General features: G+C 47.3%; 2 protein-coding genes and 1 long non-coding RNA gene across 5 annotated transcripts in view; 2 read left to right on the forward strand and 1 right to left on the reverse strand.

Moving 5' to 3' along the window:
* The window catches only part of LOC135916508 (ATP-binding cassette sub-family G member 5), a 77,674-nt gene extending 63,926 nt beyond the window's left edge, over positions 1-13,748 (forward strand). For all 3 annotated transcript variants that reach the window (XM_065449897.2, XM_065449899.2, XM_065449898.2), the window contains exons 8-11: positions 718-929; positions 9,004-9,142; positions 10,092-10,332; positions 12,058-13,748. In XM_065449897.2, coding sequence (XP_065305969.1) covers positions 718-929; positions 9,004-9,142; positions 10,092-10,332; positions 12,058-12,360 — 895 coding nt within the window. In that variant the 3' untranslated portion in view covers positions 12,361-13,748. The remainder of the gene's footprint in view (positions 1-717; positions 930-9,003; positions 9,143-10,091; positions 10,333-12,057) is intronic.
* Positions 13,749-45,766: 32,018 nt separating this feature from the next.
* On the forward strand, positions 45,767-48,856 carry LOC135916516 (ubiquitin-conjugating enzyme E2 C-like). The gene is made up of 2 exons (XM_065449914.2): positions 45,767-46,188; positions 46,859-48,856. The coding sequence occupies exons 1-2, from the start codon at positions 45,862-45,864 to the stop codon at positions 47,084-47,086; spliced, it is 555 nt and encodes a 184-aa protein (XP_065305986.1). The 5' UTR covers positions 45,767-45,861; the 3' UTR covers positions 47,087-48,856.
* A 3,747-nt stretch (positions 48,857-52,603) lies between these two features.
* LOC135916517 (uncharacterized) lies at positions 52,604-98,157 on the reverse strand. Its single transcript, XR_011508454.1, has 3 exons — positions 98,032-98,157; positions 64,718-64,824; positions 52,604-53,066 (listed from the first exon to the last, which is right to left on the reverse strand). It is a non-coding gene; the product is annotated as an uncharacterized lncRNA (long non-coding RNA).
* Between the last annotated feature and the right edge of the window lie 32,985 nt (positions 98,158-131,142).

Raw genomic sequence — 131,142 nt, forward strand, 5'->3', positions numbered from 1 at the left:
GGAAGCTTCACGGAATTGCTGCGTGCCCCGCCTATATAGCTCGTACGGCGCATCGCATAAGCTGTTAAGCACCATACTTGGTAAACACAGGAGCGTCAAGACCATCCCAGCCGACTGGCAGCAAGATAGACAGCTCAAACTTTAGGAACCTGCCGGTGCATGTTGCAACCTGCATGATGGAATCTTGATGGGACCTTGTTGTGGGGTTTGTTGGCTGGCGCAGACAGTCGTACCAACAAACCGTACAACCGATTTACGACCACCCGATTCTGTCGGGCGACGCACCCGAAAAAGATGGCTACTTAGGCTGTTGGAACTTCTCGAAACCCTTTCCAAAATTTGTTGGTTGTGACTGTTGGCACAACTTGCTTTACGCACCTCTTTCGCGCACATCCGCGCGACGCGGTCGTATACGAAAATAAACGGCACGTGCCGCGTCTCGAAAGACATGGCTGCTTTGGCGGTTAGAATTCATTGGAATACTTCATCGAACGTCTCACGGAACCTGTCGGAAAGTTGTTGGACGAGCCTGGTGATATGACAAATCGTGCATTGGATCAGACGCCAAATCGTACCGCATGTTTCGCGCTTTAGCTTGTTTGTTTGTTTGTTTGCTTGCTTGCTTGCTGGCTTGTTGTGTGCCGTTCGTGCGACGCGCCACGTTATATTGTCACGTACTGATGCGAGCACGCGCGTCTCGTGTCATCACGATCGCAGGCGGCTGTGGGCCTCGACGTTCAACTGCAACGGGCGCGCGTTCGGCCAGCTGGCGCTGCGGCTCGCCCTGATGCCGGTGCTGTTCGCCGTGCTGCTGCTGTTCTACTTCCCGCTGTCCGGCTACCAGCAGAGCTTCCTCACCCGCAACGGGCTGTTCCTCTCCTGCTTCGTGGCGGCCACGTTCGGATCGGCCGCCATCACGGCCCTCACCTGTGAGTGCGGTCTTGCGGATTTGCGCGTATTAACGCGACAGCGTTAAAGAGCTTGTGTCGCAGAAAAGCCGGTGTCGTCGGCGTTGGTGTCGGCGTCAGCGGCGTTGGCCGTGAGCGATAAATCCCAGAAGGCACTTCATGAATAAAAAACAACTTGCAAGATGGGCTGGGTGGAAATCGAACCAGGGTCTCCGGAGTGTGAGACGGAGACGCTACCACTCAGCCATGAGTTCGATGCTTCAAAGCGGTACAAAAGCGCCTCTAGTGAATGCGGTGTTGCCTTAGAAACGAGCTGTTTCTAAGGCTCAGGCGTGCGTCGCTTGCTCATGCGCACATTTCGTTGCCGCGCCGAATGCGGCGTTGCTCGACGCTCTACGCGTCCGATGCGGGGCGCGTAGTCGCTGCGCCGAAGCCCATTGTCTTACAGCCCTTGGCGGGTCGGCGGGAACGCTGTCGCGTTCCACTCTTCAAGGCGAAGCTTAAGCGTCCTCCAATTTTTTTGTTCATTAATTGCTCGATCACCGTTTATGTGAATCAATGAATACTCTTTATTTGCGAAGAAAAAGAGGAACGCTGCGAAGAGAGCCACGGAAAATGTGCTATACGTGGCAATCCTTGCTCCGTCGCGTACAACGCACGGAGGAAAACCGCAGTGACCGGGGTACAACAGACGCAGTTATGCATATTTAAATAGAACGAAACATTGAAATGTACAGAAAGCTATCAAAAACCGCAGCGGCGGCTTACTGGCGGCTGCGCTGTGCTGCTAAACTCCAGAATGCGGGTTCAATACAGGCCGCGGTGGTCGAGCTATTGATGGAGGCGAAACGCAAGATTGCTGATGTTAATTTGATAATGATAATAATTGATGATAATTTTGGCGCACGCGTAAAGAACCCCGGCTGATCAAAATTATTCACTAGTCTCCCACTACGACGTGTCTCATAGTTAGATCGTTGTTTTGACGAGTAAAACCCAATAATTTAATTAATTTCGTTGCCGAAACTCGAAGATGTAGCACCGGGTAGTAGCGCTTGGCTTGTTAATGCTACATCCTGCAATTTCGTGTCATCTTGCGGAAATCTAAACGCACTTCATTGGTACTTCGTGACGACAGAACGGTCTACAGACCATCACAGCGTCACTTTTCACAAAGCTGAAGGCAAGATAACGATTAAACCGCTTCCATACGTTTCGGCAAGAGCCCCAACTTCACGTTTGGGATGTATCTTTGTGTAATTGGCTTGCGAGCCAATTTTAGAAGAAGTATTGGAGACAATGTGAATTATTAGGTGCAGCTCTGCGCGGAGATAACACCCTCACGGGCACATCGATCGACCGACAGGCCGGTCGGCACCAATTCGAGGTGCGCAGTTGTGAAAGTAGCGACAGCACGCGCATGCGCACAGAGCATACTCTTGTCCGAGTCTCGTGTATTACATCATCATCATCATCATCATCATCATCATCATCATCATCATCCTGGTTACGCCCACTGCAGGGCAAAGGCCTCTCGTGTATTACGCTGTCCCGTTAATCTCCACATATCAGCTGCTTCTTAGTGAACGCGAATAAAAATGTGCACACGTGCTAATGTGCGCACGATGGCTACAAAAAGCGGGTGCAAATGGTAGCTGTCCCATAAATGTTATAACGTCAATGGTACTTAAAGGTACATCGAACAGCTGGCGGTCTCTGGAAGAGTAGCGTAATGGGATATATACAGGGTGTCCCAGTTAACTTGAACCAAGATTTTTAAGAAAGCCAATGGCTCTAGAGAAATCGCACCGACTGCATAGTAACGGCAGTCGTATGTACTTACAGCCGGATATTTTTCATCACGAAGCATTAATTAGTTAATTGTTTTTAATTAGTGAACATTTTAATTATTGCTTGAATCGCAAACGTATTAAATACAATGTTATATGGCACCTTAAATACCCTCCGAACCAAGCATTTATTTCGTGCTTAAGTGGTCCTGGTTGTTCGTTTCCAAGAAAAAACAAAAGCCCGCGAAAGACGCGATATAGGAAATATATGCGCACCCGCACGCCGCTACTCAAGCGCCTACAAGCAACCGTTGAAAGATATGCGGCTGCATTCTCTTGTCGCCGCATCGTCCAAGGCTCCGCTACGCTTGTGAATGCGTCAGCATCGTGTTCTCTTGATGCCGCGACCATCACATAGCGTGAATCCCTGTATCGAGCTGCCGCCGCTAGTAAAGCCATGTTACAGTGTACACTGTAGCCGTGTGTCCGTGGCTATTAGCTTGGGAGCGCTTTAGTAGCGGCGCGCGAGCGCGTACAGTTGCGATCAATTTGAAGGTGATCGCTCGAGCGACGACCAAAACTAGGAGCAGCGCCACGTTACGTCATCACCGTCGGTCGAGAGGGAAACATCAGATAGCTCCCCTCTGTTTCTTTTGGGGTTACCTGAAAAGCTGTCACTCCCGTCACCATTCACGGCATAACCTGCGAATTTATTTCGATTGCGTTATGGGCTTTTGCGCAGAAGCGTCATTGTTAGCCAAGATATGCATTAGGAAGCGACGCACACAGATCATTGCCATGAATGGAAAACAAACACAAAAATGTGGCGAGCTGATCTTGGGGGTGATGGTTGCCGCCTGGAAGAGCATAATAGGGGAAGAAGGCAGCGCAATTTTTATCTTCGCAGTTCTGAAATCGGCCGCTATGTTGCTTGGAAGGCCCGCCGGTTGATGCTCGCGCGATCACCTTCAAATTGATCGCGACTGTACCTATTTCGTATTTTGGATGTTTCGCGCACTTTTGTTTCTTCTCGGAAAAGCCAACGAGGCAAAGCTGAGCAGTGAAGAAATGCTTGATTCGGAGGTTATCTGATGTGCTCTACAACTTCAAGCAATATTCAAGCAATAATTCAGAAGTTCACTAATTAAAGTAATTAATTAAGTAATGCTTCGTGATGAAAAGAAAATACTGGCCGTAAGTACATACGACTACGGCTACTATGCTGTCGGTACGATTTCTCGAGAGCTCTTGGGTATCTTTAAGATCTTTGGTCCAAGTTAACTGGGAAACCCTGTATATATACACAAACACCATGGCCAGAAAGCGGGCGATGGTATTTGCAGTTTAGACACTTTAGAAAGACGAAGCCTTGCTTCGGCCTGAACCATTGTTTTTCTAACTCAAATTCTCAATAATTCAATCAAACTCGATTTCTCGATTTTGACCCAATCTCGGAATTCTCTTACCGAACAGCCTTAGGCTATTTTTTCACTGCTTAAATTTGCCATATACTCGAGTTCCGTGCAAATCGACGCGAACTAAAGGAAGAAGCCAGCGGGATATCATGCTACGCAAGAACTCGCGCTTTTCTTTCTTTCTTCGTTTTTCTCTGAGCAGTCAAAATTTCAATCATGCGCGCTTTCAAGAACAGTCGGCGCTTAGACGATCAACGTCTGTCGACATGAAGGCTTACAACGCCGCGTAAGCCTCTGTATGACGGAGAGACAGAGAGCAAATATGGCCGACAAGGGCGCAAAAAAATAAAGACAGTACTCGCCCAGATTTAAAAAAAAGAAAAAGAAAACACAAGTGAGGCTGTGCAAGCAATCAGTTCATAGAGCTTTAAGGTAGAATCGATTTCCGTTGGCACAACGTTGTATCGACAGCAGTCGGCGGCCCACTTTCGAAAGCCGACGGGGCTACAGAGAAATCAATCTCGGGCGGCGGTGACTTCAGAGACTGCTGAGGATTGTCGGTCGAAGAGATTTTAGAGTGAGGATAACTGAAAAGAAAAGACATGCTTATAAGGTATGCAGGCAATCTTCTCGAAATAAACCCTAACTGGAAACTTATGGGAAAAACGGCGATCGGCAGCTGGGAAGCCAGTCCACTGCAGATAAACGTATAAGACCTATACTTAAGAGGAACATACGGATATGATATTTATATATTTTCGTTTTCTTTATCTTTTCTTCCGTTCAACGAAAGCCCTAGACCCCCGAAAACCTTCGGAAAGATACCAGCAGGCCTGGGAGTGCTCTTCACATTTTCCATTATTGCTTTTCGACGAACCAGTGTGTATAATTTCTCGGAAGGTGGACACGTCATGACGTCACGACTCAGAAAGTAGTCACGTGGAAGCAGTGTACCGCTCTGTGACTGGCTCCAGCTAGCTTAAAATTAAATTAAATTATGGGGTTTAACGTGCCAAAACCACTTTCTGATTATGAGGCACGCCGTAGTGGGGGACTCCGGAAATTTTGACCACCGGGGGTTCTTTAACGTGCACCTAAATTTAAGTACACGGGTGTTCTCGCATTTCGCCTCCATCGAAATGCGGCCGCCGTGGCCGGGATTCGATCCCGCGACCTCGTGCTCAGCAGCCCAACACCATAGCCACTGAGCAACCACGGCGGGTCTCCAGCTCGCTTGATCACCTATTATGCTACTACATCGGGGTGGCGCAACAAGCGATTGCATGTACCGTAACTAATATGCAATTACTTAAGTTTGGGGTAACACGTGCCAAAAACAACCATACAATTACCAGTGCCGTCGTAAGTTGGGAACTCCTGATTAATTCTGACCACCCGTGGGGTTTGTTAGCGCGAAGTTATAGTACAGGAGTGTTTTTTTTTTCTTTTTTGCATCTCGCTCTGTTGAAATGCAGCAGCCGCTACCTGAATCGAACCAGGGACCCCTAGCTCAGCAGCGCAACTCCCTCTCTGCCTTTTTCTTCTATCACGCTAAACGTTACACAAGTTTATGCATAAGTTATAGAACACAAACAGTTGTAGTTTGACCGCAAACATATCTTATTGCCGTTTGCACCCGCTGAGGTTGCTTAGTGGCTATATATGGTGTTGGGCTGCTAAGCAAGAGGTCGCGGGATCGAATCCCGGCCACGGCGGCCGCATTTTGATAGGGGCGAAATGCGAAAACAGTCGTGGTACTCACATTTAGGTGCACGGGAAAAAACCCCAGGTGGTGAAAATTTCCAGAGTTTCCCACTACGGCGTGTCTCATAATCAGATCGTGGTTTTGGCACGTAAGAGCCCCATAATGTAATTCAATTTTAAATCTTACCGTTTGCGATTTATGTGGTTGCAGTAGAGGTGTGCGGCAGAAAAAAGCGCTGCTAATGATATTTTGTGACGTTTCCTCTAACCACAATTTCTTTCGTCTCACGCGAGTGTTCTTGTCGAAAAACATACATGTAGAAGTGCAACGTGTTCACGATTACGCCATTGCCGAACCTTTACGCTAGCAGCGACGCAGAATGCAATTGTTTACTGCAATATAAAAATTCTGCGTCTGTCTGGTAGAGTTCTGCACCACGAGGTGGTGCCACCAACCCTGCCTCTCACGCTTACGTGTCCGGTGACCCTGTTTTCGAAAGTTTCCATACAAGCTAAAACTATATGTTGTAGATGTTTAAAAAATTTTGCGCAGGCTTCCATCATACCCCACATGCAAAACTGCATTGAAGAACTGACTTTTCAGTCAGGAATTGTGCCCGAAGATTTCAGGCTGGTTCGTCCCTTCCTTGTTGAAATTGCATTTTCCCCGTCATTACAATGTTTGTCGTGCGAGAACTATTTCTTCCCGTTTTTGCCACTCGAAACAGTCGAACAGCATAGTGCGGCTGGGAAAGCGATAAAAAGGCGTCTGAGGCCAAAACAAGTGCGTCTGCGCCCATGACAAATTCGAATTTATTTTATACAAGCGTCCGGCTGGAGAAGCCAGCACACTAAGGAATATCATGTGGCTAGTGCAGGAGCATGTACGGTATAATTTGAGAATAAATAGCCAGCTGGAATTGCTTTATCGTTAATAGCTTAACCTCAACCAATGACACCTTTACCCAAAGCCTGTATAGGGCCTTCTGCCGGCGTGCATCTTTGTGCCACCCCTTAGCTAGCGATGCACGTGTGATGCGCTAAAAAGCTGCAAGTTTTGACAGTCAGATATAGCCGGTATAAGGATGAACAGTTGGGCAAGTTGGTACGCTGACATATTCTTACCTAGTCTGCGTCTGCGTCCCTTCGCACTATAAACCGTGAATATGATATAGCTGGATTCAGACGTATAAGCACGGTATGGAATAATTCAGCATGCCTTATAAACGCTACCAAACAAGCAATGAGGACTGAATACGGCGTGTCTGATTCAGTCGTGGTTGTCACAAAGGCTAAACATAATAATAAATACATAAATAAAAATAAAACAGGCAACAGAATGACATCCGTCGGCGACGCTTTTTCCAACGCCATTTCAAGCGTATTCTAAGTAGGTCACGCAATGCGTTTAGCGAAATGAAACCAGATGGAAAACCACGCGTTTGCATTCATCACTGATTCTCAAGCCGGTCATGTTTTTTTTCTTATCTTTTTTCTTGAACGCCTGAAATGCGTAACGTGGAAGTTAAATAGATGATTTTGTACAGCGAGAAATGGATTTAAATGTTTGATGTATCTCGACCAAGTGACACGCTTCTTCTTGCTACTTCTGCCTGTCACACTATACGTTTGAACAAGTCGTTCTCATTAGGACAAACGAAAAATGGCAAATAGCAGCAGACGAATCAGTCCAAGGAAATAGGCGGCAAGATAGAAAAGAATGATTATACTATAGGGACGTGCTTAAATAAACGAAGAAAGTTCTGGTCGCGTGGGTTTTTAAACAAGAACCAGATAACAAACCCTCATCTCTCAAACTTCCCCACAATGTCGGTCATGGAAAAACTGGGACACGTGTTTTCACGCGAATAAGAAAGGGGGCCGCCATTTTTTTTTATTTGTGCCAGGGTTAAGCGCAGTGCAGCACGCGCGTGTGGGATCATTCGTGTCCAAAGCAGAAGTTCGCTTTTGTGCTTTATTCGTCTGCTCCGCCCTTTCGTTCGCCGAGCAGACGGCATCCGGTAACGGACGCAGGCGACGTTTCCGTATGGCAATACAGCCCCCCCCCCCCTTTTTTTTTTCTGGAGTAAAACGGCTCGTTTCCATCACACACGCGACGCACACATAAATGCGGAGGCACGACTCCAACACGGGTCTTTAGCCACTGTCGTTCTTGCGCGGAAGAGGCCTATACAAACAGGGCGTTTGTTTGGACAGCGAATAATCACTTAAAAGAAGCCGAACGATAGGGACGACTTCTGTTTCTCTCGTTCGCTAGCAGACGACGTGTGTTCACGAGTTTCGTCCGCGCTATACGCAAGTAGAGGGCGTTGTTTTGAAGTTCCCGACGCCGCCGCTTTGCTGCTGCTACCGGCATCGCAGGGGTTGTGTTACGGTTCCATGCGCGGTCATTTTGCACAGAGTATACTGCTATAAGCTAGGCGACAACGCCTGAAAGACAAGCGCTACTGCGCCGTCGGCGGCAGCAAGAAAGGGAGACAAGCCGCGCTTCTTGTGCTTTCCGCCGAAGATTGAGGACGGCAACAAGCTAAGGAAAACCGCTTTCTCGCCCTCCTCCTAGACCGTACAACGCGCGCGCGAGCGTGCGCTCTCTCCGCACTTAGCGCCACGGTCACGGGTAATTTCGCACCACCACTGGCTCACGTGTCCCTGCACTTACCCCTCCTCCCTTCAACGGTGGTACAGCGGTTCGGGCCAGGAAGCCACGCCGCACCTTCTTTCGGTTGTTTTAATTGCATGTCCCCCTCTGTATGACCTGTCGGAAGTGGTCCGACAACCCCTTTCTGCCTTTTACACCACTGTTTAATATTTCTTATTCACTCCGAGACGGCGTGTGGCTGACCTTTCATTCTTTTGTGTGCTAAAGCCAATAGAAGTATGCTTTATTCTCATCTTTCAATATATATCAGGCCAGAGTTACGGTCCTAAAGATATGCGGATATAAAATCATTGTCATGCTCCTGATGCACGTTTGAGATTTTGTAAAAAACACACAAACGTCACCATCCAGTTGTAAATGTCGCTTAACTATTTCCTTACGTTCTAGTCTCATAATCAAGTATTTTTAAGTATAGTTAGAACATTTTTCTTACGGGGAGAATGCTAAAATAATTAGCACTAACGGCAGTCATGTATGCTGACACATATCCACACGCCCTGTTTCAGACGCCCCGCATCGGACACGGTACTACCAGGAGAGCAGGGAAGGCAAATACCGAGGCCCGTTGTTCGTCTTCACCCACACGCTGTTCAGTATCCCGCTCAGCCTGATCAGCGTCTTCGCCGGCGCCACCATCATCTACGCGTGAGTGCAGAAATGAGCTGTCGCTGAAGTATCGCTATTCCATTCGAAATATTGCCCGTTGGTCGTGCCTGGCTTTTGCTCAACAGGAAAAAAAAAAGAAGAGCAGGTACTGATTGTAGTGTTTTATAAGTAGAAGCGTTAGGTGTACATGAGCCTTCCAAGTAAATTGTTTTCTGATTTCTGCTCAAAAGTTGCGAAAAGGCAGGGTTTTGCAGTGGGTGCTGTTTTAAAATGAGCCGCTCGGGTAAATTGTGTTTTGTCCACAGTGAACCAGAAGAGCACGTAGTTCTCGGGGACGCCGCTCAAGAGAGTATGCGTCTTACGGCGCAACAAAGCCTAGCCTGTATCTGTCGCCGCTAGGTTAAATGCGCGTTCCACCGTAAACGGCGACAGATGGCGCCACCGTTGCGTTGCAGCAAAATCAACATTTCTTGAGTACCGAGACGACGCTCACTCCGTTTTTATTCCGAATAACGTAGGCAAGTAATACTCACAACGTGGCACAAAATCTAAAGTGTTGCAAAATGCAACCTAAATACTTGCGAAATCGGAGCAGAAACCAGGCAGATGTTTAGGTATCGGGTCCGCTGCATCGCATTAATGCAACAGTCAGCATAACCGTTACTATTCGACCTTGTCGGCGCCATCTTTTTTTCCTTGACGTTTTATACTTCAATCCTGGTTTACATATAGGATGATTCTCGTTCTGACGAACCTTCGTATAATGATTTTCGTAACTCTGTGACTGTCAGTTGTACGGTTGCTTTGATCAACTTGCTTCTGATTACGATTTGTTACGCTTTCTTGCTCCGTGATGTTGTGGAGGTCACGTCTAAGGAGGTCGACAGTTGCTCGAGGCATTCATTGCGGCTTTTTTTTTTTTGTTTTCAACAGCCTCCGTTTGTTCGCGTAAATTGTGAAAGCACATGAGGCTTGACTGCAATTGCAGCGGCACCGGTCTGCGCGCCGACTGGCAGCGCTGGGCCACCTTCTGCGGCGTGATGTGGTGCCTGTACGCGCTCGCCGAGCAGCAGACCGTCGCCCTGATGATGGTGGTGCGCAGCTCGTTCGCCTCGTTCCGCTGGTCCGCCTGCGTGCTGTCGCTGTGCGCGGTGCTGGCCTCCGGCACGGTGCGGAGCCTGGTCGTGCTGCCCGACTGGACGTACTACCTCACCTACGCCACGTTGCAGGTGAGCTCGAGAACCGCCGTACGTTCGCTCTGGACCGGTATTTTGTAGCGATGGCTTTTCCGATTCTATGCTTTTTCGGGCTTTTCGCGCTTGGCCACTGGTCAGAGCGACGGTCTGCCCACATTATCAACGCGATCAGGCGGCCGTGTGTGGTGGATGATAAGAATAGCATAGAATAAGGCATGAGGCATCGCTACAAAATAGCGGCCCTGTTCGAACGCGTATACCGTGAAGCGAGGACGTGCTTATCGTTTAGCGAACGATGAAACCGCGTACTTTATGAGGACGGTGTTGACATATCTCTTTATTTATGTTGCCCTCAAGGCACTGAAGGCACTTTTGTGCTTTCTCAGAACGTCTGGTTTGCGAGAGCGGCTTTAACTCAAGTACTGTCCGTACACGTATCTACACCTTCTCTCTCCCTTCTCTCTCTTACCCTTCCCCCAGCGTAGGGTAGCCAACCAGACCCTTGACTGGTTAACATCCCTGCCTTTCTATAAAAAAAAAGGTCCAAGGGTATTGCACGGGGCAGTCGTCAAACGAGAAGCGGAGCAAATAATTAAGACATATAAATAAACAATATACTACATTAACATTTCCTAATTATGCAATGTTAGCTGATACTTTCCGGATTAGTTTGCAAATCCGAGAAATCAAGTGAACAATACACCACGTTAATAATTCCTAATTATAAAACGTTAGATGATGCCTTGCGGAAGATGTTACCAACAATGTCAATGTGGTTCCATTACTAATGTCAATGACTCAATGGTGTCAAGGCGGTTTCATTGCTGTGATGAGTTCAAAAAAAAAAAAAGGAAACTAACCTTTTGCTCAATGGCTCACATGCTCTGGCGATGTCCCGCGTTGCCTAACAACTTCATCTCCAGCGAAGCCGAATGGGAGGAGTCCATCAGAAGCACGGTACTCCGAAAGCAAGCCCAGGCTATCCAGAGGGCCCAGGAAAGAGCGGAGCGTCACGGCGTTCTGTCCTTTACGTGGGCGCGGCCAGCGGCTGCAATGGCCTCCCGTTAGGAGGTCCTGACAGTAGCTCCTCAGGATTACATAAAGTTCGTTGTCTGTCTGTCTGTCTGACTGAAAGCCTTAGTGTGGCTGTTGGAATTCGAACTTCGCGGCGATGATCGATGTGGTGCGACAACACGTAATTGGAAAAGGAAGTCACTGTGAAGGAAATAACGGTGACAAATTTGTGAAACGGCGTTTTCTAGTTGGTTTTCGGTCCCTTATGTGAACACGTACATCGAAGAGCGGAAATGACCTCTTTAGGCGAACGATGAAAACATACTTCTACAGGAGGGCACTGACAGGCTTCTTGGTTTAGCACGATCATGGTGACGTAACTCAACCTATTTGCTGTAGTCAATCACTACAATTTAGGTTCTTTTAAATTTAACGATTTCTTTAAAGGTTTGTTCTTTAATCCGCTAACAAAACATTTGAGGGTTTCACGTACGTGCCTCCTTCTAAAAACGTGGCCCTGGAGCTAGAGTCCCCTTTCAAGACTAAAACGAAAATCTTGGCCTAGTTGTTCAGGCATAAGTGCAGGTGAATAACAGCGCACTGCGGATAAGGGACGACCGCAGAAACGGGACACCCATGACACCGTTAAAGATTGAGCTAAGCTCTCAGCACGTTGTTATAGAGACGAACTTATCTAAAAGAACGCAGGCCTGCACATAAAACGAATTCTTCTTTCCGTCGCAGCGGTACGCCGCAGCGTTCGTGCAGCAGAACGAGTTTGAGATGCATCCGGGCCTGGAGAACCTGCCGTCGCTCAACGGCAGCGCCTGCGGTCCCAACGTGGACAGTGGCCGCTGCTTCTTCGTCAACGGCTCGCACTACCTGGGCCACAAGTACCGCATGGGCCGCGGCCAAGCCGAAGTGGACGTCCAGTACTGGCTCAACTTTGGGCTCTGCTTCGCCTTCGTGGGCTCCTTCTGCCTCGTCAACGTCATATCGCACATCATCCCGCTGCCGGCGTCCATCAAGTCCAAGTTCAGGGATTGACGTAGCCCTCGTCCCATCAAGATCGATCATTGATCGTTTTTTTTTGTGTGTGTCACTGATTGCCAGGAAGGCACAGAAACAAAATAATATCCGTGAGGATATGAACGACGCAGGAGTTGCTCGAGCTCCGGTCAGTGCCACGGTTTCAACCAGTAAGGGTTGTCCACACTCTTGTTGGTGCTAAGGTTTTTGATTAACGAAGGCGGAACGGACTCGTGTTCGTGCTATAGTTTCGACAGGTAAGACCTGTCTGTGCCAAGGTTTCCCAGAAGTGCACTCCGCGGCCATTCGTCATACGGCAGACCGACACTTTGTCATTGGCCTGTTGCAGTCCTTACGGGCAATCAATATGCCGAATGGCGATAAATGTAAGAAGACTTGAAAGAACCAATCACCCTCACCGTGTCCGCTGCTTCAGCGACCTTGTGTAGAAGAACTTAGCAGGTCGGTTGCTGCGGAGATATATATGCGCCTGTGCATGCTAACAAGACTCATCTGGGATAGAAAGAAATTATGGCTGTTTCACATCCGAATCATTTATCCGGTCCAGATGAAGGCCTTGATTCACTACCAGCGTTATTTCACGAGCATTTTATATTTTGCCGACATCTAGGGGCCATTTTGTCGGTAGCGTGACTTCTTCAGGGACGGAGAGTGGTCGGTAACGCCAGTGGATAATTGCACTTACTACGTGTACTTCAGTGACGCTCGTAATTTTTTCACCGAAACAGTGAAAAAGCAAGAATCATAATGACCGGGACCAACACTCGATAACCAACCTTGAGATTCAGTTCAAGTAGCTCTCGCTAAGCCGCGCTGCACCTGCAGCCAGTGACCTCACGACGCCGATATTGAAGTAAGGTCGCGTCCGCCATGACGTCACCTAATGACTGAATTTTATTGGCTAGTGCCTCTATGCGAATTTTCCTTGTGATAGACATCACTGTGTTTTCCATCGCATGGCTATAGGTTGCCGCCCTGGCAACATAGCGGAAATACCGGTGATTTCCAATCTGAGTCAAGGGCTCCACGTCCGTATTTTTGGGGTTCTGTGCAAAGGAAGAGAAAGTGCGTCGTGCCTGAGATAGCCGAACAAACCAACCATACAGAGAGGTTCGATGAAACGCGCAACCGTAGAAAACGTATTCACCTGACATTGCAATACTGCGAGGGTGGATGGACATTGGAATGATGAATCGATGCTGCGAGTTAAACTTGACAGGACTCTACGCTCTAGCCATTCGCTGGCCGCTATCCCGGTGGTTTGAATCTCGGTGGCATATTTCGCTTCGCTGTCAATCGCGTCGAGCAATGCCGACAAACAATAAAACGACCCCGAATCTGGCGTCCAGTCAAAGTAACAACTTAACACAACACCGACATAACAATAATAATAAAAATCGTCCTGACGATGTTTGCAAGTGTGTGTTATTCGGTTCCTCAGTGCATCGCAGTTCACCGAAAATACAGGAGAAGTGGTAAGCACTTTTCACTAATTTCCGTTGAAAGGGAATAGAATACAAAGCCCAGTTGTACCAAAGTGCCGTATAGAGTCGTGTAAGGTACGCACTTCTTTCACAATTTTGACGAGGTACGGCTCTTTGACGAGGTGCGGTCTCGTGTAAGGTGTCCTTACACGGGACGGAACATTTTGGTCAAAATGGAGCCGGCGCAGCCTCCACTTCTGCAATCCCCGGATCCCTGGATGCATCATTGTATCAGAGGTCGACGCTCAACTCTGGCCGTTTAGTCAACCAGACGAGCGTACAGTTTGCTACCCTACACTGGTGGGTAAGCGAAACGCGGAACAGAAAAGACGAAAAAAAAAAGGGAGAAAATGAACACTGTTTGTAGACGCTGCAATGTGTGCACCGAAGCGCCGTGACAACCAACTCCAAGCGGCTGCTAATAATGTCGTGCACCACACGAACGTTGGGCTGCCGTCACTTAAGCAGCACAAATCATGGTTCAGCCGTTGCAGTATATGCAGCCTGGGACAAGGAGCACGACGCAACAGAACGACGACACGCGGCTGCCATTCTCTCCCGTGCAGTTCGTCTATAGCACAGTCGGCCACAGAAGCTTACGGGACACGGGTTCCACGACATCTCTGCGTTTGTTAATTCGCACGGCGCTCGTTTTTCTTGTATCGGATTAATGTGTGGATTAATGTGTGGATTAATGTGAAAAAGTTGCAGCGGTGGCGTAGAGGTAGAACACCTGCCTCGCGTGCAAGAGGTCCGTGGTTCGAATCCCGGTGCCTGCAATTTTCCACCGGATTAAAAAAAAAAATCCGCGTGTTGATAAAATTGCACAAACAGGCCTGGAGTGTGGCCTGATCCCGGTGACCAGAACCGGTAACGCACTCCCTCACCAGAGCAGGATTGGCCACCCTGGTGCAGTACTTGGCCACAACCTCCTATATGAACAACACAATCAAACCCCGGCCCTCAGTCCCCAGCAGCTGCGAAGCAACTGACCACGGCGGCGGTCAGACCTGCGACGCTGCAGAGGGTGCTAAGAATCACTGGCTCCGGACAGGCCGCCAATGGAATATGAACCCGGCAACGTTTAACGCTAGAACGTTATCTAGTGAGGTGAGTCTAGCAGTGCTATTGGAGGAATTAGAGGGCACTAAATGGGATATAATAGGGCTCAGTGAAGTTAGGAGGCCAAAAGAAGCATATACAGTGCTAAAAAGCGGGCACGTCCTGTGCTACAGGGGCTTAGCGGAGAGAAGAGAACTAGGAGTCGGATTCCTGATTAATAAGAATATAGCTGGTAACATACAGGAATTCTATAGCATTAACGAGAGGGTGGCAAGTCTTGTTGTGAAACTTAATAAGAGGTACAACATGAAGATTGTACAAGTCTACGCCCCTACATCCAGTCATGATGACCAGGAAGTCGAAAGCTTCCATGAAGACGTGGAATCGGCGTTGGGTAGAGTGAAAACTAAATACACTATACTAATGGGCGACTTTAATGCCAAGGTAGGCAAGAAGCAGGCTGAAGACAAGGCAGTGGGGGATTATGGAATAGGCGCTAGGAATAGCAGGGGAGAGTTATTAGTAGAGTTTGCGGAACAGAATAATATGAGGATAATGAATACCTTCTTCCGCAAGCGGGATAGCCGAAAGTGGACGTGGAGAAGCCCGAACGGTGAGACTAGAAATGAAATAGACTTCATACTCTGCGGTAACCCTGGCATCATACAAGATGTGGACGTGCTCGGCAAAGTGCGCTGCAGTGACCACAGGATGGTAAGAACTCGAATTAGCCTAGACCTTAGGAGGGAACGGAAGAAACTAGTACATAAGAAGCCGATTAATGAGTTGGCGGTAAGAGGGAAAATAGAAGAATTCCAGATCAAGCTACAGAACAGGTATTCAGCTTTAACTCAGGAAGAGGACCTTAGTGTTGAAACAACGAACGACAATCTTGTGGGCATCATTAAGGAGTGTGCAATAGAAGTCGGTGGTAACTCCATTAGGCAGGGTACCAGCAAACTATCGCAGGAGACGAAAGATCTGATCAAGAAACGCCAATGTATGAAAGCCTCTAACACCACAGCTAGAATAGAACTGGCAGAACTTTCGAAGTTAATCAGCAAGCGTAAGACAGCTGACATAAGGAAGTATAATATGGATAGAATTGAACATGCTCTCAGGAACGGAGGAAGCCTAAAAACAGTGAAGAAGAAACTAGGAATCGGCAAGAATCAGATGTATGCGTTAAGAGACAAAGCTGGCAATATCATTACTAATATGGATGAGATAATTCAAGTGGCTGAGAAGTTCTATAGAGATTTATACAGTACCAGTGGCACCCACGACGATAATGGAAGGGAAAATAGTATAGAGGAATTCGAAGTCCCAAAGGTAACGCCGGAAGAAGTAAAGAAAGCCTTGGGAGATATGCAAAGGGGGAAGGCAGCTGGGGAGGATCAGGTAACAGCAGATTTGTTGAAGGATGGTGGACAGATTGTTCTAGAGAAACTGGCCACCCTGTATACACAATGCCTCATGACCTCGAGCGTAGCGGAATCTTGGAAAAACGCTAACATAATCCTAATTCATAAGAAAGGAGACGCCAAAGACTTGAAAAATTATAGACCGATCAGCTTACTGTCCGTTGCCTACAAACTATTTACTAAGGTAATCGCAAATAGAATCAGGAACACCTTAGACTTCTGTCAAGCAAAGGACCAGGCAGGATTCCGTAAACGCTACTCAACAATAGATCATATTCACATTATCAATCAGGTAATAGAGAAATGTGCGGAATATAACCAACCCTTATATATAGCTTTCATTGATTACGAGAAAGCGTTTGATTCTGTCGAAACCTCAGCAGTCATGGAGGCATTACGGAATCAGGGTGTAGACGAGCCGTATGTAAAAATACTGAAAGATATCTATAGCGGCTCCACAGCCACCATAGTCCTCCATAAAGCAAGCAACAAAATCCCAATAAAGAAAGGCGTCAGGCAGGGAGATACGATCTCTCCAATGCTATTCACAGCATGTTTACAAGAGGTATTCAGAGACCTGGATTGGGAAGAATTGGGGATAAAAGTTAATGGAGAGTACCTTAGTAACTTGCGATTCGCTGATGATATTGCCTTGCTTAGAAACTCAGGGGACCAATTGCAATGCATGCTCACTGACCTGGAGAGGCGAAGCAGAAGAGTGGGTCTAAAAATTAATCTGCAGAAAACTAAAGTAATGTTTAACAGTCTCGGAAGACAACAGCAATTTACAATAGGCAGCGAGGCACTGGAAGTCGTAAGGGAATACACCTACTTGGGGCAGGTAGTGACGGCGGATCCGGATCATGAGACGGAAATAATTAGGAGAATAAGAATGGGCTGGGGTGCGTTTGGCAGGCATTCCCAGATCATGAACAGCAGGTTGCCATTATCCCTTAAGATAAAAGTATATAACAGCTGTGTCTTACCAGTACTCACCTACGGGGCAGAAACCTGGAGGCTTACGAAAAGAGTTCTACTCAAATTGAGGACGACGCAACGAGCTATGGAAAGAAGAATGATAGGTGTAACGTTAAGGGATAAGAAAAGAGCAGATTGGGTCAGGGAACAAACGCGAGTTAATGACATCTTAGTTGAAGTCAAGAAAAAGAAATGGGCATGGGCAGGACATGTAATGAGGAGGGAAGATAGCCGATGGTCATTAAGGGTTACGGAATGGATTCCAAGGGAAGGGAAGCGTAGCAGGGGGCGGCAGAAAGTTAGGTGGGCGGATGAGATTAAGAAGTTTGCAGGGACGGCGTGGCCACAATTAGTACATGACCGGGGTTGTTGGAGAAATATGGGAGAGGCCTTTGCCCTGCAGTGGGCGTAACCAGGCTGATGATGATGATGATGATGATGATGTGTGGGTCGCGAAACCTACTAGGGACTGAAACTTTAAATTTGAAGCTATGCGCCCAGGCATCGTGGCAATTCAGATTCTTCGGAAATACTGTGTCTCGCCAACTTATGTTGCCGACTGTACGCGGTGTCGCGTCTTTTGTTCAGAGCTGTACGCTGTGACATGACCGCCAGTTATAGTAATCACAGGAAAGGTCGTTTTTATACACAAAAGGACGACAGGAGGGACAATGAGGGCATGACGGCGACGATAGCGGCGACGTTAAAGACTACGGAATGACGACGGTGACCGCCGGCGGTGGCACGACGGCCCGTACGACGCGTTCATGGAGCCGAGGCAATGCAACGACCTTGTTCGATGTCCTTCCATAATCTCACGCAGGTACGCTTTGTCACGCAGGCGGGCCTTCGTCAGTGCTGAATACAGGACACTTAACAGAGCACGTAATAACGGTCCACCCGCGACATCCACGTGACACTCGGAATCGTTGCAAAGGACGGTGTGAAGAATTGATTTTCGATTGATTTTTTTTCTTTGTGCACATCAACAGATGTACATTGAGAACAATGGCCATTCCTGACTCAAACATGGAGACACTGAACATTCCCAACCGAAGTGAGTTCCAAAAACTAAGCATTTGAAATATGCCACAGCATGAAATTTTGGATGTTCTGCGTTCAGGCACTTCTGGATGAGTTGCATACTTCGGAAACGTTGCGTAACAGGATCATGCATGCTGTTCATCCTTGTCTAGCGGGTTGGCTTATAAGACATTGATATCGAGAGCAATGACTTCAACACCGTGGCCGGTAGCTGACAAAGGGTAGCTGCAGTTATTTTCCCAATCGTAACGCAGGTACGTCGCGCACGTAAAAAACGGAAGGGCTGATCAGCAGCAGCGTACTGAAGTATACAACGCACTATGAAAGCCTGTCCCAACGATGTCCCTCGCGTAACGAAAGGTAGTCGACATGAACGTGCAACTGCACCGAGCCGACCACTGTTCCCAAGACGCACTTTTCTTTTCAGCAATTATCGAAAAATTGCTGCCTTTCTCGTAACTCTACGGTCACACCGACATTAACAGCCACCTATGGTTCAGTATAGACGACTCTAAAGAGAGAAGTTCGGCCTTTTTAAAATTCCTGGCGTGGTCGTGTATGAGAAGCGCAAGCATTTTCAAGTATGGCCTGCCGATGCAAATCTTCAGAGAAAACCGGCAGCGAAGCATATATATTTTGTTCCTGTCGAAGGCAGATGAGTTATGCTGCATGTTCCGTCATTGTTCTTCTGAACATATGGCATCCATCCGCTTTACGACATTCTCCTCGCCCACTACTTCTGCCACACACAAACACAAAAGAAAAATGCTAGTGGTCTGGTGCGTTACACACACACACACACACACACACACACACACACGCACACACACACACACACACACACACACACACACACACACACACACACACACACGCTCACAAGAAAAATGCTAGCGGTCTGGTGCATTATACACACACACGGACACACACACACGTACGCATGGACACACGCACCCACACACGCACACACACGCTCACGCAAACACACCTCTTTTCGCACTGTTTCCTTTTCCAAGGAACAGCAGACATTGCTTTCGTACTTCATTTTCTATTCAGCAGACGACGTTGTTTTACGAATCCCTCCTCAAGTACAAGTTCGGCAATGTACGTCAAACATACGCGCCAAGACACGAAGCGCAGGTCGTTTTAGCCCCTGCCGACAAGAAGGCGGACATTCGCCTAAACAAACACCGCGCTTGTTTGGCGGCGAGTACGGTGTGAGGGACGATGCCGTAGGAAAGAGGCGAAAGCATTTGTGTGTCGCGCGTGGGGGATTCGTGCATTCACAGCGCGGGTAGAAAAAGGACGAGCGTCTTTTGTAGAACGCGCGTCGTCGCCATACGGTTTCGCCACTATGCATGCCGCTGCCAAAGTCGCGTAACGGCAATGTTTGTCTGCGTCGTTATGCACACACACCGCTCTCACTTGAGACGGCAGAGGCAGCGCTGAGAAAACGGCGCTTCTGTCTCGATGGCACCCTGCGTTTGGCGGCGACACCGCGGCATGTGCGGCTGCAAAAGAGGACAAGCGAGGTCGTTCGTGAATGTGTGCGCGCGTACGTGTGTGGTGTGTGTGCGCGTGTGTGCATGGTGAGAGCACGCGTGTGTGTTTGTGTGTGAAAGCACGCACGCACGCACACACGCGAACATGTTCATCCCTTTGGTAACTTGGATGCCTTGAAGAACACTAAACGGCGTTCAGCAGCTACCCGCGACATGTTTCGTATAACGTCGATTCCCACGATGTGTGAAATCTGCATATTTTACACTCTAAATGTCTCCACCATAGAGAGGGAGAACCTCCTCTATGGACTGTGCCACGGGAGTAGAAAGCCCCAGCCCAGAGAGCATCATGGTGAGGGCGTTCTCGTTGAAAGGTCTATAAAAGCCTCAATCCTGTAGATGTCACCCCAATTGCAGTAAACCGACAATGTTGGTAGCTACAAAGGTGGCTTCAAAAGAACTTCGTCCTATTTTAGACTTTTTCGATTCCACCATATCGTCAAACTACGCTATCTTTCACGTTTTGAGCCAAGCAGAGAAGGCATATAGCTACCGTCTGAGGCAATCAGAGTTGACAATATGACGGAATCCAAGAGCATTCGGGATAGCACGCCTTAATCAGAACCCAATGCCCTGGTGATGAATACGATAACCAGTGGTGCAATGTTGGAGTATCCGCCGATGCCGTTAAAATAATTTGATTACATATCGGCTATAACTTCGCCGACTGCCCTCGTGCATGTTTCGCGGGACTTGGGACAGCCGCTGCTGTGGCTGACTTGGTACAGCACCCACACGTCAGGCAGTGGTTGGAGTTCAGTTCTCCCCGGCGTCAATATATATATATATATATATATATATATATATATATATATATATATATATATATATATATATATATATATATATATATATATATATATATATATATATATATATATATATATATATATATTTGCTGACTTCCCATATTTTGTTATCGGGAGATTTAGGTTCTGCGAGCTCAAAATAGCTTCAGGTATCTCGCCCAGCAAATCATTCTGATTCGAAATAAAGTTTTCTCACTCACTCGCCCAGCAAACCACCCTTCTTAAGTTAAGGGACGCAAACCACAGGGCTAACAAAAGAACTCAAAAGGAATAGAAAAGAACGTTCGGAGGACGTGGGGTTTTGGGCACGGAAGGACGCTTGGGTGCACAATTCCTAAAACTTTCGATTTTATTTATACACATGCGTAAATAACACACTTCATTTCCCCCTCCCTCCTTTTCCCTTGGCTTCATTGTTTACAGGATTCACGTGGTTGTTACAAGATATCGAGTCCCATAGGTTTTCTTTATTTCTCTTGCCCGTAGTATTTAATCCAACTAAGACAGAGGTCTAAAGGAAGATGAAGGCTTGAAATAAGAAAAAAATGGCTGTGGCTTAGCTACGGTTAAGCCCAGGATGCGAAGCATACTAGCCTTTATTTTAGTTGTTGAACCACTGTTTAGCCTGGTGAACTGCTGTTGCATGGCTATATTTGGTTCGGCTAGACGAAGAAACAACTCATGCGTTACTCTGCTTCGCCTTCAAGAGTGGAACGCGACAGCGTTCCCGTCGACCCGCCAAGGGGTGTAAGACAATGGGCTACGGCGCAGCGACTACGCGCCCCGCATTGGACGCGGTGAGCGTCGAGCAACGCAGCGTTCGGCGCGGCAACGAAATGTGCGCCTGAGAAATGTGCACCGCATTCACTAGAGGCGCTTTTGTACCGCTTTGAAGCGTTGTACTCGTGGCTCAGTGGTAGCGTCTCCGTCTCGCACTCCGGAGACCCTGGTTCGATTCCCACCCAGCCCATCTTGCAAGAGTTGAGCCAAAGCCACCTAGAAACAAGCGCAGCTGCTTATATACCGCCGCGACGCCGCGAGTGACGGCGCGAGTTGGAGCCCCGTTTCTCCTCTGTCGTGACGTCACGGTATCACGTGGTATGGCATGGGGTCAAAGGTCATTGAAGGCGACACCGCCGCGCCTGAGGAGCTGGGTTGAGCTCTCGTAATATGCTTCGCATAAAAGCGGCCAGACATGTCCCTGAAGCCAACCTTCCGACAAGGGAATTTGTCTTCATATAATACAACCCCCCTTTGTCCTAAAAGAAAAATACAACTTGACGGCGGTGGGGGCAAGACCGAAAACAAGTCCTTTTGTTGGAATGTTGGCTGCAAAGACATCCTATGTTCGATCCTTGTTGATCATACTGCACCATGGAATTACTGTAGCCATGCGATCGGTCACTACTGAGGCGTCGTGGTAACGCCCGTCGAGATGCAAGCTTCTCTCTATTTATTTCTCTCTCTCCCTTATACGCATATTCTTACTCCGGCTGCGTAGTAAAAAAGCATGCCTTCCGTTTCCATTGCCTCCATGGGATAAGTCAGCTCTTCTCTACATTTTTGACATATTGACCTTGCAGGCAACCTCCATCCGCCAGCTTCCATTCCATCGTAGACGGCCCGCCCCCAGGATAAAAGTTGGTGTTCCGGTACGATGAAACGTACCTCTCTTCACGCACTATTTCCTTTTTCCAGAAATACACGACATTCTAGGACGACACTGCCGCCGAACAGAGGTTCTTCTGTACGCCCGAAACAAACACCCATGGAAGCACAAGTATCCTATAACGCAGTCTTCTTGGCCACTTCTAGGAACGACCCAAATATTCACTCGGAACAACTGAACAAACAAAGGCGTTTCTTTATAGCAGATAGCATGACGTAAAGGAAGCCGGGCGAGAGTCTGACCTTCACACACATGCGAGTTCCGCGCGTTCACACAAGCAAGCGGGAGGCGAGCGTCTCTTGAAAGTCGCGCCGCCGCCAGAGGGCGCGCATACCGTCGCTTGGACACGCAACGATCATTCTGCGTACCGTTACGTACATACATAGCGGCGTTCATACTCGGCGGAGAGAACAACTCTGAGAAAACAACGCTACTGTTCCGTCGGCACCCTCAGCTAGAAGACGACACCGGGGAAGCCGTTTGTGCTTCCGCCGCTAGAGGGAGAGCGCCCGGCGAATGGAGAGCACACGTGGCTCCCCCTATGTGCGACCGCCCGAGTAATCGTCGGGACGCACGCGCGCTTCCCGCTTCACGCCCTCGGTCACGGGCAATTTCACGACACTCGACGCCGCCTTCTCCGCGCCTCCCTAGCGCCTCCCCCCCCTATCTTCCCCCACTCTCCTTTCGCCTTCTCATCCGTGAACGTCTTACTTGTACAGTAGTAGGTTTGGCACCTTGGTACTGCGCTCTTCGCTATCTGGCATTCGATAAGTGTTTTCGTTCAGTGTTTCGCCCTCTGCGTGATGCATCCTCCTAGTCGACGCGTTCACTTCCCCGTTAGGCGTACTCATTCTTTAACGGTGAACTTTTCTCCATGAGTCAAATGAACTAATCCATATCAGTGTTAAAGTATGTCTTTCTTTCTTTAACCAATTTAATTGATCCGCTTATTAACTTCTATCTTTTATCTTTCTTCCTCAGGTATCACCCGACATTGTTCTTCGTTTCTTTTACATTCTGTTTCGTCTTTTCTTCGTAATTGATTTATCCCTTGCTTCCTTCCCTACGCTTTGTTTTTCTCTGCCTTTTCTTTATTTCTTGCTCGCTTTCTTCCTTGTTTTATTCCTTGCTTAGACATCTCAGCGACATATATTATGTCACAGGAGAAGATATGCGTGGGCGCATACCCACATATCGAAACTGTTTTGCGTGGTTGCGCCGCGAAAAAATAAAAAGTGAACAGCCTATTACACAAAGTTAAGGTATTACGCTGCTTCAATTCTGCGCCGAAGAACGCGGTACCGACGGCGTCCCGTCGCGAACTTCGCCGTAACTTCGTGCATTCAGATCCCTCTCACCCTTCTCTTTCTCTCTCCTTTCTTCTGTGCAATGCAACCGTGCGATATTCCGCTTAATACTGCTCACTTTCAACTTAAATTTCACACACACACACACACACACACACACACACACACACACACACACACACACACACACACACACACACACACACACACACACACACACACATTATATATATATATATATATATATATATATATATATATATATATATATATATATATATATTCATTGTGAAGCAACCACATGTGCTCCATTTCATACATCGCAGGCAACGCAACAGAAGCTACAGAAACCTCCTCTCACTCCTCTTCAATACATATATTTACTGGCGGGTCGGTCTCAAGAACCACTTCAATCACGGCTTTCGTAATACCGAATATGAAGGTCAGAAAGCGCTTGCATCTCGACCACCAAACTACCTCAACGGCCGCAGAGATTGTTGCCATTCGGGAGGCAATTCGTTATATATCGATGGAGCCACATCAGACTTGGACTATATTTTGCGATTCCAAGCCGGCACTTCAGGTTATCGATTCTGCCCTTAGACGAGGACCTTACTATGTCCTTGCTCAAGAGGTGATCGAATCCCACGATGTCGCCCTAAGAGCTGGCCATTGCATAAGGTTTCAGCGGATTTCGGGACACTGTGGCTTACATGGAAATGAGCTCGCCGACGCGGAGGCAAAGATGGCCCACATTAATGCCACGCGGGTCCATCTCATTTTCGCGACCAGACACTAATGCCCTGGCGTACAGACTTCTGCGCGATAATACTGCAGTATATTGGGCTTTGCCAGGTTATCGTCATCACCGCCTGCACAAACTTGACCCAGAGATGAAAATACGGATACCACCGAACATGAAAAGGTGTGATGCAATATCGCTGCACAGATTACGACTAGGTGTGGCCTTCACCCGGCGCTACCTTCATCTCATCGGCCGGGCGGACATACGTTAAAGTGGGGCAAAAATAAAAGAAATGTAGAAAAATAAGATAAATTTAAAAAATGAAAAGATAAATGAATAGTAAAAAAGAAAGTCCCTCCCGCGCCACTGAGTATAACGGGATAGTAAGCAAAAAAGGTAAGAATGAAAGAAAAGAAGAGAAAGAAGGAAGAAAAGAGAGAGATGTGAAGGGGGCAGAGCTAATATCCCGCTGGCCACGACCAAGGGAACGGACAAGGAATTCAGGGGCATTTATTTGAATATTCTCTGATTGTTGTTTTGCTTGTATATTGTTCCTGGATTCTTTATTGTCTTGTCTTCTGGCTTCGTGCTTCTTTCTTGTCATGTTAGGGCTTTATTCTTCATTAGAGAGCGGGCGGACAGTCCGAATTGTGAGGAATATGCGGGATTCCTGAGACGACAGAATACCTCTTGTCCATCTTACCGCGATTTGATCTACAGAGAAAATCACTGACATACATCTTGTCAAAATGTGTCGTTGGACCATTAACTGAAAGAGATTCTATGGGGACTTCCGCCTGATCCTCGTCATCAGCATGATAGCCTGAAGGCTCTCAACAATTTTTTCATGAGAGCAAACTGGACAACAGGCTTTGAAGAGCCTTGGAGCGTGCAAGATTTTCACCACCATCTTCATCCTCATAATCATCGTCTTCTCTATTCTTTCTGTCTACACCCGTTCCCCTTCCCCCAGCGCCGAGCAGCAAGTCAGAACATTGATTCAGGCCAACCTCTCAGCTTTTCTATCATAATAAATACCCCCCCCCCCTCTCTCTCTCTCTCTCCTCGCATTCGCGGCCAAAAGATAGTGAGCCAAATGCCACGGAAAAATCTAGGTATGCGTCATGCAATCCAATCAAGCGTTAAGACCCAAACTGTTATGGCGCAAACTGTCGCGTGATAACTGCGTGGAAGGCGTCGCAGATCATTTGAACCAGTTTAGCACTGAGTGAGCGCAATGGTACACAGTAGCCTCTGCGCACCACCTGCGTTCGCGACCAAAACATAGAACCGCCCACTGGGAGCACCATCATCATCAGCCTATCTTTATGTCCACTGGGGGGCAGGACGAAGTCCTCTTTTTGCTATCTCTAATTACCGCTGCCTTGCACTCGCTAGCTGATTGGAACTTGCGCCAGAAAATTTACTAATTTCATCATGCCACCTAGTGTTCTGTCGTCCTCGACTGCGTTTCGCGTCCCTTGGAACCCATTCTGTAAATGTAATGGTCCAGCAGTTATCTACCCTACGTATTACACGACCTGCCCAGCTCTATTTACTTCTCTTATTGTCGACTAGAACACCGGTTATCCTCATTTGCTCTCTGATTAACACTGCTTACTTCCTGTCTCTTGATGCTATGACTTGCACATTTTTCCTTCCGTCGATCTTCGCGCGGTCCTTCTTTGCATTATGGTAGCCCCGGTAGAACGCGATGATTGTACTCTCTTCTTTTCAATGACATTGGTAAGCTCCCAGTCAGGATGTGGCAATGCCTGCCGTATGCACACCAACTCATTTGTATTCTTCTGTCAATTTTCTTCTCATGATGAGGGTCCCCTGTGGATAATTTGCCTAGATGAACGTACTCCTGTACATGATCTAGCGGCTGACTGACGATCCTAAATTCCTGTTAGCTTGCCCCCCACTGTTTTCAACACCACTGTTACACTTCCTTAGTAAAGGTCGTCAATCACATGTTGCGATTCATCCCCAGGGTTGCTGAACAAGACTATGTCATCTGCTAACCGAAGGTTGCCGAGATATTCGCCGTTAATCGTCACTTTTAGGCCTTCCCCCAGTTTAATAGCTTGAATACTTCTTTTAAGCATGTCGTGAATATATAATTGTAGATATTACGTCTCCTAGCCTGACCCCTTTCTTGATAGGTAACCATGTACTTTTCTTGTGAAGAACCAAAGTAGCTGTGGAGCCTTTGTAGATATTTTCCAAGACATTTACATATGCCTCCTGTATTACTCGATTACGCAATGCCTATATGACTGCTGCTATCTCTACTGAATCAAATACCGTTTCATATTCTATGAAAGACATATAGAGAGGTTGATAGTACTGCTCACATATCTCGATTACTTGATTGATCACATGGACGTGATCCATTGTGGAATATACCTTCCTTGCTATGTTGGGAACATAAAGGTGCCCAAAGAATGTGGTACTCCACGTAACCACGAGTTGCCGTTGTAATACATGAAGCAGGTATTCCCTATTAGACGTCGCAAACGAAAACACAACTGCACTGCGAAACGCGCGGAGTGATACTTCTGTGACCGCACTACTTGCGATGCTTCCACAGCGCTGCCTGCCATACGTGTAAAACGGAGTGCAGTTAAGGTCATACGGTGCCGGAATATATGACGTCACAGGGAATTCGCGCTGCAACTCGAAGGTGGCGCCGCCGCTAATCTTTCACATTCATTTGGCTTCTCGGCCATACTGAGCCTGCTCTCTGCGTCACAGTCTCCACAATTTGTTATTGTGGAACCGTGACTAATTTAATTTCGTTAACAGTGTCCTCCAGTGTAACTTTTAGTCCCCCCCCCCCTCGCCGATATGTGGCCTTTCACCATGCACGGCCTCCCGCGCTGAACAAACTAGATTGACCTAGTTAACTCTTTGGCCTTTCCGATGCGATCGAGAAGGCAAGAATAAAGATCTAGGGCGCGGAGCTCTGCCAAGCACCGCTCAGAGTCGCCGTTCAACTCCGGTCTGTTAACCCCGTTATCGTGAAAGCACCGGTGCCAAAGAATGTCCTAGCCAAACCTGTCTCGCTCGCATACAGTTGTTAGTTAACCGTAGATCTTACGTTGCCTAACTTTTAGTATCCCCTGCCGTTTAGGTCTGGTACCACGTCAATGTCTAAGCCGCAAGTCAAATGCAATGTATTAACGTTCTCCAGAGGACAACGTGACGCTAAAAGAAGTTGACCAGTTCCACACTTGCGAAGTGCCCTCGTCGCGGACCGTTGAAAAAGACAAACCTTTACGTTATTCCATTATACATTGGCACTACGAACTTCTCAAAAGTGTCTCGATAACCATTTCCATTTTGGAATGTTGCTGTACTGTTTTATCGGCATCATTCTTCTTGCGCGATCTGACAGTGTCGTTTCACATGGTGTCAGTGTTTTTGTTCACACTTACGGCTTGAGCGTCGACTGTGATGTCATAGTGTGTGCATCAAATGCAACAAACTACTCAACTTACTGCGAAATCTATGCGTATAAGTCTATAGCAATGTACATACGTACGGGTGTATACACTAGCTTATGACGAGACAAGCAGTAAAATTATCCGCATTAGCACAATCTTCTACTTATGAAGCCAAAAGAACATAGAATACTCCCCACTCCTTCCTCTTCCTCAATGTGAACATACTGCTACCTAATTCACAAGGTCTTTTTTTGCTGCAGCCGACACAGTGCCCCCACATTTATTCTAGAATACTTCGGAATGCGTCATGCACTAAGACGCAGCAATCGACCAAGCTTTACTAATCAGCTGCCCTCATGTGAGCATCATTTAGCACCAAGCAAAGAAACAAAAGAAAAAACGAAATCCCGCTCGCAAAGAGCTATCAGGTCGGCTCGCTTCTAAAGCGCCGACCCGGAGCTGAAACGATGATGAGGGCTCCTCCGGTGGCTTTGAACCCAGCGCTTTTAAAAGCCGGTAACGCAAGAACGCCCCATTGTTATACTCCCCTCGGAAAACAATGGGGAGCTCTTGTAAAAGGATCGTGCCGAGGAACGAATCCTTTAGAGAAAACGAACATCTGTCGTCGGCGGCTGTCCTCGAAGCACGGTCTCGTCCTATGAGACTAAGACGACGACAACATTCCCCGCATTTACGGCACCACGCATAGCTTCAGCGTGCACCGCACGGGTCACTAATGACACGCTCGAAATAAAACCGACAATGCGGGTTTAAAAATTTGAGAAAAAAAAAGAGGGAAAATCCAAAACAGAAAGTGGGGGTGGAGAGAAGTTTTCGTCACCCGTCCCAAGCCGCCGGATAAGTGGAAGGGAATGCAAGCAGAACGATGGGGACACTGCCCATTACAAGGAGATCCGGCCATAGACAAACACAATGGGGTTTTGATTGAGGCTGCGTCGCAAAGGGCGGCAAGTCAAGTTGAGTAAAGCTCATTGTGTCGTATGCGCTCCGCGAATGAATGGCGCGTTCGGAGGCGGGGGGCAAAAGAGAAGTGGTGGTCGGGGCAAAAGACTATAAAGACTAATGGTTCGCTGTGTTTGCTAAGCGATGACCAAGATGGGATGATTCAAAGAGCGGATAATTAGACTGGTAGATGGGGAAGAAAGGGATCCTTTGTTGATATGGCATTGCCTTATTACTGCAGCTTTGGTACGTTTTTCTTTTGTTTTTGTTTTTCATTTGGGTTAACAAACAGAAAGAAAGAGCTCACACGAACAGATACAAAGGACATGACTCGGGGCATTGACTCCGTAGTGTCTTTCTTTATTTGAAATTGTTACTTAGAAGCGCGAACTTTTGGACGTTCAAAAGGTATCGGGCGCAAAGCACGTAGACGAGGCAAAGAACGAACGTCTTCTGCGGCTCACACAGATTCTTAGCTCCCTCTTTTTTTTATTCTTTTCTTAAGTGTTTGCTCAACAATACCTTAATCATGAAATTTCTATATTTCCGAAGCCATATCTTGCATACCTGTGGAGTTTGCAAAACTTAGAAGCAGTTATGCACTACACTGCAGCCGGTGAATCAGTGCTGCAGTGCTCAGCCTTCGAAAAATTTAACGCCAACTCTTTCCTCTCTCTTTTGCAATATGTGACTTGAGGTGCATCTTCGTATTTCTCATGGAAAAAGAAGTAACAGGTGCCACCTCATTATGCCAACATCTCATTTAATAATATCACTAAAACGTGACACCCACACACGCAAAAGAAAAAAAAAAGAACATGTGTGCCCACGAAACACCGGTGCATTCATTAAGCTGCCGCTGTGACAATATGAACGAAATCTGATGCATCGATTCCAAACCGAACTACCTACACCATGAGATGAGACTCGTACGCTAGCATCGCCGTAATTCTAGTATACACAGGGGGACTGTATGTTTTTTGTCTCCCTCTAAAACCCCAAATCGCGTCTACATCTGCTCTTTGTGATTAGTGCTGCATATCTGTGCTGTACCCACTCACATACAGCAACACAGACGCCTTTAGTGATATATGAAAGTTCGATAGGTGGATAGAGGCAACTGACCTGCACAAAAGTGTTCAAAGAGACTAAACGTCCAACGGGCAAGCTACCTATCACATTTCTACGGTCCACTTAAAACGAACTTTTGAGCCATGTGATAAAGCCTAGCTTTAGTCAGTCTGGCTGCAGAGCAAGCTCCGTGCAAAGTTTTGCTTTTTGAATACCAGTGCATGGATTACGAGGAGTTTCCAAAAGTAGAAGTTTTTGACGCCGAAACTGAAATCAAGCGCCGCCATTAGCACTTCCCGGAAATGACGCAGGAGGCAGAACGCTCACAACCAGCGTGTCTTCTCGGCTTCAGAGAGAGAGAAAAGACAGAGGTTAACCAGACAAACATCCGGTTTGCTACCCTACACCCTACACTGAGGTAGAGGGGATAAGAGTTGGAAAGAGAGAGGGAGCACCAGTCGCACGCGCACTCGAAGGAGCACACCAAGTCTGCAAACGGTCACGGAGACTTGTCGACTTCAAGGAGTGTAACAACGAAATTCGCTTCAAATTTTCGCTTCTGAAAACAGTCTTGAGTCTACTCGGCACAACGCTGCTCGGAGAGGGCGCGACGGACGTCAAAGCGAGAATAAGAGCACGGGAGGTGTTCAACATTTTCTTCGATGCCGCAGGAGGTACATGTGTGTCAGACAATCCAACGCGGGAGAAGTATGCCTGACCTCCGAGATTAGGCGGCACCCGAGGCTCGCTGAAAATCCCGGTGGTGATGTGCGGGGATTCGCTTCCTGTCCATGAGCTATACCAGGCGCACGCGTCGTCAGCCAAGCTGCTACTCAAAGGCTGGTAACAAGAACATTACGCCACGAGCAGCCTTGAAACTTTGCTCCGATTGCTGAAATAATATTTACCAGCAATTTATATACAATTCCGGAGTGTTACGTGCCAAAACCACTATTCGATTATGAGGGTAATGTGTAGTGGAAGGGAATCCGAATTATTTTGGAGCACTTGCGGTATTTTTTAACGTGCACTCATGTAGGGTACACGCGTGTTCTTTTGCTTTTTTTTTGCAAAGCGCTTCTAATGGCCGGGTTCAACCTCGCGACTTCCTGATATACAGGGTGTCCCACGTAACTTTAGCCAAACTTTAAAGATATGCAAATGTCACGTAGCTATACAGAACCAAGGTAATGTTGTTTGCCGTCACTCGGAGATACTTTTTTTTGCATTCTGCCCAATTACGTAATCAGTATTATTTAATTAAGTAAATTCTCAAGGATTATAATTAGTAAATGTGTCAATGAGAAAATTGCATATGTATATACAGGGTGCCCCTGCTAATTTGGACCAAGATTTCGAAAAAGCCTACGCGTTCTTCAGAACAGAAACTGCGTGGATGTTGTTGGCGTTTATCTAAACTTACAGTACCATGTCCTGCTCGTCTTTTTTGATTAATTAGCCGAAATAAATTAATTATCCTTTTAATTATAGCTTCAAACGCTTAGGCGTCAATTGGAAAGTTGTGGAGCTCCACAAATATTGTCCAACCCAGGCACTTCCAACGAGATAGACTTAGCGTGGCCGTTTTTATTCGGGAAAGAGGAAAGCCCGAGGAGGATAAAAAAATATCACGTGACAGCGCGCTCTGTGGGCCCGAATGCGCCACGATTACAGCGCTCTCAACCGTGCTTTGTAAAAAAACATCGCTCGCTTCGCGCCTTTCATGCTGCCCACGACAGAGTTTCGCGTTGTGCTTGTTTCCGAGATAACGCCAGTGGGTTCGGGCGGCAGTTGAAATACAGCGCGGCTCCCGTTTCTGCGGTGATAATTGCACTCTCACGCTAGCAGAATGCATGAGAAGGAAAAATGACAAGCTCATGAGTTCGAATTTGGGAGCAAGACCCCGACAAGAAAACACGCATTATAACAAGCTTGATAACGTCGTGTGAATCACGCTACTTGTCACAAAAAGAAGAATTGCAAACTGACACAGATGATTGCCTTCTAGCTTCCTGTCCATTGCCTGTCGGCAGAGAATTTGTAATTTCATTTCACTTAAGGGCCTTTTTCACGTCGTACAAAAGTTTCACACAGATGGCACTTTTCATGGATAACGGTTGTAGACATTTATTCGCGGTGGTGGCTGTCTAAAGAATATGTTCAAACAAGTCCCCCTCTGTCATAATGCAATATTGGCACCTTTTCAGCACGTCCGATGTAGCTTTTTTGATGACGCAAGACGGTACCTCGCTGCAGGCCTCAGCAATCTCTGCCTTTAGCGCTTCTGGTGCAGTTGTAGCTTTGCGGTACACTCGGTCTTTCGTATGTCCTCGCAAGAAGCAGTCAAGAGGTGTTAAGTCCGGTAACCTTACAGGCCATGCCACTAGTCCATGGCACCCAACCCACTGGCGTTTGAAGGCTTCGTCAAGCCAGGCTCGTGCAAGGCTGCTGCTGTGAGCTGGTGCACCGTCATGCTGATACCAAGTTCGCTTTAAGAACGCAAAAGGAAGATCACAGCGAAAATCTTCGAATGGGCCTTCCAAGATGTCGTTCACGTACCGCTGAGCAGTGAGCATGTGGTCAAAAAATATGGGGCCAATTATTCTTCCGTCAAAGATACCGTACCACACACTGACTGGCCATTGGTACTGGTGTCTAGTCTACGCCACCCAATGCGGGTTCGTGTCGCTCAAGTAATGCGCATTATGGATGTTTACTTGAGAATTTCTGGAGAAGGTTGCTTCATCTGTCCAGAACACTCCGTCAACAAAATCTGCTATTTCGTCACTGTTCACAAGGATCCAATTTGAGAAATCAGGCCGTCATCGAAAGTCTCATTCTTGCAGCTTTTGATGCAGTTGCAGGTGATACGGATGCATTTCAGCCTTCCTAGGAATTCTTGACACTGAAGGCTTTGAGATGCCGACCTCACCACTCACATCATGCACGCTGGAATGAGGGTTTGCAGTCATGAAAGCCAAAATGTCTCCTTCAGCCTATTCACTGATGGTCCTCTTTCTGTGCCACCTCTTCTTGAAGCTACCTGTTTCTTTCAGCGTCAAGTAACTCCTCATAATTATGTTCGCGCTAGGTCTTCCCCACATTGCCAATTTCGGTATACTTTTGCAGCTTTCCTCTTGTCGCCCCGTGCCGCTCCCAAGGCTAAGTCCATGTTCGCCTTCTGCTCGCTTGAGTAGGCAATCCTTTAGGTACTGCAAACAAATTCTTCGAAACGGTTGCGCGGCACAACAGTAATAAAAAAGCAGGCGAGGTCACATGATGGCACAGCTTGGAAGAAAAGCGGCGTTGTGACAAATGAATAACAGGTTCCAGATGTATGATGCATGTTTTGTGTGTATTTTTTTTTCTATTTCGCATCGACTTGAACGCTGGAAAAAAAAAATGCTCTTCTCGTCATATCGGAATAAAGGGCTGATGGCATGCGTTCTTCGGCGACAGGCGCTAGCAGTTGCTGACGAAGCGCTTTTTCAGAGCGCCGTCGCCAGCCGCTGCCGGTAATGTCAGAGCCGAGCAAAGGTTGAAGCTCTTTCTCGTAAGTGAAGGGAAGGCGCGGCGCTGGCGATGTTTTTTACAAATCACTCATGCGAGCGCTGTAATCACAGCGCATTCGGGAGCACATAGCGCGCTGTCACGTAGTATTTTTAAAACTCCGTGGGCTTTCGTTTTTCCCAAATAAAAACAGCCATGCTATGTCTGTCTCATTGGAAGTACCTGGGTTGGGCAATATTTGTGAAGCTCCACAACTTTCCTATTGAGGCCTGAACGTTTCAAGGTATATCTAAAAAGTTCATTGATGTCGGCTAACTACTCAAAAAAGACGAGCAGAAAAATGGTACTGTAAGTCTAGATAAACACCAACCACATCCATGCGGTTTCTGTTCTGAAGAACGAATAGGCTATTTCAAAATCTTGATCCAAGTTAGCTGGGACACCCTGTATATACATACAAGCTAGAAGAAAGGGAACCGAGAGGCCCGATTTTTAGTAATCATATCATAAGAAGCCGGCAAACAGAGACACCAAGGAAAACATAGGGGAAATTGCTTGTAGTTACTGATTGTATTAAAGAAATTATAAAAATGGAAACGAAAGTGGATAAAAAAAAAACAAGTGGCCGCAGGCGGGGTACGCGTCTTCGCATTACGAGCGCGATATTCTTACCAATTGAGCCACCGCGGCGCCGTTTTCCCATCCACTTTCTGGGATAATTATGTTTTTTTTTTCTACTAGAACTAATCCTGGGAGTAGCCAACATAAGTACCCAACGATTGTGGAAGTACACATAGATGTAGAGAGACACGGGACTGTTCATGTAAAATGCTTATTTAGCATAGACACTCATGTGCGCGAACGCGCAAGCACACATTCACCGAATCGTATGAATGCGTCCACAAGCACGCACGCACACACACACAAAAAAAACGCGTGCAGAGCAGATACACACTACTTGAAACGCTAGCGCACAGAACACGGTGACCGGAAGTAATGAAGCAGCGGGAAGCTTATCTCCAGAATAAACCTCGGCATTCCATCGCCTCCGTTTCACTCCCTATGAGGCGACGGGGCTGGCGTGGTGGCTACGGATTGTTTCCGGTCTGCCACTTCCGTGCGGACGCGCGCATTCCTCTGTGTACATGGTGGGGGTCACGAAGACAACCCACGTCTTTGTCTTCGAAGACCCTTCCGCGGACCTTGATGGTGCGTGTGTGTGAGGGGGGGGGGGTGCAGGCTGGCAATAGTATGTTTGATGGAAGAAAAGGCGCCGAAAAAGCTAGGCGCCCAAAGCAAATAGAGGGGGCGTATGTACGACGGCGTCGGGGCGAACTCTCAATACGAAACGAATGTACAATGCCACGCGGCTGCCTGGGTACAGAATCGCGTCGAGCTTTTTTGTCCTTCGCCGAGAGTCACGGATCGCGCGGAACGTTCAGAACGTGACGGAATTCCCATCTGCGGAGACGGCTTGGGGGCGTCGCGTCGAGGATGCCTTTATTCCGCAGATGCGCGTATGCGCCGGTGCCAACGTCGGATGGCTTCCACGGTGAAAGCCGTGTATGTTTTTTTGTTCTTTCGTCTGAATGCTTCAGACCCTTTGTTCGTCGAAACCGCGGCCCTGTTCAGGGGAGATGAGACGCGTGTTTTCGAGCCCACATGAATGAATGGCCGTACTGCGAAGGCTTTCATACCCAAATCTTCAAGAAAAGTCTTGGATTCTGATGCTACGGTTCGCGAAAATATTAGGACGTGTGCCTGCGAAGCGGATCTTCAAGATTCCGCGAGAAAATAGCGAGAAAAAAAATTTAGAAGCCAGTAGATGGAGCTGCACTTGCGAGAGGTTACAGGCTGCTGGGTTATCTAACACATCTGAATCTACTTTTTTTCTAGATACAAAAAAAAAGCAGAGGACTGTTTTTGCATCGAAAAAAATTACATGATAGCCTTCATTGGAATGAAACACTAATGAGAAGAAGTCGTACCGGCCACCTCACGCATTTATTTGGCACATACTTCGGTGCCCTAGAAGGGGCTATATATCAGTAGTGGGTTATACAAAACAGAAAGGTTTGATGGAAAAGGTACATAGTGCTAGGAACCCGACAGAACAAGTTGTAAAGGTACATTTAAAAACAGAAGCATCAGGAAGGGAACAAATAATATGACGAGTGTGAACCATGTAACATTAAGGTGGTGTTACATTCCTTGCCCGAATTCACTTGAAACTTCCGTCTGTTGCCGGGCTCCTGGTGGGAACGAATTCTGCTCTACACACATGGACGCTGGAGAGAATATCAGACTTCCTTTTTGAGCGCTCGGATATGACGTGACAGAAGCGGACCAGCCACCCTTACCACTGCTGGAGACGGCAAGCGCCGGACAGCTCCACTTACAGCATTTCTGGTTTCGTGTGCTTGCTCTTTAAACCTTCCGACCACTCGCGTGACATGGCCGCCTGTTACTTAGCTAAATTAATAGTGAAATTATATTTGAAGACGAGAAAGAGAGAGAAAGAAATTTGTAAGGCAGGGGCGTTAACCAGACTGACCTCCAATTTGCTACCCTGCACGAGGGAGAGGGGATGAGGGATTAGAAATAAAGGAGAAAGTGAAGAGAAAGATATAGTCCATTCGAATCGTTCTAGGCGCAGGCTATCTACAAGCGATTTTTCAGTTAAAGACAAGAGTTCTATTTGCTATGCCGCCTTCGTTTTCTTTCGTAAAAGCACTGGAAACATATTTTGACCGTTACTGAAGTGTACCATCTATACTCCAGTCGAGGGGCGAGTCCCCGATTAGCATTGAGTCGAGCGCTTTCATCTTCTGCTCGAGGCAGCAAACGACTGAAATACCCGCGCCGGAAACGGGGCGTGTCGGCATCTTCGAAACTCTTCGTCTCACAGTCGTAAAGAAACACCGACTCCAGGATGAAGTCTGCCGTAATGTATTTTAATGCTGTAACTTGCTCTTGCTTTTTGTATCTTCCGCGCTGTCGGCATCATCAGAATCATCGTTATAACGGTTGGTCAATTTTACACACCCTCGAGGGCGAAGGGCTCTCTCGGCCGCCTTCAGTTAGCGTTATATTGTGTAAGCGGACTCCAATCTATGTCTACAAACTTTCTTGCCTCGTCACCTAGTCCTTCACCGACAAATTGTGCTCTCTCTTGCTCTGTCATTAAGGCACTCGCAGCGTTAAGGCCTAAGAGGAACTTCGGCAGCCGAGCGAGAGTTCATAGACCAGACCGACGGCGCACGCACTTTATCTCGACAAGAGCAGTTCCCCCGTGAGCCTCGCAGTAGAGTGTAAGGCTCTACGCTTTATGTTTCCCCACTTTGTCTGCTGCGGCGCATGAGTATAGCGCTGTAACACTCAGAAACTGGTCACGTGTTTGACCTGAGGACGTGGCGTTGACATTACAATGTAAATGAAACGTACAAACGTTAATGTTTAGGTTTCCGTTAGCGTAGCCAGAGTCTGGCTGCTCGTTCGTTCCATGCGAACGATTGAAATCACGGCGCTGTCAGACATCTACGTGGCGCTGTAGTTGAGTGTGCGGCTGCTATAACTTTAGTAAACCACCGCTTCGCAGCCGAAGGAATCGCTAAACACAGTCTAGCCATCAGTATTTAGTTGAAATAATAATTGGCAATATAACAATAGTGTACATAACATACCGAAGGGTCGCAAGAAAGCGACAACGATGGCGGGGACTAGAAGCAGAATTTCGTGCTCACTATAGCAACGCCCGTAGCGACTAAGCAGTCTCGTTGTGTACCGTATAAATGCGCATGCGATTTCAACTCGGTCATTTGCTCCCTTCTTTGCGCGCAACGCTTTCTATCAAGGAGCTGCTCTTTCACTCGCGGGTCACCGTCCACGTTCAAAAGCGGGTTGCTGGAATCTATTAGGTGAAATAAAGAAATACAAACATTTGTCTCTCTCTCTCTCTCTCGCTCTCTCTTTTCTCTTCTACGAACTGAACCTTGCCTTTTCTGCACAAGTGAGTGTGTGCGTACAGCACGTGAGATGTCAAATGGCAAGACAAAAAAATAAAAAAATAAAGAAAGAAAACGGGAATGGCTATGGTAAGTTCATGCCAAATGGGTGAACGTGATACAACGTAGCACATCGCGTCCCCGCCTGCAGCTTCTCCGTCAGTGCCGGCCGTCCAGGGAAAGCCGCCTCCTCATAAAACCATCTGCATGGGTCGTAAGAGAAAGCCAGGCCGGCGAGATCAACGCATAAAAAATACGAATAAAAATAGGCGAAATAAAGGAGGAGGAGGAAGGGTGAAGGCATAACGAAAGCCACGAAGTCGACGCGGCCGTCCTTTTGATTGCGTGGCAGGGAGGGGGGGGGAGGGGGGGGCACTATATCGCGCACGGTGGACACCACGTGTCCCGTTATGTTGATCCTGCCGGAGGCGCATTACGTTGACCTCGTCACAGCGGGCCGCAAGGAAAGGAAATCTTTCGGGTCACGCGCTGCTTGCATATCTGGCTTCGCCGAGCGCGGGGGCCTTTATGGGTGATGACGCGGGCACGGACACGTCGGAAGGGAGTTTATTTCGGGACCCCCGCGTCCGGGGCGGCTACGAGGCTGTGTAATACACTTGCGAAAGTCTTCGAGGACGCCCGCGCGTCGAGATGCAGAGCTCGTGCCGAAGCACCGAAGTTTCGGAGGTCCACGGCCTTCGCCTGTGACGAAACGCACGATCCTGGAGTGAAAACATTCTTGTACATGCAAAAAAGGGGCTGGAAAACTTTCTCTTAGCGTTGCTTGTTTCTTTTCTCAGTTGACGGCGCGAGCGCGCTAGGGATTCTTTCTACTTATTGCAACGTAATCGTTGTGTAACAGATAACGATTAAAGACGGTCAAGCACACGCTACAAGCGGTTTGAGGTTAGTTTCGCACTCAGTCAACAAGTCCTCTACGCGTGCACATTTCACACAGCGGTGAAACAGTCACGTACCAATCGGAGCTCTGGGATATTGCGACGGGGGGAGGGCGCATGATTCGATCGCGCCATTAGGCAAGTATTTCTTTTTTTTTTTACTGCACGACGCAATTGGGAGCTAGGTATCTGGACAGCCGTGCAACTTCACTGCCGCTTCAAATATCACGCTCGGAACCCCGCAAACAAGAAAATGAAGCTCGGGATGAATTTATCCGCAGGCGGTGGCACAAAGTGACGTCAGTGCACAGCGGCCTTCAAGTGAAGCGTTGCGAATGTAAGCGTCCGTTCGGTTCGATAATGGGGATTGCTACGTCATCTGAAGGATTCAACCGAATAAAGCTTCCCAGCGCAGTCGCTGATTGGGAACCGCGACCGCGAAGTCTGGGTTTTCTTTCTTTTCTTTTTAATGGAAGCGGCTGGAGGTGGCCGGCTGGATTTCTAATAGTGACGACCGCATGTTAGTTTCATAGGTCTAAACTAATTAGGAGTATGAGAGGGATCACCTTACTTGGAGCGGAACTCAGCTGCGCGAGAGGCAATTTCAACGCCCGAGCCGCGTCCTTGAAGTAAGCTTAACAAGATCTCTCTCTCGCCCTCCCCCTCTCTCTCTCTCTCTCTCTCTCTCTCTCTCTCTCTCTCTCTATATATATATATATATATATATATATATATATATATATATATATATATATATATATATATATATATATATATATATATATATATATATATCCCTCTCATTCTCCTGATTAGTTCCGACTATATATATATATATATATATATATATATATATATATATATATATATATATATATATCAGCTTGCGCGCCATCCAGAGCATGATACGCCACTCCGCCCACGTGCCTGACCCAGCGCCCGGAAATGTTTACGCTAAGCGTTAACTATCACTGACTAAGTCCATGATTTAAAAAAAAGTTCAGGAGGAAGTCGGGTTACTTCCCTCTCAAATGTTCACTGTTTTCGCGCAATCGCCACATCGTCCACACTAGCGCCTGCGGAGCGCCTTCACGCTGGAATGCACCAGCGAAATTCCCACTACGCGGTCTCTCTCTTGCAGCCCCCGCACTGCTTTGAGGCCTTAAATTTCACGAATCAATGAGAAAACATATTCATTTCCAATCGAAACAAGGCTCTCTCTCTCTCTCATGATGAATTCCAATGGCAGATTCGAAGCACCTCCGGTAGTAGTTTTCCTGCTCCTCGCGGAGCAAGACTATTCCACTGGGAGATTTAGAGTGCCTTCCGCACGTTTCATAGGTAGATTGGGAGCAGCTCCACCGCTAGGTCCACTCCACGGAGCAGCGCTCTCTAGTCCGCAAAAATTTATGTAGTCGACCGCAAGTCGCTTGATGCCAGCCCACCAACAGCCAATAATACACCACTATGGCGCTCGCGCTCGGGAACTAGAATCGCGGTCCCTCGGGAGCAATGATTGGTGCTTCGCATCGTAAAACGTGCGCCTTTACTGCTTGAGGGGAGCGATATGATTCATCTAGACCAAGTTCCGGATCGACCAGCGACGACTCAGGCGACGAAGAAGCTTCGAAAGCTAGTAAGCAAGCTTTCGACATGTTTCGGTCACCAGCCGAGAGGCCGAAAGTTGTGCGTTTCGTCGATGACGTCGTTCGCCAGTATTCAGATGCAGAGGTCACAACGGCTCCTTTTCGGAAGTTCCCATTTTAACAGCCTTTACGTTTGTTGACGAAATGCAGTTCCGAAGGCATTTCACAGGCAGTCTCGATGTGTGGCCACCGGACTGATCGCAGGCTTCGCTGCGGCTCCGATGTTTCCGACACACAATCACGGCGGACGAGCGCAGCAGACTTACATGTGGTGTGACATCCATTAGTGCGCCCAGGAGGTTGAAAAGAAACACGAAACTTCTAAACACAACGCACATGCGCACAGCGCATGTGTGCTAGCGCCCCCTGCCAGCTGTTCTGGCGGCAGTGCCTGTGTTTCAATCGTAAATTTTCACCCTGCTGCCATCCGCCATAGCGGTGTACGCCGGCACAGACTTTGTCGGCCACTGCAAATCAGCTATTGGAATTCCTTTTAAGCTATATAGCAATATTATGGCAAGAAGAGCTAGGCAGCCATAAAAAGTAATAAAATAATTATAAAAAATACACAAGAACAAACAGCACGGGTAAACAGCACGCCCCTCTCCCCCCTTCTCCCCTTTCCCCATAACGCATTATTCGATGTTCAGAAGGGACCACTGCCACTTCGGGACAGGCATCCGAACAAAAGCAGCAGGCTGCGGAGTCGGCAATTAGGACACCTCTCTCACTCATGTCTGAATTGTTTTTCTTGCAGCCTCCCATTCTGCTTTCTCCTTTCACCCGGCACCAGTGGGTGGCCGCAGACATTGAGGGACTAAGCCACAGACCACAGTTAAGACCGAGGACGCGTGGTCCCTGGTAATTAGACTTTTAGACTGCGGCACACGGCGCGCTTAAGGTCACGGGTCGAGCCTTTATGCTTCTGGTTTCCTTGCGTTTCTTCGTTTTCTTTTCCATCTCCCGGCCATTTTATACACAAAAGGCCGCCTAACAGTTAAGATTCGAGAGAGCAATCGATTGCAAAGTCATGCCCCGTCTTTTGTGGGCAGCACGTAACGAGCGGAAGCGTGTCGCATAGCAATTAGGCTTCCAACGAGAAGCACGTTGGAGACGAAGGAGGCGTGGCCGAAGAATTCGATTTTTGTCTCCACATTCTTTCGTTGCTCGTTAGCGCGGTAAGCTCTCGCCAGGTGTCGAAATTTCCGGCCGACATCCGTTAAGTCATACGCCCTACCCAGCCTTCTTTCTACTGCGCGAAAAGAAAGAAAAAAGTAAAAATCTTGGTCTCGAATTCGCGCTATGAATGTGGTTGGACAGCGAAGCTGCGAATGATAACTACAACGATTACCCATTAGGACGTAGCTTGAAATTATTCCCATGGCGACATTCACATGCACTTGACCTGATTATTAGCCTAAGACGTTTCAACGGCATGCGAATTGGCTTGCGCCGCTACTTCGTGCACCTATAAAGGGCAGACCACAGTGAAGATAATTGCATTTTACCACGCTATCGCCGGGCCTCGTATGTACGCTGCTCTTCAGGAGTCCTCAGTATACGTGGCCTTCACACAGTACTGTCTCAACACAAATCGGTTATTAGGTGGGTTTGTCTTTTGCCTACAAAAGTGTGGTTATGCCACTCCCGGCTTCGTATGCTGCAGTTGCCGCTTCCCGGCACCTGCAGCTTGGGCAACCGTAATCTTTCTTTACCGGGAAACGCTTGCGGTGAACGGTATGCGCGAAGGCGGGCTTTCTGGTTCCTTTTATTATGACAGCAATTATATGGACACTCCAGAAGAACTTCTGCCGTTGCCGTCGCCGTGATATTCTATGTAAAGTCTAAGGGTGATAAGATCGTCGCCGCGTGCCGTATACTGTATGTGCGAGTGAAAGCGCGCGAGGGTGAGTCGACGATGGCGGCTCAATCTCGCACGCGCAAGGGAGGAGAGCGGGACGAAGCGCGCGGTCTTCCATAGCGCGCAAGGCAGCGGCGAAGGGAGGGGTGCGTTCTACGTACTGGTGGAGGTCTGGCAGGTAGAGGCTCGGCGCTGTTACGACTTTTCACCGCTGCACCACGATTACGACTTTGTGGTCCCGTAGCGCTCGTCACCCGTTTCGTGACAGAGCGTTGGTAGCGAAGACTCCGAGCCAGGCGTCGATGAGAATAACAAAAGGGATTTTGTACATTATATACAGGTCATTGTACAGGACAAGATCGGATCGGCACTGGGGCCGAGAGCTCACACAAACGCGACTGTTCCCGCACGGCGACGTCCGTCGAAAACGCGTGGCACATCTCACCCCAGTCGGGAGCGACACTGTCTCCCGGTGGGTCGGCGGATCCTGTTTTCCAGGTGGCTCGTCGCGGCCTTATATAATCCCCGAGGAACCATTGTCACTCAAACGGCCCAATACAAAGTCAGCACTCGGCGGTCGTCCGAGAGGTCCAACCAGCGACCGCGCTAGCCACCCGGTTCAAAGTTCGCGCGCGCGGTGACCTCCATGAAAAAGGAGGTGCGGCGCGGGGCTGTCTGGCACTCGCCGACACGTCTGAACATGCTGCTCGCCGAGGCTTCTCCCGCAGGACACCGCTGCCTGACGGCTCAGCATCTTGACTTTTCAAGGGAGAATTTGGGCGCTCGCAGGATAAATTCTGCATATTGCAGATTCGGAATCCGGGCTTGTGGTAATGGCACAACAGTGCCAAGCACGACGATTGCATGCACGTTACCGCGAAGGCAAATGACGCTGTATAAACTTCTTCCTCGTTCACCTGCTATCGTCATCGTCGTCGTCAGTACAGTTCGATTGATTCCCCATGTTTGCTCATCGACCACTCTTCTTGAGTTGTCCTTCGCGGATTTCTACAAAATGGTGCCGTGAAACCCGGGAGCTGTACTAATCAACGACCGAACAGCCCCCAGGACTGACTGAACGCGAGCCCACGGATGGATTTGCCGGGAAGAGCGGAGTCAATGCCATTGGCGGCGCTGACCCATCCATCGACAGTTTCCTGCTACAAGGAGGCCGAGCTGACCATGCTCAGATTCAGCCAGTCCTGGGGGCTGTTCGGTCGTTGATGAGTACAGCTCCCGGGTTTTGTTGAAACGCGCGAATGACAACACAAGAAGAGTGGTCGATGAGCACCGATTAGAATGACGTAAGCCTTATTTTCGACGATGTCGACGCGTCTCTCTGTGAGGCCACATCGGCTCATCTTTGCCTCATGAGCAGCCGTCAGGAGAGGCTTCGTTTTTAGACGAAAAGATCGAAATACTGATCTTTGACGATGACATATATGAAGAATACGCTTTTCAGGTAGATTAGGGAGATAAACTTTGTTCCACTAGACTCTAAAATCAGACTTGCTGTTGAGATGAGACCGAGTCTAAACAGAGAAGACGTGTCACAGATGTTCGTAAGTAGAATGACCATCCTATTACACTTGCGCCTTGAAGCGTTGCAAAATATACAACCTTTTCTTACAAACACAAATACAAATACAAAAATACAACTGTTTTTTCTTAGAATAAAAACATTTATAGGCAGTGATCGACATGCACGGGGAGTTTGTTGGAAAACGAGAACGGAGATCCTCAAGCATGCGCAAAACCAATGTCCATCATTGCCGATTTAAACAAAAAATAAATTGCGCCCGAGTTTACGACGTCAAAATCAATAACGTCACGCCCAGCACGCAAAGGAAATTTAGGGCCGCGTAGGCACCAGTCTTTTTTTTTTCTCCATCTTTTCCTGGCTTTCCTAGCCTCTTTTAGTTCACGGTAAGAGTTTTCTTTTTTCGGCATTGCAGAAGGGTAATTTATTATTAGAGTTAAAATTGTTTTATTGTTTAGCGCACTTTAAAGCCGATCGAATAAGCACCTGCCGACTTCCTCAACCCCGATCAATACTTGTCTCACGTTGACTGTTTTTTCACCTAATGCACGTGAAGATATTACGATCTCAGCCCCCCGGAAACCCACGAAAACCGGTCGCAATCAATGGACCGTGGTTCGACATGCGCCGCGAAATTGCTGCTATACGGGAGCAGAAATCATCAAGCATGCGAACCACTGACGAGTCCCACAGCATTGTCTGGCAAAATAAATTGGTTGGACGTGCCAAATGGGCTTCTCTTAAAAAAAAATATATGATAGCGTACTCCTCCAACGCCGAAACAAATAGAGCAAAAAAAGAATGCATTGCGGTCATCAGAAGAACAATGTTCCCATTTATTCTAAGTGCTTGGAGAAGAAAAAGTTAGTTTTTCTTTTCACTTCGCGTGTCACTGTAAGAGCGTACACGTCAGCGTGCTCAGAAAGCGGCAAAAGATCTAGCACGAATCAAGACGCAAACCACGAAACGGGGCTTCATCAGCAGTCTAAGAAGCTCCGAGTTATTCTTAATAGAGATAAATTAAAACTGCCCATTGCGCCAAACCTGAGATAAGAAAACTTGAAAAATTGATGCACCACCATGCCACCTTAGACTGACTCGCATTCTTCCGCTTTAAATCTCGAAGCCGCTGCTTTGGGTACGAGTTACAACAATGATTTCCTTTTTTATGACGTACCCAATTTCGCTTAATATACAAAGCGCTTACCATGCTTATTTTTCTTTCGTTTTTTTTTCTTTTATGATTTTGCGCGCGGTTACTATTACGAGAATTATAAATTCTTGTTATAGTTAAAAAAAATGAGCGAGAACTGCTAATCTTCGAGCTCCGTATTGTTCAGCAGACCTTACCTTCCTTTTCTTCTAAATCTCTTATAGGCACTGCAATATAAAATAATTTATTCAGCGAGATAGCGTTTACTATACGAGATGATTTCTGTAGCGCAAAAATCGAGAAAATGAAAAAAAAAGCGCGATAGCAAAATGCAGACAGAAAGAGAGACTATGCACTTACATAAGTCTACTCAGAAGCGAAGCTTGCCACATGCGTATAAACTTCGCAAACCCGTGATAACTAGGGACAACAAAGGGCAATACGAGAGCCTTCAGCGGCGAGGACTAAGCAATCTCGTTTCCGCATTACATAACGACACTGAGGTACGGCTAACGCAACAAGCTGGACCGTCGATTTGAATATGAAATGCTGCTAACAGTTCCCCGCGCGCACTTTTTTTTTTACTTCTGGCCAAAATACGCGTACGTCAGGAAGAAAGCGGCTTACAGTGCAGCAAGATGCGCACTCAAATCCCTCTTTAAAGAGTTTGCGTGTTACCCAACTCCGTCGTTGACGCAGCGTGGCCACTTTGGCCAATGCAGGTTCTTCCAGAGCTGAGTGGAATCTGATACACCCACTCCGGTGTAACATTGCGTAAAGCGATCGACCCGCTCGACCAACACCACCTATATACCACATGGCGTTTTCACTCCGATCCATGACGTCATGTTACCTGGCCCTACGGCCATGGAACCTAATGGGGATGCACCCGAGTAGGCAACCATGATTTTGACGTCACCGCTTTCGTCACGCCAGCTTGCCAATGGAAATTTCGGGCCAAGTAGCGTGACGTCGTGGATCGGATTAAGCAGGCCTTGTGCTATCTAGGTGGTGTTGGCTTGACCACTCACCCTTGCACAGTGCATCATGTCATATTGTAAAACATAATGTCATACTGTAATCCGCCTGACCTCATACGTACGCTCCATTGTTTGTTTTCGAGCACCCCATCTTTTTTTTTCCCCAGCTTTTTATCCGCTATCATCCCCACGTCCTTATTCTTCTTTCTTTTTTTCCGCCGCCCAATCGTGCGGCGATCTCCCGTAGTGGGCACGTGTCACATACGGGGCGTGGCCTAGCAAACCCAACCGACCGGGGGCAGCAAATTTCGAGAATCGCCTCTCCTTTTCTCGAAATGGCTACCGAAAACGTCGACCCTGCTTTTGTTCACTCGGACAGCGGGCGGCCGCTGACCAGCGACCAGGCCACCGGGCGCCGCTCGGCCGCCAAGAGGCTCCAGCAGGAGCTGATGACTCTGATGACGTCCGGCGACAAGGGCATCTCGGCCTTTCCCGAGAGCGACAACCTCTTCCACTGGATCGCCACCATCGAGGGTCCGCCGGGCACCGTGTTCGAGAACTCGGTCTACAAGCTGAGGCTGGCCTTCCCCAGCGACTATCCGTACAGCAGCCCCCGGGTCTTGTTCCTGACGCGGTGCTTCCACCCGAACGTGGACTCCCAGGTATAGTGACCCGTCTTGCTCGTGCTGTTCGTACGGTGTCGTTGCGTATTCCGTGTTGTCTCGTCTTTTGCTCCGAACCCTATACGTATAGGCTTCCTCTAAGCGATGGTGGTCGTGACGTTTCTTCCGGCTACCGCGATTGCTTCCGGTGCACACTACCTGCAAATGCGTAGCCGCCGAGATTGCGTTAGGGTTAGTCGGAAGGAGCCGTCGCTGGGACTGGAACGGTGGGACGACGAAAGTTGAGTCTCGCGGCCTCGCCGTAAGGTGGCGGCACAATCGTAGTACGTCAGCGCTTCTACCCAGAGGCAAGCGTAAGCCTACTTACTGTGGTATTTTCGTGAAACATACAGGGTGATCATTTTAAGCTTTCGAGAATTTTGCAAATTCGCCTGTGCCAGATGGCATAATCTTTGTGTTTCATCTGGATGATTCGAAAAGGGGGACATTGATGTTGTCGATAAGTATTCCTTGGGGGGGGGGGGGGGGTCGGAGGAAGCTACAGTATAAACCGGAATATAGGTCGAGACGTTTTCCCGAAAAAAAAAACAGCTAAAGCCGCCATATCGCTTTAGCCCATTCTGATTCGCTGTATACCCAAGTTTCTGGTTTACACGCTACTGTACTAGCAGCATGAAATTTATCGTCAATCTCGCACCACCCCACCCAGGGCAACATCTGCGTCGACATCCTGCAGCACCACTGGTCGGCGCTTCTGGACGTCCGGACGGTGCTACTCTCGATCCAGTCGCTGCTCGGCGAGCCCAACGTGGCCAGCCCGCTGAACTCCTACGCCGCGTCCATCTGGGGCGACAAGGAAGAGTACCAGAGGGCGCGACAGGTGTTCGAGACGATGCAGGACGGCGAAAACACGCCGCAGAAGTCGACGGTCGAATAGCGCCTGTTCTGTCCTTGTATATTCGCGATGGAGTCAGCCACGAGGTAGCGCGAGTGCAGCTCATGTCCTTTTTTTTCCGTGACTTGCCATAAGTTTCGATCGCCGCAAAACCCGGTATCAACATTTCGGCTTTATATCTCATCAGTTTTACATAGAATGGGTACCGGGAAAGAACGGGGACACAGTGCTGCCTCAACGCCTGGCACCAGCCTCAGGGCACCGCGGTATTAGAGAATTTTAGTGCGTCCGGTAGTCCGGCAAGCGCGGGCGGTTTGTCGGTTTAGCGGGGGCGCAAACGCGAGCGGCCAGATTGGTGACGCCAGCTGGTGGCGCAAAGTTAAACCACGCACGCATAAAGCTAATTACTACATTCTGCTTAGATGCTGGTGTAAATCTCCGACAGCGGCGCAATCGTGTTCACGATTACGTCGCTGCCAAAGATTTGCACCAGCAAGAAGCAGGATATTGTGAGTTACTGCAGTTTTAGCACTGTGTTTGTCTGGTTGAACTCTACGCCACCAGGCGGCTGCACCGCTCTGGCCGCTCACGTTTACGCCTCCGCAAATCCGGCAATCCGCCCAAACCGCCTCCGTTTGCCGGAATAGCGGACAGGCTAAACGTCTCTATTATGCCCTGTACCTCCATGGCTCCTTTTCTCTTGAAAACTGGAGTGCTGAAAACCCAAAAGCACACCGAAACACCATGCCCGTCAGTGTATTCCGGTTATGTAACAGGCTGTTTGCACTACTTCGAGATTAGGCTTAAGGCTTCACGAGACGGCAGCGTTAGGCACTTTCATGCAGCGGCACATTTAAACGTGCTTGCTGTCCCCGTAGCATCACTTTGAACCCCACGCGGAACTGTGTCTTCGGTCAACTCCCGGGACTTACATATTGTCGTTGTTCTCAAATGATTATCATTGGCTCCGCGAGAATAAACACTGTGCGCAGACGCAGGCACGTAAGCTGAATTCACGGTCTCGTGGCTCACTCCATCCCATACAAGTGAACGCCGTGTCAAGTCCATGTGGCATCATTTCATCTTGAGTGAATGTGTTTGTCCTTGATTGAAGGGGGTGTGACTTGGGAGTGTTCAGCGCTGAAAAGTCAAAGGGCCCTTCAGGCACAAAGATGTGGACAAACTCTGTGCTCTGCGCGGCTGTCTTGGACAGAAAAGAGTGCTTCAAAGGCGGTTTAGACTAGCGTCCGAGAGCTGCCGTTATTTTGCTGGCGTCCTTCTTCGATCCACGTACTTTGTTTGCCGTCACTTCTGCCACTTCGTCACCTTAGGGCATCTCTGAGCAAACCGGCTGCGGAAATTGGAGTGACCGAACCATCACGTGTACAAGCCGTCAACCCGCACACTACTCAAGTCGGTGGTGGGAAAATTTTCAAACACAGTATATTGCTGATGACATATCGCATGTGTTTCCTTCAAGGAATCCATGTTTGTGGTCACTAGTCATTGTAGAGCGTAAAAAAATGCAGACGCAACATGCTTTCAAGCTTGACAACCGGCCCACAGTTCTACCCACGCCTTGGAACAATTACGAAACGCTCACCAGTGCAAAGTAAAAGAGGCGACTGTGTCTAGGAACTTGACTCACTCGGAAGTGTTCCGCTCTAGCCGCTCAAGACCTGAGGACCCAGCCGCGCAGCAAGTACACGGTGTCTTGGCGGGCATGCTTGCCAGCGATTAACATGTTCGTGCACATCTAAGAAGCATCCTCCTCACGTCATTAAACACAACTTTTAGCAAACGCTCCCGACATTACCTGCCTTCCCATGTGTTGTTCTTTCATCCTAGACCGAAAGAAGATGGACCACAACGATCGGCAGCAGGGTCACAAATCGAAGTATCTGTTAGGAGTAACTATAAACTAGCTGTTCAGTTATACTCTCATTTGATTCTTCATGGCAATGAAGCGAGCGCTAAAGGGGCGGGTCTTCCGTAGATGTGTTACCGCGCCAAGTATTCCCGTATAGAAGGAGAGCAAATTCGGTTTATTGGAGCATATATTGAATACACGCAGCTTCCAATTTCGAAGGTTTCACATTTGCCGTAACATCTAATAGAAGAGCGAAAACATAAGTCAAATCTAACACAGAGTCGTGTACATTGCTCTACATTAATATATGCGCCGACGCAAATAAGCTGTTTGTTTGCCGCTCCCTAGCTTAAACTAACGCGAATGAGAATTTGAAACCATTTTCTAGGAACACTGTTACTAGACGATCTTTGCCTCCATTGCTATCCTTTCATTGGCGCAGAAAATTGTCCGCGTGTTTAATGTTTACAAGATTATCGTTAACTGACGGTATCGTCGAATTCAATAGCTTAAATGCAGTATGTATCGCGCCCGACACAGCGATCCATTAAATTGGAAGCGCTTCGCCTTAACACAGCGGAACTTCACATTTCACATGGAAGCCGTGAACGCTAACTATCGTGGCAGACTGTACATAATAGAGAGTTCTTGCATCTCCCTAAACGTACTTACTTTTCGCAGTATAGCGGGTTACAGTAGACATTCGTGGCAGTGTCAACACTGGAGGTGTCATCTTGTGACCTAAGGTTTAACTATAGACAATGGACACAAGTCTTCTCGCAGTGGACCAACCCTATTTCACTCAGGCATGAAAAGTGTCGCAAACGGCATGTCATTGATAACGCGCAAGCGCTCCTTAAATTTTATTTCCAAGGGAACTCCTGTGTAACGCAGAAACATCCCCAACGCGTTACGGTTGCGGAAAGCGTCACAATATGTCGATATATATATATTAGCGTTGCCATGCGCGTCTGCTTATCAAGGGGCCAATACCGCTTACGGGCAATCTAAAGCTTTTTGATGTGCGTTACGCGACGTTCGGCTAGCTGGCGTTGAGAGGTCTCAGAAGGGCAAAACAGCGAGGGAAGACGCAGACCAGCAGCGCTCGCGTCCAGGCATTTCGTGCACTGGCCCTGCACCAACCTGCCGAACTTGACGGCCGTGCACCATCGTAACTCAATGGCCAGCAATAATAGAGAAAGTGACATTCCAGAAAAACCACCCGAATGTCAAGAACTTTCGATAAGCAAGGTCGAAGTTGTACGTTTTACTAACATGCCATTTATTAACATGCGTATTTACGGCGCTTAATCGTAACGTGTCATGGCAGTGCTTCCGTCAGGAAGTAAAAGAACTGCTATAACGCAGCGGAAAATTTGCGAATGAGTGCCGTAAATACGTTTGTTTTAAGAACGGCGTACCCATTAAACATTTCCAACTGACAGTTGTTGAAATCCAGACGTCCTCTTGAAATCTCGTTTTTTTTTTAAATGTTGCCCATTGAGTTACGCTGGCGACTGGAAGTGACGATCGACAGATAGCCGCAGGGGCAATGTCGAAAATTCCTCGGTACAAGTGATGCCCATTTCACGCCTGACTCGTCTAGCCGCGCCATCTCGCACTTTTTAAACCGTAAACGTGGAGAGACATTTCGTTTTCTTTTTACAATATGTTCTTTTAGAGGCAAGCTCATCCGTATTTCTTGGCAAAGTCATTCCGGACCTCCTTTTTGAATACGTTGCGGTAATCTCTTGTGACTTCGTGCGCACAATCTGCTGTAAGAGCCTATAACTGTTCCAGCGGCCGTAAGCTTTCTTTAATCCTTGACCTGGCTTTCACGCGGGGCCTAATTTTCTACGGGGGCACTCGGCAATATAAAGCCAGTGCTTAAGCCGGATTGAAGTTAAGCTGCAATTACATCCGCGTTCTGCCTTACACGTGCGATTGATTCCCAGCTTGGAGGAGCGCAAGACCCCTGATTTTGCCGCTCGAGCAGTAGATCGGAAAACGTGCAGATTAAAAGGACCGACAACTGTGGAGATTGTGTTGCGAGACTTTGATTCAAATGAACTCGCCGTGATTTACAGAGACAGAATCCAGCACGCTGTTCGCGACCTAAGTACGGATTATAATTTAGTTGGCAGAGAAAATTTCAAAAAAAAAAAAGACAACAAGTGGCGCGGACTGGTGATGAAGCCATCGTACCCAGGTGCAGCGTATGGGATTGCTGCAATGTACGTCGGATGTTATTAAGAACCGAATACTTATTAACCTACAATTGCAGTTCGTATATTTTTAGGCCTCTGAGCTTTACTGTGTGCGCGTATTACGAAGCAAAAAAAAATAAATATACATGCCAGCGAGCGGCGCCGGCGCCCTTCAACGCAAGGCGGCGTGCATGATTGCAGTTGTACGAATGCGCGCGAGCTAAATAAAATCATTCGTTCCAGCTCACTCACATCTTGCGAGAGACAACATACTTCGGAAATCGAAAGAGCGCGCGTGGCTACGGCAACGCGCTGAACTGCGCATCACGTGTAAAAGCGTCGTTTCACTTAAGAGAACTTGGCTTGGCTCGGCTAAAGAAAAAAGAAAATAACCTTGACACGTTAATAACAATAGATGTGGGACAGGAAACCGCGAACCTATTATTGAAGAAATAATTCAACTCTTCGGAAAACGTCAATCGTAGGGAAATCGGCTTCATAAACGCAATACTTTCTCGCAGCTACGATAGCGCTTGTCGTCAGCCTTTCACCGATGCCGGCGAATGATCGCTATCGCGTTGAACTATCACTGTTTCCAGCATGCTTCCAGTGAATGACTACATCGTCACTGCAGATCGAAAAATTCAAATAAAAAAAAACGTTCCACGGCGTTGTTCGCGTTACCGCTTAATGATTCGTCGCTCTGACCGGTAAGCTTTTCATCATAGTAAAGAAATGAGTACCATAAAAATTGGTTGTCAGTGCCTTAAGACAAGCAGTCATGAAAATAATGCGAAAGGCCTTGCGGCTTCGACGCGAAAAAGAATTTAAAGCGCAAGATATAAAAAAAATACTTACGAGTCAAATAAAATAATTTCGTTGTAAGCTGTGATCTCGCGATATTTCCTTTGCCCTATATTCTCAATATTCTAATCCTAGTTATTCTGTGTCAGAACTTTTGTTTCCAGCTAGACCGCATAAAAGGTCAGGCAATAAAAATAATTTTATTATGGATTGCAGGGTATTCTATTGGAACTTTTCATATTCATAGGTTCATTTGATGCACACAAAGCGAAAGCCAAGCTTTTCTTCTTCTTTTTTTAGAGCGATCTACTAACAAGATTCCTTTTTTTTAATGCGATCGCCGCGCATACGTCGATGCCAATGACGTCTGTGTGACGGCATAGACTTGGAGACATTTGCGCATACATGAGTCGCTCTCTGAAGGAAAAAAGTTGCGAGAATTTGCGACTCTGTGCATTCATTTGTTTACTTTGGAATTAAGTGCGGCTTTCGCTATTCTGCATTCACTACACGTGCCATTGGTTAATGTTTCAATTTATTTACGCCCATCACAGCCTTCCTAAAGTGTATTTATTGCATGAGGGCGGGACGAAAAGATTAATAAGGAAGAGGAAAATGAAATTATACATTTACGCAGGTAAAGAGGAGAGAAAAGAAAGGCAAGAAACCAACATTAAAAAGAAATACCGCAACGCAGGAAGCAAAGCGTGTACAACTTCGGTGGGGATAACTTATACGTGCAGTAATTCAATCAACGAAAGAGAATTTCAGTAAATGAAGCACCACTTAATTACTGATTTTCGCGCGTTTTCTGGCGTCACGCGGCTAGAAATTATATATTTACATCACCGAGAAAAATAACTTTGTTATCCGCACGCCATCATTAAAGGGACGCCGTAGCTGAACATCGAATTAAGCAGTGTAGGAAAGTTACGCTCGCGCAGTAGCAAAACAGCCGCTCTTACCTTGAGAGGAGGCTTGGCAAGCCGGAAGTGACGCAATAGGTGCAGTCCAATTCCAAGCCTCAGTGACGGTTGCCTTCGAGTTACAGGTCTCGAAGGCCACGTTTTCGAGGGCTGCTTGCAGCGGGAACAAGCGCGGAGCAGGAAACACGTCATGGTTGCCATGTACTGGACGGCACCTATAAGAAAAGGCGAGGGGCGACGCCAGCCTCAAATTACCGCTTGAGCTATACGTGACGTCACTGATTTTCACAGCGTGTGCGGTAATAGTATAGTTGTTTGATTGTCGGTAACCAAGTGCTACACCTATACCATGAATTCCAAATAAACCCGAATCGTTTAACGGCCTCTCCAGTGCTAAAGCGACACAACTATAGGAGAAAATACTTCGAAATCCGCAGTCACAAAGACCCGCGGGGGCTGATGTTAGGGCGCGAATATAATGAAAAGTCAAAGATTGGTTTTGATATCCGTGAGTAATAAACAACACTATATTGTATTTACTGGGGTACTCAGAGCGCCCGTGTGGCCTTACAATGTGTTAATAGACAAATACCAAGGAAACAACAAAAAAAAAGAAAGAAAAAAAAGGCCGTGGCTTAGCTAAGGTTAAGCCCAGGATGCGGAGCATACTAGCCTTTATTTTAGTTGTTGAACCACTGTTTAGCCTGGTGAACTGCTGTTGCTTGGCTATATTTGGTTCGGCTAAACGAAGAAACAACTCATGCAGGCGAGCGCACGAGCTGAGACCCGGCTATGTAGCTACGCGGCCGCAAGCGAGCGCACGAGTTGAGCCACCGCTTCTGCAGCTGTTATGACGCCATATGGTAGCTACGCGGCCGCGCGCGGCGCAGCAAGGAAGAGCGTGGTTGTGCGGCTAGTATGCTTCGCATAAAAATGGCCAGGCTTAGCTTGGTTAAGCCAAGAATGCGTTGCAAATTGCGCGAGTTGGGGCCCAGCTTTTCCTCCGGCTGTCGTGACGTCACGTCACGTGGTTGCGCTAAAGGTGGCTGCCCGGCCGCGCCCAAGGGCTGAACTGAGTGATTGCAATATGCAACGCATAAAAACAGAAGCAACTTAATAACAAACATAGCAAACTTAAATGAGAATAGACCCACGTATGAGACGCGCAGCAATGAACAATGGCTCATACCCTCAATGGTAGCTACGCGGCCGTGCGCGGCGCAGCAAGGAAGAGCGTGGTTGTGCGGCTAGTATGCTTCGCATAAAAAACGCGAGCGCAATGACCAGGTGGTTCGGGAGATTATTGAGGCAGCCGAGATTTCCAGACTTCGTGACCAATGTGTTAGCACGCCGTCCTTGTTGCTAACAAAAACAAAAAAAACTTGACCTTTTGCACGTGCAATCATTTCCTTGAGAGCGCAGAAGTGCCTGTGTCACATGATGTGCAATGACGTATCTGTGATACGTGCCATTCCTGTGGGCAAATGCACAAGAAGCCGCGTTTGTTTCACATAAACGTTGTAGAAAGTAAGCGCTCGTCGCGTCGTCTTCTCGTCACGCGGGCAGAACGCCAGTGGGGGCCAGACGGAGCAGACGTGCCTCACATCGGCTCCACCGAAACCCGATTTACGCCCGTTCTAATGACCGTAGGACAACAGCCAAGATATCGACTGGACTATACTCGACGAGATCTACACCCAGACATCATTTTCAAACCGGTAGGTGAATTTTCTACCTCAATATCGAAGTTTGAAGATCCGAAGCGGGCGCAGCTGCGTCGGGTAACAAACGCGGCAAGAACGCTCACAGAAACGCACGGCGTTCGCTACGCCTAGGCGTGGTCTATGAGACCGCCGCCGCCTCAACGATAGAGAAAATGTCTGAGAAGGCATCTCAAGAGCCAACGACGGCTACCGGCACAACACCGGCACCAATGTGCTCCGCCTCAGGGCAATCACTGAATGATTATAACGAACAATCTTCATCCACTGAGATGGAACACGAGTTCGACAAGAACCTCACCGAAACCGACCAGACAAAGGCCGACCGCACTGGCGGTAGTTGGCACATTGTGGAATCACAAAGAGCTAAGAAACTACGTAAGAAGAACGAAAAAGGCAAGGAAGCCCCATCTCAGCAGCAACGCGGCTCACCTAGTCAGGCAAACTTCGCGAGAGGGGAACGCGACGACCATCCATATGGTGTTGCTGAGAACCAGGGAAATCGCTTCCACCATCCAAAGCGCAAACCTCTGCCAGCACTACCAAAGGATGATGTAAAAATCATCATGCGTCCCACAAAGGGATTAACTATCAAAGACATACTAATACCAACCTTGGCGAGTGCCATTCTCAAGGCAAGCCAACCAATCCAAGACCATCTCTGTCGAACTCAAGATGGACCCGTGAAGCGAGAGAGAATCACAGGAATGGATTTCATCCTCCGCACTCGCCCCGGATCGAACATTATAATTCTATCGGTGAGCAGCACGGAAGTGGCCAACGTACTCCGCCGCATCACGCTACTCGAATTGAGCGGACGCGTGCACCAATTCAACACATACGTTGCTGACCCCGACAACTGCTATCGAGGTGTGGTTCATGGCATTCCAGCGGACACACCCATGGAACATTTACTAGCCAACATGCGAGTACGGACACACGGAGTTCAAATCGAACGAGCTCGGATGCTAGGCAAGTCATCCACGGCGCTCATCACGTTCACCGGTGGCTCCCTTCCCAAATGTATTTATTACATGGGAGGAGAGATGCGACTCCATCCATACAAGCCCACTGTTCAAATATGCACGGAATGTTTCCAAGCGGGACACCGACCGGATGTGTGCCCCCACCCGATCAACATCTGCAAAAAATGCGGCCTGAAGGATCCCCCCGCCCTTGGACACGAGTGTGTGCTCAAATACGCCGTGTGCGGGGCGGCAGGCCACGAGACTGGCAGCAACCAGTGTCCACAGAAACTAAAGAACATTCGTTCCAAGAACACCAATCGTCAGTCCCGCTCACGAGAGCGAGTGGGCCAGAAGAAACTGCGATGGTTCAGCTCAGAGAACGAGGAAGAGAGCCATCGCCACAAATCCACATCTCCTAACGGCAAAAGAAGTAGGAGCCCATCCGGGGAGCTGACCAGGGCCGCACAAGCGCCAGTGCCCCCGCAGCACCAGCAGTCACAAAAGCCTCAGGTGAGCTGGGCGACGGTTGTATCTCCCAATGCTCCGCAACACACACCAAACACACAGCGAGATCCCGGTTATGAAATACTTAAACAGGAAAACGCTCAGCTACGCGCACAACTTCGAGACGAGGAACGCAAACGACAGCGATCCGACGAGAAAATTAAGGAGTTAGAGGAACGCCTCACACGAAAAATACAACAGCTTGAATCAGATCGTAGACAATCGGCCACAGAACCGACGCAAATCACCTCATATACGAACACTCTCGCACGTAGTGAACCAAAATCACCAACACCACAAACACCGAATACCGAAGCGCCACCCGCAATGGCCCAAATCCAACTATTATTGGCAGAAACCTCTAAATCACTAATGCACGAGATGATAACCCTTGTGAATCAGAAACTCCTCGATTTCCAATCACAAATGCTGGTAGAATTCGAGAAGCACAAACAACAAGTGACGGAGCAGCTAAAGACCGCAGCCAAAACCACAACCACTAAGAAACGCGCCATAGCAGTCGGCGCCGGATCGGCCAAGACCAAGACGGCCCACCGCATAATTGATACGGACGGCTCGGACACCGAGATGTCAAAAGCATAAACAACGAGTGGGAACCATGGCTACTACACTTAAAGATAAAACAAAACCAAACAACCCGGAACGATTAGAGATCTGGCAATGGAACTGCCGATCCTTTGCTAGAAAGGCGGCAGCCCTCCAGCAATTTATTAAAAGATCTCAGGTAGCTCCGGACATAATATGCCTTCAGGAGGTTGGGCCCAAACCGGCACGACTACAGGGCTATTATGTTCTGAGCGACCCCCGAAATCCTAAAGTTGCCACGCTGGTGAGCAAGACAATCACGGCACAAATGATATTCCTCCCCCAACGTACCGGGGAAACAAATTCCGTAACTATCAGCGTGCTACCGCGGAAAAGAGGCAAAGCACACAGCATCATAACAAACATTTACAGCCCTCCTAAAAGCAAAGGTCTGGACCTACCCCAAATTTTATCGGACACTAAGACCATAGCGGGAACCAAAGACAGGACGGTGATATTGGGCGATTTCAACGCGCCACATACAATGCGGGGCTACGCGTCCACATCCCCTAAAGGAGCCCTACTTGAGCAATCGGTTGAGAACCTCGGCATGCAGACAGCAAACCACATAGGCACGCCCACACGCACAGGTAACAGCGTGAGCAGGGACACAACACCCGATCGCGCGTACACGCTAAACATCAAAGACGCACAGTGGGCATCGCTAAACGAAAACTTGGGAAGTGATCATGATCTGATTCGTATTTCACTCTCGACCCCCAAATTACGTAGAACGATTGGCACAACGAAATTAACCGACTGGTCAAAATACAGGGAGCTCCAACGGAACCTGGACACAGCAACGACTCCCGACAACATACAAGAATGGACAAAACTCATCCAGTCAACACACAAGGACACTACCAAAACCATCGAGCGTACGTCGGACGCCCCCGTGGTCGATTCCCACCCAGTAAACTTGTGGGACGAAAGACACAGATTAGACACAGATTAGCGTTGGAAAAAGCAACGCCTTAACAAACAGCTACGTGCCCGCATAACACTTCTGGCGGAGGAGGCGCAACGACACGCTGACGAATTAGCGAAAAACGAGTGGGCTACGTTCTGCGGGTCCCTCTCGGGGACCTTGGGAACGGCTGGCACGTGGCGCATCCTTCGTGGAATGCTTGACCCGGATAGCACACGCACGGAAAACAATAAACGACTCCAAATCATATCGGACAGTTTTCCAGGCACAGACGCGGAACTACTAGAGAAACTGAAAGAACGATACATAGGACCACCATTAAACACAGACGCCCCAAACGAGACGCGACCATACCTTGGAAAGGCGAATTCCAAATTAGATGAACCTTTCACATATGCAGAAGTCTTTGAGGCAGCTCAAGCAGCCGCCAAAAACTCGGCTCCTGGCCCTGATGCCATCACGAACGCGATGCTTCGGAACCTGGATGCTAGAGTCCTGACTAAAATCACAGAAGTATTCAACGGCGAGAGCTGGCTCAAAGGCCAATTGCCCCCGGAATGGAAACACGCTAAAATTATCATGATCCCCAAACCTAAAAAGACCCCCTCAATAGGCGCTCTGAGACCCATTTCTCTCACGTCCTGCCTGGGTAAACTGTACGAACGAGTAGTACAAACAAGACTGCAGCGGTACCTCGAAGAAATAAGATGGTTTCCAAACACCATGATAGGGTTCCGTACGGGGCTATCCTGTCAAGACGCATTCTTACTGATCAGAGAAGAAGTTATCGCTAACATCGCCCGCGGAGAAGAAAGACTAGTGCTCGCACTAGACCTCAAGGGCGCATTTGATAACGTTTCACACAAAACAATATTGGAGGAACTCGAATTGACGGGATGTGGAGAACGAACGTACAACTACGTGCGGGCTTTTCTCGCCAACCGCACCGCCACGATAGGAATCGGTCAAATCACTTCCCAAAAGTTCAATATGCCCGGTAGAGGGACACCCCAAGGGGCAATAATCTCACCTTTGCTGTTCAATATGGCGATGTGTCGCCTGGCGCGACAGCTGGACCAAATCCCCGATTTGGGTTACACACTGTACGCAGACGACATAACGCTATGGGCAGCAAGGGGCTCTCTGGGACACAAAGAACAAGTGCTACAGCAAGCAGCCGAGGAAGTAGACAAATTCTCGAGGAGTAGTGGCCTCAAATGTGCCCCCGAAAAATCGCAGGTCATTCGGGTACACTCGAGGGGCTACATATCCAACGGACCTGTCAACATAGTTGTGGAAGGACACACGGTCCAAGAAGTTAAGGCGATGCGTATTTTGGGTTTCTGGCTCCAAAGCAGCGGAAACGCATCCCACACCATCAAAACATTGAAAACCACCGCAAATAACATTGCGCAAATGATCCGTCGTGTAACTTATAGGAAAGTGGGCATGCAAGAACACGACACGCTGAGGCTCGTCCAAGCACTAGTAATAAGCCGAGTCACGTACGGCCTGCCCTACCACTTCCTTAGTCGCGAGGAGGAAAGGCAGGTCGACATCATAATAAGATCAGCATATAAAGCGGCCCTCGGACTACCCAAGGGGACGCCCACAGATCGCCTGCTGGCCTTAGGAGTACACAACACATTCGAAGAACTAAAACAAGCCACACTTATCTCCCAGAGGGAACGCTTGAGCTACACTCACGCAGGACGGGCCCTACTGACAAGGGTACGTATTTCCCCACACCCACAATTTATCAGCGAACAGTTATTACCACTACCACCCTCAACACGAGCTCGAATAACAGTGGCACCCATACCCAAAAACATGCACCCTGAATACAATAAAGCTAGGCGAAAAGCACGTGTACAACATATTAGAACAATGTATGAAAATAATACCACGTACAACACAATATACACAGACGCAGCCGCGTATTCGAACGTGCACTCGAACGCCAGTGATGCCCCAATGAACATCAGGAGGTACGCAGTGGCAATCATCGACACGAAAGCACGGCAACAATTTACGGCTTCCGTTAGGGCAGGTACTCCCGCGGCTGCCGAAACTTTCGCCGTGGCAATGGCCCTCGCTCACGCGGAACGCACGCAAAAGAGCGTCACCATAATAACAGATTCACAAGAAGCATGTCGCCTTTTTCTCAAGGGCCACGTGACCAAAACAGGTCACTCAATAATACCGACGAAATTCGCCCATCATCACCGGATCCTATGGTGTCCAGGTCATACAGGCCTTGAGGGGAACGAACTGGCCGATTCGCTAGCCCGAGGTATTATTAACCGGGCCGACTCGACTGGGACGGTCCCAGGTAGCCACTGTATTGACCCCAATCCAACGAATGCCCGGGAGATTCTCGCTCATCAGCGTGCAACCAGAAAAAAGTACCCTCCCCCTCATCCACAACTCAGTGGAGAGGAAGCCGCCAGCTGGCGCAAAATTCAGACTGGGGTATTCCCCCACCTTAAATTACAGAATGCCATGTTCCCCACTCGCTACAGGCCCGACTGCCCGTGGTGCGGAGGCATACCAACACTACAACACATTACTTGGGATTGTGATTCACACCCGTTTGATACAACACACCACACAATGGAGCAATGGGAGGCACAGCTAACCAGCTCAGACCTGGCGGGACAACAGTCCTTCATAACACAGGTCAAGCGGGCGGCCGAGGCCAGCGGGGCCTTGGACTAAAGGGTCTCCGACCACTGCACGTCAATCGTTTATAAATAAAAGTTTCTCTCTCTCTCTCTCTCGTCACGCGTCCCCGTCTGCGTCTTGCGCTGTTAACACCAGGATGGAAAACCAACAAGCCAAAGCTGCTGTTCTTTTATACGTACACATGCGCATATACACCAAACTGTGAACCAAAACTGGCGCAGATAAAACGCTGCGCTTAGAAAATATTGTACGACTATTAAACAAAGAATGAAATACGTCAACTAGCTATAGGACGCTGAAATGCGTCATTTGAGGTACTTATACATGCCATCTTGTAGCGATCTATTCCATTCGCTGATCGGTTTGCGAAAGAAACACACTTGGAAAAATCTCAATTCTGCACAGGTATTTTACTTCATAGATATGGTCGAACTATGTGTAGATACGTATAGTCTGGTTTGAACCGGTATTGATAATGGCATGCCAAATCACTCTCGCCCAACGACATGACGCGGGGTTAAATGAATGAAAGTTTGGTTTCCGAGTGCGCCACACTGTTTTTCACTAATGTAGTAGCATTGTTCGGTCACCCCCACCAATTTCGCTCTGACTCTGGTATCTGTCTGGCCTCGATACAACTATCGCGCAAAAAAATAAAGAACGAAAAAAATTAGTGTCCTACGCGAAATCAAATCAGGGCCTGCAGCATTGCAGGCGAGTAACGCTCCTTGGCGACGCGCCATCCGGTTACGTGGGGCGCGGAGTTGTAGCCATACTTGAGCCCCCACCGATCAATGATAGCTCTCTTGGGCACCATAGACGACGTGAACAATTACATAACAAAGCCTGAACGAACGTGCCCGCTCCTAAGCTCACCTACTATGTGACGCATGCTGCTACAAGGATTAGGAAAGAACAGCGCCAACTAGGACGATCACGAGATGGAGAACACAGGACAAGCGCCTGTGTTCAGGACAAGCCTCTCGTGATCGTCTTAGTTGGCGCTGTTCCTTCCTAATTGAAGTATGCACAGTCTAGCCCAAATGAATGTTGCCCTGTGCTACAAGGATGTTTGACATCCGCCATGATGGTTGCACGTGGCGCTGGCTGGCACTCTCCAGTGTTAACCTTGCGCACGCACGGAGACACACACCGTACTGCACGGCTAAGATGGCACCCGCGGTGTAGCTCAATTTGCAAAGCAACACGCGTGTAACGCGCCGCACGCGGGTTCGACTCCCACCAGCGAGAAATGCTGTTTTGGTACACTTTCCCGTCCCTATTCGTTGCTATATTTCAACGTTACAGTTAAGCAATATAATCCGTTTTCTCTGTGCTTTATCTGGACTTCTTTGTCTGCTTGCTCCATGCGTTTAATTATATGTCCGGTAATATCCCTGTTCGACGACTCTGAAGTGAAAGAAACGTTCGTAGAACTTCGCAATACCTTCAAGTGGAGTTCCAAAACGCCGCGCACTTTTCATTTAGTGAAATATAAATGAGTTAAACGAGCGCGCTCGACGATAACAGAGAACGGGAACGTGGGATGTCATATAATCCTCGTCCACATTTATGGAAACTCGCAGACGACTGCAGGCCGGCGAAAAGCAGACGATGACGCCACCGGAAAAAGCGGCGCCCACGCTCAAAGTACACGACGGAAACAAGAAAAAAAAAACAGAAAAGAAAGTAACTGGCATTCTAGTCTTCCAAAGCGCAGTGCGCGCATAACACAGACATCATCACTGCGGCGCTCATTCTACTCCTCGGAAGACTTACGCAGGTTTGTCCGAAATCATAGAAAAGTAGCTCGTAATAAACCGCGATTTCAATCTCCGAGCAAGCAGACGACAGTCCCGCTGAGAATCGCTGTCGTCGTCTGCAACCCCCAGCTACGCGAGGAACGCAGGAAATCTTCCTCCCCTTCTTCCACGTCCGCGTAGAATCATTTTTCAGTCCTACAAACGGTTTCTTTTCACTCTTTCTTTCGAGGAGTGGATGGGAGGGAAGGCGTCATCGCTTCCTTCGTGAATTCGTGAAGGCTCTTTTGCGCGACGGCTACCACAAGGACGACGTAGACGAGATTATGCGTTCGCTACCCACGCAACCACCCTACACTGTCCCAGCTCGGCAGTCCCGTGCCTTTGGCCATAACGGCTCGTTTTAAGACTTCAAAGAGCGGAAACGAGTAAAATAGGACGCGAGCCGAGTTCAAAGGCGGCTTGAAATGTGCGCGCGCCGCTGCGAAGAGAGATGAAGACTCGAGATTGCCGTAATCACGGGAGGAGCGGGCGGGGTATTATGTGACGTAGAGTGAGGGAGGGAGGGGCGGTGGGGTTCAATTCGCTCGCCAAACGTGGTTCCATTCCTGGGAACTTCCTCTTTCTCTATGCGGTGCGCATCCTCCGACTGGCCTTTTTAGAAAGTTCTGCGAAAAATGACGATGGAGTGCACGGTATAGTTTTAAGCGGCCTGAGGCCTAACTGTGGCCAAGGAGTGTCGTGACAGCGGCGATCACTTGTAGACATCCAAATAATTACGTTGGGGGTAGCTCTAACGTGGCTATAGAGAGGTCTAAAATCTGTCGCTGTATCAGTGCGATATGTGCACATGCGTGAAAGCTACGAAAATGCCTCTACTGAGCTGTGACCATAAAATGTGTTATGAAGTAGCGACATATTAAAACGCAGCAGAGGAAATGCTACAGAGGTCGTGTAACGCAATGCTGAAGCTGTAATTGGGAGGCAAACGGGCATTTAACACTGATGGTGTAAGGTGTGTCTGAACAGCGTCATCGTCCGATTCTTAAGAGGAGGCTTGGGGCCAAGTCAGATTTCTCTGTTGAAGTAATGTGCAATGCGGAAAGCATGCTCTCGATAAAAAAACACGCTGAACTGATCGATTCGAGTAAATGTTGGCGAATTCAAAAGTGAATGCTAAATTCCGCCAATTTTAACCGATTGAAATCAATTGTAACGATTTTGCAGATTATTACCGAAAGGCAATGCTTTAAATCACGCACGGTTGCATAATCTGCACAATTTTCGTACAGTATTCGTTTGAACACATATTTGTTCTATATTATTATTGGCTGCTGAGTGCTCTGGGCAGTGGAGCCCATCCAGCTGCTCAAGTAGCGCATTTCTTTTTCTTTCATTCCTATGCTAATTCGTACAAGGCCTATTTTTGGTGAAATAAATTGAAACTGTAAAGGCAAGAAATACTTTCTTTTTCGTGTGTGCCCCTTCCCAATACCCCTTCCCAATACTAACCTAGACCCAGTGGCAAGCAGTACGGTCTGGCTAGAGCGTCCAAAACTAGCTACGGCAAGTAAAGTATGGGTTACCGGGGGTAATTGCTGCGAGACTTCTGGACTGGGGAGTACGCTCGTAGGAGGGTTAAGAAGCAAGGCCAGCTTTCCGCACCCCATCTCTAGCCCCTTTAAATTATGGGATTTTACGTGCCAAAACCACTTTCTAATTATGAGCCACGCCGTAGTGGGGGACTCCGGAAATTTCGACCACTGTTAAGAAAGTGTATACTACTACTACTACTACTTCTACTACTACTACTACTACTACTACTACTACTACTACTACTACTACTACTACTACTACTACTACTACTACTACTATTACTAATGTTACTTTCCTTCAAAACTTCTAAAGAGAGAGAAACTTTGTGCTAACAGCGTGCTTCGTTCTTGGTGAAATTCAAGAGAAAGGTCGAATTTCACAGTCCGAATTATTGAACATAACACTTTGGACTGCTTCTTGCCTGCTACGACAACAAAAATGCGATGGCGGCTTCATCTGGGCCCCTCACAGTGGGAGATATCCAAAACATGGTGGCTATGACGTTACCTGGTCGCAACGCGTCAGGCTCCCGAAAAAAAAAAAAAGATTCTGCGGTTTTACATATAATAACCTCGATCTTGTTATGAGGCACGCCGTAGTGGAGACAGTGGAATAATTCTGCCCACCTGGACATTCGCTTAGCGTGCGCCTAAATCTAAGCACACGGGCGTTTCTTGCATTGCACCCAGAATGATATGCGGCCACAGCGGGCATAGTCAAACCCACGAACTCGAGCTCAGCAGCGCTGCGCCATAGCCACTTAGGCGCCGCGACCGGCTTTGGCCACTTCCTGCGTCTGCAGTAAGACAAAGCATGACCTTCGAGATCCGTATTTAATAATCGCTGGGGGTGCGATGTGGACTCCAAGAGGAACCCGTACTAAGTCAACTTTGAAATGTTTTTCATTGGCGAACTAGGAAAGAAACAAGGACAAATATTAAATTCAACTATCGGGACCATAAAATGCGAACTTAGTGCCTAATTTTCGCAAGAACAAAGCATAGACGAAAAACGTGAATACGTAATCACTCTTTTTTTTTCACTTTTAAAGAAACAAACAGAAGGGAACGTACTAGCGGAGTTGGCGTATTTTGCTACCTGAATCCACAGTCCTGCTGAAGCAACACGAAGCTCTATCCAGGCAGCGAAGAAAGGCTGACAGGTTAAGCAAATGCAATTCTCCGGTTGGCTATCCTTCACAGGGGCTGGAAAAAAAAGAATGCGGAGATGAGAAAGTGAGCAAAAAAGAAAAAGAGAGCGATAAAGCCCAATAACTAAGAGTAGGCGTTCACTGAGTCTGCAGGGCTCGTTGCCTGCATGAGAACCATTATTGGATACGGCAAACGCAAAAAAAAAAGAATACACGCTTGAAAAAGGGAGAAAGGTAGTCCTTTGGACTCGCTGAACGTCTTCTCACCCGTACGCACTCTCCCTTACACTATGCATTTCAATCTCAGACTAAGCAATATTAAACAGTCGATCGTTGCTCTTACTAGCTTTTGGTGTAAACATAACAACAACTACTTAAGGTAATTAGAGTCCGTAATGACGTTTCATGCAAAAAAAAGGAAAAAGAAGCCATAACGTAATGTGGGCGGGGGAAGGGCACATACGTCAGGTCTACGTAAATTTATAAGACATTTATGTATTTTTCAGGATAAGGAAAGAAACATTCCTGCCCAGACATTTACAATGAACGATAACCCCGTGCTTTACCGTGCCTTCAAGAACGCGTACCGCCATGAGGCCTTTTATGCGAAGCATATTACGAGAGCTCAACCCAGCTCCTCAGGCGCGGCGGTGTCGCCATGAAATCACGTGACACCGTGACGTCACGACAGAGGAGAAGTGGCTTTGGCTCAACTCGTGCAAGACGGGCTGGGTGGGAATCGAACCAGGGTCTCCGGAGTGTGGGACGGAGACGCTATCACTGAGCCACGAGTACAATGCTTCAAAGCGGTACAAAAGCGCTTCTAGTGAATGCGGTGTTGTCTTAGAAACGAGCTGTTTCTAAGGCGTGCGTCTCTTGCTCAGGCGCACATTTCGTTGCCGCGCCGAACGCTGCTTTGCTCGACGCTCACCGCGTCCAATGCGGGGCGCGTAGTCGCTGCCCTGTAGCCCATTGTCTTACACCCCTTGGCGGGTCGACGAGAACGCTGTCGCGTTCCACTCTTGAAGGCGAAGAAGTAATGCATGAGTTGTTTCTTCGTCTAGCCGAACCAAATATAGCCAAGCAACAGCAGTTCACCAGGCTAAACAGTGGTTCAACAACTAAAATAAAGGCTAGTATGCTTCGCATCCTGGGCTTAATCTTACCTAAGCCACAGCCATTTTTTACTGAACATGACTGTAATTTTACTGAACATTTTATTTCACTGTAATTTTACTGAACATTTTTACTGTAATCATGACCAGCGCGCCAGAAGAAACGATTTTCCTCTCCTATGTCGAAGACACCTCGATCTTATAATTCAGGCTTTACTCCCGAAGCTCGGGCATGTAACGACTGGTAGGCCACTCAGCAGCCACTGCTGCTCCGCGTTGGTCGAAAGAAGTGCCTGTCGCTGCGCACGTATGCACTCCCCTCCCTCGCTAAAACACCCCCCCCCCCCCCCTCTCCTCCCGGCCCGTTCCGCGCTCAATACTTTTCCTCGCGCGTGCCGTAATGCATGCTACACGAGCCCCTTTCTGAAAACGCTCCCTGCGCTAGCACGTTCCAAGAAAATGAAAGGAACTCCACGTGGAGTGGAAAGAGCCCGTCCTTCCGTTGCAGAAGACGTTCATCCGGTGTTCCCGCGCATGTACGCGGGAACACCGGATGAACACCGCTCTCCTTTCACCGCGCTTGCCGCACGAACGCCTTCATATAACGAGGAGGACGCCGGCGACGCCGGCGACGCCGGCGAGCCAAGGAACACAGTCTGCCTCATGGGTGTACACACGCTCGTGCCCGCCATGTTTTGCGCTGTGCTGTAGTATAGTAAGCAGTAGTAGCATAGATGTAGAAGCAGCTCGAGCTACTAGGCCCGAGCGCGCCGGATCGAGTTCCGGTCGCGGCGGCCGCATCTCCATGGGGTTGAAATGCGAATGGGCTCCTCTAACGTGCATTGGTTGCACGTTAGAGAAGCCCAGGTGGTCCAAATCAATTAGGAGCCCCTCACTACGGCGTGCCTCATAATATGATCATGGTTCAGTAGCAAGAGTAGCACTAGTAGGAGTCATAGAAATGTAACATTTCGGTGACAATAGTAGCAGTACATTGAACAGCAGTGGCAACAGCGTAGTAATAGCAGCGGCAGTACAGTAGCAGTAGTAACCACAGTAGTATCAGTAAGAAACAGCAGCAGTAGCAGTAGAAGCAGGTAGTAGTACTAGGTTGTAGCAGAAGCAACAAGTATGGTAGTATCAGTATGAAGAACTTTGGAGTAACAGTACTACTATTTCGTCACTCGTACTACTACTGCATCCAGTGCGTCGTTTGCCGCCTTACTCAAGCGACATTATGATCGACCTTTCAGGTGTGAGAAGCGTTCAAGGGCTTCCCCACGTCAACGTGATTGCCCTCTTCTCCAAATCGACGCCACCTCGTTCTACCCGAGCTGACAAAAAATGACAGGAGCAGGAACCAAACGTCAAGACGACGTGCCGCTCTTCACAAGCTGACACAAAAGGGGAGATTGAATTAGTAAAGGCAAGGCGCATAAGAACAGGACTCAAAAAGAACACACACCTGTTCTTCTGCGCCTTGCCTTTACTAATTCAAGCATGAGCCAACTAGCCCAAGCAAGAGTTTTGCATAAGGGGAGACGAAGCAAGACAAACCAAAGGGCAAGAAGGCGCCCCGCCTCCTCCCCCACTCTCTAAAAGCGGACACCAAAAGGATGGACGGCAAAAGCACTACTACTTCCACAGGCTCCGGAAGACGGAGACGACCACAGGACCACCAGGAGTTATTTAAGGCCGTGCTGGCCCACGTGTTAAAGAGACCAATCGAGACTCAGACGAGAGTCACATCCATGTACCAATGTAGTGAATACAATCTTTTCTGCCATTTTTCATCCTCACTACGCCCGGCTTCGTCGCCGTTTTCCGACGTCTGCGGTGAACACCCACCTCAGCCGGTCGGGATCATGTCAACGTTTGCCTGAAGCAGGTCATGATGCAAAAGGAACTGGCTGGATGGATTCCGACAGGGTCATTCTGGACTCGCTCTTGGCTTTCGCCAAGGACGCAGAGCTTCTAGGACGGCTCTGAACACGCCTCCCCCCTCCTCTGCCTATTCCCCATTATAGGCCTTCGCGCCATCCCTTAATAAATACATTTTGTCATCATAATGATGCAAAAGTGTTCAACTACGCCCAGTGCACACGAATTGCGGAGTACCTTTTATGCCAAATCGCCGAATTGTGCCTTTATACTTTGACTGACACGTGTCGTCTTATTGCTACTGACACTGATGTTAAATTTTTTTTTTGTATTGCTTCATTGTGTCTTTTTTTTGTCTTGTTTTGGATCTCCGCTACAATAAAGCCCTATGGGTAATGTAGTGATATTAATAAATGAATAAATAAATATAAATGCGAACAGTTGCAGCTACAGCAGCAATAGTGCCACTTAGCGCTACTAATCAGTAGTAGTTATTAGTGGCAGTTAGAAGAAGAAGAAGAAGAAGTAGTAGTAGTAGTATTAGTATTAGTATTAGTAGTAGTAGTAGTAGTAGTAGTAGTAGTAGTAGTAGTAGTAGTAGTGGTAGTAGTAGTAGTAGTAGCAGTATGAGCGCAAGCGGTCACGTGTCAAGCCGCACACGTGTATCTGTTGCGTGTGACGTATGCGCATCTTGTGTGCGGCTGCACGTCCGTTCGTGTGCGATGTTCAGCGACTAGACTTCCACAGACGTTCGCTTGCCGCTCCTGAGAAGCCGCTCTTTCATGAAACTTTCTCGTCGAGACGACAACGTCGCTTCACGTCGCGTCTTGCGCAACTCTAGTCTAATTTTAATATTTGGGGTTTTACGTGCCAAAACCACTTTCTGATTATGAGGCACGCCGTAGTGGAGTACTCCGGAAATTTTGACCACCTGGGGTTCTTTAACGTGCACCTAAATCTAAGCACACGGGTGTTTTCGCATTTCGCCCCCATCGAAATGCGGCCGCCGTGGCCGGGATTTGATCCCGCGACCTCGTGCTCAGCAGCCCAACACCATAGCCACTGAGCAAGCACGGCGGGTAACTCTAGTCTAGCGCTCGCCGAAAGAAGGCGACGACGAAGTAGGATCGAAACGAGAACACCAGAGGAGGGAAGGCTGGCAGGTGGGGGGAGGCCTGGGGATGGTGTATGTGGGAGGCGTGTTGAACTAGAAGGGCGTCTTGGTGTTCATGCGCTGCTACCTCGGGCAGTGACGGATGGCCGTGACTGCGATGTATACACGTCCAGTGAGCTCTAAACTTGTAACCTCTTCGCCGTTGAAGCTCGTTTTAACTCGTGCACTCGCTGCTGGTAGGGGCAGGGCGCCAGGCCGTAGCACCGGCGAAGGGCCCATCACTCTCCAACGACGGCCTCTCTCTCTCTCTCCCGTTTATTTAAAATTCTATTTGCTCAGCTCTATGCCTCGTATACCGCAAATTTTCGCATATAATACGACGTCCCCAATTTCTTTTTTTCTTCAACTTATTGGCCGTCAAACTTGCCGCAGGGGCTGATGTGTCATTAAGGATTAATTTACTTTCTGTCTCACAAGGCTAAAAACTACCCATGGTAATAAATACCAGAGGGTGATAAACAGCAGTCGATCAAGCAATTTTGTATGCTGCAAAGGTTTCGACAAGGGAAATTGTCCTCATCATAGAGTAAATTGGTGCCTTTGTCAAAGCATCCCTATTGGAGAAGACCCACATGCCCCGTATCACAATTCTACATGATCGTACGGATTTGTGTAGTACCATGTAGGGGGGTTTCTGTGTAGGGTCCTATATGTTCATATGCGTTTATATGGGGCCGTGCAGGTTTCCTCACACGATGCTACACCATCACATATAGAAATATGGACACAGGGCAGATATGGCATACAGGATTTTCCAATATGGACTATCTGCAGCATGAGAGAGAGTTTGTTAGAGCTTTGTCGATAATATCAAGTTTCACTCTTACTGTGAACCTACCGCTTGCTGATCTTACGGGCCGAATTATATGCGGGGTATTGCGGTATGTGCCCGTCGCAGTAGGGCGAGTGGAGGCACCCTCGTGTTTCAGACTCTTCTGAGATTGAAGAAAGACAGCTTTGATATTAGAGACTCTTGGAGGACTAGTAGCGTCAGGAGGAAAACAATCTCTTCTCGGGGCTCAAAATTGGAACACAGTTAGTTTTTTCATTTTAACACATCTTTATTCGCTTTCCGGGCGCCAGTTTTGCTCGAAAAGTTATTCTCTCCACTCAAAACAGTGTTTGTTCACTGTAGAGGAGCCATGCATGATGAGTGTTCCCGTCTTCGTGGATGAGGGCCATCAATCTTTGCTCCTTGTTTTGCACATTTTGCGTACTTCTCCGCATTAGCACTGTTTTTATTGTTTTTTTTTATAGTAACGTCGTACCCTCGTTTCTTTAGTGCAAGTACGCACTTGATGCGATGGAGACCCCTTCAGGAACGTTTGTTCGGGACTTACTCGTTCCAATAACGCATATACCGGCGCAATGCTATATTCAATTTTGAAGTGGTGACGTGCTGTTGTTCCCGTCGCACAAGGGCTGCTGTTCCCGTCACAAGTGCTACCCGTACCATTTGCGCCATTCGCAAAATCATTGTTAGGAATACCTACGAAAAAAGCGACGACGAGGGTTTCAATTTACGAAGCGCGCGTGTTCGTTATCGATCCAGATTGCATATCAAAATTTCCGTAGTGTACACCAGACGGAAACTCAGCTATGTATATTTCAGTCAGAATATTAACAAAACACGGCCTGCATTTTCGAAGCCTCTTTTTTTTTCTTGTAATAAACTGTCCTTTCACTGAACGAGCTGTATCGATAACCTAATTATATTCGCAGGCCCACACGTAGACCAACTCGATGATAAGAAAAAGTAGAGATCTTTTTCGAAAACATCAGGCGTTGGGAACTTGGCATATTTGGTTTGCTTGCCTCACAGCCTTTATTTACTGTTCTTTAACGTTTAATTTCACTTCTTGCGAACTTCGGACGTTTTAAGTGGATTTCAGTTCGCTACACAGTTGAGGGTTGCAGCCCCGCGTCTCACATTTGCTGACAATCTCCGTACAGTATTTCTAGAAAACGTATTGCAGATAAGATAAAACCCTGCTCTCTCCGCAGCATCGTTATCAAGCTTGAAAATAGATGCTTGCGATATCTAAACATGAGACCATGTGCCAGTGTGCTTTAATTTAGGCTGTCGGTGTCTTGCGTCTTTTTTTCTCTTTAGGCTGTGCTATAGATGCACATTTACACAGATTGTGTGTCTACATATTGTTTAATCTGATAGCGTTTGTATTTCAACTCCTTTTTTGTTACATTGCATCACTGTAGAAATTTCGCACCTTGCGCACCGCGCTATATCACTTAGCTTCTTTTTCTTTTGTCATGTTTTTTTTTAACTTTCACTAATAATGCGCATCGCCATTCGCTTCTGTCATGGCAGTTCAAGACCTGCAAACTGATTTCTTCGTGTTCCCTGGTTTGCTTACACATCTGTTTCCTCCCGATAAGAACACACAAAAACAACAACCAGAAAACAAAACGTTAACAGCACAATCAAAGCTATTTGCGTTTGGTTGCGCATTCCACCAGGCTTCTCAACTGGCGAGCGGCTTGTTTGATTTATTTGTGTACTGCAGATTGTATATGTCGCTATCGAGCCAAATGTGTCATAGACTGCTCCACAACGTCTAACTTTTGCGTGAGTGATAGATGACGACAGTTCAACTGAAGCGTTTTAGCTATTTAGCAGTTCGCTTCCAAACGCAGGGCCACCACTTGGAAATGAATAAATGACAAACAGATAATGAATAATGCGACGCATTCCCTTCCACATGGTCCCAGACCGTAGAAAGCATTGTCCTACCGTTCACGGGCATTTAACAGAAGCTTCACGGACAGCCACTTTCAACAAGAAAAAAAATTGATGTTTCCCACAACACCAACGTCTTTGTAATATGAAACTATAAAAAAGATGAGTTGTTTAAGTATCCCTACGTGATTTGATGCGACAGCATTATGACTTCTCTAAATAATTGGTTACCTCCATGATACGCCACGTCATACGTTGTCACTTGTAATTTGCAACGCCACCTTAATCCACCTTCATTAGTCTTGCTCTAATTTGTGATAATCTTAATTCACCTTGATCAACATCAATTCCCTCAATACACTTTATCCACCTCAAGGCACTTTACTCCACCTTAAGTCACCTTGCTCTAACTCGTTCTAAATTTAATTCACTTCACTCGTATTCACCTTAATTAACTTTTATTCATGTTAATTCACATTAATGAACCATAATTACTACTAAATAACTTTCTTGTACATTTTACTATCTCCTGTATTACTACTGACGTCATACAAGACCCATGCCATTTACTATCTTCTGCATCACTACTGACGTCCTACAAGGCGCTGATGGCTACAAGGCGCTGATGGCGTCATCATCAATGATGATGATGATCTTTGGTACCATCGCTTGATCACGCCGGATTTTCTGCTTCGTAGAACATATAATGCTGTCGCATTAAAAAAAAAAGCATGAGAGTTCATCAGAGCCCGAAAGCGCACACAAATACAAGATCTCCCTTCCATTACCTACAAAAACGAAGGGAACTATAAGGTTGCGATCGTGGTTTTGGCACGTAAAACCCCATATTTAAAAAAAAAACTGCAAGGTAAGAAAACAGAACAATACAAAATCTCACTTCAATTACCTACGAAAACGAAGGGAACTACAATGTTCAGATCGCGGTTTTGGCAAGTAAAACCCCGTAATTTTTTTCGTTAACTGCAAGGTAAGAAAACAGCGAGAAGAGAGAGGAGCGCGGACTGCTGCATGGTGGGCGGCCGCAGGAGTTCACCGGTATCAGCGATGTTGTCGAGTGTCGTGTTCCCTAACGAAGGAGTCACCACGCGACGAAAATCCCGCGTTTGCCAAACAGCTTCGCAGTGGATCCGTTTAACTCCCCTCGGGCTTTGCGGGGCGACGGCGAACACGCCAGAGACGAAGCGTCTTCATCATCAGTCGGTGGCAACGCTGAAACCACGTCGCCCGAGGCGCACAATTATCCGGGCCTTTTTTGCAGAAACCGCTGATGACGCACTGTGCGGAGAACAATCAAACGAAGATAGAAAGAAAGTACCGTATTTTCTGGAATATAGTGCACTGAATATACATAACAAATATTGTAGGCGTGTTAGACAAGACGAAGAAAAAAGAAAATAGAGAATACACGAGACCTGACTGACCCCGAAAGTTCCAATCGTGCTGAATCAAGCAACGATATTGCTGATGAAGCTGGCGGTGCTTATTAAACGAATACCAGCTTTCTTAAACTTTGCAAATGCAACCGGCAAATTACACGGTAAATAACTAAATACACGTAAATAAAGAACCCAGGGTACTACTGCTCCACAATTATTCATTCTTTTGCTTACCGATTAACTGGTTTCAGATAATATTAAACAGAATATGTGGGTGCGGACTATATAAAAAAATTCATTTTTTCATTCTAGGCGAAAGTTGACGAGGCGGATGTACAGCCTGTGCGGATTGTTATGCAGAGTATACGGTAGCTGCAAATTAACACAAACAAAGGCGGGCGGCGGAAGAGCCGGCTGCATGAGCAATCGATGTCTGGCGTGCTGACGCGCGCGTATTCTGATATCGTGATTATACGGTATCGTCGTTGTTGCATTACTGCGGCTCCTCACAATAGGATGTTTTATACGAGAGCTCGTTTTAGGCGGCATCGTTCGTGTCGTGTATCCTCGGGGAACGGTGCAGTCATAGACGGCAAGCAAGTCGAATAACAAAGCACCGAGAGAGTGAAATGGATTCGCTATTGTGTTGTGTAGTTAACCTTCGCAGCTCTGGTTTGCGTTATAGGAATAATTAAAAAAAATCATGCAGACCCAACGCGGATGTTGGAAGTCTATGTTGAAGTGGTGAAATAAACACCGTGGTACCTACGGCGATGCGCACAATCACGTTTATACTTTATTCCAACGCAACGTCTAATCTCAGACAACGGTTGCGCTGATCACGCACAGGTTAATACGTTTAGGGCTTTTGTAACCCTTGTGTCGCGGAGAGGCCCACCGATTCTGGCAAATCAGTCCTGCGGAATCCCGCAAGACGAACGAAGGTTCGTGACAGCAAGAATGTCAACCACCCTACCGTAACCGCAAGCTACGTACACACACACACACACACACACACACACACACACACACACACACACACACACACACACACACACACACACACACACACACACACACACACACACACACACACACACACACACACACACACACACACGCACACGCACACGCACACACACACACAGAGAGAGAGAGAGAGGGAGAGAGAGAGAGACGTCGTAAAGGAAAGGCAGAGTGGTTAAACAGGCTGCGCCCGGTAGGCGACCCTGCACTGGGGAAAAGCTACACAGGAAACTCGGTGCAAGTTTCTCTGACAGAAAACTTCGCAGTTCAAGAAAAGTTGGAAGGCGATTGCACTTCCAATTGAAGTCTACCAAAGACGAAATCTTCTTAAGCGAGTCGGGAGAGAGATTGGGGCGAAGTCGCTGCGTACCGCACTTTATGGCGTCATTCCTCACGCGAGAGGAGTAGGAGGAGCGTCCGACTCGTAAATTTCTTTGACATGCACTATTTTCGGGATCTGCCCACAATTTGAGACTGCGCAGTATTCAGCATCGGCCCACGCGCTCGCAGGCTCGTCGCTCTGGCGTCAGTATCGCTTGCAGTATACATAAGCTGTTCAAGTATAAACGCGTGACGTGACGTGCGCGCACACACATGTGGACAGCAAGAACTCCACGACTACGAGCAGCATCGGCTCGAACTACAGCGCGTTGTCGGCGTCGTCACCTTGAGTCGGCCTCGCGTTTCTCTTCTTCGGCGTGCTCGCGGTGGGCGCGATGTGCGCGCCCGCTTCGCGCGGTGGAACTGCAGTGTTCTTGTCGGAGTTCTCACTTAGTACCCGCCGTGGTGGCTTAGCGGCTATGGCGCTGCGTTCCTAAGCAGTATATAGGTCACGGGATCGAATCCCGGCAGCGGTGGTCGCCTTTCGATGAGGGCGAACTGCAAATAAATAAACAAACAAATAAGTAAATAAATAAATAAATAAATAAATAAATAAATAAACGACCATGCCCCGTGCATTGGGCGCACGTTAAAGATCCCCCGTTGGTCAAAATTATTCTGGAGTCACCCATTCCGGCGTGTCTCGCAATCAACTCGTGGTTTTGGCACGTAAAACCCCGTAATTCATTCATTAATTCTCGCTTAGCCTAGCCATTATGTTTCCGCAGCGCCGCGTTTGTGCCCCCCCCCCCCCCCCCCCGTCGTTGAGCTGAAACGCATGCCACCTCCGCAGCGGGACGTTCTTGCGTCTGGACCGCGCAGTGGTCTCAGTGCGCATGCGCGCCCTTCTTGCTTCGATGCAGGCGTTCTGACAGTTAGCACACGGAGGTATGACTGTGTGATGAGAGGGAAGCGGTGCATCACTGCAGAAACACCCCGCACCGACAGGTACATGTCAACCACAATATTTTGCCGTACACTAAATCTGAGAAAAAAAAAAGCTAGATATCTGCGCAGCCTCACGACGCAGCCTAGTATTCGCAGTTACATCCTCTACCAGCATACGCGAACAACGTTGCGATGTTCGGTTTCACTGACGACTGTCACAGGCTGCTCGGAAATTGAACGCTTTCTGATATCCCATGGCCCGTAAACTTTTGTGGTTGACTGTAATACCATGGCTATTACGTGCGGGAAAACGATGACACAAGTTGGAAGGGTCTACATAGTTGTGTTAAAAATCGTTCCATCAAGCAAACCTGTCTAACCTGAAGTCTTTTAAAGTACAGCTGCTTCTGTATACAAAAAAAATTATGGGGTTTTACGCGCCAAAACCACTTTCTGATTATGAGGCACGCCGTAGTGGAGGACTCCGGAAATTTCTGCCACCCGGGGTTCTCTAACGTGCACCTAAATCTAAGTAGACGGGTGTTTTCGCATTTCGCCTCCATCGAAATGCGACCGCCATGGCCGCGGGATTCGATCCCGCGAATTCGTGCTCAGCAGCCCAACACCATAGCCACTGAGCAACCACGGCGGGTCTTCAGTACAAAAGTCTGTGCGATTGGAACACGAAAGGACCCAAACATATTTAGTCACCTGGAGCTCAAATTCTGACACTAAAAGGAAAGCGTGGGTTATGTTCGCCGTTGTCGATAATAACACAAAAAATACTGATTTCTTTAGTTTCAATCAATTTTCTAACGAACGTTATTCACATTGAGTCTAGGCTTTCCCTACGCAGACGACGTAGGGAAGGCGAAATATGCAATTATGCGCTTGAAATCGGACATGTTGTCGAGGTTGGAAGTTAATGATAGGTAGGTCGGTTGGCTTTGGAAGCCCGCGGTAAGAGAACCCACAAGTGAGGCAGTGCAGTGGGACATGGGGTTGAGCCTCTTTTGAAGTCAGAGAACCATGGAGCAAAATTAATTGTAAAGAGTGAATCAGGAACAAGGATGGAAATAAATCGACGGCTAAAATGCGCAACTATCTGTACCTGAAAAGCGTGGACATAGATTGGAGGAAGAGGTCAACAAAGTTGGCAACCAAGTGCAGAGTAATTCAAATTGTAAACAGACAAACTGGAGTCATCAAAAAGAAAGTGAGAGAAACAGAGACATTAAATTGGGTACAAAGAATGGAAACAAGAAGGACCGTGGAGATTTACAAGAACGGGAAGAAAGGAAATAGAAGGGGAAATCTGTCATCACATCAGCGGCAGCCTATTTTTATGCCCAGTGCAGGACGAAGGCCTCTCCCTGGGTGTCCAATTACTCGTGCCTTGCGCTAGCTGATTCAAATTTGCGCCTGCAAATTTCATTATTTAATCACCCAACCTTCTTTTGTGCCGCACTCGACTGCGCTTCCCTATCCTTGGTACCCATTCTGTAACTCTAATGTTCCACCGGTTCTATACCCTCCGCATTACATGGTCAGCACAGCTCTAACATTTTCTCTTAATTTCAACTAGAATATTGGCTATCCCCGTTTGTTCTATGATCCCCACCGCTCTTTTCCTGGCTCTTAACATTACGCCTAACATTTTTCGCTACATTGCTCTTTGCGCGGTCCTTTTCTCGAGCTTCTCAACATCCAAGTTTCTGCCCCATATGTTAGCACAGGTACAATTCAATGATTATATACATTTGTTCAACGACAGTGGTAAGCGCCCAGTCAGGATTTCACAATGCGTGCTGTATGCACACCAAACCTTTTTTTTATTCTTCTGTAAATTACCTTCAAATGACCTGGGTGAGTAAGTGACTTAGATAAACGTGCTCCTGCACAAGCTCTAGAGGCTGAGTGGTGATCCTGAATTCTTGTTCTTTAGCCAAGCTATTGAACATTATTTGTGTGTCCTGCATATTATTCTTCAACACCACTCTTACACTTCTTCGGTTAAGGTAGTCAATAATTTGTTGCAATTCATCCTCAGTGTTGCAGAACAGCGCAATATTATCTGCAAACAGAAGGTTGCCGACGTTGATCTGAGCTCACTATTACGCCATCCTAGTCGAGCAGCTTGAATACTTCGACGAAACATGCAGTGAACAGCATTGGAGAGATTGTCTCCCCTTGCCGGACCCCTTACATGATAGCTGCCTTTCTACTTTTCTTGTGGGGAACCAAGGTGGCTGTGGAATATTGATAGATATTTCCCAACATATTCGCGTGTACACTTTTATTGGTGAAAAAAAAAAGACTTTTTATTCTTTTGTGAGTTTTGATGCATCCTGCACTCCTTGATTATGATCTGCATGAAAACACAAAGGGCAGTGCCTTGCTATTTGAGGCTCGAGCTGGTTGCCTATGGATAAAGACATGCCGGAGCAAATATTCGCAACAAGCCATGCTCTGGAAGACGGGTGACACTTCTGGACTATTTTTTTTTCTCAACTTTGTTGATAACCAGGAAAATGCTGAACTCGCCTTCATCGTTGTGCTTCCTTCCTCCATGTCATCATGACCCGTCATCCTGCCTGAAATTGATTCTCTCTATCTTACCACGAGAAAAGGGGACCCCCCTCCCCCAACAATAGAACACGTTACTAGCACAAATCACAAAATATACTTTGTGCTTTTTGTTACACAGATGCTGCGTGTGGCGACTGATTCTCTGAGTGGAAAATTTGACAAGGTACGGAGGCGCAGAACAACACAGCTTTACTTAGGAGCCATCTTCAATCTTCTTAATATATTAAAATAGCTTACAAATGTACGGAAGGAAAGCAACTTTTCTTTACGTATTTCAGTTGAAACGAGCTCACGATTAGAATCTCAGGGGTATTACGTGACAAAACCGCGAACTGATTGAGGCGCGCCGTAATGGGGGAGCCCGGAATAGCTTTGGCCACTTGAAGTTTTTTCTTTCTTTCTTTTTCTTTTTTTTTAAAGGTGAACTCAATGCACGATGCACGGGCGTTACATTTCGCTCCCACCGAAATGCGGCCATCGCGGCAGGGATCTGATCCCGTGCACTCGTACTTAGCCGCGCAACGCCGAAGCCAATAAGCAACTGCGGCAGTTAACGAGCTCATCACGAGCTTTCAGAGCACCGATTGATAAGGAAACCTAGCCCTTATCTAGTGATGACAGGATCTATTGGCCACATTAAAAAAATACATAGGTCAACAATCCCTCTCTCTATACATATGGAGTGCAAGGATGCGCAGGGCATAATTGGCTTGTTGGCCATTTCGAAAATAACATTGTAGTGTGAAGTACATGTTTATCGAGTACAGTGTGGTGCGGCAGAACGTTCCGCGTCCGCCATGCACGTATGAGTGCGCATGCTTCGAGTGTTACAGCAAGAATCGCATAAGGACGCCTTCGTTCGTATACTTTGAGGGAAGGGCGTAGATTTGCATGTTACCAACGGAAGCGAACAAGAACTCTTGCTCCCCTTCCTCTTGCGCAACGCAGAAAGGGCGTCTCCGGTTTCGAGACGAGCGCTTTCGCGTTTTCAGGGGAATTCGCCGTTCGCCTCGGCGCTCCCTCTAATGAGTGCGCGCAGCCAGCCGTAATTAATCCGAGCACGGTGTTGGCTCAAGAGAGCGTGCTCGCGCCTAATCGTACTCGCTTCTGCCACGGATGCAGGAACACAACGCTGCGGGACTGTTTACCCGACCTAGCCGTCGCACGTCCACCTTTACTGTGTACGTTTAGGGCATCTGCTTTTGTTACCCCTACACCGATGGCTGTTGTGTGAGGAATCGGCAAATGGCGTCTGTGGCGACGGCAACATCTTTTCTGTGTTTTTTTTAATGCTTGAACATCTGCGACGTCACGTGAAATTTTAATTACCACGAAGTCAACTGCTTCGGTTCTTGAATCGCGATGTTGGTAATCCAGGCTAAAAGAAACTGGAAACACACTGTCGTGCTTCTGAACAGGATACCGCACTTGCACAAATATAACACGCGGCTTGTTTTCGTTTCCTTCTTTCAGCATTTACGGCATCAGAAGGCAACCGGCGTTAGACTGGGGTTCTTGACACGAGTATAACGCAGTCCTCTTCACTTTTTCTCGTGCGTCGAACTGCAGGGAGCAAAACAAGAAGCGTCCGGGGCGTAATGGTTACAGTATTGGGATTATTTGTTAGAGTTTTATACATTACATGTATATATATGCGCTATGTTCAGGGGTGATCGCCGCTTGTTGATGGTCATGATAATCTCCATACTAGGAGGCGGGCGGTACATTCAAAATACCGCAATTAGAAATTAAATTATGGGGTTTTACGTGCCAAAACCACTGTCTGATTATTAGGCACGCCGTAGTGGACTCCGGAAATTTCGACCACCTGGGGTTCTTTAACGTGCACCTAAATCTAAGTACACGGGTGTTTTCGCATTTCGCCCCCATCGAAATGCGGCCGTCGTGGCCGGGATCCGATCCCGTGACCTCGTGCTCAGCAGCCCAACAGGATAGCCACTGAGCAACCACGGCGGATCAAAATACCGGAGAAGAAATCACTAAAAACAAGCCAGTATAAGATTTGTCACAATGTTTAGCACGTGCGCGTGGGAGAAAATGCGCGCACGCCAATTTCCTTTTTTTTTTGTAGTACTACTTGTAGCACATGTTAGCGCATATAGATGCTTTCACTGACATCAGCGTAGCCGCACATGCCTATGATAAGCTGGGTCCATGACTTCACGTGAAAGCTATTAATAGCAAAATAGTGACACCATCGGTTATTTTTCGATATCCCGTCACAACCTTTCCACAAGTGCTTTACATTTTGCAAACAAGAAATGGTGGGCGTCTATGTTCCCTTTAAAGACCTTTGGAGAAGCGCCACCCACCGTCTGCGCGAGGCTGGATAATAATTCACGTGACTGTTACCTATTCTATAGCTTCACGTTTCTCGCGTATAACCACAGCCGGGCAGCTGTTCCCAGCGCGAGTCGATGTGTCATGCGCGTACGTATGCGCTGTTTCCCAAGTTTGCGAAAGGAAACTAGTCGTCGCTCGTTCTTGTTAATTGCGTGCTCGAAATGACCCCCTTCTTCGAAGCTTAACGCTCGCTTGGGCGAAAGAAAACGCGACGGTTTAAACTGAGATCGCACTCGTAATGCCATGATTTGCATAGAGAACGCCGTGGCTTATTTCTGCGAGTACACAGCGGTTCTCGCGCCGTCGTGGCATTTCTTTTGTGCAAGCACAAGTGTAAATAAGCCTTATTAGCAGGAACCACTTTTTCTTAATTGGCTGTTTGTGAGAGAACCGTGCCCGGATGGATCCAGACAGACAAACAGAGGTTGTTTACCCAGCGCGGCTGTGCTTAGCGCCTACAACCTTGCTGATTAGTTTCCCAAATGATCCCTAATCTTCGCTATGCCTAGTGTGCGTGTGTGTGCGCGTGCGTGCTTGCGTGTGTGTGTGGGGGGGGGGGGTTCTTTCCTTCTTTCTTTTACCATGAAAGCTGTATATGATAACCCTCCACAGTTTTTGCGGCGTCCGGCAGCAGAAAAAAATCATGTGTGCCGATCCTGGTGATAGTGCATAAAGGGTCCAAGCTCAATGTGCACATACCCCTGTGGAATCGGGAACCTGTAACGCGCGCTTGAACTATTCTTGTCACACGTGGGACGCAAAGAGGTCCTAGGAACGCAGGCAAGAACATAAGTTTTTGAAAAAATGTTTCGTACAAATTTTCCAAAAAGTACCTAAAAATTATCGGCGCCAACCGCGCAAACGGGCTGGTGCCACTGCTCGTGCGTTCGTCGTTGTCGTCGTCTTCCACAGCTGGCTCCGTTGCCGCTCATCATTCCAGCGTAGAATTCACTTCTGTCGTCGTAATTGGGAGGCCGCGTCTACGGGCGTATGAGTCATTGATTAAGGGGGTGTGAGCTATTCAACAGCTGCGTTATCGATTAGGCGGACACGTATAGTTCGTACATCCCAAGAACAACATGCGTACGAGGAGCGCCCGGGAGAACAGCATCGAGAATGTAAACGGCGCCGGCGCGAAACGGCCACCGACTAAGAACGTTCCCGCGATGCTGAACGAAATGACAACCCTTCCACTCCGTGGACATGGAATGGGAGCGAAATCACTTTGCTTTTCCTTTGAGAGCTTTGACTGTCGTCAGCTTTGGCTGCCATCCCATCTTCACAGAGCGGAATGGTTGTCCTTTCTTTAAATGAGGTTGAATCTGCTCAGCGAGAACCTGATCAGCAAACGACCGACCGAATGACCGGCCGAACGACGGACTGATAGACCGACTGAACGACCAACCGAACAACCACAAACGGGCAGACACCCGACAAACCCAGGCCAAACCAAGGGACGGTAAGCAAAGAAAGCATCGCTTTGAAAAGGAAAATTGTCGTCCACCTGACTGTGGCACAAGGGAACCCAATAATAGTTTCTCAAAAATGAAGCTTCACAGAGGGAAGACGTCCTGGTCCTCGGATTAAACACGCAACCAATGGCTTACCAGAGTAGTCACTCTACCACCTCAGAAGGAAACTGTACAAATGAGCCAGCCAATTATGCTTTCTCATTTACCTCACGTCAAGGTGTAGTCAAACTGCAGCGTGGAAGAACAGAGTGCAGCAGGTGGAGCGTGTGGTCATGCGGGCGGAGCTTGGTACTCAAATTTTGACGCTACCCGCCGCGCGTTACATAAGGGGCTAAAGCGCTGCGCGGTCGCGCTCGAGGTCGCCGGTTCGAACCCGATAACGGTGGCTGCACTTTGATGGGGCAAAATGCAAAAAAATAAAGAACGATCCTTTACTTAGATTTCGGTGTGCGTTACTGGACCCTAAGTGGTCCAGATTACTTCCCCGTGGGGCGACGTTACCGTTTGGTACCGTATGCGTTGTATAGCCAGCCTCCGAGATCCAGTGGCTGGTATATCTGCTTAATAAGGTGTCGAGCGGCCGTTTGGTAACCTACCGATCTTCAAACATTGCTAGTTCAGAAGGATGTAGGATTGGGATTGTTGGTGAAACATGCTTTACAGTTTGAATAATAGCGCAAGGACAGCAGAGGGGTCAGAAGAGAGAACAGAGTGCTCTGTTCTGTTACAAGAGTCCTACTCACATAGTGGTCTAATTCAGAGCCATGTATAATCTATCAATTTTGTTCGCTTTAGATGTTATAGCACGCGAAATTTACAGAATTGTGGTATCGCTTTTCATTGCTGAGTTACGGAGTTGTACACTTGATAGTTTCATTTTCTGAAAATTTGCAAGTTTTGCGATTTTCCTTTAATTTAACGACCAAAAAAAAATCGCGACCAACAGCTGCTCGACTTTAAAACTTTCTTTTAAATCCAACGCACCTCATCAAGTTTCCTGTACTTCTTGCCGATAAAAACGATTTCTCCTTTCCCGCGTAGTTATATTGGAGCCCCCATGCTAAAGCTTCACTTACATGCGTTTAGGATTAGGCACAGCATAGCATAGCGTCTGAATCAAGGTGTAAAGAAAGAGAGACAGCAAGGACAAGGCAGGGAGGTCGACCAGAAGAGCATCTGGTTTGCTACCCTACACTGGGGGTGGGGAAAGAGGAATAGAAAGAGGAAAGAAGGGAGAGAGTAAGAACTGAGTGCGTGGGGGGGGGGAGGGGACCCTATACACAGGGACACTATAAACGGTCTCTTAAGCCGGTGCGCTTCAAGTATTGCACTAGTGCACGAATCGCCTTTCGCGCCACTGACGGGTGTGACCACGGTCCGAGTATCTTTGACTCGGTGAATGGTCTCGAGTCCATTCGGTGTAAAGTTGCCCGCACATAGAGGCGTTGTAGATCGTAGCGAGGGCAGGTACACACAATATGTGCTCGATGGTTTTCTCGCACCCACAGGAGTCGCACACCGGGCTCTCGGCCATTCCCAAACGATATGAGTATGCGTTCGTGAACGCCACTCCTAGCTGCAAGCGGCACAGCAAGGTTGTTTCGCCGCGGGAAAGGCTAAGGTGTTTCCTTAATACATGACACTATAAAGGCTGAATTCGCAGTACCCCAACTACGGCGTGCCTCATGATAGTATATCGTGGTTTTAGCATGTAAAACCTCTTTATATATAATTGTTATGTTTTCACCGGGTATGAATTTCAGCCTCGCCACTGCTGGAACATGAAAGAAAAGTTCAGAGGAAGTTTTATCTCGCGGCAGGCTTCCGATTTCCCATCGCAATATATTAAAACGAAGAAATGCTTTTATGAGACAAAATGAATGTTGAATGAAATTTATTGCACTTGAGAAAGAAAGTTAAACTCAACCAACCCAAAATTCCAGCAAGGTCTTGATATAGGGCATTGTACCTTTTTACAGGAATTGCGGAAGATTGGTACGTTCGAAAAAAAAAATAATTACTAAGTTAACAAATCCCCAACTGTGCCCCAAAGAGATTTCGCTGTTCTGTAAGCTGCATACATTGCATCATGTAAACTGTAAAATTTTGACATACGTATTTGCGGCTTACGCAAACAACCAAACATGAATAAACAGAGATGGTTTGAAATCAGCAGAGGAGGGATGGTGGTGGAGAGGGAAAGGACGCAACTGTATCCGTTGCAAGTCCTCTGCGAGTTCCCTCGAGGTGAGAGGATTACGACGCCGCATTAAGTTGGAATATCTTCGCACGGTTTCAAAGCATCGAAAATCCCTTTCCCGGCTCTCTCCATAAGCCCCGAGGATGCGTTCATCAACGCTGGGGCTGGGGTCTTCATTGCCTGTGTACAGTGCGGACACAACTCGCTGCATCATTACGAGTGATTAATTATTATTTCGTCGGCGCACTCGTCCTCGCTTATGGCAGTATTAATAATAAACGAAGCATGGTCCCACTTTGAATGGGTCATGGGCGTTTAGGTTTTATGCATCTTTATTTCGTGCGGCAGCAATGAAAGAGAGCTATGGCTAAGTGAGACAAAGAGAGAGATCAGCTAACAGTTATTTTTTTTTTTGTGAAAGTAAGTTTATGCTTACGCAATACTCGATTATGTTTCTTTCAAACTTAGCAGTGGAGTGATGCCCCGAAAACATTGGTAATGAACCCGTTACTAAGCCAGCCGGCGTAATTAACGATGTAGTGAACAGGTTCCGGCACGTTTGAACAACAACTGCAATATTCGTTACTGCTGCACTTGCGAATGTTATTGACCGATGAGATTCAAGGGACCAGCTAATCCTAGAAGAAAGAAAAATGCACTGAGTTCTGTTTTGCTTTAAATCAGGGTGTTGGAAGAGCGAAATTTCCGAATCAAGTCGAACAAGAATATTCCAGTAAAACGACGTTGAAGTACCGAATAGAATAAGCAATATATGTTCCTTTCAATAGGAAATGAAGGCTTAGTTAAAATATTTATATGCATTCAATGTTATACACAATTGAAGTGCTTGTTAATTGAGTAGCTTAAAAAATTAGATATTAGTTAGATTACCGGGTTTCACGTGCCAAAACGCCGATGTGATTATAAGGCACGCCTATATTTCCGAATATTTTCGAACATTTCCGAATATTTCCGAATATATTTCCGAATATTTCCGAAGGCACGCCTTCGGAAATATTTACCACATGGAGTCCTTTAAGGTGCACCTAAATCTAAGTACGCGGGTATTCTCGTGAGCAGCTTGTGCATGATAAACAGCGGAAACGTTATTGTAACTGGCGCGCTATAATAAAGACAGAGACACATCGTGAGATTGTCAGAATCATTTGCTAAATTACCTACCTAAATTTAGACATCAAATTCGTAGGTTGCCTAAGGCGAGGCATTTTTATCGAATGACTTAATTATTGGGCATAAGTTGTCCACTCAATCCATTCTCTCTGTACCTCGCGTTCCACAGAAAGAACGGCTTCAATACACTGCAGAATAGTTCGGAACAGTTGCATCTGTAGACTCCATTACATGTCATTATCCGCCTTACACGGGGTGATCAATTTTAAGTCATATGGAATTTTTTTAAGAATATCCTGTGGCAAATAGCGAAATTCCTGTACTTGAGCTGTTCTATTGGAAGAGGCGGATAATACTAGCACGAGAAATTGACACACATATTCATCTAATTAACGAAAATTCGCGAATTAACGTCTTAATTACGTTACGGCCCATATTGCAACTTACGAATTGTAGACGTTGAGCTTGCAGGACGCATCCTCTTGAAATGTAACTACAGGCTGACACCAGTCTCGAGATAATGTTTCCCAAAGTGTGGGATGAAATACATCGGCGTCCCACTGACTTTCGTGCTTCAATGCAGAAAAGAGCGTTTTGTTCAAGAAGCAAGTTTGTTTACGCAAGCTGAAATTTTCCGTAAGCTGTAAATTCGTATATCACGTTTTCCCCCTTTACATGATGCAATATACGCAGCTTACAGAACAGTGAAACCTGATTTTGGTGCACAGTAAGGGATTTGTAAACTTAGTAATTAAGTTTTTTTTCTAACGTACTGATTTTCGGCAATCTTTAAAAAGGTACGATGTCCTATATCAATATCATGGCAGAATTTTAGGCTGTCAGAATTTAACTTTCTCTCTCAAGTGCAACAACTTTCATTCAAATTGGTCGTGACGATGTCTCGTAAAAGCATTTCTTCCTTTTGATATGCTGGAATAGGAAATTCGAAGCCTGTCCCTAGATAATACTGCCTCTGAACTTTTAAGTGCGAGCAGTGCTGAGGCTGAGACTGATATCCCGCGACAACCGTGCGTCTTAAGACGAGGTTGATGGCGCATTCGTCCAAACTGGACTCATTCTGGAAATTAATTCCAAGTGGTTTCACCTTGCAAACTCACTCGCTACGATTCGTAAATTTGAATATGTGCCGCAAATTGATTATTTCAGAAGTAGCGAATTCTTGTTAACTAGAGGGGAATTTCGGGCCACTTGGTGATGCACATTTGAGTACGGCGAAGCGCGAAAGACGGGACAATGGGAGGCGAGACAGGCAGGACAAGTGCTTGTCCCGTCTGTCTCGCCTCGCATTTGTCCCGTCTCTGGCGCTTCGCCGTACTCAAATATGCATCGTGTTAATTAGTGGAACAGGTGTTTGGAGTTCTCGCGCGACTGGCGTCCATTTATTTGAGAAGTCCACCTGAAAGAGTAGAATGACGTTATCTGCAACAGGCTATTTTTAAAAAACTCTGTAAAACGTAAAAATGAGCACCCTGTATGCTAGTCCATACGGATTTTCGATACATTCGGATAGTGAATTTTCCAGTTCAACACGGGTCGAACAGAAAAAAAGAAAACATTAGTTTCTTTTTATTCCAAATTTCGGATATTAGTGCACCCCACGTTTTAATTGAGTTGCTGCAACGAGATCGAGCTATAGCATACTTTGAATACCAATATGTACCGAGTTTTGCAGTAAAACAAGTGATTTAACGAAAAAAACAAACAAAACATAACAAGAAGTGAGGAGCGAGTGCATAAGTACCCTGAACCAAGGCACTCCATTACGTTGTCGACCCGACCCAGTGAACAGCTGCCGATAAGCGGTGGAATCTAGAAGACTTGCTAAAAAAAAAAGGAAATACCTTCCGCGTTAGCAAGGTTATGCGAATAGACGGCTGATGCGTAGCTGGCGTAATAGTATTTGGGGAGGCCACTATTCAAAGTAGTATTTCTCAGTGCTTCAGCTGCGAGGCAGTGAGCTCGTCAGTCGCACTACCGATCTGCAAGTTAGGCTCGTGTTAGAGCCCTAGGCATAAGAACGTTCTGCGATAATACAAGAGGGGAAAAAATATATCAGCGTGCAAAGAAGGGAAAAACTACCGAATGCTGAATGCAACTCGTACCAACTCACTCGCTTTACTGCTGTTAGTACGTTAAAACTCGCGATAATTTCTTACATGCCTACTATAAACGCAGGATTTCCCCAGCACCTTTCAATCGCAACCTCATCTTCCCTCCCACATAGACTCGGTGATTGCGGACCATATCTCTCCAACTCAAGATAAACTTGACGCGGAATGCTGAAGCGAAACGCTAAGAACGTCATACGAACTTCTGCAAGAAATGTACACGCGCGATGCTTGGACAAATCGCCAGTACACAAGCTTGACCGGAAATCCCATTCAACGCCGAGCACTAACTAGCACACGTATGCTTGTAACGAAAGACGGCGGGAAATTTGATCAGACATCACCATGGTCGTTCCCACGACTGCCTTGTGCACGCGTGTGGGGCATCGAAGGAAGCTGATACACAAGCTCACAAGCTATCTTGTCCATTGTGTTTTTTTACTGTTTTTTTCCTTCAAGAATGTACTGACTGGCCCGGATTTCCACCCTTCTGCACACGCTACACTGCACGAGAAGCAACGAGACACCACCATGTTTAGCTGAGAACCACACACACACATAAACGAAAATGTATACCCTGTAATCCAGGTACAACATTTCTAGCACATCTGAGCACGTTAACGTGTGTGCCTGGATCGCGGTGAGTAGGGCACGTCATGGTATGTAAATTAAGCAAGCGTTGAGCTAGGAGAATTATTCAGGGGATCCGAGGGACTTAGCTTCATTTTTCTTTATTGTTAGTTTCTATCGTTAGCCACAACCATACGAAGAAGCAGGCAATGAAGCCAGAGAAGGCACAGGAGAAGTTAATATGGTATGGTATGATGAACTTTATTTAATGTCCTGAAGATCTACCCTTAGGTTGACGCTGGCGGCTCCAACGTCGGGACAGTAAGGTTTAACCTTACCGCCGTATCGTGGGCCTTCTGGACGGCCTGTACTTGATCGAAAAGAATTCCACTGTGTAGGACTCGCCGCCACCAGTCTCTCTCTTTGTCACAGTCTGTGAAAGTCACAGGACACTGCCAGAGCATGTGATCCAGAATAATGATGCCAGTACACTTCTCGCAATTGATTGGTACCTCTATTTCAGGATATAGCTTATTAATAAAGTTTGGACTTGGATAAGTTCTTGTCTGCAACAATCTCAGAGTCACTGCTTGAGCTCTATTGAGCTTAGCGTGCGGCACTGGGTATTCCCTTCTGTTCATGCAGTAATGCCTCGTGATTTCATTATATGTAAGTAATTGGTCCCTGTTCTCCTCCTGTGTATTATTAAGGTCCTGGTAGCGTAGTGCACGGATAGTAAGTCCTCGTGAAGCTGCGTTAGCCATCTCGTTTAAATTCTTCCGAGATGGATCGACAGACCCCGTGTGCGCAGGAAACCAGCGGATTTCGATCTCTTGGCTGTCCAACTCACCGATCAGCTGGGCAGCCCTTTTGGTTACAAAGCCATTGGTAAAGTGTCTAATAGCCATCTTAGAGTCACTGTAAATCTTGGTCCACTTATTATTCCTTAAAGTCAATGCTATCGCTACTTGTTCCGCGACTGTCGTGTCTTTAGTGATGATTGTAATAGCATCTCGAGTGAGACCATCTGCATCTACTACTACTGCCGTTAAGGCTTTCTTTCCTCTGACCCATGCAGCCTCTACAAAAGCCGCATGTTCTCTGTCGTGTTCTATCTCTTGCAGGAGAGCTTTGGCCCTTGCCTTTCGTCGTTCCAGGTTGTGCACCGGGTGCATATTTCTGGGGAAAGGAGTCGTCTTGGTTATCTCTCTTATGCTATCTTTTAGTTCTACATTGCCTTCAACTGAAATTTTGGATTCGGTTGGGCACCACCCTACCTCTTCTAGTATTGCTCTACCTGGCCTTGTTCCAGAGAGCCTCTCTCTGTGGGCAATTTGCTGAGCTTCAATTATCTCGGCTATTGTGCACATGTTGTGGAGCCCCAGTTTCATTAACTAAATTATCCGGCGTGTTAATCTGTTCAACTTGTTCAGCTTTGTCTGTGTCCAACTGAGCATCCCAGCTACATAGGAGAAGTGACACAAGGCGAAAGCGTGGACCAGTCTCATGGCGCTCTCCTCTCCCAGCCCTCTGTGTCTGTTAGTGATTCTCCTTAGCAGCCTTATTACCTCCACAGTCTTGCTTGTGCTGTGTCGTATTGTTCTTCCGTTTGCCCCGTTTGCCTCCAGGAATAACCCTAAGACTCTAATGGATTCTACTTGCTTAATAGATTCGCCTGCCTTCATGGTTAGTACTCACCTGGGTTCTTCCTCGGAAACATATCCCCTCGGTTTTCTACCCCTTCTAATCGTAAAGTTCAATTAGAAGGCGGAATAAAACCACGCCGATCGAACACCCCTCTTGGAATATGTGAAGTGAAGCAGTTAATTAAACATTTGTTGCGCTCTTTGGCAATCCCTGGCCCTTGCGCCATAAAACTCCATTAATCATCGATCAAATGCTTGAGTAAAATGTTGTTTACTTCCATCCTATGAAATGAGTAATCTCAAGCATTTTTTACTCTATTCTCATGCCATCACTATGTTTATGGACTACACCGCTCACAAGTTATACTGAAATGAAACAACCAAATTAGGCAAATGTAATGTGAGAAGTCTACGCAGCGATGTGGAGAACACGCAGGTGATCTGTGACGCCTGTCAAAGGAAGAACGGCGATGAGAGGTCAATGCACAGATAAGTACGACCCACATTTATAGCTATATATACATATAAGGACCCGCCGCGGTTGCTCAGTGGCTATAGTGTTGGGCTACTGAGCACGAGGTCACGGGATCGGATCCCGGCCACGGCGGCCGCATTTCGAAGGGGGCGAAATGCGAAAAGACCGGTGCACTTAGATTTAGGTGCACTTTAATGAACCCCAGGTGGTCGTAATTTCTAGAGTCCCCCAATACGGTGTGCCTCATAATCACAAATTGGTTTTGGGACGTAAAAACCCCATAATTTTACATCTAAGGATGGCGTACCTCTTCTGTTATGATGGGTCATGCCAATTCCGGAGAATTGGCCATTAGAAAAGGCACACACACACACACACACACACACACACACACACACACACACACACACACACACACACACACACACACACACACACACACACACACACACACACACACACGCTGCGATAATGTACGCATCGGTGTCAGTTGTACTGCGTTCATGCACCCACTTCGCTAAAGCTTCTTTTCACACAGACTCCAACGTGTGCGTTGCGTCTGTGTAGTTTTCAGTTGTATTTTGATACATTATTGGTGCAGCCTGAAATTAGTTACTAGCTTCTCACCGAGACTATAGCTACAGGCACTGAACCGTCCATTCCTATTCCGGGTGCACGTAGGTGGCGTTGCGCGGCCACGAAACGAGAAACGCTAAGCGTGCAGACCACGGAGCCGGTGCTGTCGCGCGAGGAACAGGAAACGGCTTTCAGCGCAATCTCTCTGTCATCGTCTGCGGCCCGACGACAGCAATGCCCCGAGGCAACACAGCCTACGCAGCGATGAATCAGCGTCGGCCACCGCGCTTGTTATTGCGCGACGGGAGAGACGCGATCATAATACGGAACGCGCGGAACCAACCACCGGCAACTGTCGTTGCTGCTATAGCAACGACAGCGGGTTTCGCTTGTTCGCGCAGCCATCAGCGAGCTTGGCGGAGAGGACGGCGTGCTAATTGTGTCGGCGACGACGACAGCCTCTAGACGGGAGAGAAAACAAAAAAGGGAAAGTATGCGGCCTAGGGCAATGCCTCTTGCCTGTTCGGACCAAGTATTGCTGAGTCCGCAGCAATCACGTCGGCGCTGTGCTCGCTAAAGCGAGCCCGTCAGTTGGCTTCTGCTTTCACCGACCAGACGTGCTGCGTTACCTTCGAGCGAGCTACCCCTGGGGGCAAACAGAAACCTTTCTGCGTGTTGACACACACACACGCACACACACGCGCACACACACACACGCACACACACACACACGCGCGCGCGCGCACACACACACACACACACACACACACACACACACACACACACACACACACACACACACACACACACACACACACACACACACACACACACACACACACACACACACACCGATGCGCACATGCACGCGTGAATACGAGCACATAGCAGGCAACAGCGCCTTCCAAGCGTATCCTCACCACGCGTAAGGCTGTCAGCACCCACTTAGTGCAGGACAGCCATTCTCTATCTTCTCAAGCGTACACGTACAAGACACGCACGTAGGATACTGCATAATTACGTCCCACACGAGCGTCGCTTATCATCATGGTCATATCACTATACCACCACCACCAATAATACCGCACAACCTTCGAGATTCATCTTCCATCTACGCAACGGCACTCTCACGAATGTACGCACTCTCCAGGCGTAATGACTCACATTCGCTTCTTTTCTGTTCGACGCACATGAACGGCATACCTTATTCGAGAGCTCGGGAAGCACCGGAGTGAGCCACCCGCATTGTGTGCGGGTTCCCGTTTGAAGCTCATCTCGGTGCCCGCTGAAACGTACGATTGCGGCGGGGCGTGCAGTATACTGCTGTTCCCGCCGGTACAGCTCGTGTCGAGGTGCCGTGGCGAGTGCGCAAACATAACGCGCCGACAAGTTACCGTAGTTAGAGGCCGGTTTAGAAGCAGCCGTGCTGCAACTAGTTCGCAGAAAGTGCGAAAGCGGAACACAAACGACTCCACGTTACCGCGCAGTACTTCCGGTCTAATGAAAGTGCACTGTCATAATGGCATCACGGAGGGACATGGACGACGGGTGAGGCATATATCCACGAGAATAATACCACTCGTATCATCATCATCATCATCGTCGTCGTCATCGTCATCATCATCAGCATCAGCATCACCACCATCAACATCATCATCATCATCTTTTATCTCCACTGCAGGGCGAAGGCGTCTCCCTGCGATCTCCAATTACCCATGTCATCCACCAACCAATTCCATCTAGCGCCCGCGAATTTCATAATTTCATCGCCCCACCTAGTCTTGTGTCGTCCTCGACGGCACTTCCCTTCCCTTGGCACCCATTCTGTAACCATAATGTTCCACTGGTTGTATACCCCCTGCATTACATGGCCTGCCCAGCTCTATTTTTTTTCTCTTAATGTCTACTAGAATATCGGCTATACTCATTTGCTCTCTGATTCAAACCACTCTCTTTCTGTCTCTTAAGATTATGCCTAGCAATCTTCATTCCATCGCTCTTTGCACGGTCCTTAACTTGTTCTCAACTTTCATTGTTAACCCCAAATTTCCTGCCCCATATGTTAGCACCGGTAGAATGTACTGATTGTATATCGTTCTTTTCAATGATAATGGTAATCTTCCAGTCAGGATCTGACAATGCCTCCCGTATGGGCGCCAACCCATCTTGTTTTCTCTGTAAATTTCCTTCTAAAGCTCAGGGTTCCCTATCAGTAATTGATCTAGGTAAACGTGTTCCTTCACACTCTAGAGGCTGACTGGCGATCCTGAATTCCTGTTCCTTTGCCAAGCTATTGATCATTGTCGTTGAATTCTGCATATTGATTTTCAACCCCACTTTTACACTCTCTGTTAAGGTCCTCAATTGTTTGTTGTAACTCGTCCCCAGTTTTGCTGAACAGGACAATGTCATCTGCAAACCGAAGATTGCTGATATCTTCGCCGTTGATCCTTACTCCTTAGCCTTCCTAGTTTAACAGCTTGAATACTTCTTCCAATCATGCAGTGAATAGCATAGGAGAGGCTGTGTCTTCTTGCCTGACCCCTTTCTTTAGACGTTTATTTCCACTTATGGAGAAATACGGTAGCTGTGGAATCTCCGTAGATATTTTCCAAGATATTTACGCAAGCAGCCTGTACTCCTTGATTACTTAACGCTTCTATGACCACTGGTATCTCTACTGAATCAAATGCCTTTTCGCAATCTGTGAAAGCCATATAGAGAGGCTAATTGTACTCTGCGCATTTTTCAATTACCTGATTAAGGACATGGATGTGATTCATAATAGATTATCCCTTCCAGAAGCACGCCTGTACCCTTGGTTGACTCAAGTCCAGTGTTTCCCTTATTCTATTGGAAATTATCTTGGTGAATATTTTATACTGGGAGTAAGCTAATGGGCCTATAATTTTTCAATTCTTTTTCTTTCCCTTTTTGTGTATTAGTATAATGTTGGCATTCTTCCATTTTTCCGGGACCTCTGGAGTCGATAGACCCTTCGTATAGAGAGCCGCCAGTTTTTCAAGCATTATGTCTCCTCCATCTTTGATTAAGTCGACTGTGATTCTTTCTCCATACGCTTTTCCCCGTTTCATGTCTTGTACCCTCATCGCTAGTTATAGAAGGAGTCTTCGCAACCTGTTCATTACTGCTTCGAATGGAGGTATCCTGGGTCTTCTGGGCACTGTACAGGTCAGTATAAAATTCTTCCGCTGCTTTTTCTATACCTGCGAGATTGCTGATGATATTAACCTGCTATTCGGTGATTTACCATGGTGTTCTATATTGCCTTTCCCCCCTAATTGTGTTTGAAATACCCTGTTGTTAACACCTTCCCCCCCCCCCCCCCCCCCCTCTGTAATGCCCGTAAGGGCCTCTAGGGTATCTGAATAAAAAAAAAATCTTTCAGTGCATACATCTTGATTTGTCCTATGCCAAGTTTCCTTCTCACTGATTTCATTCTGCGTCCATTTTTTACGGCTTCATCAGTCTTTCTCAGGTTATAACTTCGAATATCCCTTTTATCCTTGTTGATCAGTTTTCACAGTTCCGCGAATCTTATCGCTTGAGTTGAACCCTTTCATTATTTGTTGTTGCTTTATTAGGTCCTTCGTTACTTGGGAGAGCTTGCCTACTGGCCGCCTTGGTACCTTACCTGCCATTTCAATTGCTGCCTCTGAAGGCAGCCTAGTTACGGTTTTATTCATTACCTCTCTGTCATCATCTCTCTGTTCTAAGGCTGCGTATTAGTTTGCAAGTAGCAGCCTGAATTGGTCTGCTTTTACCCTTGCTGCCTCTAGGCTGTCTTGTTTCTTCCTCACCAATCTTACTCTTTCTCTTTTTAAATTGAGGTAAATCCTAGACCTAACCAACTTATGATCCCTGATTTTTACTCTACCTAACACTTCAACATCCTTCATTATGCTGGGATCGGCAGAAAGTATGAAATCTATTTCTTGCTTCACCACTAGGCTTTTCCAGCTCCACTTTCTGTTGCTACGCTTCCTGAGGAAGGTGTTCATTATTCGCAGCTTATTCCTTTCAGCGAATTCTAGGAACATCTCTCCTCTAGCGTTCCTAGAATCGACGCCGTAGTTACCAATTGCTTGTTCACCAGCCTGCTTTTCCCCCGCTTTTGCATTGAAGTCGCCCATTACTACAGTATACTGAGTTTGCACTCTTCTCATCGCTAATCCAACATCTTCATAAAACCAAACAACATCATCAACGTCATGGCAATGTTGTAGTGTAGGCTTGTACTACCTTTAATCTATACTTCTGATTAAGTTTGATTACGACTGCTGCTATCCTCTAATTAATGCTTTAGAGATGGTCAATGTTGCCCGCTTTGTCCTTATGGATTAGGAATCGTACCCCGTATTGCTTCTTATCTGGGAGACCTCTATAGAAGAGGACATGGCCGTTATTCATTACTGCATAAGCCTCCAACTCAAATCAGCATTTATTTAAGAGGAAAACATAGTGAGCTAGGTGAAAAGGGCGTCAACGTGAGCGTTTTCGCACATGTCAGTGCGATACCATAATGCTGAAGAGAGGCTTTGTCCGTGTATCACGTTCTGTGCACTGTTACTTCGTTTAACTACAATTCGCGGCGAGTTTTGCCCTCCGCACTCAGATGCATGCAACGAAGAGAAATACTGCGATTGCACGAGACGCTTACAGTATCGGAAAGAAATTTGCCCCATTCGAGAGGGAAAGTAAAATTTTCCTGCGAAGTTTCGGGCAGATATTGCATCGAGTGACTCCAAGCGTTTCTTGCAGAAATTTTCAAAAATTTGGTAAACTAAAGCAAAAAATGTCTTGGCTATCCGTAAATGTGCACGAAGAGTAGATGTCGCCATTCCGTATACTCGAGCAGTGTCAAGTGTTCTTTGCGCTAAAATGTGATGCCCCGACTAAAAATGTTCGTAGCGGAAATAAAGAACTTCCTCCTATCGGTGAATATGATTTAACATTAGCTTTTAAATTCGACAACCTGCGCCAAAATGCATTAGGAGCATTATAGATATAAGTATTATTATATATCATTATTACAGTAAACTAAAATTATTTAAGGTAATGCAGAAACCAACGAAGTTGGTTGTAAAATTAAGCAAATTGCGTGCTGAATCCGCTGAGTAACGTGTGAAAGTTCTTGGCATAACGCATTTTCACAACAGAATAAAACGCATTGCATCTGCCGATGTCTCATTATATATACACACACGATTTTCTAAGCTTTCCCGTCCGCTCTAATAAGGTGTGACCGGCTTTCCACATTCACACACATACACTTTTTTTTCTTCCACTCTGGCACCTCTAATGCTAACGCGTTATCAAGATCGAACCTGCTTCCATTGATAGTGCACGACTGCTGCTCAACCAGACAAGCGTTAACGAACTGGCCACTCCGCTTCTCCTGCCACTCCTGTCGTCTTCTCTGTCTGTGTCCCTATTATTTGCGCTATTCTTTTGATCAACGATGACACACCAACTAGCCCAGCTTTCTGCCTTGATCACTCCGCTTCTTCGGGGGAAGCTTTCACGCGGCGCGCAGTGCGGCTATGTCGTCGACTCGGTCGTACGCAGTTGCCCCGCATCCCTCGCCGCGACGAGAAAGTTTTTTCCCGTTGCAAAGGGCTGCAAACGCGAAGACCACTTGCGTCAATGGTGGCGCTACACACGGTGCCGCGGCTCGATGAGCGCCCGCCGTGTCTCGGCGATGAAAACGGCGTCGTCACGTCGAGACGAAGCCACGGCGCGCTATCTCTTCATCGCCGAGCTTGCCAGACGTTTGACCTTTTGAATATGCGTTGGATTTACGGGCCGTCGACGGAGCGGGGGAGGGAGGGGGGGGGGGCAATAAACGACCGTGCGTATAGCTCCATACCGAGCATTAGCCACTCTATAAGAAAAACTGTGATCTTGCACGTTTGCATCAGGGTATAGTAGTATAAGGGCGAGAAAAGAAACTCGATGCTCACTGGACACAGGCGTGTGGTTTCGCTGGGTCTCCATGCGTACGTATGAGCAAACCGGCAACACGCAGTCGCGTTGAGTGCCCGACGCGAGGTTGTGCACCAGGCACCAACGCAGACGTTCGCGTGTCGCCTTCTTTAGCGTTAATATACGCGCCCTCGTCCACAGAAAGCAAGCCGGAACTTGCTGTCGTCGATTTGCACTCGGCCGCTGAATGTACAGCACACGAAGGGCAGCCGTATATCGCTGTACCTCAATATGGCACGCAGGACTTCGAGACGACTTAATGCATCTCGAAATTTATTATCCGCTGTCGCATCAACTCAATTCACTTTCCTATAGCGCGTTATCGCTGCTTGCACCAATGCGATACGCTATGTAAGTGCAAAGCAATGCGCCGCTTCTCCCATTAACGTAGACGCCCGCCTACCACTGCGTGAATTCACATGGCTATAGTTCAACTTCCCCTTCCCATAGTGCAGGGTAGCAAAGCGGAGGCTTTAACTCTGGTCAACCTGCCTGCCTTTCTCTCATTTTCATCTCTCTCTCTCTCTCTCTCTCTCTCTCACACACACACACACACACACACACACACACACACACACACACACACACACACACACACACACATGTGGGTAAAATAATTCGCGCAAGTGACCCTACATTGCCCGGCAGACTAGGACAGTGTCACAGTGCATGGCGTGAAAGGTTATCTCACTGTACGACAGTGACGCCGAGTGCGATAGGGTGGCGCATTCACTGAAATACCTCTGTGACGAGGCTCACACATACATATAGCCCCGATATAGTTAATTGATTGCTTCTTTCCATTTTGTTCCTTTCGTTCATTTTTTTCTTTCTCAGTTTTTCTACGTCTTATTCTTTTGTACACGTTCCCATATTTCATGGTTCTTTTCATATTAATCACATGCAAATTATAAGCGTTCCATGTTACCTCAGCTTCAACTCTAAGAACAAAGAGAACACGAACTTATGCTAGTGCCAGGCGTTTCAATGGGATCACAATATATTGTACGCTTAGACCAAGCGCACCCAATCTGGGCCGGCACGTGGTCATCTGTCTGCGCGGGCAACGCGACCTAGACAGCGGGAGTGTGTGCTCTGCTTTATGACGTCATACTACTCGGACCAAATTTCCGTTGTCAAGCCCGGTGTGACCCAAGCGGTGACGTCAGAATCGTCGCGGCTTACTCCGAAGCATCCCCATTAGACTCTACGGAAGTCGGGTAAGGTAGCATGGCGTCGTGGGCCCGATCGAGTGCATAGGCATTGCACTATCTAGGAGGAGCTGCCCTAACAGTAGCTGAAGTCTTAATGACGGGCAAGCTGATGACAAAACCACAAAGCGTGCGCTCCGCTAGCAAGAGTGTGCTTTTAAGAACAAGCCGAGCGCTATCGAGTTGTTCTTTCAGCCAGTTCCCACAGGCTCCGGCAAATGACGCCTGCCACCTAGAGGCACTGCCACTTACTGGTCTATATATTTCTGCGAAACTGCACGTCTTCTCAACATATAGTTTCATGTATACAGCGCAGAATTGTTCACGACTTACTTGATGAACAATGCGTTGTCTGTTGTCTGGCTTGCGGAAGCTTGCCGCTATTTGACGTCGCACCTGCAGAATCCACGTTGCTCGCATGCGCGCGAACACCGCAAGCCCGACGCGTGGCCGACATCTTCCTCGTCGCGCAGTCTACTGATAACAGCGCCAATGGCGTAGACACGTACGAACATGCACTAAAAAAAAAGTGACCAAGAAAAGAAACAGACGTCTGTCTCCCGCACCGCTTCCGAGAGTCGTGGTTGCGGTTTGCGCTGGCTTTATCGCGAGAAACCACGCCTTACATGGATGACGCAGCTAAAAAATGCGAGGCTCAAGGGCAGCGCTGCGTGGACGTGGTCGGTCCGCATCCCCGGGCCTCTAGGATGACGTCGCACTTCCTAATTACGGTTGGCATGTTCGAGAAAACCGACCCGTCCCGGCGACGGCCGTCTGGCCTTCAAACTGCGCGCTGCAACGCCCCTTGATAGCACCCGTGGTTATCGATATACACGGCGTGAACGGTATATGCATTGCCATCCAAGGTCTCGCGCGTTGCTGTGGGTCAGGTTAGTGACTTCCGTGCATTTTGGCAGCGCGATAGACTCGACAAGAAACACGCTTGTCCATGCTGGTACACGCGTGTTCCTTGTCCCAGTGCATCGTGCTGCTGTAACGCACGGAAGTCCTAGCGCCCAGCTATAGCACGCATTTAAGACTTTGCTGTCAGATTAGCGAGTTTGTTAAAGCTAGATTCGTACGACGTACAAAACTCCGCGGGCGAGCATCACGTGGTTCAGTCCCGCAACGTCTTTCTCTACGGTCTCGCCCTAACACGCCGCGTACACGGGCGAAGTAGAGAAGCTGCCGGCGGCGCAATTCGTGGCGCCTCAGTCACGTCATCTTCGTCCTCAGAATTCTGTCCGTACAGTGTTTCTTTGTGCAGCTTGTGGGCACATCGTTCTTGCTGGAAAGAGGCACGCTGTTAAATTCTGCGGTTTCGCATCCTGAGACTGCTGGGGGTGGAGGGGCGGGGGGGGGGTGGGGGGTGGGGGCAGCTGCATTGACGTCGCCGCCGAGAGCTACGGTTAAATTTTGGCCACTGGGGGTTCTTGAACGCGCGCCCGAAGCACTCTGCACACGAGCGTTTTCTGCAGGGAATCGGGCCCGTGACCTCGCCCTCTACAACGGGACGTCATATCCACCGAGCCGCAGCTGCGGCTTTTTAAAGCCAAACACCTTGTTAGTATATTCAGACTCTAATAGTATTCCAACGCACTAGAGTATAGGAACGGACTCCAGGGTAATGTCGACCACCCGGGGTTCCTTAACGTGCGCCTAAATCTGACAAGTGTACATGGGCGTTGTTGCATTTCTGCCTCAACGAAATTTGGCTGTCGCGGCAGGTATTGGACAGTGCGACCTCGCGCAGAAGTATTGCTACCCCCCCTTAGCCACTTAGTTACCGCGGGACGCAACTTTTGAGCGTAGCGAAATTTTCTAGGATCTTTATACACCGACCTATATGTAACGATTTGCATGTAATTTGTTACTTGTAATTGCAATTACACGTTCTGGTAGTTTTGCAGTTTATCGATTACTCTTTTTGCGCGGTGACATTCACTCGCTGTTGTTCAATTACGCTTTCCTTTTCAGTAACAGTTGCTTGTAGCAAGCTACATTACTGACGAGACGAGCTGTAATCACGGGCGACGGAACTCTTTGAGGAAAAGAACTTAGCGGGAACTACCGTCGAAGGCTGGCGATTGTGCCAGGCAGCAGCCTGGCGGACGGGCGTGTTCAGACAGGCAGGCCCTGGGCGCTCAGTACGTGTCAGGTCGCGCAGCCTGTATTGTCGGCGCGACCTTTTTTTGCATCTCGCGCTATAGCTTCGCGTTTGCAATGTATTTCTCACGAATATAATGCGAGAAACCGGCGCCATCCTCATTACTCGCTCCAAGTGAATACGCCTTACAAACTCAGCGACTACACTCGTAAATTGCGATATGTGCCATAAATTATTTAAGTAATGATGACGGTGATGCATGGGGTCTTTTTGGCGCAAGGGCCAGGCATGACCAAAGAGAGAGAGAGAGAGAGAGGGGAATATAGGAAGGCAGGGATGCTAACCAGTCAACAGTCTGATTGGCTACCCTACATAGGTGAAGGGAGAAGGGCAAAAGAGAGAAGGGAGATAGAAGGTGTACGTAGAGTCGTGTACGGACAGTAGTTGAGTTAAAGCCGCCAAGAAATGGTTTAGGGAAGTCGATGACACCTTGAGTGACCACTGTCAGATGTAACGTGGCTCTACAGAGGCCTAAAAATATTCGCTTTATGGTACGTAATGTATACAAGCATTAAAATAATGTCAGGGACGAGTGATGCGGGCGATGAGCCATAATATATATTCCAGAAAGTGAGGGAAAATGCGGGGAATGCGGCAAATGGAAATTCAAGACGATGAGCAAAACGAGAATAAGACTTCCTGCTTTCACCTTGTTCTCGTTTTGCTCATTCCAGAAAGTGATAACACAGGAAAATTCATCGCTTCCAGTAGCCCCGCCGCCTCACTGAGACCCTTGAGCACATGGGCATGGAGGCACGTGGTCTACAAAACAGTATGCTTGCAGCAATACCCTAGAGAGAGAGGGATAAAATAAGTTAAAGGTTTGTTCTAATTTTGTTGTTAATTGTTAATTAATCAGCTATGCATTTCCATTTTGCGTGTCACTAGTATCCACCACTGTAAATTATGTAGCTCAAGCGCTGCCATTACGCTATCTGCCACAAGCGAGGTTTAAAAAAATTCCGTGTGGCCTAAAAATGTAGGTAAACGCATTCCGTATTTCCTTTCTTTTATTCTAGGATACCGAAACACACCCCTGGCGTTGTATATTCGTCATCGCGTTATTCACGTACAAATACGGCGTTAGGGCGTCACACACGACTTACGAGTGGTGTAGGAGAGAGAGCTCGTCAAGTCAACCGAGCATGTATACGCGGTGCGAGCGTCACACGTCAGAACGCTCACAACTAAGTTCGTACAGAATTCGCTGCACGTGTTTATTTCTCGAGTTTTGTTTGCCGATTCGATGATCCCACAGGCTGTTGAGCTCGAAGTTCCGAGTTGGATCCTAGCCGTGGAGGCCACGTTTCCACGGGCACGGAATGCAAGACGCGCTCGAGCGTACACCGTGCATCGGGCTCGCGTTGAAGAAGCCCGAGTGGTTAAAATTACTAGGGAGCACCTGAATAAAACGTGCCCGATATAGGAGATTGTTATTTTTGGTACGTAAATTCCCCAGAATTCAATTTCGTTAGCTTGAGAGGCATAGAAGCCATGCAGGAAAGGAACGTGCGCGATCACGCCCCCACTTCAAGTTCGTGCTCTGGCTGCGCATGGCATCACAGATTTTCACGCGATTTGTTCGGCACTAGTTCCCTGTTTATTGTTATAATTGTTGCTGGACACTAAAATACACTTCTGATCCTCTGATTGGTTGGTTGGTTGATTGATTGAGTGACTAATTAATAAGAAATATTACGTAACCGTTTGTGAGAGCCATATACTTGATCTAGCATTTGCGGAACATCTTTTTCTTTTTTCTTTTCATGCAAGATAACGGCAAGATAAAGGTGAAAGCGCGGTTAAATTGGAGTAGTCACGCTGACGTAAGCTTTGGGAGGCGAAATTTAACACAGAAAAGTTGGTTCTTTTTATTTTCTCCGCAAGTAATTTACGCTTGACCGTTACACAAACACAAATAAAGTCTTGAAAGCACGCTTCGCTAAACTCAGTGGATTCAGTGTCGCTTCTTGCCGTCATACTAAAGCCTGCACATACAATGCACGCGACCGTTCAAAAACGACAACAACAAAAACATCAAACAAAGAAGAAAATGAAGAGAGTGAGGGAGAGAGCAAAAAAAGAACAGAAAATATTGAAATCCCAGGTACAGTTCGGCATCATTCTACAGCCCTGCCTATCTACGCCAATAAACACTCACCATCTCGTTCTCGCGTCGTTATAAGAAAAAAATAATTTGAAAGAAGCACGGAAAGATAATCCTCTTCCTTCCACAAACTTCGTTCCGCACTTCGGTCACGACGAAAAAAATGAAAAGTAAGACAGCCGCGTAACAGCATAGAGAGGAGCTCAGCACAGAGCCCGCTCACACTCCACTCGCACGCCACTTCCGTTTACGTATATCTCCCTTCTTCCGGCGCCGGCGAAAACAAGGTGCCTCCCTTATCGTAACGAGGCGCTATCCCTTTCTCTCCGTCTCACTGTATCACCTACACTTCCTTCTCTCTCTCTCTCTATCCAACTATACAAGACCTCTTTTACTCCCACCGACTTCCCGCAACTCGTCCGTCGTCGCCACATCTGCGATCTTCGCGCAGAGTCAGGCAGCGCGTGTCTCTCGACAGCCGCGACCCGTCTCCTTCGCCCCCGCCACGGGCCTCCCTCCCTCTCCCAGGCCCGAGCTCCGAGCGGCCCGCATACCCTTCCACACTGCCCCGCCGGTCCTTCCGAGCTCGTACAAAAGAAAACCCGCGCCGAGGGACCGACACTCGATCTCAATGAGGGCGAGTCGTTTAGCGACACCGCGTGCGCTCGCGGGAAGTTTCTTTTACGTTGTTTTTTTTTTCTTGTTGTTTTTCGCTCGAAAGGAAACCGCGGAGGCGCAAGTTGCACGCGAAGTGCAGCGCGGTGAGCTGCCGGCGCTGAATTGACACCGGAAGCCCCAACCGGAGGCCGAGTGAGTCGAAACGTGCAAAACTTCGACAAAGGAGGAAGCGGTGAAGGCGTGACAACCATTGCGTGGGCATGTGCTTGGCTGTGGGATTCACTAAGGGAGACGTTATGTAACTAGTTGAGGCGAACGAAAACAAAGTGTTGAGCGTTGAGCCTGTGCTGGTCCTCAACTGTGTGCTGGCTCTGATGGGGATGAATGACTGTGAAGTATGAGGTGCGCGTTCTGGGATATATAATAATTCGTGAAGTTTTATGTACCGAAAATGTAGAACTGTGGGCACGCTAAACTCCGCAGTCGGGTTAATTGCGACTAGTTGACCGCTACCTGAATTTTATTTTAATGCCATCTGCAACAAAACTTGACTTCGGCTAAACTAGTTTTAAACGAGCAGAATTGGATATTGAAGCAATCGCGGGAAAGCTGCAAAGCTAGTATTTGTATAACGTTCTCATTAACAGCCTTTAAATAGCACCTTAGAAGCGTCACGTGCACCTGCAGTGGTTAGCGGACGTGACGCAAATGCCGGCACATTACCTTCGAGATTCGCACCGCTCCGTAGGCGCCGCGTAAGTAATCTCGGAGGTCATGACGAGAAGCCGCGCGAGATCTCGATGTTCTGGGCACTGCGGCCTTTCCGTCAAATGGTAATGCCGGTATTTTTGGTTGCTTGTTTTCAGTTTCAGTATAAAAAAAGAGGTGCGCCCACTGTTGCGATCTTTTCGTGATGCATTAGTTTGTAACTGAAACGTTTTGCACTGTAGGCCACTCTAAAACTCAACTGTATGCATGGAACCCTTTAGCAATCCAAAATTTCCTTCCTGTTGGCCATGAACGTGCGCCTCGGCTAACGCACTTGTGAGGACCCCTTTTGTCATCAACAAGATTTATCAGGAAGCCAACTGCGATTTGCCTGTCCGAATACATGTAAAACGCAGAAATCATTTCAATACGCAACCGTTGATCTGGCTTGAATAAACTTTGTTACATTTAAGATACCTATCAGAATACTAACGACTTAAAGAAGAACCCTGATGCATGGCTTAAATATGTTTTTATAAAGGCGTCCAAAAACTGGGAACTTCAAAAACAGAAATCAATCTAAGCACTAAGTTAAGAAACCCGTAACTCTCATGATACATGCACCTCCTCGGAAACGAAGCGGAAATTTGTTCGCAGAAGAACTGGTGCAGTAATTTTTTACGGTGCTCCTGTGCGTGCCACAATATGTTTTCGACGGTTTCGAGGTCTAATGCCTTCGTTTTAGGCGTAAAAAAAAGGTGCGAAATATCAAATCTGTGCTCACGTGAAATTCCGTCAGCGTTCCCATTAGCGTCATCACATCCCTCTTTCACTCCCCATTCCCCTCCCCACGTGTAGGGTAGCAAACTGGACTCAGTCTGGTTAACCTCCCTGCCTTTCCGTCTCCCCCCCCTCTCTCTCTCTCTATGCTTACGGTGTGCACTTCATTGGCAGTTACAATCCTGCCAGTTCGCTCAGGCTATCTGTGGCTGTCCGTGCTATAATTTACAGAGACGATCGCTCGCAATCGCGATAGCGCGGTTTGACCGAAAACCTCTCACAGAGGAACTTTTAAAATGCCGCCATCACAAGCCATGGCAGCAGAGGGCGACGAGGGCACTGTTACAGTTTTTAAAGGCAACAGAATCCGACAAGCTACTGTAGCCGCAACGATGTTTAGAGTGCTGCAAGTGCTACTGTGCTGTGCGGTGAAAGTATGCGGCCACAGTGACCGACTGTGATTGTGTGTCTGTGCGCCTTTCTTTCTTTATCTCTACTTTTTTATCACTTTACCTCCCCTTCCCCTCTCTCCTTAGCGTAGAGGGTAGCAAACCGGATCCTCTCCTCTGGTTAATCTCCCTGCCTTTCCCCTTTCCTCTGTATATACGGCACTGTGAAGCCATATGTTGCCTCCTTTAACTGCTTCAATTGTAGTTAGAATGCTCAGCGCAGTTATGGTTTAGCTCCCTATAGCCTGAATTCGTTTCTCCGAGAGGAAAATTATTCGAGATGCAGTTAGGGACCCTTCTGTGCCAGGTAATGGCATCTGAAATTCGCCACCTCTGAGCTAAATCTGTGGGCTCGTTCAGACAAAAAGAAAAAAAAACTGAGACGGGTGTCCGGCACAAAAGAATGCCTCCACATTCTCTCGTTTTCTCAATGTAGAAACGCCTACTCGGCAGGTGAACCGTCTCACACCCTATGGCAGCCTTGCAAAACAGTGTTGCACAGATGACGACGGCTGCCAGTTGTGCACCTGAGTGGATGCGATTACGTCAGTTACTTCAGAGTGTTCAGCGTCGTCCAGGCAACAGTGTGCCGAGCACTGTTTTCTAGGCGAGAGGTGGCGAAACGCAACGTAACTTTACTGAAGGTCTACGCTCAAGCTTTAAAATGAGAACGTCTCTTGCTTAGGCATGCCGTTAGGATTTAGGAGCACAGAACAACTGCGCAGCGAAATTGCTACGCCAGTCCAGAACGGATAGAGAGAGAGAGAGAGTGAAAGTCCTGAAGAAAAAAAGGAAATGTGGCACAGTACAAATGCCCTTGGAATTTGTTGGGCGTGTTGGTAAGCTGACTTAGAAAGCATATTTAGCGCCAGCGAACAAGGACAGAAGTGGTGTCGTCTCCCTTCTGTCCTTGTTCGCTGGCGCTAAATATGCTTTACAAATGCCCGTTTATGGTGCAGATGCCAGAAGCAGTTTCCGTGTCGTGTCGTCGATCGGGCTGCGCGGGCAGTCCTTGTCGAGTTTTAGTTTCACTTGCGCGTGGGTGGTGGTGCAGGCGACAGCAAAGTGTCACACGCGGTCCGCGCAGGACGCCCGCACCACTTTTAGGAAGCGCGTGTACGTCACTGGACGCACATGTTGGGGCCGCCCGTGTACCATACCTGGTTTCGGTACGTCGCTCGGAGGGCCCAGGCGGAACGCTTGACGTGTACGTGCTCCTGCCTGGTTCGGTCACCTGTGTGTGGTGATAGACAAAGAAATCGATAACGTGCCACGAACAAAGACAGAGCAGTCCTAAACGCGTGAAGCACGCGATAACGCTTAGTCAGATAGAAGGACGTCACCAAGCACTTCCAGATAGGCAAGCGGATGTTGCCCCCACCTCAGCCCAAACTGAAACGTCGCCAGGCAGTCGTCTGGCGACAACTGCAGACACAGGTTTTGGTTTGGTTTTTTGTGCGTGAAGGATTGATGTACTTGTAGTCACCCAAAGGCGCATCTAATTATGTCTACTTGACAATTGTCGTACAAGTTTTATTTATTTATTTTGTTTATTTTTTATCATACGGTAAGACTGTATGAAGTTTGCTGTACTGCCGTTCTGCTGCCTTTTACGGATGGGAGGTGGTGCTAGTCAACGTGCATCAGCACAGCTTTTTTTTCCCCCACTTTCACGCCACAACTGTTCTGGGTAAAACACACTGTACTGCTGGTTGTGAAAATAAACTTCAACTTCAACAAACCTTCCCCAGTACGGTGCGATTGAGGCACATTTTCCGCGCGCGATGCCCGAGTGCTCTTTGCAAGTTATGCCAGGAAACTAGAGCGACGTTCTCACGCATGTTGTAGGAGTGTCGTGTTATATCAGATAAAATGGCAGTAGCTCCGGAGGCTCTTGCGCGGAAGTGGGCCGCCGTTCTGCGCAGCTCCAACCTGAAGACACGAGAGTGGGCAGTCCAGCAGGCCCGAGAGGCGGCGACGAGGTGAGGGCTCGAAGTACCTTCATGGGAGACCTGAGCCCGGGTCGTTAAACTTTGCCGGATTTAAAATGAAGCTGTTTCCGTCCATCCTAAACGCTCTGAATGTCCCCCTTCGGTTTTCATCTGAACTGCCCTGAAGTATAAAGATCGCGCGCACCGTAAATCCAGAGGACCTGTAGCAGGGAAGAAGTTTGGGCGTGTTGGTGGTATGCATTCAGACTGGGATACATAGCGCAAAAAAAAGTTACACAGGGACAAGCAGAACACAGGACGAGCGCTAACTTTCAACAAATGATTTATTGCAGCTGGTGAGTATATATATACTCACTGGGACGCCACTACAATAGAGCAGACTGAAGGGAAGGAGGAAAAGACAGTCATGTGACTACTATGCCCAAAAATTCAAGCTCTTTCCTTGATAAAAATATAGACGGCGTGCTAACGCACTCTTCACCTGCTCTGGCTATCTCAGCTGCTTCCACAATTTCCCTCGTAATCTTATTCCTGTGGCGATAGACAACAACGGTTCGTTCGAAAAGCGGGAAGCATGGAGCGTTCGCGTCACACTTTCTACAATGGGCAGCTAGATGCCCATCTATTGCAATGCTCTCCACTTTGTTGCTATGCTCCGCCAGACGCACGTTTAAACATCTGCCCGTCTGGCCCACGTAGTACTTCCCACACGAGAGTGGGATCTTATACACAACATTTCGGGTGCATGCAACAAAAGGATCTTTGTGCGCGGTAGCGCAACCAGGCTTTGGTTTCCTCATGGGACAGCTCATCACACTCAACCTCAAGAGTTTGTTAGGTGCTGTAAACACAACGTTTACACCAGAACGTTGCCCGAACGTTTTTTTTGCGCTATGTATCCCAGTCTGAATGCAGAGGACCTGTGCCCAGCAGTGGAGGGAAGATTTCCGCGCGTCGTTTTTTTTTTTATTAGATGTAATTAAGGAGAGGTTCGTGCCTATGTGTGTCGCCGGCTACTCCTCTTCTCTTACATGATACTTATCGTCGGAAAGGTGTCAACAAACACCAAACTGGACTAATGAACACATGAACGAACGTTCACGTAGTAAGTCTCAGTTCTGCAATATAATTAAATGTTCGCGCAACAGAGGAGTTCACATAGGATAAATACTCACAAAACCGAAGTGTTCACACACAGCAGATGAGTTCACGCAGCATAAGTGTTCGCAAAGCCAAAATGTTCACACAGGTGTTGGTCACTTGAATGCCGCACTCTAATTGCAGCAAATACAAATGCTAGATCAACACGAAGACACAATAAACATGTGATTAAGGGTGCCTGTTAATAATAACAATGCAATAAATAACTATTTTATGACTTAGTATTTTTGTTATATTTTTGATTCCTCAATTGTATTAAGGTGCGCGCAGCGATGGTTTGAAGTTTTTCTGTTGGCCCTGGATCTTAAATTTTTCCTAAAAATTTTCGACAGGTTCTGCGGAGATCATGATTTTTACAGTGTAGAGGAAGGTGTCCTATGTCTTATTCAGCCTCTTCACAGTAGCATGTAGCACTGTTAGTTTTTATTATCCTACACAGAAAGATTTTACTATAGGCAGTGCCTAGTCGACGCCTATGAACTGTTTCATGTGACGGTTACCGTGTGCTGTATGTCTGTACTGCCACATGTGCTGCGCGTACGTGCTTGGTGTCCAGACCTCTAGGAATCTCAATCACTGTTTTTGTGTGTTATATTACTTTGCAATGTTATGCTATGCTATTTTATGCTATCGTATGTTATGCTATGCTATGTTTCATATTGTTATGCCAAGTTGTGTCATATTATGTATCGCATAGGTTGTAAACCGCAGTTGTATAGCATGCGCACCTGTTATTCCAGTTTGTTCCTGTAATACCGGGTGTTTCAGCGAACACGTTAAACATTTTTTAGCATTTGCCTGTGGCTGGTAGCACAATTCTAGTCCACGAGCCGGTCTACACGAAGAGGGGACATTACTTGCAGAAAAAATTGAAATGCGTGACGCACTAATTCACAAAAAATCACTAATTATGTTTTAGCTAATCAGCTTATGGGACTTACTACAATTTACATATTCTAGCTGGAGAGTTGGCAAGGCGGATCCACTTGGAACAAACTCTCAGGATGACGCCAGTTTCGAGATATTTATTACCGAACTTTGCGGAGAAATGCATTGGCGCTGCAGTTACTTTTACGCCTAAATGCGTAGGACAAATTTCTGTTAAGAAAGTAAGTATAGCGACAGTGCATTTTTACCGCAAGCTTAACGGCGCAAATCTCTTAAATGGTGTCATCCACACAATTGCTTTGCAAGTGAATATGCCTTGCAGTCTCATGTACTAGAATTGTGCTATCGGTCACAGGCAATATAATAAAAAAATTGAGAGTATTCGCTGAAACACCTTGTATATCGGTGTATGCATGTTGCACCATTTCTCTCGTGCGTCAGCACCAAAACCACCAGGTTGTTCCCGGGTATCGCAATAAAATTAACTGATTAATAATAATAATAATAATAATAATAATAATAATTATTATTATTATTATTATTATTATTATTATTATTATTATTATTATTATTATTATTATTATTATTATTATTATTATTATTATTATTATTATTATTATTATTATTATTATTATATGTATGTTTATGCGCACTACACTGTTCGCAGGCTATATGCCGAAACGCAAGCACCAAGATTAGGCACATATACCACGTGAGACTTCGGTGCGAAGGGAGTTTCGGTTTACGGAATACACCAAGGCGACGTATGCTCACTGTAAGGAGCGGCTTTCTTGTTTGGGCAGGCAAACGTTTCACTCACTGTGACTAAAGAACGCAAGAAAACACCACAAACGCGGGCAAGATGGGACAAGACAAGGCACTGACTTTTAGCTAAATTTTATTGTCACCTGAACAAATGTATAGACAGCATACCACTTTAGAAGAGTGCTGGGCTACTTGGCTATCCGACATAATAACTGAATTTTGAGCTAAAGCCACACATACAAGAAAGGAGTACCCGTGCTGCCTCCTTTCCTACGTGTATGGTGTTGGCGTAAAACTCGTTTATTATGACAGGATATCACCATTATTATGAAGAAAAAATTCACCGACGATTACGATACTGCCTAATGCGACATTTGAGCGCAGCTCTATACGTGTTTTCATTTGGTGATGTATTGATCCAGAGAATTTAAGAGAGACATGTAGCAGAGTCGGCGGTCTTCGAAAAGCTGATCTGCGGGTCAAACGCGACGGCTTTCATAAACGACTCGTCGAATGTTCCAGTGTGATCGCTGGTGCCGCGCGGCTTCCAGAAAGTACTACACATTTCGCGTCGCGAACACTATCAGATTTTTTTACGAAACTATCGCAAACCATGACAATCGAAAGAAGAGCGAATGGGGTCGAACCAAGCGAACCAAAGAAGTGGGAGCGAGAGCTGACGCGAGCAGACGACAGTACGAAACGGGCGGTCCGGCTGAGACCAGCAGATACGAATGCGCATCGAGCGGTCGGGCGGGTACGCATGACACCCGTTTCCCGCACGCACGTCACTGAAGGGGCCGCTCTCATTGGTCGCCGCCGTTCGCGTCTTGCGTCTTTCGTACTCCGCTCCGCGTTCCCTCTTTCATCTTTCGCTGTATTCGTCTGCTCGGTTACGCCGTCAACGCCGACGCTCGGCGCAGGAACGGGTGCCTCGGAGCTGCGCACTAAAAAAAAAGCTCTAAAAAACAATAAGCAGGAAACAAGAAATCATGTCCGATCCGGCAGAAGCCACCTATACTTCAGTGACGACATGAGCGAACATGATAGGGTGAACATGGTCGGGAACATGACAGCATGATCAGTTCATGAGTCACGCACTCATCCCCCGCTTTGCTTTTCAGTCTTCATTGCAATCGCAACAATTCTTTCTCGTCAAATTAGACATCCAATCACATGAAACCTGATGTTTCGTGGTCCCGCCGGCTCATGTTCGTTAAGGTTTAAGGGAATCACAATGCCTCTATACGTGATCACAACCTGAGAATTCTGCACATCTTCCGCCAGAAAAAAAAAACATAAACAAGGTATACACTCTAGGAACAGTTGCACCTTTCGGGGGGTATAATTGTCGCACAACGATAATCGTCATCTGTCTTTCCCGCGTTTCCTTTCTTTAACGCTGCGAGCCCGGTACTTTCAAGTCACGAACGGCATGAAGTTATCAGCCTGACACAGCATTCTCGACAGGAAAGTAGCGAGCGCAGCGTTTTCAAGAAAGGAAACGCAAGCACTGTTCATTGTTGTTGTACGATTACTGTACGATTATTGTTGTGTGGCAAATGTACACCCCGAAGGGTGCAACTGTTTTTAATAGTGTAGAGGTGATTTATGTGTCTCCACGCTCAAGACATTGCCTTCGGGAGACGCCGATATTGAAAGGAGTGGACTTCCGCCATGACGCCACGTGAACGAACAAACGTAATTAGCCTGGTGTACCTATACAAATTCTCCTTGAGTTGGACAGCAATTGTATTTGCCAGTGCAGTTTTTAGGTTTTCATCGGCCATGGTACCTATGTAGCCACCAAGCCCTCGCATTAGAGTCGAATCTGACGGCTGCAAGTTAATATTAAAGCTTAAAAGAACAAACAAAAAAGACATGTAGCTAGAAAACTTCGTAGTAATGTTACTTGTTCTATTCTGTTTGCATTTATTGTATCGTTATCAGGTATTGTATTTCTTTTAGCAAGCAGAACATCTTTCTTTGCTATGTGTTACTAAGCAGTCTTGCAATTCGTTGTTCAATGCAATTGTGCTTCTTTTGCTGCATCCCCGTAACCACTTGATGATGTAATTATTCTTGTGTTTTTGCTGAATGGTAGTCACTCAGATAGTTCTTGACTTCTGAACAAACCTGCAACTTGGACTGACCCTTGTTTACAGAACTGACCCTAGTAGGAAGCATACGTATGACAACGGCGTCTATTATGCAGATAACGAATACGACAAGGGCAAGCGGATTCAGGCAGAGATTATGCACACGGCTGATGTTTACTACAGCTGAAACGGAACAAAAACATCGGGAGTGTTACTGATTGCTGTACTTCGCTAGCTATTCATCTCACTGCTTCGGTCTATGTACATATATATTTGCTCACACCTCTTTGTGCCTCTGAGGGTCGATAATCTCCGCATTGTTTACATCCCTTGAGAGCTTCGGAGCGAAAAAGTGAAAAACTTTGCCTGTATGTACAACAGATTCACAGTCCACTGCTTCCTGAGTGAACTTGGTTAGTTGCATGCGCTTCGGAGGGAGGCCTCGTCTTTATTTTTCTGGCTGATAAAAAAAGGAGCTCGCGACTCAAGCTTGTGCCATGAGAAATAATTCACTGGCTCATTCTAATGGGGCTTGCTTTCACATTACTGCGTGCTGAAAACTTTATTTAATTGTTGTACGCGTGATAAAACTACTTTTTGCTTGACATTAAATTTCAACTGCATAAGCGAATGTCCGTCTATGTGAGGGTTCTTACTTACTATTCTTTCTAATAAAATGTTACGTAGAAAAAGGCAAGGAGAAGGCTTTATACGGTTGTATTTACAGCCGCAGCGTAGCATAGTACATAACGATTAACCCGAGCACGGTTAAAACATCGGGGTCGTCGTCTTTACAGTCATGATGTGGTAGGCCTGTTCTTAATCAGGAATCGTTCCGTAGGAATATTTATGTGAGCACGCGGTTGCTGATTACGAAAGTGTAGTAGTAGTAAACAATTTTACTTTACGACGGCGTTATGAAAGCGTTCCTTAAATTCATGACGACCGCAGGGCCAAAACCTCTCTTCGCGGTCTGCCATTAATTACCCCTGTTACGACAGTGTTCCCTGCATCGGACTTGAGTGACAATAAAGGTGTCGCGCTTTAGTTTTTCATAATCCTCAACTTTCTCTCTGTCTATGGAAGGAAATATCAGCACAATTCATTATAATTTTCTAGCAAAGAACATCACGTGCATGCGCTAAAGCATAATAAATGAGAGTTACCGAGCTTCTCCACTGCGACTGGCGTCACAATCCTGACCTTAATATGATGACCGCAGGTTGAGACCCTCTCTTAGCGATCTGCCATTAACCCCGTGTTGCGTCAGCTGTGAGGCGCGGGTAGCCTGGCACTGATTCTGTTACTCCAAGAGTAGAGGGACACATGCCCGTGGTGTGGCGCAATACCCATACTTTATCACATCAGATGGGAGTGCAATACGAATAAGGCATTCCACAAAATAGAAAACCCGAGTGCGGAGCAGTGGGAGAGCGTGCTCTCCAGCGGCGACCCTAGCCTCCAACGGAAGCTGGTGGACCATGCCCGACAAGCAGCCACGCTCAGTGGTGCCTTGGAATAGGGGCGCCAACCATGCAGGCCGGATATCGTCATCAACCAATAGAAGATCAAGACATCCGGCCCGACCGCTGAATTACTCTTTCTTGAGTAATAAAGTTTACTTATTCCTCCTCCTCCACCGGTTGTCTGCTCCACACGCATTACACGGCCTTATATTGGCAGACTTGAGCCTTGTGACTCTGCGCGAAATACGGCTTGATCGTGACATGATATTTCCACGCCAAGTTGTGCGAGGTGACATCGACTCGCGGCTCACTCCCTTGCGCTTTCGCTTACTATCTTGTAAAACTACTACCCGTCTGCGTACATTTTATGCTGATTGTCTTTACCGTGCCTGAGGTCACGACTTCAGGCAAAAGACAATTCCACGTGTCTTAACGCTGATCGTATTCTCTCGCTTCACAGGAAGGTTTGCACGTCTTCTTGTGTCGTATTATTTGTGGTCAGCTTCGTCATCGCTTTCTTTTTCCTTTTCTTTTAGCTTGTCCGTTGTACTATTACTCATTTGAGAAATGCTTTTTTTCTTCGTTAACTTTCTGCATTTTTATCCTCCCATTGTGAAATAAAATATCTATGTAATGTGATGGTATATGACGCAGTGAGCGGTCGCCAAGGCCGCAAGGCTGTTGGCAGACATTATAAATACATAAAAACATAAAATAACAGATATCCATAGCGAATGAATCACAGAAATTCAGTTCCAAAATAGCATCATCTCTTTCATACCTGTCATTTTGTGTGCGTGCGTGCGTGCGTGCGTGCGTGTGTGCGTGTGTGTGTGTGTGTGTGTGTGTGTGTGTGTGTGTGTGTGTGTGTGATAACCGCCCGCTGGAATAGTTAATATAACCCACCGTGGTTGCTCAGTGGCTATGGTGTTGGGCTGCTGAGCGCGAGGTCGCGGGATCGAAGCGGCCGCATTTCGATGGGGTCGAAATGCGAAAACACCCGTGTGCTTAGATTTAGGTGCACGTTAAAAAACCCCAGGTGGTCAAAATTTCCGGAGTCCTCCACTACGGCATGCCTCATAATCAGAAAGTGGTTTTGGCACGTAAAACCCCAAATATTAACAGTTAATATATAATGATATACAGTCACATATGTTCTCACCATACTTACTCTACCGGTCGTTCTCAAGCTCATCGAGTCCTATTCTTTCACGAGTGTAACCCTCCCTCCACTCCTCACACAATGGGCCTGTGAGGTACTATAAATAAATAAATAAATAAATAAATAAATAAATAAATAAATAAATAAATAAATCTGTTCATTATAACCGAGTTCGATTCCATTTTCATATAAGCTGAAACTAATGTTCTGTCTGTAAATTTCTTTCCCACGATCCGAATAAAGCGCGTGCTCTGAAAAAGTTGCAAAACCTGAGTACAGTTTCCAACAATCCAGCCAAAGCACAGCTCTCGCCGCGATGGTTGCCTTGCCTTTTCGTATATATATTTTGGGCAATCCCTGCGCGTTTAATCATGCTCTTTCACTCAATAACATTTAGTTGGATGTTATAGCACGTTTATTTCCTGCCCTCCTGGTGTTTCATGTACACTTCAGCTCTACTCATTATGGAAAACCCACTAGCCGGGTCCAGAGCCTTGGTCCCTGAGAGCCTCAAAACGCAGCTTTTGCAGGCATGAATATGTCCGCCATATTGAAATAGTGTGATGGCTAGTTTATCGAACGCTATACGCTCCACGACTGGTCAAATGCGTCATGCAACTATACTTGCAGTTCCCGCTTAACAGTGATGACAGTTGTCCCACTCCACTAAAATCAGCAGAAATCTGCAGAAACGTTTTTGTCTTTTAAATCCGTTAAAAAAAATTAGAGCTGAGTTGCTAACGAACGAACTTGCGGTACCACGAGAACACTGCTCCTTAAGTATTGTGAAAGAAAGTGCAATACAAAGCGCCTATGAAGGCGGCCCCTACGGAGCTAAAACCGCCAAAACGTTGAACGTGTTCGAGGGAAGGTGTTAGAGGATTCGCAGGTTGATTTAAAATATCCTGGTGACTATTGACTCCGAAAATAAACTGGAAACAAGATTTTCGGTACATTCGGAAGCTATCTGACCATCACTGAGCCTATATCACCGAGGCTTTTGCTTATAACAGTTGGTCGGCGAATGACAATTATCAAGCGGCACGCAAGTGGTCGACCGGCAGGCCTGCCATAATCTGCGCGATTTGCCTTTTTCTGTGCACAAAGTCAATGCAAAAAAAGATCTTGGTTGAACTGCGAATAATTGCAGAAGTCCTCATGCATACGTAATAGCGTTATTCAAGAACTATGCTCACGTGTTCCTTCAACCACTGACGACACATGATAATGTCGCGAAATTAAATTTACACATAACTCTTAATAAAAAGCAATTCAGCGTTATTTTGATTCTTGAAGTTTCGTCTTTTTGATTCACTGTATAGAAGGGCACATTTTGGTGCCGTATTCACGAAGCTTAAAGTAAGAGAGTTTCCAAGAAGTCGGCGTTTCGAAGAACTCAAAGCATGACCACGACTTGCGCGTAATGAGGCGATTGACGCGGCTATGGCCAATTGTTTACCCAACGAAATTATTGTCAATATATGGACCGTGAACAAGAAATCAGGGATATTAGGCTTCCAAAAAGCGCAATGGTCACCCATTGCACAGAATCTATACGGGTCCTCGTTATACAAAAGATGTCACAATGTCAACAAGTAGCCTTAGCTCGCCCCCCGAGGATCCCAACCACCCCTGTACTGTAGAACTACACCTCGGCACCCCTAGCCCCGTGCCGCACTCTGCAAAAACGCGGCGACCAATGAAACCATCACACCCTCCCCTTTTCCGGCTTCTGAGTTCCTAGGCCACGCCTCGTATGAGGCGCGGACGCCCCTGGGCAAACACTCCTCCTACCGAAAGACGCGACAAAGCTGTCCCATTCACGAAGAGGAGCGGGCCGTCACAGCGGCCCGCTCCTCTGTGGAGCGCTCGAAAAGCACGAGCCGTCGCGTCTTCGTCTCGGTAGCAGCCAGTAACAGTAGTCATCAAGCCTCCCCCCCGCCCCACTTCCACGTGTTCTATTCCTGTAGTGCCGTCTTCGAGAACGGAGTCACAGCGTGGCCCGTTGTAAAAACGACTCGCCAGCGCAGGGCCAAGAAAAACTTCTGCACCGCGTAGGAAAGTAGTCGAAGAAATAAAAGAGTGCGTGGAGTTTGGAGCTTAGGGGTTTGTGGAAGGGAAGGTTGAGGGGGAGGGGGGAAGGGGGACGTAATGACAGATCGTTTCTAGGCTTTCATTTGCGACTCTAGGGCTGCGGTTTGTTGTGTTTCTCCAACTCTACGAGGGACTCTGGCTCAGGAGTCAGCGGGGGGAGACTTCGTGGTGCTCCTTAAATCATGTGTATCACCTCGCCCCTGAGAAAGCGGCGGCAAGACCAAAAGATGCGCTGCACAGTAGACAGGCAGCAGTGTTTGCGGAGGCAGACGCCGGGGCCGTTCCTGCGGGAAGGGTACACCGGAGGGCGATGAGGGAGAGGGCGGAGGGGAGGGCCTTTTCGTTCAAGTCAGCCCCGAAAGTTGCCGACCTGCCGCGACAGGGCAGCGATTGTCGCAAAATAACGCGCTTTCGTCAGCAGCGGGTCTAAGTTTCAGAGGATGCACAGCCAAGAGAGTTGAGGAAGGGAAGTTAATGGGTGAAGGAAGGAAAGAGGCGAAGGAAGCTAAGCCTAAGGCTAGATTGAGAGAGGGAGACGGGCGCGATGGGGAACAGAAGAGAAGCACTAGCACCTCGAGGGTCCAACCGTGTGTCCGTTACAGTAAACGTGAGGCTTCGCGCGGTGCTCCGGAGTGGCAGGATTAAAGAACAGTCCACATCGGTGCCAGTGAAAGGGGCGTGCTTCAAACGGAACGCCGTCTGGGCGCTACCCAGGAGAGGGCACGAGTCATTAGCCGGTGTCGCTGCCGGCGTCGTGGTCTCGTCGTCTGCTTGCCGGTGCGCGAAGCAGCAGACGACTTCTTCCTTCAAGATTGCGGCTGATAGTGTGAGAACGAGCCACGTAGAGGTCCTCCATGAGACTCGGGAGACGACCCCGACTCTCCGCGGACGACTTGGCGAAACCGTGGAACTGCGCCGGGTGAGCAGACGATGGGCGCGAGTGATACCGAGTCAGGCTTAACGAGACTTCTGCTGCCGCGGCGAGAAAGTGCTGAGATAAGCAGTGCGGCGTGTCGGTTTCGATAGCGCAGCGATACAGAAGCGGTACTAATAGGTAGCGCCAGCGGCAAGCTGCCGTGACAAGCGAGCTCCTGGAAGGGCAGCGCGAACCAGGACGTTGGGGGACTGTTCTTCGACGAGCTGGCGTCACCGCAAGCACGCGACTCGTTAACAAGCTCTCCTGCCGTCGGGACGTGTGTATGAGGACGAAGTGTGATTTCGCTGCAGAAAGCTTTGGGGAAGCCCAACCAAATGAACTTCTTTAACAACACTCTGGCCAATGACGTCTGGCAGTACAGAGAGAAAAAGGTTCTCGATCGCAACAATCCGCCACAATTTTGTTCAATATTTGCTCGTGACGAAGGAAGAGGCGAACACAACGGATCCAGTCTCCAGCGACCTTATTGTCCCCTTTGAATTCACGTTAAGAACAGCGGACGTTGGTCGGCGGAGAATCCCTCTAGAAGCATTATCTCAGAAGCCATCACTGTAAATTCTATGTGCTCAGAAAAGACTCTGAAAACAACAACTAGAGAAACAACTTTATGAAGGGTGGCAGCTCAACCACAAATGGTGCAGGACCAATAATTTCGTTCCGTCAGTGCATCCATCTACGTGCAGTTCAGCTGAGGTGGTGGCTGCTGGTCTGAGAGGACGATACGGACTACGACCTGCGCGAAGGACTTCGTGAGTGAAATCTCACTCAAAAGAAATGTGAGTTCTGAGGAAGACCTTGGAACCAATTAAGGCGGTTGATCTCCAACGGTGATTGACTACAATCCAAGAGCACGGAGGAAGAAAAAAAAATCTTCAATTGCTTCTGAGTGCTCGGCGCTGGGTGTGCCCAAACATCAGGAAGCTTCGCAGTGACAATTTGAAGCTGGTGAAATTGTCGAAACGAACGTCACATCTTCACAACGCAAAACCCCAAGCAAACAGTCAGTGAGTACCTGATTTCCCTATTTCACTGGTTTGAATTGCTGCATGGTTATCCCTAAAGAGAATTCGCTGCATGCCAAACGAGTAGCAAGAGATTGGTTTGAATACGCTGTGGGTCGAGGTTGGGGGGGGGGGGGGGTGTAGGCTGACATGGACGCACCTTGGGAAATTGCACAGTATACTTCCGCCATGTTGTCGTTTTATACCTTCGTTTTGTCCGTGTCTTGTATTGCTCTGCAACAAACCTTACAATGAATAGCTGAATGGCGTTCACTACGCTTTCCTATTACGCACGACAGAGAAATGGATTGGTTGAAATGAAGGATGAAAGCTTATGACCGCACGCACCGTAGATGTATAGCGCGTGGCAGACCACTGAACATCGGTCAGAATGCAATACATCGAACGGAGGAGAAGGGGATTAAAGACGACAGGAGTAGGGATGGACAAGAGAAGACTGCGGTTGACATTTCTGGAGCAAGAACATGTTTACAAATCACCCGTCCGCAAAGTGGGTTTCGTTAACGATACAATCCAAATGAAGGAAACATGCAAACACGTTACAAAGAGACGTTGAAATTTGATACAATGTGTTGAAGGTTACGCTATGTAGCTGGTGAAAACAAACAGCATTGATATGCTCGAAGTTTATTTCCACGTCAATAAACTCACAGGCACGGTGTTTGGTTACCCTATACGCTGCTTGACATACACGTGCTAAGACAAATATGGAGCTTTCATTTTTTTTTCACAAGATTAGGCTAACGAAAGCATTAGAGAATGAACAACATACACAGAGAAAAAAGACCATTTTGCACATAAAGGTGGTGCTTCTGAGCGTTATATTACATCTCTGTCCGGGCGTCAAGTTCACATCAAAGTTTTCTGATAGCGTGTGTCACCAACGCACCCAACTAACCACTGTCTCGAGATGAAAGAACTTTGGGAACGGGTTTACGACATAGCCGGGTTTATTGGATATTAATGCCAAACTAGAATAGCCTGACACCAGAAAGATCTGGGCCCCCCATATTCACAAAGTTTCTCCTTCGTAAGTGCTTTTTGCAGTTGGTCATCCGCCTTCGCTAATCCCTTGTGCAGAATCAGAGTTGACTATATTTTTCTTCAACGAACAATTCTAGAGTAAGGTGCTTTTCTGAATGCTGGCTCTATTCTGTCGGAAACCAGTCCGAGGCATTAAAACACAAACAGCGCACCCCTAGATTTGTCTGCGAGAAAGTATACATAACCTATTGTTTATCAAGACCAAAAGATCGTGAAATTGAACATTCCTGAATCCATAACTGATGAAGTGAGCCTCGGAAACATAAAAGCTTTTTCAACGACGCCCCTCGAACCGTCCATTCTCCATCAGACGTATACCGGGCATGGCATAGCACGAGGCTTGTTTTCCAGGAAGTAATTTAAACAGACTGGCCGCATTGTGCAAACAGAACACTTTTCGCATACGTTACATTCGTGAGTCATTTCTAGCGTTCGCTTTTTTCCTGGTCAAGTTGATGCCGGTTGTAATTACATATGGTGGCCCGCCCACGAGGCAACTGGATACGCCCGCACACATGTCGGCGGATTGCAATGAGCTGGGAACTGGATCCTTCGGAGCAGCAGGCAGAGTTGGAAACTTGTAAACTTAAACCGGAAAGGCTTCCTCTGTCTACTACGCAGACCTCACTAATTCTTGATGATCTGGGCACACGTATATACGCACGCAGACAAGCATACATGTACACACATGCACGCACACGGAGAGGGGAAGATTTGAAACTCACAGATGGCAGCCCGCACAAAACAAACAATTCAAGCCGCAAATTAAGTTTCCTCGAGTCGCTGTAAAGGCTGTCTACCCCATGCAGTCTACTTTAATTGCGTCGGCAATGCTCAGGTTGCGCATCTCTAAGTTACTTAGAAAGCGTCTCGGACCGATTCAATTCAGTGTATGTTCAGTGCATTTGTTTTTGATAGAAGTCTTCCACTTGTTCGCGTCCGAGAGGTCGGACTGATTACGTTCCAGATTGAACGCAAAAAAAAACGTATGGGTGTCTTAAGTTGGAGTGCGTACGCGGCCATTTAAAATGTTTCCGCTCCAGTCTCGCGTGGGCTGAATCGGCGTAAAGGATATTAGTCAATTATCTACACCGTGCTAACCGTAGTTCACTCCTAAACTCATTAGGTGTTACGCTACTTCAGCGATGTGACCACTGTGAACATGGTCAGCAGCATATGGAAAACATGCTACGAATGTTTTCGTGGATGTACATGCGTACGGGAATCGTGCGCGGGCGCGCGCACACACACACACACACACACACACACACACACACACACACACACACACACACACACACACACACACACACACACACACACACACACACACACACACACACACACACACACACACACACACACACACACACACACACACACACACACACACATACACGCACACGCACACACACACACACACACACACACACACACACACACACACACACACACACACACACACAGGTGCGCGCGCGCGCTCAAGACAAACACAAATAGTTGAATGGGACCATGGCAATGACAGAATACTATGACATTACCTTAGAATGATTATTTTCATTTTGCATTGTTCTTGCCCTTCGTATAGTTAACCGTTAAGCACCCGTGGCACTCCTATGTAACCCGGCGTGATTGCTTAGTGGCTATGGTGTTGGGCTGCTAAGCTCGAGCTCGCGGGTTCGAATCCCCGCCACGGCAGCCGCATGTCGATGGGGCGAAAATGCGAGAACACATAGAACACCTGTGTACTTAGATTTAGGTGCACGTCAGAGAAACCCATATGCTACGAATTTCCGGAGTCCCCCACTACGGCGTGCCTCATAATCAGATCGTGGTTTTGGCACGTAAAACCCCATAATCTAATGTTTTTTTTTATCCTATGTATCTGTTTCGCGGGACAGACCATACAGCTGAATAACACCAAAGTAATCCTTACAAAAATGCAACCATTCGGAAAGGCATGACGTCGATAGTAGTTGAAGTGACCCAGCAGCACCTGGGAAAAAATTTGTGAACAATCCGGAAATAAAAGCATGACAGCCTCCCGGCATGCCACGTAGGCCTAAGTATAATTATATGAACTAAAATGCGTGCGACTCAAAAAGCCTGCGCACCGTATCTCGAGCGGCCAGTCGCGAGGCAATTTTGCATCTATTCGTGGGCTTGTTTCACGCTCAGAAAAAAAAAAATAACACTTTTACGTAGCACGTATTGGGCAACAGAAAGCTGTATCGGGAGTTTTTCATGTTGCTCTACAATCTTCTCGTCGACACTTCTAATCTAATTACAATAATTGATAAGTTGATTAATTACTTAAGACTAATCATCTAATTAGGCGGAATGCAAAAAATAATGTACGTTCTCCAAGCGACGGCAAAAAATCATTCATTACCTTGGTTCGGTCCAGCTGCGTGGCATTTGCATATTTGTTAAACATTTGGCTGAAGTTACGTGAAACACCCTGTAGAATACTCAAACGACGTCTGAAGCACGGCGTCTATGCTGTATTTGTGGCTCCTGCAATTGCTTCCGGCGCAATAATCAAAAACATAGCCTTCGAAATTGGCTTCCGTTACTCAGAGAGAAAGAGCTGTCGCTAGGACGTGGACTCAGATGAGACAATATTTTAAAAGTCGTCCGTGGCACGCAGCACGATTGTACTTCTTGTGCTAGAATACCATCTGAGATGGAGATTATTTGGACAAGAAATCAAAATAAACGTTTCACTGTTTACCGAATGTTCGCTAATTACTTTTTCAACTAATTAATTCAGGGCAGATATTGTATGTACGGACTGTAGACGGTGACTTCGAAAGTCATATTCACATGGAACGAATCGTAAAAATGACACCACTTTCTAGGTATGCAATGCCAAAATTTGTGATGAAATTCACTGGCGTTCCAATGCTTAAAAGCATGAAGGTGTAAAGAGAATTTAATTTAGCAAAAAGAAAACGAGTAAGTCGAAGAACAGTTGTCTTTTATCGCAAGTTTGTCTGCGCTTACCTCAAAACTGGTCCCAGCTTCAAAATTTGTTCCGAGTGAATGTGCCTTGTGAAATCACTGGCTTCAAATCATGCATTTCATACAATACATCCACTAATGTATTTAGTTAAAATGTTTATTAGTGAAATCTGTTAACCATACAGTTATGCATTTTGATTTGCTGTGCAGGTAATATCCACCTATTATTGTAATCGAACTCAATGAGCACATTTGTGCTTATTGACGACCGCTACGAGATGGCGCCAGATTTGCGCGCCATCGTCTGTCCACCGATCACATGCGGCGAGCGCGTGCGCCGATACCACATATGGAAACAAGAGAGAGAGAGAGAAAGAAGTTTAATGACACGAAATGCCGAGAGGTCGGCCTGAGGTATATTCCTCTAGCCAGCTACTCGGCATTGGGGGAAGGGGAAGAGGGAAAGAAAGAGGGAAGAAAGAGGTGCATGATGGGTGACGATGACAATAGAAGGAAGATATAGAACATATGGCAAGCAATTTGGCATGCTCAAAGTCTGCAATCCAGGCCCGTAATTTTTAAAAAATTCAGTAATGCCAAGTAATGGAAACAAAGCGCTGCATGAGCAGAGGTCTGTCTGCGGCGGCTGCTGCGAATAGCGGCTACGTGTCAACCACGCACTGCCTCGCGATCTCCGGATTAGCGAGGCAGTCGCGCCACACTTCGCTGGGTTTGCAATGTGCCGCACGAGACAGATTGTCCGCACCAGCCAATTTGTCTCGAAATGAAAACGCGTATACAGTTGTGCTCGAATATCGAATTACGGAGTCTTGTAATTGTCGGTAAGTTTCTTTTTTTTTCTTTTTCCACTTGTGATCTTTTTCAACAACCATTTATTTAGCCTTTTCGGTAAGCAGGTCATACAAGAGCTATATATTTTTGAAAAGCTTGTTTGGAACCAGGCTCTCAAGATAATGAGAGACTATGCGTGCATTTATTTTATTGACAATCAGAGATCAAGTGTTTAAAACTTATCATAGTTAGTCGTGGTAGTCTAACGCCATATTTCTTTTTCAGGAGTCATAACAAGCGTGGTACCTAGTTATACAGAGAAAAAAGAAATGTGCCGGCTATAAATATATGCCTCTTCGTTCGACAATTCGATTCTTGATTCGATATTCTATACCTACTATTCTTATTCGAAAATTTTGATATTCGCCCCCTTTCTAACATATCCCCATCGTTTGATTGATGGCTGAGGCGACATACTTTCAGCTCTCGTAGACACTACAAGAAGCCTACATGCAAGTACTGCTCTTGCATCCAGGCTCCCTAGCAGACACCAGCGGCTTCCCGGTCAAAGTGGCTCCCTGGATTAACAAACCCACGGCCAGACACAGTAAACGCGTGGCTCAAACGAACGCGCGCAGCGTTCCCACCGAGTCGTCCACGGTTGCGACGCGTTTTCGCCGTCGTCTCGTGTTTAAGGTTAGGCCGGACACGCGTCACCGTTCCGCTTTTAACGCGACAGCGTTAAGGAGCTCGTGTTGCAGAAAAGCCGGTGTCGTCGGCGTCGGCGTCGTCGGCGTTGGCCGTGAGTGATAAATCCCAGCAGGCACTTCATGAATAAAAAACAACTTGCAACATGGGCTGGGTGGGAATCGAGCCAGGGTCTCCAGAGTGTGAGACGGAAACTCTACCACTCAGCCACGAGTTCGATGCTTCAAAGCGGTACAAAAGCGTCTCTAGTGAATGCGGTGTTGCCTTAGAAACGAGCTGTTTCTAAGGCTCAGGCGTGCGTCGCTTGCTCAGGCGCACATTTCGTTGCCGCGCCGAACGCGGCGCTGCTCGACGCTCACCGCGTCCGAGGCGGGGCGCGTAGTCGCTGCGCCGTAGCCCACTGTCTTACACCCCTTGGTGGGTCGACATGAACGCTCTCGCGTTCCACTCTTGAAGGCGAAGCTTAAGCGCCCTCCAATTTTTTCTCCGCTCTTGTGTGAACGCTAGCAACGTGATTCGTTGTAGTTCATATAGCAAGGGAACACGCGAGAACGCCTGGTCAGGTACAATGACATCACCAAGCACTACCAGCTAGGCAGGCGGTTGCTGCCCCCACCTCAACCCCATGCTGAAACGTCGCCAGACAGTCATCTGGCGACAATTGCAAACACAAACATTCCCCAGTCCGGTGCGATTGCAGCACATTTTCCCCGCGCAATACCCGACTGCTCTTTGCAAATTGTGTCAGGAAACTAGAGCGACGCTGTCACACATGTTGTGGGAGTGTCGGGTTACATCAGCTACAATGGCAGTAGCTCCGGAGGCTCTTGCGTCGAAGTGGGCCGCCGCTCTGCGCAGCTCCAACCTCAAGACACAAGAGTGGGCTGTCCAGCAAGTCCGAGAGGCGGCGACGAGGCAAGGCCTCGAAGTCCCCTCGTGGGAGACCTGAGCCCGGGTCTTCAAATTTGCCGGATTCAAAATAAAGTTGTTTCCATCCGGCCATAGCAAGGGACAAATTTTTTTTTCCGCTATCAGCTCCACCGAGGGAATTCAGTAAAAAGGGAAGGCTTATTGAGCACGTTACGCGTAGAGAGAGTCGGGAATTAGACAACGCAAAGTATGTCCACCAAGAGGTGCTTACAAATCCGAACTTTTGCAAACACAATAAAATATCTCCAGCTAGCCAAGTGACACACAAAGCAACCACCACTGTTTCTTTGACAACTTCGAAACTTTAACTTAAACGGTGTATGAAATTTCTTGACGAACGGATACAGGAAGCGGCTCTGACAGTGAGTTTTGTTGACGGCGAACATTACTTAAGCTAATGTTCTAAACGAAGGCAAAAAGAGGTACACGTGACTAGATTTCAGGCTTCCGATAGCCATATAATGATCGGCGCTGCGGTGAAACAAATGCCACGAAGACGGGTCGTCTTCGTGGCATTTGTGTCACCGTCAACCAGAAAGCCCAAACGTGATTGCACATCAAGGAAAAGTAGAATTTGATCACCTTGATCTTTGGCTATGGGGAGTGCATTCGTACAAAAAAGAAAAGAAAAGAAAAGAAAAGGAAAAAGATTAGATATTTCAGTCATGCAATATGAATCATAGTAGTTACATAATGGTAAATGATTTGCTGAGCTCCACATCTGAAACTTCGCTTAGCGTGTCAATGTCAAAAACTCTGCTTCGTCTTTTGCGTTAACCTTCCCGCGCTTTAATCAGCATTTGTAATTGTGAAACTTAGCGTATCGAATACGATGCATGAGGCTTTGATGGGTTATGGTGTCAGCTGGGGACAATTCCTGCCCCGCAAGCTCGCGATGGCAGACGTGAAGAGGGGAAAGGAAACTGCGACAAACAAATACGCTTGAACAACGTTTGCGCCCATATTCACATACTCGTAAAACTTTGAGATCAGTCCACTAGGCAGCCGCTCAATCATTCTGAACGGAATATGCCAGTGATAGAAGATTTTGATGAGGAGAAATCAACATGTTCGGTTAAACACAGTGATGGGACGTTGGAATGAAGTTAGAAACTACATAATGCATTTAAGTTTTGGTGCGTGTGCTGGCAGTTTCCAGTGCTTGTTCCGCTCGTTAAACGTTCATTTCGAAGTTGGCACGCACAGCATATTGCATTCAAGTTGCGCTGAACATTACGCTCTGTGAGACAATGGTGGAAAATAGTGAAATAAATAAATAAATAAATAAATAAATAAATAAATAAATAAATAAATAAATAAATAAATAAATAAATAAATAAATAAATAAACACGCCTCCAATTCAGGTATAGTACTACCTCGTCTGTGGCATTCGTGCTGTATTATTTGTGGTACAAACCGGCTGGGCGAAGCCAACACCTAATTTAGACCGGACCATTCGTGAATGGTTTGATGAATGATATAAAACTATGCGTCCACTCACAGACTCAAGCCTATTACTGCAAAAGAGCATTCCCAGTAAAGAAATCCAGATTAGTAGAACTTAGTGGATTTATACAGAACAAACAGATTTTTTCTTCACTATTTCGCGCGAACTCAGCAGAAGTCAAGAAAGGGAAGCGTTTGTTGTTGTCACCGTTATAGTTTCTTATATTTAAGTCTTCATATCAGTGCCATTCCACGGGCTTTTATGGATGAGACTCTCTCCGCCGATAGTTAAGTCTTTTATGGTGCTGAAAAAAACAATTATATATACATATTTTTTTTTTTGCTCTAGCCATGCATAGGTAGTCAGAGTTTACGTAGCGCACTAAGATGAGCGGGATAGAAATTATAATTATCCTTTAAGGTTTAAAGCCTTAGCCGTGCCCTCAAGTTAACCAGGGGTTTATTATGTAGGAGTTCACCTAGTGGACGGCCCATTTCGGCCGCTGCTGATTGGCTAGGGCCGTTCGTCTCCTCCTCGCTCGTACAGCTGCGTCCAATAAGCAGCGGCCGAAATGGACAGTCCACTAGGTGGACTCTTACAGAATACCCGCCGGGTGTTCGCATTAAACACAAAGTGCGTGTGTGTGCAATCTTGTGCATGCGTACGCGCGCGTGTTTGTTTGTGTGTGTGTGTGTGTGTGTGTGTGTATGTGTGTGTTTGTGTGTGTGTATGTGTGCGTGTGCGTGCGTGTGTGTGTGTGTGCGTGTTTGTGTTTGTGTGGGTGTGGGTGTGTGCGTGTGCGTGCGTGTGTGTGTGTGTGTGTGTGTGCGTGTGTGTTTGTGTGTGTGTGTGTGCACGTGCGCGTTCAGCGTAACAAAACAAACTTGGTGTGCCCCTTGTTCGCATAAAAACGGTTTTTAAGTAGCCACTTTATGGGAACGAGCGTTTTCGAAGAACCCTTGGGTAACGGTGCACTCAAGGGCATCCCATTTTACGGGGCTGCTTGCCCGTAACACTAATCTTCTACGCAATTTAGTACGCCACTGAGGACAACCTAACAAAACACCGAGTTTATTTCCCCTCCAATCGACCGTTCTTCTACGGATGCATTCTCCATTTTATGCGAAGAGGATAATAGCTACTCATGACAGAAGGTGATGACGGCCAGTGGGGAGCAATGTCAGGGTCCTTTGGTAAGATGCGTTTGTTCAGCATTGTTCGTCAGATGATTCAAGTTCTCGAGTAACGTTAATTTCCGGCATACACGTCCACCCGATAACGAAAGTACGAAGTTCTCAGCGTTCGCGTCATTTAGGCGAGATTGGACGAATAAGCGGATAAAGTGCTCGAGACACGTTGACCGACGTTTCAATTAGCGGACTTATGTTAACTACCATTTCGAGTTGGGCTTTTTGGTTGTCGATCCCTACAGGGTAACACCGCAGTATGGAATCTGACAAAGACGAAATGAGACAGAGTAATTGGTGTCCCTCGAGAGAGTTTGACGTTGCCTTTAGGAAAGTATACGCTGCCTGCATGACCGTCAAATTTTTTTTAAGCAGGTCTTGTCTAATTTTCTCACTTCATTACATTTGTAATGTGCCTGATTTTATCGAGCCCACTTCTTTTTTTATCCTGCCACGCACTTTAAAGACAAAAGAGTTTTTTAGAAATTCCAGTTTGCCACCTTGGGCTTTCCCTAGCTTCGCTGGGCTTGGACCTCTGGAACGTGTGTATCGCAATTGGCAAATTTACCATTGGCGCAAACGAATACCTTGTTAAATTTGCACATTGTCTATTGCATTTCTCGATTCATCTTGAATTCTTTTCTACCAAAATTGATTTTTCTTTCCTTCTCATCTGGGCAAATATTTAACCTCTGGCCCTTACTATAATATTCTAAATTATAATTAGGCTATAGTACCCTTCAGAAAGACAAACACGTGCGAAACTGTCTGCTTCTTGGCAGTTGTCCGCTGTGAGCAACAACCAGTGTTTGTAATCACGAAAGGAAGCAAGCACCACGGTGGTGGCGATGATGATGATGATGATGATGATGATGATGATGATGATGAAGCCTCAATTAATGCCACAAACCCACTGTAGGGGGTAGGCCACGATTCGGGTGGTGGTGTACGTATGTATCAACGAGCGAGCCTGTGCGATCGTCTTTGACCACATGACGCTTTCCGTTTTAACCCATACGTTTAGAGAACTCTCTCTTTCTTTTCCTCACGTTCCTTCTTCTCGTGTGTACGGTAGTCAGCCGGAAGCTCTGCTGGTTAACCTCCCTATCGCTAGTCTCCTCATAATCCTCCTGTCTCAGTAAACAGCACTTTTCTACTTCTCATTTTTATAGAACATTATTTTTTTCTTTCTTGCAAAGCCCGCACCATGCACTCAGCTGAGCCACAATACGAATTCGCACCGTTCGGGCGAGCGTATACGCGCTATCGAAAACTGAGCGACCACGAGAGAAACCTGCCGGAAACGACACCCGACTCGCGCTTCGCGAGCCAAGCGGAGAGCGTGAACGCCACTCTTTATAGGCAGTCGCGGCAACAACGTCGACACCTTATCGCCCGAAGCACAACCCCTCAGCCACACCGCCCTCTTCTCCGAGCTCCGTAATGCTCCTCTCGAGTCCCCTCAGAGCCCGATCACGTGCGGGAAACCGTTCGGCCGGAATGCGAGGAACGTGCCGGTTCCTGCTCAGCGACTGTTGGTACAGAGAACGCGTACGAAGGGAGTAAGAGAGGGTCAGCTATGCTATCGCCAAAGGTTATCGCCATTCCATGTGTCGTCAACTGCAAGCTCGGCGTGGTATTATGAAAGTGCAGGGTTGCCCCCACGATGGCACGTCATCATCCTCCGTCCTCTAAATAGCCGGGTGCAACCTGCAGACCCTGGTGGTAGTGGTGGTGATGGTGGTGGTGAGACGCCACGGGGCGGCATTCTACACTCTCTGGGGTAACACGAGAACCGTGGAGACGGAGCGCGCGAGCTGCCCCCGAGGTTTGCCCCGGGGCATTCTTGTGGGTTATCGCGCCCGGATGCGGGTTTTTTTCGAAAAGTCGAGGCTCGAGCGAGAGTCGATGTTGATGCCTTCGAGTCCATCTCAGCATGGCGCGTACCCATGAGGAGGATTTTCCATGGAAACGAGAAATTAGATGATGAGTATCTGTCAGTAAGAAAATTTTGAAAAAGCGAGGGAATAAGCTTCTTTTATAGAAGAAGTCGCCAGCCAGCAGTTTTATTATTTATTCTGAACTCGTGGTTCGTACCCACTCTTTGGGACTAGCAAAGACTCGGCTGGATAAAGCTAATCAGTGTCAAAACTAAATTTCATTAGGAAGTCTTTCAAAAATGTATAAACATCAAACGTGACTGATGCAAGCGAATGCGTGACGAAGTGTCAATTGAAATAAACTAAAAGTAGTTATGATCAAGGAAAAATATTTAACTGCGGAATCACTTGAAATGTATGATAAAGTCCTGGACGGCGCTAACGTTCACATGACTGCACCTAACAGTCGAAGCTCGATAAGAAAGAATGAGGGCCAACAATTTGGATGGCCGGTTTTTTTTTACTGCTGGCTCATACCCACTGAGGGGAATCGGCCAAGAGTCGAACGGTATTATCAAGGGTATTTAGTCGATAATAAAAGATAGCTTGAAGAAGACTCAAGGTAATGCTTATTACCTATTATAAGAATAATTTATAAAAAGACCGCATTGAAACAAGCAGAAATTCCATTGTCACATGGAGAAATCATCCATATGACAGTGTCCAATTGAGGGAGAAGCATTCCGGAGAAAGAATATCCGGAATTTAAAAAAATTGTTCGAGAGATACTAAATGTTTTTTTCTTCTTAATTATAAGAAATGGTCACAGAATTTAAACAAAAGCTGTTGGCCGTCTTAGCGTTTGTAGTGAATGGGAATAAAGATTCCAGACCAACACAGTGACCCATCAGTTATTGTCGTCGTCTTGGTATTGCTGCTGCGGCTGTTCTTGTTGTTGTTGTTGACGATGATTATAACGATGATGATGATGACGACGATCATCCTGAAATATAGAAAGGACAGCTACCAAGAAACGGGGGTTAAGCGGATATCCAGGCGGCTGGAAGAAGTGCAGATGCAAACCTAAACACACGGGATGCGATAAACGTCGTAGCCGACACGTCATCCGGGCAAAGTTCGAAACCCTATAGTGCGTGGACTTAAACCTAGAAGAGGGGAGCTTTTGGGTTCCGCTGCCACGTGCAAAGAGGGTCCCACCGGCCTCGTGCTGAGCAGCGGAACAGCGTGGCCACTGAGGCCTCGCAGCGGTTTGGAATAGTTGAGATAAAAGAATTTACGTAACTGGCAGGTTTTCTGATCTCTTTTACCAGCTCGGAATCCATTTAGTGCGACGGCAGCGAGTTGTCACAGTGCGCCCCGCAGTCTCCACAAGAATGAGAAAAACTCGATGATGATGATGATGATGATGATGATGATGAGGAGGAGGAGGAGGAGGAGGACAACGACGGTGATGATGATGATGAAGAAGATGATGATGATGGTGATCTATCGTAAGAGGATAGACCAAGAATCGGACGGCAGCAAGTAGCTCAAGAGAAATAATTATTCTGATAGAAACAACACCGGCAAAAAAGGAAAGACTATAAGAACAAGAACGGTACGCGACAGTGCAGTCAGGCTAAGTGAAACAAGGTCGCGAAAGAGGTATCAGTGGAGGAGAGGTTAAAGGCCGCGGTTATACAGAATTTAAAGGATAACTTGCAGTGAAACGTGCTGTGAACACAGAAGAATAAAAGTAGAAAATGCTATAATAAATTGCACGGTAATGGTTATATTTCAGTTCATAAAATTAAATATAGCACCACAGGGGTATTTGTGGCACTGTATTCAATTTCAGTCTATAGTCGCAACCATTACTGTGGCTACAGCCTCGTGTCCACGACATCCCTAATGATAGTAAGCTACAGGAATATTTATTCACAGTGCAGCGCGGCAAAGTGGAGCTTCGAGTAACTTCTTTTTCTGGCTTTGCTATCGTTGGCAGGAAAAAAAGAAGCGGCCCGGTTGCCTTTTCGCTGCAGTGCTACTATGTGCGAAGCAGGAAGAAAGTAACCCGGACACCAGTGCATCTTGCCGCACACTTTGACTTCGTGTA

The sequence above is a fragment of the Dermacentor albipictus genome, chromosome 9 (assembly GCF_038994185.2).
Source record: "Dermacentor albipictus isolate Rhodes 1998 colony chromosome 9, USDA_Dalb.pri_finalv2, whole genome shotgun sequence".
NCBI lineage: Eukaryota > Metazoa > Arthropoda > Arachnida > Ixodida > Ixodidae > Dermacentor > Dermacentor albipictus.

Coding starts and splice junctions, on each gene's coding strand:
- LOC135916516 (XM_065449914.2), top strand. CDS start 45,862: ATGGCTACCGAAAACGTCGACCCTGCTTTTGTTCACTCGGACAGCGGG. Junction 46,189..46,858: donor ACCCGAACGTGGACTCCCAG/GTATAGTGACCC, acceptor CACCCCACCCAG/GGCAACATCTGCGTCGACAT.